Source organism: Dysidea avara, chromosome 9, assembly GCF_963678975.1.
Source record: "Dysidea avara chromosome 9, odDysAvar1.4, whole genome shotgun sequence".
Taxonomy (NCBI): domain Eukaryota; kingdom Metazoa; phylum Porifera; class Demospongiae; order Dictyoceratida; family Dysideidae; genus Dysidea; species Dysidea avara.
Genome location: NC_089280.1, coordinates 18,593,190 through 18,725,594, shown reverse-complemented (window position 1 = coordinate 18,725,594; position 132,405 = coordinate 18,593,190). Strand labels below are relative to the sequence as shown.

The 132,405-nt window shown below is 36.4% G+C and overlaps 5 protein-coding genes and 1 pseudogene across 10 annotated transcripts; 3 read left to right on the top strand and 3 right to left on the bottom strand.

Moving 5' to 3' along the window:
* Window positions 1-13,125: 13,125 nt before the first annotated feature.
* Window positions 13,126-18,483, bottom strand: LOC136267394 (CCA tRNA nucleotidyltransferase 1, mitochondrial-like). Of its 2 annotated transcripts, XM_066062534.1 has the most exons (3): window positions 17,595-18,483; window positions 13,485-13,691; window positions 13,126-13,433 (listed from the first exon to the last, which is right to left on the bottom strand). In XM_066062534.1, exons 1-3 carry the CDS (start codon window positions 18,406-18,408, stop codon window positions 13,198-13,200), a joined length of 1,257 nt encoding a protein of 418 aa, XP_065918606.1. In that variant the 5' UTR covers window positions 18,409-18,483; the 3' UTR covers window positions 13,126-13,197. The 2 variants fall into 2 exon arrangements, with proteins under 2 accessions (XP_065918606.1, XP_065918605.1); XM_066062533.1 differs by having other exon boundaries at window positions 13,126-13,691.
* On the top strand, window positions 18,474-23,787 carry LOC136267395 (dehydrogenase/reductase SDR family member 7B-like). Of its 2 annotated transcripts, none has more exons than XM_066062536.1 (6): window positions 18,474-18,691; window positions 21,277-21,380; window positions 22,501-22,729; window positions 22,783-22,875; window positions 22,922-23,074; window positions 23,462-23,787. In XM_066062536.1, the coding sequence occupies exons 1-6, from the start codon at window positions 18,505-18,507 to the stop codon at window positions 23,644-23,646; spliced, it is 951 nt and encodes a 316-aa protein (XP_065918608.1). In that variant the 5' UTR covers window positions 18,474-18,504; the 3' UTR covers window positions 23,647-23,787. The 2 variants fall into 2 exon arrangements, with proteins under 2 accessions (XP_065918608.1, XP_065918607.1); XM_066062535.1 differs by having other exon boundaries at window positions 21,277-21,398.
* On the bottom strand, window positions 23,658-26,361 carry LOC136267396 (calmodulin-A-like). The gene is made up of 6 exons (XM_066062537.1): window positions 26,211-26,361; window positions 26,092-26,164; window positions 25,864-25,998; window positions 25,134-25,325; window positions 23,912-23,968; window positions 23,658-23,857 (listed from the first exon to the last, which is right to left on the bottom strand). The coding sequence occupies exons 1-6, from the start codon at window positions 26,211-26,213 to the stop codon at window positions 23,793-23,795; spliced, it is 525 nt and encodes a 174-aa protein (XP_065918609.1). The 5' UTR covers window positions 26,214-26,361; the 3' UTR covers window positions 23,658-23,792.
* On the top strand, window positions 26,264-37,801 carry LOC136267393 (golgin subfamily A member 2-like). 2 transcript variants are annotated; one of them, XM_066062531.1, is made up of 21 exons: window positions 26,264-26,363; window positions 26,474-26,557; window positions 26,945-27,004; window positions 27,318-27,518; window positions 27,827-27,920; window positions 28,011-28,176; window positions 28,229-28,289; window positions 28,345-28,425; window positions 28,579-28,662; window positions 28,826-28,933; window positions 28,987-29,074; window positions 29,133-29,248; window positions 29,307-29,332; window positions 30,856-30,981; window positions 31,083-31,149; window positions 32,474-32,587; window positions 32,651-32,812; window positions 33,239-33,475; window positions 33,904-34,006; window positions 34,060-34,166; window positions 37,346-37,801. In XM_066062531.1, the coding sequence occupies exons 1-21, from the start codon at window positions 26,325-26,327 to the stop codon at window positions 37,688-37,690; spliced, it is 2,469 nt and encodes an 822-aa protein (XP_065918603.1). In that variant the 5' UTR covers window positions 26,264-26,324; the 3' UTR covers window positions 37,691-37,801. The 2 variants fall into 2 exon arrangements, with proteins under 2 accessions (XP_065918603.1, XP_065918604.1); XM_066062532.1 differs by lacking the exon at window positions 26,945-27,004.
* A 268-nt stretch (window positions 37,802-38,069) lies between these two features.
* LOC136267392 (sushi, von Willebrand factor type A, EGF and pentraxin domain-containing protein 1-like) lies at window positions 38,070-72,385 on the top strand. Of its 3 annotated transcripts, XM_066062528.1 has the most exons (33): window positions 38,070-38,229; window positions 38,366-38,588; window positions 38,673-38,803; window positions 38,852-38,943; window positions 38,991-39,055; window positions 46,558-46,593; window positions 48,026-48,061; window positions 53,419-53,454; window positions 54,074-54,253; window positions 54,308-54,454; window positions 54,522-54,716; window positions 56,975-57,148; window positions 57,323-57,469; window positions 57,520-57,717; window positions 59,309-59,479; window positions 59,534-59,680; window positions 59,731-59,925; window positions 61,580-61,783; window positions 61,832-61,978; window positions 62,027-62,224; window positions 63,368-63,541; window positions 63,591-63,737; window positions 64,977-65,171; window positions 65,714-65,887; window positions 67,813-67,959; window positions 68,017-68,211; window positions 69,038-69,178; window positions 69,230-69,424; window positions 70,929-71,096; window positions 71,624-71,800; window positions 71,854-71,920; window positions 71,972-72,143; window positions 72,201-72,385. In XM_066062528.1, the coding sequence occupies exons 2-33, from the start codon at window positions 38,369-38,371 to the stop codon at window positions 72,270-72,272; spliced, it is 4,743 nt and encodes a 1,580-aa protein (XP_065918600.1). In that variant the 5' UTR covers window positions 38,070-38,229; window positions 38,366-38,368; the 3' UTR covers window positions 72,273-72,385. The 3 variants fall into 3 exon arrangements, with proteins under 3 accessions (XP_065918600.1, XP_065918602.1, XP_065918601.1); XM_066062530.1 differs by lacking the exons at window positions 57,520-57,717; window positions 59,309-59,479; window positions 59,534-59,680; XM_066062529.1 differs by lacking the exons at window positions 38,070-38,229; window positions 38,366-38,588; window positions 38,673-38,803; ... (2 more) ...; window positions 46,558-46,593; window positions 48,026-48,061 and adding exons at window positions 52,137-52,203; window positions 52,255-52,287; window positions 52,335-52,370.
* Window positions 41,712-43,554, bottom strand: LOC136266465 (uncharacterized; annotated as a pseudogene).
* Window positions 72,386-132,405: the final 60,020 nt, after the last annotated feature.

Genomic DNA, 132,405 nt, shown 5'->3' with positions numbered 1-132,405 from the left:
AATGTCTTAAACAACAGCACACGATAATTATTTTAGAGGCGCTTAGTACGCACGAAGGTGCTGGGTGACTATTTTACAGCTAGTTTGACTTCGGTTCCCTTTAGTTTCAGGTGAATTTGTAATAAATGATAGTAAAATGTGCATATTTTCATTAGTTTTAAACTGATCTTGGCCTGACATAAAATTTACTAGCTATTTTAATCAGAAGCATGGTTGGCTCCTCCACAATGTGGGGAGGGGAGGGGGGGGGGGGGGGGGATTTGCCCCAAATGCCCCATCTTGGATCCGCCATTGATTTTGTATTGATCTGTACAGTCCTGTAAAGTATTAATAAAAAATAAATAAATAAAATCTTGAAAAAGTTGAAGGTTTGAAATCTCATACAGGATTTTTTCCAGTTTCGGACCCCTCGGCCAGACTAGCCCGGGCCCAACACACTAATCGGTCTAATACCTATTCTTATTGCTATTTCAATGCTGCTTGAATTAGGAGAGAGTGTAGCTTTCCTTCCATTACTCAGTTAGTTCTTTTAGTATTCTTCCAAACTGAGGACCAGCCCAAACTTTCTTGAGGTGCCCTAGCTCCATTGATGGGGCATGACGGTACTTGCCATTTCTGTAACCTCACCAACGGAATAATGTAGCACCTCAGTGACAATTTCTAATGGTATATGACCAACTAATGTGTCTTGGAAATATTACTTTTATGGTGGTATTTGAGTCTCTCTGTGAGTGGCAACAAATTTGGCCATCTTTGTTTCAGTATTTCCATCTCATGCATCATCGTCACCCATGTGGTGTCTACACTGTCCAATAGGCTAGTGAGCACAGTGACTGAATGAAGAGGAAGTTGTCTACTTCTTTCCCTTGAGTTCTTTGTTGCTGAGATTGTCTGGTAGTCCTATCACAAACACACAGTACTTAGTTATGTGCTATATCATACATTCCAAAAAAACTGATAAAATAAAATAAGTAGTTTAATGCAAATACGTATGCTAGATCTGGTTCACAAAATTAATATGAGTACTGCACATAGAGTCTATAGGTGAAATACATTTTTTGTCCTATTGTATGTTCAATTAGAGTAGACATCATTACAACACATGTTATACCCAACATAGTGCCTGCATAGTATTAATAAAATATTTATTCATGAGTTGTACTTTATTGTATACTGCTATAATTGTAGAATTTCTGGGACATATACAGTACAGTATACTGTATAGCAGAGGTTAGAAAAAACTACGTACAGCATAATTATGGAATGTACATGTGGTCAATAACCAGTGCAGTGGTACTACTGTAGTAGTTGATATAAAATAGGATTTCATTTTTCATTCAATACATTAAGTCTGCAAAAATGGGTCAACTGCCCTCAAAGATTGCTGAAGAAGGTGGTGAAAACAGGAAGTTTGTAGTGCAGTCCTACAATGAGTTATGCTTAATCAGATAAAACTTGGTCAATAATCATTTCCTTAAAATACATAGTTGTGTATAGAAGACTTTGAAATTCCTGCAGGAGGTTGTGGCTGTTTTGCATGGGACATCATACATACGACCTGCATGTGACATATGTAATTGTACACTATAGGAAAGTTTAACTCTGGTAAATACACATTATGCACTGCAATAGAGAAAAAATTTTAATACATGTCTATGCTACAATGACAGTGAATAAACCTCTGAGCACCGTTTTGAAGTTTGCAAATATTTTGCTTACAGTTAAGTTAGTCTTGAATTTCTTTCTATACTCAATTAAAAGTGTACTCTTGGCATGGTGACTGTAATACAAGCTTCAAGACTAGTTGAAGAGATGCTGTTGCTTTGATTTTAGTTCAGATTAACTGCTGCAATTAGTTTCATGGCTGCTTTGAAGTACTTCGAAGTTTAACAGGTGACAGGTAATCAACAAAGCCACAATCCCACAATACTATTTTAAGGTCTGAAAACTGAACCACAATACCAATACTGAATATAGAAGTAGTAGGAGTTTGGATGCTGTGGTATCAAAATAAATAATGCATGTGTTCAGTCAACATACACTAGAACCTACTAATCAGGACACTTAAGAATGAGGACACCTGTGTAATCTGGACATTTGGTGTTGGTTCCTTAGCATGTAAACTGACCTGGAAAATCAGGGCACCTTGATAATCAGGACACTTTTGGTTGGTCCCAAGGTGTCCTTAATACACAGGTTTTACTGTAGTTGAGTAGTACCTTGTCACTTTTACTCATTTTGTTTATGACCAATGTTTTCTTGTGCATTATACCGTACATATATGTACAAGGGTTTGGATACAGGAATTAATTAATATGCACTGTAATTATCATCTTTAAAAATGGTGAATGAAGTTATTTGCTATATACTACAGGGCCTGCAAGAAACATTTCTCTGGAAATAACCTGATATAAAAAGTAACAAAATCTACCTCAATGGAATGACTTTTTTCTAAAAAACAAGAAGCAGTTCCTGGACACACATGACAACCATTCACATGGTCTTTGTGTTACCTGCTGAGTAATGGGTTTTCTGAAAATGTTTCCTGAATAGAAAATTAAAGTGTGCATGTGCTTGTGTGTGTGTGTGCTTGTGTGTGTGTGCTTGTGTGTGTGTGCTGTGTGTGTGTGTGTGTGCTGTGTGTGTGTGTGTGTGTGTGTGTGTGTGTGCTGTGTGTGTGTGTGTGTGTGTGTGTGTATGTGTGTGTGTGTGTGTGTGTGTGTGTGTGTGTGTGTGTGTGTGTGTGTGTGTGTGTGTGTGTGTGTGTGTGTGTCTCTCTCTCTCTCTCTCTCTCTCTCTCTCTCTCTCTCTCTCTCTCTCTGTTTGCCTGTCCAGGATGTGAGCTAAACCGTGAAAGCTAAAAACAGACAGGATTTCTGAAGGCACCCTAAATGTCTTCCCCAAAGTGCTTTAAAGGTATATATACTTACTGAGAAACAATGTAGCAGGCCTTTTAGGTTGCCAGGGAAAATGAATCCTTTCAATTTGAAATGAGGGTGCAGTATGCATGTCCCATTCTTACGTGTACAAAACTGAAAAGCAGCCTTGATGTCTTTTCTTTTCATGAAAAAAAACACAATTGACTAACTATAATAAGGTAATACCAAGAGAATAATATCCCTATTTTTATTATGTACTCTTGGTACTACTGGTCACTTTTTGTGGTTTGCCTAAGTTATGCTTTTCTTAGTAGAGTTTATAGCAACACAATTAATGAATTACAAAATACAATGTCTAAATCAATTACAAACCAAAAGCTATTCAAAAACTAAAATAAATATTTAAAATGGTTAATTACCTAAAGATTAGTCTGGTACATCACAGCCACTTGCCACACTAGGGTCTAACTAACCAACTAGCGCAATGGAAGATCCAGACTTTACAAAGGGCCGGGAGATTCCACCATGAGACATAGTAATTGTAGCTACAGTCTAGCTACCTACCTAGTTGTAGCTAACAATCACTCCTCTGCAATATACCTATACTTAGTCATACCAAGGCATTAACAAAGCCACAATACTATATACCGAGGCTCAATACCAAACCATGAGATTATACCAAAAATATCAAAAATACCAAATAATATTATACTGTAGTGGATGGTGTAGCATAAAAGAAACTACATGATTTACAAGATAAGAAGCTGAGTAAAATAATAATTTTTTGCTTTGCCACTTATAATAACTACCCTTCCCATTTTTTTGTTCAACATCTTTTGTACAGTATCCATTCAAGGGAAACCTATGTTTACGAGGTATTACTTTTAAAAAATAAAGGTTTTTGCCAATAACACAGAACCCTACTCCTATACCATTCCACTGTTAATCTTATCACTTAGGCCTTTCGAATGCCTTTGTAAACAGTAGCTCAATAACTTTAAAAGCATCAAAACGATGAGATGCTTATTGCATCATGTGAAGGTGCAGAGCCCTACTCCTCACCAATTCTACTGTTAAATCTCATCTTTAGGTGTTTTGAAATACTTTGTTAAACTACAAGCCAAACAATAAACATTCCTTCGAATGATAAATTTATTTTTGCTTGTACTGAACTAATATTTTCAAGAAAAATTGTCATGAGCTCAGCAAGTGATACTAAAAGCTCTTCCAAAAGCTTCCTAGGGGTGCATGGTTCTTAGAAGTAGAACAACACCTTGTTTATTCATAGATACTTGTGAATCGGTTTATTCAAAGACACTTTTGAATCAGTTCATTCAGAGACACTTCTGAATTAGTACAGTAGTTGTCTGTTACCATAAAAACATTAACCACTAATAATTGTTGAAGACAATGTCCTATGTTTTTAGAATAGAAGTTGAATGTCTACAGTTTTACAACATGATTAGCAACAAAGCAAATATGTACCGTAGATTATCCCAAGTTTGTGCCTTTACAAAATTATAGCATGAACACACAGTAGTAATGCTTTGTTACATCTATCGTTAACTGCTTGGTACTAACTGCTGCCTAGAAGGTGGACTACAAACTACAGCAAAACCTAGAGTCACTATGGGACCACCATTTGTGAGCTTAATAGTATGTAGGTAGTCTTACACAGAGTATTAGTGAGATTGTTAAGTATAATTTATGTGACTGGGCCTGCGAAAATAGGGCATGTGGGCACATGATTTTTGCCTACTTTTTCAAAGTTTCATCACTAATAACTATTTATGCCATAATGCTATGGCAATGCAATTTTCAACTCGTAGTATGTATTTAATTGGCGTTAGGATGCAAGTTACAGAATGCAAATATTCTGTTCCAGCACTGAGATATGACCTATAGCATGATGGGGTGTAGTTTGTGCCCACATGCCCTGTTTTTGCAGGCCTGGTCACATATATACTTCAGTGTAGGGAATCTTACAAGCTAGTAGGGATCATTACAATAAAAGTTCTTCAGGACTTGATTGAAGTCTTTCATCCAGTTCTCCACTTCTCTATATATACCAAGTTATCATACCAGCAGACTGGAAGAAGGCTATTGTATGTCCGGGGAAGTGTAGTAGGGTAGTATGTACAGTATAGCTACATATACAAGAAAGGGGTGTGGGTCAGAAGCTATAGCTATGTAGGAATTTTATAAATTTCAACATTTAATTTTTTGATATTGTAGTAGTTTTGTGTATATACAAACATCTCAATTTTGTGGTATTCTGATTTCTGAGTGATCTTCATCAAACATTACCTGTAGGAATCAGCAACAGTGGTGATTACTGTGATTATAGTTTAGCAATGAAGCTCATATAGCACACATATTGGACAACCACTAGTACTGCTCAGTATGAAAACCTACATTTGCAGCAGAATTAGCCTACTAGAAAATTTTGTATAATTGAAGGACTGTTCTATTAGAGTGTTTGACTGTTTTATGAGGTCTTGTGAATGATGAAGCTAAAGCTACATTATTAACATGACAAGTCCAAAAGCAATTCTCATTCATTCCATGATTTGTGTTAATAATGATATCATAGGATGATGTGAGTCTCCTGTAGTGCAATTAATTTCAACCTACCACCTGATTCTCTGAACAATATGATTTCTTTAGTATGGTTGATGTGTCTGATGAACATTGACCCACCACTCAGTATGCCCTATCCTGTTGTAATTCATTGGACTCCTCCTTCATTTCATACCTATTTATCCTCAACAAACACAGAACTGTAGCAGTCACATCTAAATATCCAAAAGTCTACTCACCCTGATGGTCTTTCTAGTAGATTTCTCAGGGAGGTTGCATCTGAGATTGCAGAGCCATTGACAAAAATCTGTAATATCTCTCTACAAAGTGGCTGTGTTCCATTAAAATGGAAGCATTGTAATGTGCATAAGGCAGGACCCCAAGATGATTCTTCCAATTACCACCCAATTTCTGTAGTTTCAAAACTTTAGAAAAAATTGTGGCAGATCAATTAGATAGATTTCTTGAAACAAATCAACAATTAAGTTCCTTCAAAGATGTATTTCAGCAACGACAAGGTAAGTCAACAGAACAGATCCTTCTTTATACTAAAAATATTGGTTAGGTAATGTTCGACTAAAGCAACTCAGTGGCAGGGCACAGGACTTGGCCCCCATCTCTGAGCCCCCATCTCTGAGCCCCTCTCCCCTCACCCTTAAGCTTCCCCATATGCATGTTCAAACCAAATAAATATTTTACGCAAAAAATTGAGATTCTCTAACGAAACTGTCAAATACTCTAATAGAACATGCAGTTACTACACACAACACAGGATCCTCCAACTGCACACCCAGTCCCCTGCTAAAATGAAAATTTAATAGAACATCAAATAAGATCAGTGTGAGCTAAAAGCGAACCTCTTCTTCTCACCATTGTGCCAAACATCCTGCCATACTAGTGAAGAGAGAGACCAACTTTTTCTGCTGGTGCAATCTGATTTTTATATGGTAATACCAAAGAGCTATTATACTAAAGCATAATACCACTTGTTATAAATATTTTGGCAACTATGCTCATCACGATTACTCTCAACAAGCACTGTATGTATAGTTATGTTAGCATCAGAAGAAATGATACAGCACATATAATATTATGTAGCTAAAAGATCATATGCATAATTTTAAACCAAAACTATACTTGCATTGAGTATAGTCTTAATTGTCTGTTGTTGAATACATATGTGTTGAATATATATTTCTGCATAAATATCACATGTGCATATGAGCTCTTAAGTGTGTGTAATATATAGAGTCCATTAAACTGGTAGTAGACGATTATTAGCTAACATTTAAGCAATAAGCTAGCTATAGGGTTAATTATTAAACTTACATGATACATAGCTTGTACACAATATATGTGTGCAAAGCTCTCTCTGAATATCAAGCAAAAAGTTTCAATTTCAGAGTTCAAATTTTCTTTACTATATAACTCAACTATTTTCCTTCCCTGGGACTATTTCCGTACTGTAGGTGATAAGGCCATGCAAAGTTAATTATATGTTTCTGGTCCCACCAATTCCCCAAAATTGACCAGGTGACCAGGCCTTTTTTATTTATTTATTTCTTTGTGTTTATATTAGACATATATATATATATATATATATATATATACACATAACAGAACGTGGAATTATAGGGAAAATGTATAAAGTTAGTGCATCTTTGTAAGAAAAGTGTGTTTACAAGACACGGAAACCTTTTAACAGATTTAATAAAGTATTGTATGGTGATTACACAATTCATTCAGCAAAAAAATGACCAGGAAGGGAACCAGAAATATATACTTAACTTTTCGTGGCCTAAACCTGAATGTAATGTGCCTGGCTGCAGAGGTATAGACAGAATAATCATAGGTTATTCAATTTGTTTATAAATAAAATTAAGGTGATTACCTGTACCAAAGTGGTAGTTTCTAGCTAGCTAGTCTGGTTTTTATGCCAGCTTATAGTTTGATTGAAGTAATGTAGCATGTATAGAAATTTTCTTGAATTAAGGAAGAATGGTTGAATGTAATTATAAGGCATGCAAAGCAATTGCACAGTATGGTAGCACAAGGTTTTCTCAAAATATCACCCCAAAAGTAGCCTCACTTTCCCTTCACAACAGCTTAACAAAAATTGGTTATTCATAACCCAAGTCTGCCTCCAGAGTGCCCCCAAAAGTTTCAATATATATATTTTTTAATTTGACCTATAAGCATAACTCTACCATGGTTAACACTATGGGCTTGATACTGTGTGTGAATAGAGGTATACTCATATCACATGATTTAGATGTAGTTAGGGTAGCTTTTTTGGTAGTTTTATGGCTATTTGTTTTTATTTTTATGATCCCTATACTCAAGTTTTGATATCCTAATTAGTTTTTCCTTGTATTTTTAATACGTACCTGATGTGGATATTTCTGGAAGAAAATATGGCCGGATTTACAAAAAGGGGTCTTCCACACACATCCAATTTTACCAATCCATAACTTTGGATTGGATAAAGCAACAGCTTGAAAGTTGAACACCAACATAGCTGAATGGATGCAGAAAATTTCAGGTTTATATGTTACTTGAACACTGAGTTATGCTCTTCCAAGTTTGTAGAATTGGATGCGTTTGGAAGACCCCTTTTCACAAACCCGGTCACAAATATTGCTTAGTTTACATACTATATACACAGTACTTTATTCTAACAACGTGCATGAATTTGATTCCTGGTCCATCCTGGAAAAGCTTCCTTATTCTAATTTTCCCCAAAATCATTGCCTAACATATCAATAGTATATAGGTTAACATCTGTGAAACAAATTATTATAAGTTCAATAAATGCTAGGCCTGTATCAATTGCCAGCATAATAAAAAGCATAATAGGCTGGAGTGTTATGCTAGCATATTAGGCGGATATTTTGGAGCATAATTCCATGAAAATAGATCAATACTCCCTAATAAAGTAATCAGTGGAAACTGCAAACTGCAATAGAGCACTCAAATACATTGTACATAGCTCCTTAGATTGATACTCTCTAATAGAACAGTCACTTTGTAGTGAAAATACTCTAATAAAGCATTCACTGATTAGAATGTTCCAAGATGATTGTAAGAAATGTTGATAACCTAGGAGCATAATGTAAGCATAATGGGAACACTGAAGACCATAATAGGAGAAAAATTTGGGAAATTCCTGAAAGCATATTTGACTCAGGCCTAAAATTAAAACGCTGCTCATGAATATACACACATGCATAGTACAATTGCTGCTTGTACACAATACAATTAAGTTTAGTTACATAATTAAGACAGTTATTGTCCAACACTGAACTTCTTTCATCCACTGTTCTCGATAAGACTAAGACCTTTAGGTATCTATATACATATTTCATAGCTGGAGATTTCTCTCCAATTCCTCTGCAATATAGTCACGTTAGCAATGTAATATACCTGTTGTCATAATGGCAGAGGATTGAACTGTCTCTCAAGACTTATCTTAGCTGCTATGATTGTCTTTGAGTGGTATGGCTATGGTTTAAACTGGAGCCAAAGCTAGATTCAGAAGCTTTTTATGCTTATTCCCCTAGAAGGAAGGGTAGAACAATATCTCATTAGAGCCAGCACTTGTTTGCATTTCTGTTCCTGTAGTAATCAACTAGGATGCCTTACTATATAATAAACACTCACTTAATCATTACGTGACAATAATGAGAATAATTCGTGGTCTAACAGTGTTCAGCTTGCTTCTTGAAATCTCCCTTTAAGCCTTTAAGATGCTTCAAGCATGATTGTAGCAAGAGAAAGTTACCATGTATAAGCCTTTTATTCTTGATATGCTTCATCTTGAGAATGTGTAATTCAATGTCATCTGTAATACCAGCCACTAGCTAGTTGTCTAAATTTTCACTGCAGTTAGCAATCCCACATAATTATTTAGCTTCTGCAGATCTATTCTGTGTTGTATAACACAAACGCATCGATTTCCTCACTAAGTTGTTTAGTATCATTATCACTCGACTGCTCTTATTTCCTAAAATTCCCTTAACTCTAAGTCAAGTTAGCAACAATGACTGATGTAAATCAGTTCTTACCACTGCTGGAGAAAATGCAGCTTCTTACAATAAAAAGAGTTACATCCATAAATACAGCTACAAGTAGCCTCTATATGCACCTCCTCCTAACAGATTTCCTTTACACTAAAGGCCACTAGGATAATTATATAAGTATTGTGAATGTCTAAGAGAGGAAATGTTACATTCTGGGTATAACTGTAGTTTAAAGGAAATTAAATAAACGTCTTAAAGCCAAACAAATATGCAATTTCATGTACAAATAAATTATGCTTGTATTCTGATGATTCTAGTAAAAGCTATATCATCAGATATGAGCAGTTCTAACAAGCTGCAATGGCCAAGATGACAATTTGGCTTTTCTGTACATCACTTTAGGCATGCAATAAACTTTTCATAACCTAGCGGTTCAGAATCAAGAAGCTCAAACAAGTACATTATTTGTAAGCATACCTCTAGGGATACATCAATAGTTCTCACAACCACCTGGATTGAATTGATCAAATAATTCAGCGCAGTTAGTAGAGATAGCAAAGTATGCACAACTCTGAGAAATTAAATCTATCCACAGCTCACATATATTATAGTGTCCAGTGTTTGATGCATTCAGTCTCAATAAGAAGCCTTCACTGCATGTAGTTATGTATATACATTGCAAAGTTCAGTGAACATAGCACCTTAAATATTGACACTTCTCTTTGGCTAACTACAACATTATATCCTAATAAAGCTATACATCAAAGACTTCACAGGAACTGTTGCCTTTACAATAACTTACCATACAGTCCATTATGGTGTGATATGAGCTCACTGGAAGGTGCATGTCAAAAACAAACAGCATATGAAAATAGTACATTACAATACAACCTTAGTAGGACATAAGCCAGTTCACAGTAGTCTTAGCTATTGACACTTATCCTCAGCTTCATGTCAATAACTAAGATATGTATTCTATCCAGTTGCATATCATATCTACAAATTGAATTAAGGTGAATATCTTTATGTTATGTGATGCACATTCATATGTACATTTATGCATATGCAGTAGGGATGCTGGAACAGTCATGACATGATATATCATGACAAAGTTGTAATATAGTTATGTTAATTGTAGCCCACTTCAATGTTATGAGATAACAAATTTGGGAATGACTTTCTGTTCTGTTTGTATTTGTTGAAATGCAAAATATACATAATCATGTTTTACTACTACACATTGTAAAAGTTATGTAATTATACCAAATGCATGCCCATGACATATGGCTTCGAAAATTCATCTTTGATTCACTTCATAATATACACACAGCTTCAATCTGTGTGGCGCAGAGCACCAAAATTTTATACCTGTAATTATTACACATGCATGACTGCTAGTCTTCAGATGACAAAAAGGAGCTATATAGTCATTATAACGTAGTCGAAACTTTTTTTAGTATAGCATTTGTGGCTGACTGAATCAAGCACCCAAACTTTAATTCATTACGCCATAAACGACCTATAGCATGTAGTTTCTTTGTTGTGTATAACATTGTATATATTAAGTTTCCCTGGGACTACCCCATTACCATTACAAGTTGGTGGTCTTCCTCATGTAGTATGAGCACACATGCACAGTACTACACATTATGCAATTGCCATGGTGTGTTCATAAAATTAAGTTTTGGTAAGTGTCAAATTTAAACTCTTCCATTCAAATAGTCTTGGTCTAGTTTTAATTTGCTGTTAGCAATAAGACTTTGACCTTTTTGCAGACAATTCATAGCTTGCCTTTTCTCACCAGCTCCTCTGTAATAGTCACAGCTAACAATGCAGTACTGCACTTGGAGTCGCAATGGTAGAGAATCATATTGTCTCTCAAGCACAGCAAGACTTGTCTTAGCTTTCTCCAACTGTGTTCGCCTTTGTGTTGTACGGCTGTTCTTTAAACTAGAGCCCATGTGACAGAGAGCTAACTTCAGATGACACCTAGCTTGTCTGATGCTCATTCCTCTGGAGGGAAGGGTAGCACATCTCATTGAATTGTGTAACAGTGCAAGCACTTGTTTGCGCTTCTCTTCCTGCAGTGTACCACAGTCTTCAATTAACAAGGATGCCTCACTGTAATAAACACTCGCTAAATCATCACCAGATGCTAAAGAGAACAATTCTGCCTTAGCTTGGTCTAGCAGCGATCTTGCTTCTTGAAATTTCCCTTCATGACGTTTTAAACAAGATAGCAACAAGAGCCAGTTACCGTGTATTAGCCTTTTATTCTCGATATGGTTCATCTTGTCAATGTACAATTCTATATCTCCCGTAATACCAGCCAGTTGCCTGAATTTTCCCCGTAACTTGAAGCTGGCAGCCTTTATTAGCAGCCCCACAGCTTTTGCTTCTACAGACCTGTTCTGTGATACAACGAATGTATGGATTTCCTCATCCAGCTTTTTAGTATTGCTACTCAGACAGATAAACATTAGATTCTCGAATGCTTGAAAATATTCTTTAGTACCTAAAATCCCTTTGGCTTTAAACCAAATGCGCATCCCTCGATCCACACATACCTCAGGGATGCATATCTGTTGCTCTTTTAGGCATTTATTTATCATCTTCAGAATTAGACGATGGCCAGAATGTGACAGTTCTTCCTGAAGGCATTCATAATATCTGATATAACCCTGGTGGCCTTTACTATAAAGGAAATCTGTTAGTAGATACCGAGCCTTAGCACAACTTGTAGTGCTTGTATTTCTGAGCACATCCTTGTCATCATCAGTAAGAAGCTGTCTTTTCTCCAGCAGTGGTAACAGCTGATTTACATCAGTCATCGTCACAAACTCTGGTAAATTACTTTTAATTATCTCACGTATAACTAAATTATGATTGTATTCTGCCGATTCTAATAGGATAGTATCGTCACATGTAAGCAGTTCTAACAAGCTGCAATGGCCAAGGTGGCAATCTGGCCTTTCAGTACACTGTTTTAGGCATGCAATAAACCTTTCATATCCTAATGGTACAGAATCAAGGTGCTCAAACAAATATGTTGTAAGCATACTTCTAGATCCTTTACACCGGTAGTTCTCAAAACCACAGCAACAGTCCACAAGTACAGGATTGAGTTGATCAGATAATCGGTATAGATAGCAAAGGAGCTCTGAAAAATCTATCCACAATTCACATAGTCTCCTGTGCTTGGTGCATTTCCTCTTGATGGGGTGATCCTGGCTTTTGCGTGCCCAAGGTATCAACAAAATTTCCATGGGTAGCCACAGGGTAACGATCTGTTCTATGATGCCGTGCCACATGAAACACACACGATTAACGAGATACGACGTAGACGAGTAGAGTACCGCGAAACCCCATCCAAATACGCGCGAAACAGCCCGTGATCCTTTAGACTGTAGTGTGATCAACGCAAATACGATCATCAGCAACAGACCTAACACGTCGTAAATGTACGGGTGAAAATCACATTTCCTTCCCTCCCAAGAACAGCAAGAACAAACCGACGCTGGAAATGCCGTTGACACCATACTGTCTGTAAAGGCACCACCTCCTGAACGCTGAACCGAAGTCTTAATAGTCCAACATTATCCTTTACAGCGTTTTGTGATGAGTAAACAACGGTGATAAATAATAAGTTCGGTACGAAATGAATCATACTTTACGTAAAGTAAACAAATTACATAACAAAATACGGGGAAGTCCCCAAGTTACTGATGTTTATATTTCAATGCTGCTTGAGTTAGTTCTTCTTCAGAGAGAGTGAAGTAGCTTTCCTTCCATTTCTCAGTTATTTCCTTCAGTATTCTTCCAAACTGAGGACCAGGTTTTATCCCAACTTTCTTGAGATGCCCTCCATTAATGGGGCACAATGGCACCTGCCATTTCTGCAACTCTGCAGCCATCTCACCAAGTCCAGCATAATGTAGCACCTCAGTGACTGTGTCTAATGGTATACGATCAACTAACAAGTTTTGGAAATATTTTATGGTGGTACTTGGGTCTTTGGCTTTGTCTCTATGAGTGGCAACAAATTTGGCCATCTTAGTTTCATTGTTGGAGTATTTCCATCTCATCATCATTGCCCATGTGGTGTCTACACTGTCCAATAGGCTAGTGAGCATAGTGACTGGATGAACAGGAAGTTGTCTACTTCTCTCCCACACAATGTTGAGTTCTTTGTGGTTAAGGTTGTCCGGTAGTCCTATCAAAAACACACAGTGCTAAGTATCCTTCATATTATACCACTAAGCAAATCCCCCACTTTTCTCATACTTGTGTGGTGTTTTATGGTGTCTGGAGGGAGAACAATGGGCTGTTAAAAGTTTCAGCTTTATCTACTGGGACACAAGAAAGCTATTTAAGCGTAGAAATGGCAACAGTGAAGCTACATTTATATCATATTGCAAACAAGCACACATAACTCATGTATGCTTAATGGTACAGAAATGAAATGAATAGATACAGTGTACATTACTCTCAATGCACAGGCAAATATATAAATGATTGTCTAAATTGAGTATTGTTTCACTTGTGTCATAGAAATGATTAAAACGTGAACAAAAATATTTTGTTGGGGAGGTAAAACAAGAATGGTGAATTTTCAATGTAAAAATGGCTATAAAGGTCACCAACAAATATGTAATGGTAAAATAAATGTCATCAGTAGCACAGTCTATGCACCTAGTTTGATGCTTTTCTCACAAAGTGCACAAAATCACCATATTTATGTGCTATGCCACTCTACTAATGCATGAATCCATGTTTGCTGTTGTCTGCAGGTTTACGTGGAGCCATATGCCGATTGTTGTTGCATGAGACATGGTCATGCCAGCTACTTTCACGAGTCACACCCACTTACAGAAAATGAATCTTGCTGCCTGCAAACTTATGTAGACCACATCCACCGATTGTTAATTATAAATCATATACCTGTTTAGTTTTCATACATCTACACTTGTACTTAACTTAAAATGCTAGTTGAACACAGTATTGTTTTCTTTGCTGTGTACCTGTAGTTGTATGCAATCACTGAACTGGACTAGAATTGAACTGGTGGACTAGCCTTGTGTATCAAACGGTTTGTGTGGGGGCGGCAAATAAACCGTCTGGTCACCGTTGCACACATTCCGTGACCACTGCTGGAATGTTGGCAGAGCCAATCAGATCACTTCACGGACTCTGTGACGAAACAAACACCAATTATTCAAATTCTTAGTGTAATAAAGAGTTGAATCTAGGCTACAGATTACTTTTTCGAAAGTCTAACAACACCATGGGTTTAGGATCTTGTCTCCCTAGTACAGAAAGCGTTGGTATAGGAGTGATTATGGTTCACTACAGATTTATGAAACGGCGGAATTGTCGAGGAAGACATTCGGCAATGTTTCAAATACGTCACCAGGACATTACCAGTACAATTTTCATCTTAGTCTGCTCACAAAGGTGATTGGAACGATTATTACATCATCTTTGGCACAAAACAATACCGTGATGTAATGTAATTACATTCCAGTGAGTTCACGGAAAGTGTGCAACAGTGACCAGATGGTTTATTTGCTGCCCCCACACAAACCGTTTGACACACAAGACTACTGGTGGATTGAAATACTGGGCTCATGTGTTTTGTTTTTCAGCAAATATTCTGGTATCTATGGGCACTCCAAACTGATGTTATGTTTCCTGTACACTGCCCACATGGCCTTTTTTTGGCAAGTGATGTCCTTCTGCCTCACGGCAGACTGAATCAATAAATCTTCATAAGCCTTCTAGTTCTAGAGCACTTGTACCTTGCCATATCCTGGGGTCTTCAAAAAATGTTCATTGACAGTGAGAACAGGCAACTGGAGCACTCACATTGCTCGCGTACAAAACAATGCATGCACTTTAAGCCTCGTGTTAAGGAGAATGGCAGCCTGGAGATTCACTGTTGACCATGCCAAGAATTTGGCTTTAAAGGTGAATTTAATTTAAAGTACAGCTGTAGTCAATAACTATATGTCCTTTTGTAAGAGTGATTAGCGAACAACAGCTACCTGTTTAATGAAAGCTTGCACAGACTTTGAAAATGAATAGGCTTTAGTTTCACCTACATATTCTACAGGAGCTAGTAACAACCACAACCAGTTGCTGAGTCTAGTAGTCCAGTCCAGTGATTGTATACATGTACTGTGTTTTAAGATATATCTTATATACGGCTCAACTGTGACCAGCTTTTTGTAAACCTAAGCTGGCCACAGTAAACATACAGGATAGTGATTTATTTTCAAGGATATCAAATAATGAAAATGCTTGACTATCTACAAGCAACTCTTGCTATAAATGGTTTGTTAGTCTACACCCTTTCATTTAATTACGACATTCCCTGATACAAGGTAATACCAACTTAAAAGGTAAAACAAGAAGTACGTAGTTCCTGAACACAAGAGAGCTATTGTCACCTTTAATACATGCTCCTTAAGCAACCACTGTTGTGTAATCGATTATATAATACTATTCAAAACGAAGATACTTCTGAATCAGTTAATAGTTATCACTGATTGTTACTGATGAATTGACATTTAGATATAATGTTAAAAAAACAACAAAAAAAAACAAACTTGTATGCAATATAATCCTACAAATTAGCAACAAAGCCAATAAACACCATTCACAGAAAGTGGACTACAAACTACGGTAATAATAAATGGGACCAAAACTCATGACCTCAATAATGAGGTGGTCTTATTGTACCGAGAATGTTTTTCTCTGGATGAATATTATTGGCAGCATTATCCTTGCTAGACAGTACTACCATACTGTTATCAGTTATCAGTGTTGAGGCAATTACTTTAAAAAGTAACTCGTTACATATTACTTGCAACTGAACTATTTAGTTACAGTTACATATTACCCATATAATAAAGTAACTATAATAATATTACATATTATATTACTTTGTGTCCACAGCCTTAAGCTATCACGTGTGAAACCATCACCTAATCACGAGACATGATTGCATTGTTGGACAATGTGCAAATCTTGGTTACAAGTAAGAAGCTGGTGATTAAGCTTCATTCAGTAAGCTTCATTACTTCATTGTGGCTAGGTGTTATTCAGTGGATTACTAACAAGATTAGTAACTTCGTTACTTGTAGTAATAATATTACATATTAGATTCATTACAGTAACTTCATTACTTACGTAGGTAATGCATTACATTTGTAAGTAAAGTAACTTGAGTTATATTACCTGTTTTTATAGCGTATTTCGTTTTATTACTTAGTTACCACAAAAGTAATAATTATTACGTAACGCGTTATCCCCAACACTATTATGTGGTGACGAAAAGTATCAGTCTTGACATCTAACATAGTATTGAAACAAGAAATCCTTTACAGAAGAATGATCAAAATATTGAATTTTATAAATCAAAACCAAATTTTTGGTCTGCCTACCAACCTTACCACAGTCACAAGGCTAGAGGCTAAACTACAGTGTATGTAGCATGTGATAACCAGAATAATAAACAGCACTTTGTGATTTTACTATACAATATCAATACAACAATTAAAGTATCAAAATTTTGATTCAATATTAATGTGACTTATGTGCATTATAGGGCTTGCCTTTGCCTATTACATATCTTCTGGTTATAATCTTCCTCATGTAAAAAACCATACAGAAATGTTTATTTCCGTACTGACACTTTCCTTAGAGGAGTGTATTTAAACACGACAAACTTTAAGCCATTGTAAAGAGGAAGCAAATAGTTGCACTCAAAACAATTGGTTCATTAAAATAGAGCACAACCACGCCCTTAAATACCCAGTTGCACCAGTTTTTAGAAAACAAGCCACAGCAACCATGCCCCTGATCAATCATCACTCACTCAAGATCAGCAGGGATACAAGACAAATTATTTATTTATAGGGATCTAAGTGATAAAAGTAGTGAGAAGATATAGTACAGTGGAGATTTCCGACTACATTGTAATACCATACCATTGCATCTAATTTTACTACTTTATATGACTTGAATCCCTACGGGTCTTAGCTACTAAAGATTAAAAATTTTATTGTGTGTGCTACACAGTATGTTCTATTGGAGTACTTGACCCGAGCCTTACCAATATGTTTAGCCACTCCAAGTTTGTAGATGACTTCAACTAGATGAGGTGCATGATTTCCAATGATTATCTTATTCATTTCCTCTCTTATTCTCTCAGCAGAAATACTGTCTAGGCCATCTGCTGTACTACGAATTCCCTCCAACGTGGCAGCATCATGTTTACCAGCTTCTGGTACAATTCGTCCGTAAAATCTAAAATACCGCAAGATTCTCAGGTAGTCTTCTTTGATTCGTTTGACAGGATCACCTACAAAAATAACCTTCTTTTCTTGCAAATGATGCTCACCATCAAAGTAGTCATAAAGAGTACCATCAAAACCCAAACTCATTGCATTGATTGTTAAATCCCTTCGCTCGGCATCAACCATCCAGTCTGCAGTAAATTCGACCACAGCATGACGTCCATCTGTTACACGATCGATCCTCAAAGTGGTTATCTCAAAATCTGTTGAGTTTATGTGTGCAGTGATTGTTCCATGTTGCAGCCCAGTAGGTATATACTTAATATTTTCCTGCACAAAAATTTTCACCATGTCTTCTGGAGTACATTCCGTAGCCAGATCAATATCTTTCGGCTTGTTCCCAAGTAGTAGGTCTCTCACGACCCCTCCAACCAAACGAAGCTGATATCCACGTTTCTGAAAGATGTCACCAAGTCTTTTTAGCTCTGGAGTAAGCAACTGCTGGAAATGCTCGTTGTTCAGCCTCCGAGACACCATTGGCAAGTCGGAAAACACACGAAATGAATTACTACAAGCTAGAAAAGAAATCCTTCGCACTGACAATAATGAAGAAGGTAATTTTGTCCACATAGAAGCAGTAGAATCAGAGTAGAACGTCCTGAGAACGTCGTTGTTCTATTACACGCTCACCAAAGTCCGTGTTACTTTCCGTATACTATTCAAAGTATGGAGATATTGACGTTCATTTTGTACCACGCGTGGGGAGACAGAGGGGTTGCAAAGCTGTTGTTACTGTTTGGATTACTGGTGTTATGCTACCGAAAGTATAAGTCATGGAAAATCAGTCGAAGATACAAGTCAATCGAAAGCAAAGTGATTCTACTGACAGGAGCAAGTTCTGGCCTGGGAGAAGGTATCAATCATACACAGTAAAACCACAAATATTATATAATATCTATGGTAAAACGCACATGAATAGTAAACATTTTATCAGAAAATTCAAGTGATGCAATTTTATTTATGAGTTGCCCTCTTTGGGCTACTCAGTTGCAAGGGGTGTCACTCAGGCTCTTACTGTAGGTTGATCTGCGACCGTAGTCAAACTCTAAGTCAACGGTCAAGGCCACAAAAATAGCTCATACAGTGGGTCAAGACGAGACGGAAAGTTTGAAACCCACAATCGAAAACTACAGTGGAACCTCTCTTAACAAACTCCCCGAATTAAGGACACAATAGAAAAAACCTCCATAATCAGGACTAAGTATTTGGTCCCAACAGGTCTGGTTAATACATTTTTCACCTCTGAAAGAGGAAAACCGTTGTTGGTAGCACACACCAAGAAAATATTATACTAGGTTACAAGCACAGGTGCGTATTGGAAAATAGAGAAATAAGCAGAGGTCAAAAGTTAGACAAGAAATGCTCAAGTCACAGGTCAAGGACGATAAATGCTGCAAGTCAAGGGTCAAGGTGAAATTTTCCCCAGTCAAGACTTTGACTACAGTCGCAGATCTACCTGCAGCGTGTGCTGACGTGACACCCCCTTGAGTTGATTTGGAATGAAATTTACATGAATTTTATCCCTATTTATGTACACATGTTGAGCTAATCCCTCAAATAAATTGTGGATAAAGTCACCCTAGATACTGAAAAAGTGCACCACGATCCTTAATTTAACTTTTAAGGTGCCGAGGACAAATGTCCTTACATATTCACAAATGTACAGATATAGAGTCAAATTGTACAGACATGAGCTAGAGGAGCGCTTTACACTGCTGGAATTGGAATAGGGAGTTTCCATTGAAAGTTTTGAGGATAAATACAACAACATAATCACCAGGTTGTGGTCATTACAGCTGTCAGTGATAGCAAAGGGGAGGTGGCATTGGTAAATCCTTGAGTTGGGAAAATGTAGTATCTTCTAGCAACCAAGTGACAGTTATTGTTAGCACTACAAACACAAACATGTACACATCAGCTTTATGTTACCACTATTGGTTTTGCAAGGACATGTGTGTCCACCCAAAACTCATTATGTGCAGACATTGTGCTATTTGTGTGGATTTTGTGCTATTTATGTGGATTTTGTCCGTTGACTGCACGTTAATTTAAGGCCTGACAATATATCATGGATGTATTTATGATGATATTCGATATTATCACGATATTACATGCAAATTAGAAAAATCATGTAATATTAATAAATACAAGTTTTCTTGTGTTGTTGTATCCATCCCAAAAACAACCCCTTAAGCTATAAAAATTACATACAACCATATCATTAATGTAATTTGCTGCATTTGTAAGACAGCTACATTAATGCCTTCATTTTGTAAACAATATATCATGGTATATCATAAACTTGATATATCACAATGTGTAAAAATACAGTTATTGTCTCATGTTTTATCACGATAGTAACGATACATTGTTATATTGCCCAACCCTATGTCATTGAAATTTGGCTCATTTGTAGTACTGCTTGACTTGCCAAAAACGTTGCAAAAATTTCATTCAAATGTCTGACACATTATTTGCGACCAATCAAAATTTCAACTCAGTATAATTGCTAACATATTCATGTTTCTTTGTGCAAATTGGAAAAAGGTTGTAGCAATTATGCACTTTGTGGCTTCCTGTAGAAAATGTGAACATATGGAAACTACATTTGCACACCATACAGTGTGTCAGTCACTGTGTATACAGACAGTGCATATGTACACACATATTGTACACTTAAATAGAAAGTTGGTAAATTTTGTTTTTGCCACTCCTTCATGATATGGTCACTAATGCTATCTTTAAATAGTAAATTCTTCACGAAAATGCATTTGAGAAGCAATTTCAGCCTATACACCCTGTACCTTTAACATCAGGGACTTATCAATAAGCATATGCATTTAGGTACCTTCTGGCAGTTTTAAGCCATTAACAGTACATGCACATGCATAATATGTTTGTGCCTATACACACACTGCCTACACACTGTGCACATATGATCATGAATGATGTCTACAGCACATGTGCAACAAATCAGTGCTATATACAATGTACACCATTCATATATATAATGCCGTATTGCCTCGAATTACGGCCAGTCCCATATAAATTCCTGGTCCTGTGTAGTTGCTGGGGGTATAGAGCATTCAACAGAGGTTTTTGAATAAACTCCAGACCTCAACTGAACACCTAGTGCAGACAATTCTGTACAATATGTCACAACCAACAATATCAACAATGAAGTAAAAAAAGCATTTTATGGCCTTTCTTTAAACTTTGAATCTATGTTATATACTGAGGAATATATAAAGGGGAGTACAACATCATGATTCCAAGAAATACATTACTGCTAGTCTTGTATATAAATGCCAGTCTCTTTTCAGGGCAAAAAGTTGCTTGGAACATTATAAAATCTGGGCCATAATTTAAGACAATATGCATATGGTATACAGTCCTATAGTTGCATACTGCTAATGTATGTGTCTGTATATTATGTAGCCTGTGCTAGGGTGTTTCATGCCGCTGGGGCGAAACTTATCCTGTGCTCCAGAAACACGGAACAACTGGAGAGAATACAGTTTCAGCTGACCAATGAAGCTGAGGTATATGGACTCAAAAATGTAATTTCTATGCAGTACCTACCATAGTCTGGTAGTGTTCAATGTATTTTCATATCAGGGCCCACGAAAAAAAAATCTGATGCATGACAATTTGTAATACTGCAGACTCCGGTTATTAAGCGCATGTGCTTATAATTTTCGGAGGAATTATTTGTGAAATACATTACACTTGTTAAGCGCATCCACTTAATAAGTGATTGTAACAGGATTCTGCTAGGAGAGTATTACTCGTACCCACCACGTTTTTCTAGTGATTTAGACACCAGTGTTCAGTCAAATAGCTTGCTTCTGTCAAGGAAACAATAGTCCTGAAAAGTCAGGTGCAGTTATCGTTAATACAGGTGGTGGTATCTGCTAGACACGTACCTGGTGAAGTATGAGTGTACTGTGACGCTTCTGGCTTGTTGTATTGGTATTTTGCTACCATTTCACATAGCACAAGCTTGCTGGAGTGATTTCAATTATATGCACTTAACAGGAAGTGTTTGCGCTTAACAAGCAATATGCGCCTAATAACCGGAGTTTACGGTAGTGACTAACTACTATTGGTTTGTGGTAACTCAGAAGAAGTGTCTTTGAGCTCTAGCTGTGTGTTATACATGTTAGTGTTGTAGCAATGTAGTCTACGTTCATGTTTTACTCTGCAATTACAGTTCTCACATTAGCTATGTAAACGATGTTTTCTCATGAAATTTTATTTAGCTGAAGATGTGTTGTTTGTATTTAAATATTTTGTGGTTGCGGTGTATATCACAACTTATTTTGTAACCATAAAGTTTCAGCTGAATTGCTTGCCAGACTATGGTGGGTTAACATAGCATATATTGCATCAACACTGCTTAGGAGGTGTATGCTCTATTAGAGTGTTTTTTTGCATAATTATTGTTTTCCCTCTAACTTTTAGAGGAAAAAGAATTGTTTCCCCTCTATATTTTAGAGGAAAAAGAATAATTATGCAGATATAAAATGGCTCTACTCTCTGGGACTGAAGCGTTTTTGTAACAATTACATTATATAATATTAATTAACAGCATGTTTGCATTATAATAATTGGAACAAGTAAATAATATATACATGGCTATGCCGATTTTTTTATGTCTAGCCAGTTGGAAAAGTGGTCAGATTTCCACCTCAAGTGATTCACTTAGACCTGGAGGATAGCAAGTCTATTCCATCTAAAGCCCAACAAGCTCAGGACATATTTGGACACATTGATGTCCTCATCAATAATGCTGGCATCAGTTCCCGTGGCACTGCTGTGGAAACAGATTCAACAGTAGACCGTCGAATTATGGAGGTGAATTTCTTCGGTCCAGTGATGCTAACAAAATGTATGTCACCTTAAACACTCAAAATAAGCTGCCATTTTTTTGATATGTTTCAGGTTTTCTTCCACACATGATTGAAAGAGGTAGTGGACATATTGTAGCTGTTAGTAGCGTACAAGGAAAACTAGGAATGCCATTAAGAACTTCATGTAAGACTGTTAAGAATGGTTTAAAGTGCTTGACTTCTGTCAACAGACTCTGCTTCCAAGCATGCACTTCAAGGATACTGTGACTCTCTTAGGATGGAGTTGATGAAGTATAATATACAGACTACAGTAATCTCACCTGGTTATATTAACACTATGTTGTCTGCTAATGCTCTGACGGCTGATGGGTCAAGACATCAAGGTATGCCCACCTAGTTGTACGGTGTGCTGTTGGATTGACAAAGCTTAACTTTTGGTGAAACAAATTGTCAAGCAATTTGCAGATTAAAAGTTTGGCGAGAGTACCTTGCAGCCAATAATATACGAACAGTGTACATTTGCCAACCCCACCAAACTTCTGTATTTGAGACGTACTAAACAAATTTGCACTCTTAGAATAGCTACAAATGAAACCATGTAATAGTGTCCTGACTATCAATGTGCTCTATTTCAGAGTTTCTTATTACATCTGTCTCAGTTTGTATATTTGTGGGAGAGAACAAAACAAGCTACATAGGTGTCCCTGTATACAAACATGTAAAGCAGTATGGTTGATTGTACAGTAACCATTGTTTGGTTTATTTCTCAGTTACAGATTCGACTACTCAGTCTGGAGTTAGTCCTGTTTCAGTTGCTAAGAAGATACTTGAAGCAGTTGTGTACAAAAGGAGAGATGTTGTGACATGTTCTCTATCAACAAGAGTAGCACTATGGCTACACTCACTATGCCCAAGTGTGCTGGACACAATTTTAAAGAAAAGAGCTGGCCTGTAAGCTCACCGTAATTTAGTAATTCATAATTTCTTTCTGCCGACAATTCACATACATACTTCTTTACACATCCATATTTTTAACTGTATACTATTGCAATGATGAGTTTGTTTGTGCATATTCAAAAGTTTATTGTACATGTAATTGCTTTATTTCTCTGTGTCATAATCTCCTAGTTTACCCTCGGTTTGTTGTCTGATTGAATCGACAAAATCTATAGAAATTGAATACAATATTGAATTACAAGCCATTAAGATGGTGTGCTCACATTCATAACTAATGTCATCTCCCCCATCTGGACACGAGTCTTGTATTAGAGCATCAACTACAGTGTGAAATAAATAGAAGACATCTAATTGCAGTACTGCAGATTATATTGTGTGAGGTCCAAATTTTTGCAAACCAAACTTTTAACTTGCAAAAATTCTGCTTGCAGATTTTGAGTGTAGATATCACAATCATAGAAATTTATGCTGGAGGCTATTTTTAGTTGCTTTGCAAAAAAATTGGACCTTGCAACAATAACCTGCTGTATGGTAAACAGCACCTTCCAACAGAGAAATGATAGTATATCGTATTCTATAATGTGTGAATTCAGGCCTCTAGGGGAGGGGTTCAGTCCACAATTTCAGCATAAAAGTCCGAAATGTTAGTAGCAAAAGTTCAACATTTGTGTTACTGGTTTTTTTAGTAACTGAAATACCAAATTCAGGTATCTATGTACTATTTTCAAAAATGCTGCACACAAAAAGGTCCATTTTCATCTAAAGAACCTGAAAGTCTGGCTATAGCCCTGGAATTATAGATCCAAGAGTTCAAACCTGTTTCAAAAGCAAGTGCATGCTCCATATGTATACCCTCTGTATTAGTGTGCCAAAAGGGTACAGTAGTGGCAACAACAGGTAACATGTTCAGTTGCACAACACTGACCTCCTCTGGTAAACAATAGAGGACACTGATCAGTTTTGACAAGATTTATTATTAGTGACTATCCCAATAGGGACCTGCAAAGAAGGCTATTGAAAGCCTGTGTAGCAAGGAGACTGAAACATGATACTAAAACTTAGTTGAATGCAGGAAAAATCCCAGAAAAAATCCCAGAAAAAATCCCAAACCAGGTGGTGGCTTGATCCATAGACAGCTTGTAGTCTAGGAGAGTGCCTGAGGAGCCACACAGCCTGGGATCCAAGATTTCCTCTGCATTCCACCCAAACTTATACATCATGACTGGCTAACTCATACATCATGTTCCATTAGAGTTTGATTGTTAGTCACTATCTCACTAGGGAGACTACAAGTGTGGCCTGTTGGTAGATGGTGGATACTTCCACTCTGTGTTCTATATGTAGCTAGCCAAAGATTGATAATCATCCGCACTGCCCATCTATATGTATATCATATACATGTTCTGATGCTGTGATCATAATGTATGTAGGTCACCCAGTCTTGACCCTTCTGGTGTTATACTCACAAGCAGTAGTGTTCCTTACTGGCATTTTCATCCACCCCAAGTTGGGCTGATTGCATTAATTTCTTCAGTTGACTAGTCTTGATGTAGCCTTGACCCTCGTGATCAAACACTCGGAATGCCTCAATGACATCAAGATGTGATGGCCATTGATGGGTACGCTGCTCCATGTACATCATGAATGAATCACGTTCAAGATACTCTCCATAATTATCTAAAATAATGAACAAAGCAACTTGGAATATTGAGATAACCCAGATGGGTAACAGAAAAATTCCCAAAAGGACTGTTAATAAAGAAACGTTGGTGAGACCAAAAGATATTCATAAAACTTAATTTGTCAACTAAAATCAGTGTTGGTTGTAAGGGCACAAAAACGTTGAATTGCTTGACATGTTAATTCACTACCCTCTGTGGTATAAGGCAATTCGTATCCATGTTATGTCACTAAGTTTCCTTTAGAATCTTACAAATGATTAGGGCTGAAATGAATATCAAATTTTGGCAATCAAATATTCTTCAAAATTAATTAACAAATTATCCGTTAAGAGTTTTCTGTATAACTAGGAGATGGAAAGAGACAAACTGATACTATTACAATGTACACAATGAAGGGTCCTCCATGTGCATGTATTTGCTTTAAAAATGACAGCTTTCAGCAGCTTTTAAAGGTACAATGTATACAAATATTTCTTATCAAACAAGTAAATATTCACACTATTCGTGTCAGCCTTACAAATAATGTAACTTACCTACGGCATCTTTGATAGCCTTTTCTAAATCATTCTCAGACAGTGAGATCCCTAGAGTATTGAAGATGATTGGTAACTCAGTTGTAGGGATGTTTCCTTGAGTGTTCATAAATACTTCATAAGCTGTCTCCAGTTCTACAACAAATAAATGTACCATTACTAAAGTATATGGCACCTTAGTCTGTTTAAAAAGTTTCTACACCGGAAGGAACCTTGCCGCTTGCATACCTTTGGAATCTAGGCCTGCACATTGTCGTACATTGTCACCACCGGTGGCCTGATCTAAATGGTCCTCAGTGCTCTGGAATAGTAATGGTTACTAGTACGAATACGCAAAGGCAGCTTACCATATTTCCCGTTTAATAGAATGCAAACATAAGTTAAATCGATTGTGGGTGTTGGTTAATTCTTTCTAATGCCTATCTTTCTAATTATCGCCTATCCCTTTGTTAGGGACGAAAATGAATAAAGAAGAAAAGTTGAAAGCCGGCAATAAGCTAGTTAGTTGATATTTATACGTGTAATATACACTAACATGTTTCGGAATCCTCGTTGCTAAGTTTACTGAGAAGCCGTTCATCTTTACCTCCGTTATTTCATTTCTTTGCAGTTCCGAAAGTACCAGAGCAAGTCAGCGACCAAGTTAAAAACTGGAGAAAGGGCTACTTCAGATAAAAGTTTATCAGTTTCCATGGTAATTAATAAACATTTAATATAAACGTGTGGTGCATTTTAATGTTTAGGTATTTGAATATTTGTACGCCACGTGAGTGCACGTATTCGGATTTTTTTATTTTGTCTAAGTAGATGGTGTTTGCCAGTGCTAGGTTGGTAGTAGTATTTGTGTGTTCCATTTTGTAACCACAGTGGAATCTTAACTCAAAGGATTCCTTGAGAGTGTGATGTGTGTATGGATGCAGAGTTTGGTGCCTGTGATATCGTATGCGTGCGTGCGTGCGTTCGTGTGACACTGTCTTTCTATACCTTCCCATCTCCCTCTAACATACACGCACATACACACTCAACATAAAAGTTACTTGCAAATTCCAAATGATTTAGCGGTATCGTTGTTTGTCTTCAGGAAGGATTGTCTCCACCTGTTGACAATACATTGCCATCGACAAGGGGATTACGAGAAATTGTAAGTCTCTTTCATGCACTTAGGGACACACACACATGCTATAATACAACATGTGTACTCACACACACCCACATATACATATCAATACACATACACCACTACACATATACATACACACTACACACTATTATACATTCAAGAACAGGTGTCCTATTTTTGCCACCAACAAAAGGATTTATAGAAATAGCAAGTTTAAATTTAGTTGTGAGTAACAGCATGTACATTTGCTGTAAACATGCATAATTGCATACACAAATAATGTACACACACTTTTAGCTGCTATATTGAATTCTGCTACCTTTTGTGTGCACAGTCAAAAGAACTGAATGGGATGTTATCTCAGCCACTGAGGTACCACAATTCCAGCCCCACCTTCCTGTCTGGTGGGGACTACTCCATGGAGACAACTAACAGTCATCACTCACTTAGTGACACTAACCTCTCTACTGATCTGATGGAAGAGGAACGAAAACTGTGGGCTGCTGAAAAGAAATCGTTTCAGCAACAAATACAGGTTATATATATATACACATATATTACTTACACTAACACATTACCCCTCCACATACCAATAACACAAATGGATAAAATCAGACTTTATGCACATACATTTTATATTACCACTACTGGAATTATATGTATATAAGTGTGACAAATGCTGGTGGAACAAAGGAATGATTTTTAGGGATATGTATACTGTACTGTACCTGGTTTGTAAGCGCTACATACAGTTATAATTCCATACCAGCTCTTGAGTTAATGGTTCCATGGTGTGAAGGCTGTGTCTAGTTATTAGTTGCAGTGTTTGTTCATTTACTACAGGCACACACTGAGACAATGAACATGTTGGTTTCAGAGAAATCATCGCTACAGGCACAACTTAACCACCTACAAACACAACTCTCAGATAAAATCAGTAAGCTGTGTGCGTGTGTGAGCGAGCAAGGGAGTAAGCGAGTGTTCTTTCATACCCATATGCATGATCATAATATCTGTGTTATTTTAGGAGAGCACAGCAAATCACAGACAGAATTAAGAACATATCAGTTACAGTTGAAAACTGCTGATGAAGAGAAAGGCCAGTTGAGTACAAAGAGATCCAGGCAAGAAGAAGAAATGAAGTCTTTATCACAACAACTAGCACAAACCCAGCACAAGTTACAAGAAACAAAGTAAAAGACTTTGTGTGTGCATTGGCACATGCGTGCATGTGTATGTACATAGGTACAGTTTGGATGAGAGTAAACAGGAGAATGCTGAAATGACCAGCAAGTTAACACTACAGGTAATGTATAATTCAGTAGTGTTATGTGATGCTTTTAGCCCCACTCACATTTTAGGCTGCAGAATTGCTACAAGTACAGACAGCTAATGCTGAACTACAAGCCAAGTTGAACATGGCCGAACTATTAACTCAGCAGGTATGTTTGTACGTAAGTAGATACTTTCACCTACCAGACACCTAAAATTACACACACTATACATGTACATACACAGACACAAGTTGCACAATCCTATTTCTGTCATCGAGGGTTTATAATATATACACTTATATGTATGTTTGTTTTCTCCAGTTAAGTGGAGGTGGTGTATCAAGTAGCAAGAGTAACCCATCACAGGACCAGAAAATACAAAAGTTAACAAATGAATTAGAGCAGGTACATATGTAGCTGCATTGTTGTGTAACTCGTGTTGTAACTATGTCTCTATAATTTGATGAATTGAATGGTATACATCTACGTATATGACTGTATTAAGAACATAAATCTTTGAATTCATTTTATTCTTGTTTAGTAACTGCATGTCTTCTATATACTCCAGACCAAATCTAATGTTCAAAGAGTGACCACTGAGAGAGACAGAGCTCTGAACGAGGTGCGTCAGCTCAGTAACACAATACGAGAGCAACAGGAGCAGTACAATCAGCAGGTACCAGCCACACCCTCTAGCTATTGCATGGGCCACACCCTCTTTTGGTGCAGTGCATGATACTCCAGCAGCAGTGTGCACAGCAGCAAGAACAACTTAAAGCAGCTGTAGAAAAGATTTCTTATTTGCAGTCAGAGAAAGGTACAGCTATTATAATAATTACCTGGTGTACTAATTGATTGTGGGTTTGTGTTTTAAGACACCAGTTTGGCTAAGTCTAGTTCACAACTATCAGAACTACAAGTGGCCTCACAGACTCAAGAACAACAGCTACAACATGAGATATTGCAACTGAAGGAACAATTGCAACAACAGGTCTGTGTGTATGTACACAATTATAATGACTGTATTGTTTATGCTTGTATTTCTCAAGGTGTTGAACAATTCTCACTTAAGCAAGTAAGTTCCGTGCACATAATATGTATGTATGTGTACTAGTCTGTGTATACAGTATGTACGTACAAGGTGTATAGTGTGTAATGTACCATGTAGTACTGTGTAATACTAGTAGTATAGTGTGTACACACTAATACATGTGTCGCCTGTGTAATTTTTCATTTCAATGGCCATGCATGCTTAAACAATGGAAAAGCCAGGAACCTAGTGCCAGCATTTCCATAATATTATATCTGTTCATGTCATTGGTTGAATAAACAGTGTATGTACGTATGTAGTAGTGTGTTGTTTTAGTAAGGACTTTTAGTTTTAGTTATAGCCATAGTCAGCTTCGTCAATAATTTTAGTTTTAGTTATAGTAATTTTTCTTAATTCCTTTTAGTTATTGATTTAGTTATGGTTATATTCTCTGTGTTATTTAGTTTTAGATATAGTTTTAGTTAAAATAGTGAAAATCTTTTAGTTTTAGTTATAGTTTTAGTAATCTTTTTCAATTCTTTTTAGTTTTAGATTTAGTTTTAGCAGTACAGTTTCATTCTGTGCTTTGGTCCACCTGTAGAACATATGTGAACTTATACGTGCAGTGGTCTGAGCAACATAGTGTTGTTTTAGTAAAGAGTTTTAGTTTTAGTTATAGTCATAACTAGTTTCTTCAATAATTTTAGTTTTAGTTTTAGTAATTCTTCTTAATTCATTTTAGTTATAGATTTAGTTATGGTTATATCGTCTTTGTTGTTTTAGTTTTAGTTATAGTTATAGTTATCTTTCTTAATTCTTTTAGTTTTAGTAAATTATTCTGCTGTTTTTTAGTTATATATTTAGTTTTAGTTATAATATGGATTTGCTTTTAGTTATAGTTTTAGTTAACTAAAACAACACTAGTATGTAGATTACAGCACTACCAACCCATCCACCATTTGATGTATCACCATAATGTGGAATGTAGTGTGCGTGTGCGTGTGTGTGTCTGTAGTGTAGTATAGTACAATGGCAATAAGGTAACTTTGTAATGCAGTGGAGCTCTGCTCTTTCAGACACCTTGGTACCACACTGTAGAGGTCTACCGATAACCAGATTGGTTATCGGCTATATTGGCCTATTTATTGTATATTGGATCAGTAACATGTGTAAATATGTAGCAGATACAGATATACATAAACATCTATTTATGGGCACTCATGCTCTAGTATTATCCTAGCAGTGCCTATTTATGCAATGTTGACTGTTGATTTAAGTCCCACACTGTCACTTTATAACTAAATTTAGAGCGAAAATTGTGAGAAAAAAGGTCTATACTACCATATCAAATTGGCTTTGTTTATTGGCTTGATAATATTATTTTATATCAGTTATCAGAATATCAGCTAAATGTCATATCAGTGCACCTCTACCACACTGTAGCATCTTTAATAGTGAGGTTCTGGGGAGCATGTACACTAGAGCTATGGACAAGTGTCCTGATTATTTGCTTTTCAGACATCCATTTTAGGGAACTTCTTACCATGTGAGGTTTATTTTAATAACAGACTCAACACTGAACAAGAAGCAGTAGTTACAAAGTTAGAAGGACAATTATCTCGGATGAAGGAACAAAGTGTGGATAATCAACAACTATTACACACTATCACTAATGATAAGGAAACCATCAGCAGGTACGTCACCATACACTTGCTATGTTTGACATACAGTATGGTTGCATAGTAATACTGTGGTGTGTTGCATGTATTTGCATACATGTTATCTTCATTTACAGGACAGTTTTACAGAATAGTGAGCTTAAGAAGCAGTTGACAGAGCTCCAGGAAGGTTTTGTTAAAATGGTATGCATATATAAGTGTGTGTTGTGTGTCCATATATGCAAGTGTGTAGTATTCGTGTGCGCGTGTGTGTGTGAGTGAGTGTGTGTGTGTGTGTGTGTGTGTGTGTGTGTGTGTGTGTGTGTGTGTGTGTGTGTGTGTGTGTGTGTGTGTGTGAGTGAGTGAGTGAGTGAGTGAGTGAGTGAGTGAGTGAGTGAGTGAGTGAGTGAGTGAGTGAGTGAGTGGTGTTGTTACATGTGTGCGGGGGCGGAGCCAAACTTTTAAAATGGAGGGTGGGGGATTCAGTCTAGCTATGTACCTAGTAATATTTCATAACAAATAATCACTCTTCAACAATATTTCACTGTTAAATTATACCATTAGGCCCAGAGGATGTTGGAAGCATAGTAAATGGTACTACGTAAAATATTTTCATGTTAATTACATTTTTTGATATCATAAGGTGGGGTATAGCATTGAAGGAGGGCAGCAACATTGAATGGTGGCTGTGATGCTCATCTCAACTACTTTTTTTTTTTTTTTTCGTGGCAGCTGGTTGTTGCATCATTTGTCTGCAGGTTTTCTTCACCTTTCTAGTCTCTTGTGATCCCCAACCAGAGTGCATACCACTAGAGTCTTTGTGAAGTACTCTGGATAGGGGGACTTCTTGGGTGTTTGTTTATTCTGCAGTGAAACTCTTCTCTCTGTTTTTCTTTTACTAATGAAGAATCAACATCCATAGCCTGGCACAAGATCTTGCGTGATTTCTAGGTAGGCCAATTAAAAATATCCTATTTAGTGGAGTTTAATGTGCCATTATCATGTATCTTCATTAATCAGGCAGCACTCAAAGATGCTCGGTACGCTTTTTCAATACAAAACCATTACGCTCATATGCATGCCTCCAATCTCCTCTGCATTAGGCCTTTGAAATGCAAGTGAAGCCTTTAGAAGTATGTAATTGTAAAACATTAAAACAATAAGTATTTGTAGAGACACTTATTGCATATGAGTTTTGTTTAAGAAAAATGTGTCAACAGCTCATTCATAAAAATAAGAATGCTCTTCCAAAAGGAGGTTCCATGGAATCCTTTGAACCTCCTGGATCCAACCCATGTGTGTGTCTCTGTGTAGTGCACATGTGCATGTGTGCTTGTGTGTATTTATGTCTACGTCCTATCTCAGGAAGACTTACCTGCTCTAGAATTGTACATACGTATGTACAGTACAATATGATTTGTTTTGACAAGGCTTGCTCTAATTCATGTGTACGTATATCTCGTTGGTGTGCTAGCCAGCGTATACATTTAACTGTATCATACATGTTGTGTTGTTTAACACATTTCAGAGTCACCAGAACATGGAGTTGACTAGTGAGCTACACAGTGAACAACACAAGAACAAACAACTAATGGAATTGTGCCAAAAGGAACAAGAGGCAAATTCGCAATTATCCCAACAGGTTTGAGTACCTTATCTCTCAGTGTACACTGCTATTTAAGAGGACTGGTTCTTATATTATTAGCTTATCTCTGTGGGAGATGAAATGAAACAGCAGCATCAGCAACAGGAGCAATCTTCATCACATGACACAACAGACTTTATGGGTGACCTTTCCAATGAAGATGAAGGACTGACATTTTCATTGCCACCAGCTATCTCATCCACACCTTCCCCCACTGGTGAAGTATGTCCTTGTGTGTTGCAGTGGTACCTGTGTACACTAAAGTCACTGTGTAATAAGGTCGCTTAATTTCTGGTAAGGTCGCTTTGAAATAAAGTTGCTTGTTGGCTACAATCAATCATCCAACTTGGCTCACCTGTTTCACTAGGGCATTTTAGAGCAGGTTTAATATAACCACTTCCTAGTAATGCCCCATTGTTTACTGAACCCTTGTATCATGATATTATATACCTATTATTCATATAGTACTCCTAAATAATGTAACAATTGTTCTATTAGAGCATTTGTATGAATGTGTACGTACTACGTATATGGACATACAATAATATAATATCCAGACATTTACTAGACAAATTTAGGTGTTGGTATTTTGTCCTATGTCTTTATGGAAGATTCCACTGTCATGTAAGCCATTTTGTTCTCTTACAGCAGGAGGTATTGAGACAGGTACAAGCAGAGAGAGATGCACTAGCAGCCAGACTGGATGCTCTAACAGAAGAACACAGTAGGATAGTAAACCAACAACAAGATAGAACTGAACTTGATGATGACCATAATCAAACTACAGGAGATGGTGACAGTTCATCAACAAGTGGGGTATTAACATGGGAACAACTAACTCCACAAAATTTTGTACAACTTCAAAACAACTTTGCTGCCTTACAAGTAAGTGTAGTGAAACCTACAGTGATTTGATGCTTTTATATTCCTTGTTTATAAACCACATTGCAACGAGCAATTGCTGGCTACTATAAAGTGGTATATTTTCATGGAGAAACTCCAAGAAAGTTGCTCGTGAATAAACAATCTTAAATTTAATGGTAAACTTTTTATAACCAATTTGTAGCTATTGTATAAAGCTACTGCATAGAGGCACTGAAACTCCACGAGAAAACTTTTATAAATTCAAATTAAAAATTTTGTAACTACTTCCTAAAATAACCCTTGTCACACAGGGATTGTAGTTACTGTTGTATCTTTAGTAGAAGTTGTCCTTTTCCAGTTATTTCTGGTAAGTGTACGTAAATCTCTATTGTATTACTACATAATTTAAAGCCTTTCACCACAATTATGTTATTCTACAATCCACACAGGAACGTTTCACTCAGCTCATGACAGAGAAGGCTGATCTATTAGACCAGTTACAACAGTACGAACATGTTAATATTCAACTAGCCAGTGAAACAGAAACAATTGGTAAATGTTACACCACACTACATAGACATGTTGTAGTGGTGTATATGTTTTAGGTGAGTATATAGTACTGTATCAAACCCAACGTGAATCTTTAAAGAAGAAATTCGATCAGAAGGATCGATTTATTACTCAACTGATTCAGGATAAAGAAACTTTACAGGTACACATGTTATTCAGTTGCAACTGTGACACTGTATACAGTGGAACAGATGATCACATGTTATATATAGCCTTGTGACGCTACATGTGATTGCACATCCAAGCATAAGAGCTTGAAATTGGTATCATTGTTATGAAATCCTATGTCACATTCTTCTTACATAGCTATGTAGGATATTCGTATCAGTACAAAGTATTTTGAGTATCTAATAGAAGGGCTCTAGGATTTTCGTATTGAATACTTTATATCAGTACTGAGGTTTTTGGGTTGAATTATTCTGAGATGTTGAGTGACACGTGGCCAACTTTCTCTGGTTTGGTACCTCCTGATTATGGTGACATACCTATAGCTATTAGGGCTGGGACAAAACTTTGAATGTTTCGTGGGTTCGAAGGTTAAGTAAACTTTGAATTATAAAACTATCTTTTGAAGCTTTGTAATGCACTCATAGTCTACGAAAGAATAACAAATAAATGTTGTTACCTTTATTGCAGCTGCGCACGATTGATGTTTGTCTGTTCACGATCGATCTTCGTGTGCCACACCCACTTTTAAACCATCTTTAGCTTGCTACCATAGTAGTTGCCTTAAAATACCTTATAAAGTGATACGTAGGTAATGCATGGAAAACATTCTTTTAGCCATTAGTTGGTATTTACCTATGCATGATTGCAGTATAGCAGACATTCCCATTTTCAATCAGTTGAATGTGTCATTCAGTACTGCTGCTTTGCATTTCCAAATGCTTACAAACTATATTACACAGGATTACAAAGATAGAATATATGAAGAATGTGCATAAATGCAAGAAAACCTACAACTAACACCAAAACTTCCAATGTTTAAACATTTTGTTAGCAAATGTTCAAAAGTAAATTTCAATATTCGTCCCAGCCCTAATAGCTATGGCCATATTTGTAAAATATGCAATTTTATACTAGGAAAATTCAGTCACAGTCACAGTGGTTTCGATGTCAGACACTAACTACATGTAGTTGTACTACTACAAGCATTTTGTAAGAGATGATTTGTATATTACACTGGTGGTAGCTTTTGATTTACCCTTGAACTATGCTAGAAATATGATTGCTAAAAATCACTATGGTTGTACACATATGTGACTGGGTCTGGGAAAACAGGTCTTATCGCCCATGACAGCAGATTTGATTTTTCATCAAAAACACAAAGCTACATGAATAAACTATCAAGTTTCATTATCAAGATCAGCTAGGCTTTGAGTGGTCTACTTTTCTGGCTGCTTTTCCCAAGCCCAGTGGCGATCCATATGAGCGGTCTGGGGGCCCTATTGGAGCCTGGGGATGGTTGTATGTGACTGTACAGCTCCATGGTGTTGAATATAGACCTGTGCTTCTTTAATTTTGAGACCTGAATGGCCTATAACTTTGCCTAATTCATCCCTACGCCTTCCTCTTTAATATTTTAAAACAGTCCCTTGCCTGCCTCTGGTCCTGCCTCCCACCCCTTTTGGAGGTCGCCTGCTACAGTTAACATTGAATTTAAAAACTATCTAAAATGGCCAGAAACTTGAGTATTGGTTACTTCTACTGTGGATATAGTCTTGAAGGTAAGGAATTGGTGTAAAACTTGTAAAATTTGGTGCACGTAGCTTCAACCATTGGCGAGCTACAACACACTAAATACTTAAAACCGACATTTCTTAGTGTTTATAGAAACCTAGTGATTAAAAAAAATTAAAACACTTTTGTTGTTGTGTCTCTAAAAGCTACCACATACATACATACATACATACAGAAACGAGATGAAATTGTCCATACTATTCATGTGTAGTAATGTTTCTTAAGTAGTCTGGTATGCTATTAGGTTATATGCAACATTTGGCAAGTACATGTGGCAATTTGTCACTTGTAGTGAAGCCCTCTTACCATAATCTGTGACCCAGTCTGGGAAAACTGGGCTTATTGCCTATTTTAAAGTATCGAGAAATGCCGGTTATAAATATTTAGTGTGTTGTAGCTCGCCAATGGTTGAAGCTATGTGTACCAAATTTTCACATGTTTTACACCAATTCCTTACCTTCCAGAGCATCATCCACTGTACAAGTAACCAGCAGCTAAGTTTCCCACTATTTTAGATAGTGTTTAAACCGAGGTTGACTGTATAAGGCGAGCTCCAAATGAGGTGGGAGGTGAGGGCCCAGAAGGAGGGCAAGAGGCTGTTAAAAAAATTGAAGAGAAATGCGTAGGGATGAATTAGGCCAAGTTATGGACCGTTCAGGTATCAAAACTGGCTTAAATGAAAGGGAGTTCACAGTACAGGTCTTTAGTAAACACCACAGAGCTGTACAGCCACATACAGCCATTCCGGCAGGCTGACCATAGTTCCATTAAGGCCCCACACCACAGGTACAGATCGCCACTGGGCTTGGAAAAAGCAGCCGGCAAAAGCAGACCACTCAAGTCTAGCTGTTTCTGATTGTAAGTTTATTCATGTAGCTTTGTGCTCTTGGTGAAAAATCGAATCTGCTGATATGGGCAATAAGACCGGTTTTCCCAGATCCAGTCACATTTAACACAAAATTCATCACAGATTGTAGATTTTCAACTAACTCTTATGCTGTACAAAATAAGAATATGTTGTATATTTCATGTCAATCATTTGCACTGGAATAGTTGCCGTTCCTCTTGAGGTTTGAGGGTGGCTTTTCCCCAGTGCTACATTAAACAGAGGCAACACTAAAGTATGTACGTACATTGGTACATACAATTGTACTTGTGCTGCCGACAAACATATACACACCTGTCATAGACTGCACATTTTGGCATGCTCCAGGAATCCATAACATTTGTAAAATTTATTTCTTGCCTACAACAGGGTCTTTCAGAGCAGTAAAAATAATAGTCTTATTTGTGTGCATACCAAAAACAGGTGAACTAATTTTGTATGGTAGCAGCTAATGTTTCATGAAACATGTTCCCACCAAAATTTGCCCTACAGAAAACTTAAAAGTGTATTAGCTCATTTGTTCAAAAGCACTTTCTATTAATTTGTAAACAATTTCAGCATTTGAAGGGCTTCACAGCAAGTGGCTTTATGTAAACCAGCTATTTCTTGGTATTGTAGCTATTCTACAAAATAGACTCTTTCCTGATGGTATGGTATGCAATTACCCTGTGCTTCTCATTGTTTTTTTTGTCCAGGGTAAACTTACTGAACTACAAGATTTAGTGAAGAGACTAGTCAATGAGCGACAGTCATATCAGCCAGTTAGACCACACTCGGTCGCTTTGATGACACATGAACTGGACACCTCAGACAATCACAACAATGACTTAGAAACAAGCAAGGCCAGCACACCAGAATCACCACCAGACTCGCTACAAAACACTGACACAGATGATACTACTATCAAACACACAACGAACAGTAACACTGCTCATAAAATACTAACACTTCTTCAAGAGATAGAATCAGACAGTAGTCATCATCATCAACAATTAATAATTCCATGTCACTGTTGTGTAGGGGAATTGATCAGTGTCTAGTTGTACATAACTGTATAATATTATTACAGGCAGGCATATTAGCATGTACGTACGTATATTGAATTCGAATTTATTTTGATGCTTACAGATGATCTGAACAGTTTAACATAATTTTGTGATTCTTGTGGTCACCGTCCACATTTATTTTATCGTAGCTCAGTTGGTACCTTGACTGAAACAGACAGCTTTGATGATATTGCCTGCATCATTTGTTAACCTGAACTAGCATGCTCCCACAACGTGCTAAGTGACGTAATGGTCACGTGATGGGTGTTAGCTAAATAAGCAACGTGGGTCAAAGGTGTAGCACGTTTGGCCATCCCATGCCTAACCATATATAGGCACGTGTCCTAACATTTTCTCGATGACCTAAGTCACTAGGTTAACAAAAATCTGCACTTGAGCAGCATCCTACAACTTACGTGGTTTTTATAATCTGTGTAACATCACAAAAACCGTTGTTTGCTCGTCTGGACTTCACTAGAATACTCTCGAAGTGTCCCCGTCGCAGTTGCTGCAGCTTCAACTTCAGCAGAAATGTAAGCATACAGCAGTAGCTACTTTAGCCTCACTACTCCGGTTCCTGGAGGTCAAAATTGTTGTTGTAGCGTTTTGTCTATGTCTTGGTCTATGTTGTGTTGCACGTGTCTGCGTATTAATATTGATTCTTTTTAGACCATGTTCATCACAAAGCTATACCACGTGTTGGTGACCTTAAGCATTCTAGAAATCGTGGTGATACGTGGATATCCCACTGGTGCACCTCTGGAAGCTTGCAAGAGTGGTACTAACATTGTCCCCAATCATGGAGTGCTTCCGTCAACTAACCCACTACCATATTCTGTAGATCTTAGTAATTTTACTGATAATGCTTATATTCCTGGAAAGGCACACAAGAGTAAGTGTTCTAGAATTGTTTTAACTACTCATATCCCCCAAATCCTCACAATGCATAGAAGTCATTTCTCTTTGTTTTTTAAAGTAATACTTCGAGGTGGACCAGACAATGTAGATTTCAAGGGGTTTATGATACAAGGAAGAATGAAAGCTGATGATTCTACAGTTGGCAATTTTGTTAAAGAGGAGTCTGATTATCAGACCCAGTGTGACGACGTACGTTTTATGAGAAGTGTGTGCTCACAAGTTTAATCTTGTATACAGTCTGCTGCCACTCACACAAGTAACAATGACAAAACCTCAGTGACTCTTTTTTGGACTGCACCCCCTACTGGTACTGGTCCTGTTGAGTTTAGGTCAGTTTAACTGTACTAAAATATGTGGCTTTAAATTAGTCAACTAGATATGCTGTGGTGGACAGTTTCTCTTTGTTCTGGGCTGATATGGTTACAGTCTCCATAAATGAAGGTAAAAATTGTTTGCTGTGAGAAATTAATGTGTATGCTGTTTTATGTACAATTGTACATAAAATTTTATAAATAACGTCATTTCCAGTATATTATGATTGCTCTATTAGAAAGTTTTGTGAAAACTAAGCACGTTTTTACCTTGTGCATATAAAACTTTTGTCAGATACTGGATTTTTCTGCATACCTTTTACCCGTTTCATAAAATAATAACGCTGTCCTCTAAACAAGGTGCCATAACATCTGCGCACTTCAATTAATGGACACGAGGTTCGTTTCATCAGACTCCTTGATCAATTGGTACGTACGTAAGTTATCTTGCGTAGTAATGAAGAGAAAGCTAGAAAGGGACCTTGTATTACAAAATGTACATGTTGACAATGCCCATACAAACACATGTTTTGGCATGTTCTACAACGTATTTCTGTAAACTAACTTGTTAATCAATTTGTTCGGTCGGAATATTATTAAATATCCTTCACTGCATAGAATGATATAAAGTTTAGTGAATTTGGTTGAGGGTAGCAACTTGAAAATTTGGGATTTTTCCACCAAGGTGATTAAATTTTCCAATAGCTGAATGTGTGGGACGCATATTATGTCATCATCAGCAGTGAATAACTATCACTATGGTAACATTATCACACTTGTACGGTCGACATTGTATAGAGAAATTCAAGGACTTTCTTTTTGGAGATTGTATGAGTAAAAGTTATAAAGTAGTGTTTTTGTATGTAGTGTGTATTTTACATTGGACAAGAAGTGATGGGGTTTTTGATCAGCCTGTTTTTCCAAGCTAAGGCTACAAAATGGATATATAAAACAAATGTTTGATTTATTTAATGCACAATTCTTAGTAATCAAGGTAAAAATCTGCATTTTGGGAACTTTAATTTTGACCAACCGATGTGACAAATCCCATACATGTGGGCACTGTGCACCAGTGGTGTATCTAGGGGTGGGGCTTGTGCCCTACCAAAGAATTTTGGTTTGTGAGATCGAGATACTCTAATAGATCAGTCAATCACTCAGAGCAGTCACTCTATTCAGAGCAGCAGTGTAGCGAACTATGTAGTTATGCACTGTATCAGTGATATAATATACGGTTGGTGGAGGGCTGCCATTGTAAACAGGCAATTACCTTTTTTTTGCTCTGGGCCTTACCAAAGTTGAGAGTCCAGATACACCACTGCTGTGTTCACAAAGTGAACCATGATCTTTTCCTGTTCTTTATGCAAAATATACTCTAATAGAACATTCATTGTTCAAATTAATTTTACTATTAATGCGATCTTGTAAGTCAAGACATTGATGATTACTTTTGTCACCATATACTGTAAACATGCTACAAGCTACAATATAACCTCTCTATAATAGATACTTTTAGACCTAGGCACATTTTGAGGATTTGTTCTATCAAAAGTAAGAGTATATTGCAAGATCTTTGTCCTTCTTATGGAGCGTCTTCTTATGGAGTGTGTCCTTAATTCAGCCATTTTGTTAGAGGAGTTCCATTGTAAGTACTATGATACCATCACTACATTTTATGAGAGAGACAAAATGTTTAACATTTTCATGCTACTTCACCTCAACTGTGTGTATGGCAACAGTTTTGCCAAACTGCAAACTTGAGGATATATTTGTTCTATTAGAGTATCATGATTTTCAAAGCGAATAAAGAGCAGAAATTATGGGCACTGACTTTGGCATAAATAAATGAAGTGATATTCTTTTTCCAATGCAAAGTATCACTTTAGTAAGGTAGATAAAAGATAACGTTTTTAGTTGCATGTAGGCATGTAGGTTTACTTTCAGAACAGCTATGGCTAGTTTATGTAAATTTGTTTCTTTTGCTTTGTTTCATTCCTTTCCATTGTTACTCTTTGTTTTTATTGAACCCTAAATCTTGTGCTTGATATTGTATTCTAATGATCACCTGAACCGTCCACTGCATTACTAGTAAAAGATGTTGTACTACTTCAACGCCAACTTGAGTTATACAACAATGGTCCTTGTATGTGTGACACTACTGGTGGTTTGTCTACAAAGAAACATTGTTAAAATCTTTGTTTATGGAATAACTAAGTACACTGATTGCTCTATTAGAGTGTTTGACCACTTTTGAGCCAAGTAAATTTTAGTGGCATTTTTGCTTTTCCTCTAGAAATATAGTCATATAACTCAGCACAAAATATGACAACACTAATGCATGCCAGTTTTCAAGAATGACGGTTGCAAGGAGTTATTGATTTGTAATGAACTTTGCAAAAACTATACAAACCCAAATCTCCTTTATATTAATTGCCAGCGTGAATCCTGGGGTTGGAGAATTTTTCTTTTCTTTGTCCCACATTATTAGCCATCAAGTCCTGTTTATAGTACAGTCAATATGTGAGTGAACCTTAAACTAATTGCAACAAAAGCAAACTCAATAGATTTTGTTTCCTTATTATGTCCTCATTGACAGAAAAAAGTCCTAAGGAATCCTCGTGGGGGAACAATGTGAAAATCACTGAAACATAAACCCACATTTTTTTTGCTTCTTAACGCTTTTATGGTTTCACAGTATTTATTATTATATCTCAGCTAGGATGCTACCTGTATCAAAACTTAACATACCATTAAAAAGCTCTTGCAAAGACAAATCTTTTGGTACTAAAATTATCACTCTAGGATAATGTGTTAACAAGTTATTATCAAAATAATATAATTAATACAGGTGATATCAATCAAAGAGATTGTAGCAAATGTCAGTCTGTGTATAACTACTCAACAGGTTCATTATCATTATCATAAGATGTGTTTGTGCACCCAGTTCCCTTGCAGTTACCACAAGCGAGAGTACACTCAATGTTGTGTTTCTTGCATGAGCATCTTAATGTACTGCAGTCAGTCTGGCAGTTGCATCTAATCACCCGTAGCAGATGTTCAGGAGCAGGAGGTAGTGGTGATGTTTGAAGTGGCACAAATCCCTCTTCACACTCCTGCCATCCCCAGTCTATGGGATTAAGTTCTGCAGCTGATCCTTTCCATTCTTGAACTTGAAGGTACACGCGAAGGCTGTGGTACTTTGCTGCTGCTGAAGTTGGTGGCAATGATTGTGGTTTTACATGGGATGTTTTTGAAGCTACTTTTTCACAGAATCGTTTATGTCGGAGGGAATCCAATGTGTCAGTTGACATTCCATTGTAGACTAGTACTAGAACTTTCTCTCCTGCATCTATCACATCATGTGTGGAAGCTGAATTAGAATGGAACACTTTTGCCTGCTCACGGAACATACTGCTTGCTTTGAACTTGCTAAGGGATGTCCCCTTTCCAACCCCGTAGAGACGTGATGTTGTGTCACACCCAAGAATAGCATGGATGAAGAGGATGTTGTTGCAGATGTCTTGACCAAGCTTTTCTTTTGTGGCTCTGATATTCCAGACACGAAGCTTTTTTGTGTTTTTTTTTTGGCTCAGGACGAAAGAAGAGGTCATGGGAATCAAGTCTTGCATGGTAGCAGAGCAGGACAATGAGGTCAGTGTCTTCACCAACTAGCACAGTGTTACTGGTAGTAGCTGATTGAACAGCCTTCTGAACAATCAAAAGATCAGCATCTCCAGGTGCATGGTAAGTTTTGCAGTTGTTCTTCTCCAGTTCTGCACTCAACAAAAAAATGAATTGCTGCTTATTCTTTTGGTTGGCCAAAAACTGGTCCTTCTTCATTGTAGTGGTCATGTTAGCAGCAACTGTCACAGTTGCACCAGCCTTTCCTTTGGATCGTCTCTGATGTGTCATATGTTTTGTATTAATATTTTCATAGCCATCAAATACAACTATGGCATCCATGTACTTTCTTGCTACATATTCTGTGTACTGGTGGCAGATGTCTCCATATGTAGAACCGCGAGACCATGGGATGCGTTGTAAAAGTGCTCCACCATCCAGGACATACTGAATGCCATCATCTGGGATATCTACTGGGACACTACTTTCACAAATCTTCCATATTGCATCAGCAACTGCTGGCTTGTCTGCTTCATGGAGCAAAATAGAGGAATCAAAGAGAGCAGGTGGATAGCTGCACAACTCATGCTTGAAGGCTAACTCCAGATCATCTGATGATTGCATGACAGTAGTAAGTCTTTGAAAGAGAAGCAGTGGGTCAATCTGAATTCTATCCCCATCAATCTTGACAGAAGATGACTTCAAGCCAAGAGTGACTACCTGGTTTTTTTTCTGAAATGTATACTTAGCAGGTGTAGTCCCATTCATTTGTGTCAATATCATGTCCCCGACTGCTGCTGCTTCATCAACATTGACAGCGGGGTGGGCATGCACTCCAGTGGAAATGCTTCTCAGACTTGGGTCCATGCTAAATGGGTTCCTTTCTTGCAAATACTGGAGTACAGTTAATGTGTCTTTCCAGTCACGTGCTTGTCTTGCTGTTGTCATATCCTTATTCTGCTCCCCAGTGTTGTAGTTAACCCCGGTGAGGCATGATATTTCATGCATCCACAACAGAACATTCAAGCTCAATAAGGTGTTACCACAGTAGTTAACATTGCAAAACATGTACAAAAAGTAGGCAAACTCAAGATACAATGTATATGATTATAACTTGTTAACACATTATCCTAGAGTGATAATTTTAGTACCAAAAGATTTGTCTTTGCAAGAGCTTTATAATGGTATATTAAGTTTTGATATAGGTAACATCCTAGCTGAGATATAACAATAAATACTGTGAAACCATAAAAGCGTTAAGAAGCAAAAAAGTGGGTTTCTATTTCAATGATTTTCACATTGTTCCCCCAGGAGGATTCCTTAGGACTTTTTTTCTGTCAATGAGGACATAATAAGGAAACAAAATCTGTTGAGTTTGCTTTTGTTGCAATTAGTTTAAGGTTGACCCAATATTCCTGTTAAAATGCCTGTACTATTAGGTTATAGTTAGGTAACTCAAAGGTGCAGCAGAAGTTGCTGTCAGATTTTCAGTACTGGTAAGCAGTAATAATAATAAACGACAATTAAATGTCCAGATATAGATGTACTTTTGGAAGTCATAGTGCTGCAAAGTATTAGTATTATAGAAGAAAAGTGTGTTATCCTGTAAGTTAAATGGCTTCTTTTCTGTGTAACATAGACTTCTAGTATTTGTGACCAGCTGAACAAAATCTGGTTGTGGTTTTTGCACATTCCTCTAATTTTATTTTATTACTTCTCTGCTATCTATAGTAACAAAGGAGTGGACTAATTCACAGGTGTAAATTTAATAATTCATGAAGACCAGTACTATTGACACTGATGTTCATTAGTAGTACCAAGAGTACATAATAAAAATAGGGAGGGAGAGTGTCTAACTAGGACACTTTCAGCCAAAATGACTGCATAGTGTAAAGCATCCACACATTGGAACAAAAAAGCTTTACCTTATTCAACAGCACTCAACACCTATCAACAGATCTCTATCATCAGTAAAAGTGTTAATTTGTTCAAAGATCATTTTCTATTCAATAATACCAAGAGTTTATAATGTGTTAGGGAAAGTATCGAACTTCGCCAGGGGGGGTAGGACAGGACCACGTGCACTACATGCACTACGGAGCGCTAACAATAATAAACATAGTCATACTACCTGTTGAAATTAATAGATCGTACAAAAACACGGTTGTATTGTAATCATTGATGACCACTGTTACTTTGATGTGAAAGTCGTCACCGCTACACATCGTCATCATTGTAAGTCTAATTACTCCATAACGGCAGCGTTTTTCCTATCGTGAATCACACCATTTCACACAACAAACTAAGTAGAACTAGAATATGTATTAATCCCCGTTGATCCTCTTCCTCTACTTTTTGTACGGGTCTATTCAGCTCACATGAAATACTTTCAGTAGTTGCACAATGTTATTACGTATTCACCTGGGCTTGTCCTGCCCTTCACTATACCCAATGAAAAATGAGCCGTAAAGTAGCCACTACCTTTGTGTTCTCTTGTAAATCTGACCGCTGTTGATTGCCTAGATTTAACACTTTCTCAGTTTGGTTGGGTGGTCTGTATTGAATCCCTATGGCTAAAACCCTATCTAGACATGTCACTTTCACTATCAGAACTGTTGAGGTACAGAATGGTGACCATGATGAAATATCGAATTAACTAGATGTCACACGTGAAATTGATATCTATGGCTTTCCAGGTTAGCTGGCTGTGTCTTTCTCTGTGTACTGAGTTCCTTAGCGCATTGTGCCACACTATTCTCTAGTACACTGTTCTTTCACTCTGTAGCTTCAGTCTGGCAATGTATATGCACGTGCTGGGCGCGCCCACTGAATTAATTACTAGTCACCAATCAACACAAATCACCGAGTCGTTTGAACAATGCCATAGGACTTTATAGAATCATTTTTCACAGGGTATAGCATAGTTCAACACTCTCCCTACGCCATTATAAACTCTTAATAATACACAGTGATTTTGTACAGGCTGCATTGGCAGTTAGACACTCTCCCTCACTATTTTTATTATGTACTCTTGGTGGCACAGCACCAAACACTGCTGACACTGACCAGTGGCAGTATATATAAAACTACGTATATAATTACCGATACTGACCAAATAAATTAAAATATACCAGTGAGTTTGTACCTGGGATTTCCAAACCTCTGGTTCATACATCTACCCACTGAGTTAACAATTCCCTTCTTTAGCCTCTAGCTTATGAAGTGAAGAACCTATACATTAGCTAGCTTCAAGAAGAAAACAAAATTGAACCCAACTCCAACCCCGTTTATAATTTCATCACACTGATGTGAAAGTGGTCTATACAGTGGAACCTCAGTTATCTGGACCCCGTACTTATCTGGATTCTCGAATTAGAGTAGTGACTGTTCTATTAGGGTAGTTGATAATACTGACATGTTTAAACACAGTTTCAGACTTTTCAGACTTATTGACCACTCTGATCCCAAGGGGTGTGGATAATTGAGGTTCTACTGTACTTTCAAGGTTAGTGTTATTGACAATTATGAGCTCCTGGTGTTATCCAGGTACTTGAGTACTAAAACACTCTATGCTCTAATAGAGCAGTCATGTAAGTTGATTCCTACCCTTTTCTTCCTTTAGTCTCCCTCTTCTTTGAAATATCTTTGATCTGTTTAAAACATCAGATTAGCTTCCTTATGCAAGCTGTCATAATTAAAGCTCATGTTGCCATAGAGTATCCGAGTCACCAGATATTTTATAAAGTAGATGAGACCTGGTTGACCTATTCAAAATGGGATCTGGATTTCTTGACTACTATGTTTTACTATACATACGTATTAATGCTAATTCATAATTTAGGAACTGCTGGTACTAAGCTGAAGCCACCTCCTGCTGGTAATATTATTTACTTTTATCTTGCATTTATCATTGTGTAATTTTTAATCTTTACCTACTTTTAAAATTATTCAACCAGTTTCCACTAGTAAGTTATTTTAAAGTTATATTTGCATAATTTCATTATTCCTCAGCTACTATGATTAATGGCACCATTCCAGTTCCTACTGGTAAGCGATTAACTTTTGTATTACTTTAATATGTAATTGCAGCTACCATTATAAATATTTCACCAATTCCCAATGGTAAATTGTTGTATCTTAAACTATTCTATAATCTTTTTGGCTTCAGTGGCTACTGTTCAAAAGATCTGCAAGATCCCTACTTCACAATAGTTGTTATTTGTTATTATTATCATTATTATTATTATTATTATCAATTTTATCTAAAGAAAGGGTACACAAAAGGCTTATAGCCTGTACAAGGTGGTCCCCGAAACACATACACAGTACAAAAAGCAATACAGAAACATTGACTAGCTACAAGCAAACAAAAGCAACAAACAAGCAAACAAAAACAACTATACAAAAAGTAACAATAAGTGAGAGACATCAGTTAAACAAGTAACATCGGAGCCGTGATCTAATAAACGTGATGGTAAGGACAAAATCTCATGTGGGTTTGAGTTCCAAACAAATGGTGTGTTGAACTGTGTTCACGTAGAAGGAATATCTGAATGCATTGATAGAAGAAGATCGAGTCTGCAAAGTCAGTGGATGAGATCGTGTAGAGTTAGTGTTAAGATTAAAGTGGTGACAGGAATTGATTGGAGTTTGTTTATGCATAATGGAGTGCACCATTGTAACACTCTGGTATTGTCGTCGCGATGCCAGTGTAGGCCACTTCAGTTTCTTCAAGCAGTCATCAGTGTTCTTACTCCACCTGTACAAAGTGGAGTCATATCTACTCTTAATCCATCGAGCAGCTCTACACTGTGCATTTTTCAAATTATCATTTCCTTTATCCTTTATCTAGATAACCAAAAGAATGAGCTTTAGCTCTAAAAGCCAATAGATTTATAAGTTACAGCACTAAAATAGTTATAGCGAATAGATTGATGTGTACAGTGATAATATGTAGGTAAAATAAACTGCAGTTGCTTACTGTGTACATGCTCATAACTTGCAAATGCAAGTTTGTACAATGATATAACTTGCATTATTATTTCCTCACAAATAAATGAAACCATTGCTGGGTAAGTTATGTCTCAACTAAGATTCTTTCAACAAGAGAATAAAGCAGTAATTCACTAAAACAAATGTCCATATCTTGCATCTTCTTGGAAGCATTAATTCACAACACGCAAGGACTTTCAAACTCAATGCGCTTTTGTAAACACAATGTTACCAAGGTTTTTACATTAGCATCTTCCTTCATTGCAAAATAGACCCTCGAATAATCTATGGATTTTAAAAGAAGTTTTTCAGCATTTTACCCATCATATTCAATGCATTCTACTGAGCCTTGCATGTGGGATTCTTGCAGATCTAGTCACATATAGCCATCTATAAGTATAAGCAGTTGTATAATTCTTTGTATTTAATATATTCCATCAGTTGTTATTTTAATTGTGTATTGCATTGAAGCTATTCTTTACTGTAGCTACCAGTATCTCTATCCTTCCTTCAGTTACTACCAGTAAGTAAACTATTTCTATTCACTTAGCATAGGAATTTAAGAATCTCTGTTACTCATGCATACATGTATGTACGTGGGTCACTACCCAGCCTTGACAATAAAAAAAAAAGGTGATGTGGGGGGACTTGTGTGTGTAGTCAATGTAGGTCGGTGGGGTGAATGCATTTGGTGCTTAGCGGACGTCTGCACATATGATATTTTGAAACACAGATTAGCAAGTGTTATGGCACAAGGTGGCCAGTCCATCTGTGTAAATCACTTTCTCTAGTATAAAAATTGAATGTCACTTTCATGTATCAGCATGTAAGCATCAAGTACATGTTATGGTGATAATGTGCAGTGAAATTTTCATTTTTATATAATTATTTTGTGCAAAAACATTTTCCAGTTGTAAAAATTGATTGTGGAGAACCTGATACTCCAAGCAATGGTGGTGTCAGTTATACAATAACAACTGAAGGCTCCACAGTTGTGTACAGTTGTGATCCTGGATTTGTTCTTTGTGGAAATGAGAATAGAACTTGTTTATCAACTGGAATGTGGATGCATGCATGATAAGTTTGCTTCCTTCTACTCCCAGTTATTTGGTTTTGTTGAACCCTAAACCTTGCATCAGATATGATATTCCAATAGAGTGATCACCTGAACCATCCACTGTATTACTAGTGAGAAAGAGTTGTATAATAATGGTCCTAGTATGTAACTGTTGATTTGCCTAGTAGCGTTATTAAAATCTTGTTTATGGATTATCTTTATAGCACACTGATTGCTCTATTAGAGTGTTTGACCGTTTTTGAGCTAAGTAAGTCAAACATTTTAGTGGTGTTTTAGCTTCTCCTCTAGAAATATATATAGGCTTGCTTATTTTATGATAACTGTTGTTCTCATGCATGACCATGGCTATAAACTTTTAAATGCGAATATTGTGCTGAGTTTTATGTGAATCTTGAACAGGTATTGATTTGTGACCAACTTTGCAAGAATGAATCCCATTTTTATATTACAGGTGTATATTGCCCAGATGAAGTTTCAGCTTCATAGTATTATACTTTTGGCTACAAAGTAATACCAATACGAGAATGTTTAACATGATATTCCTGCAACAAATGATTGCAGGGAGGTTGAATGGGTTCTTTTCTGAGTATTTGTTTCCTTATTTAGCCACAAAGTGATGAATGTTCGAGAATGTCTGAATGTTTATATATAACCTACTAAACCAACAAATCACTCAAGACTGAGTGAGGATATGCAATGGTCAGTGCTCCTTTCAGTTACAGTATGCTCGAAGGCCAGCTTTATTTACATATTAATATACAGTGTTGGGAGTAACGCGTTACATAAGTAACACGTTACGTAATATTATTACTTTTGTGGTAACTAAGTAATATAACGAAATACGCTATAAAAATGGGTAATATAACTCAAGTTACTTACTAATGTAACACATTACCTAAGTAATATTGTTACTGTAACGAGTCTAATATTATGTATTATTATTACTACAAGTAACGAAGTTACTAATCTCGTTAGTTATCCTCTGAATAACACCTGGCCACAACGAAGTAACGAAGCCTACTGAATGAAACTTATTCACCAGCTTCTTACTTACAACCAAGATTTGCACATTGTCCAACAACGCAATCATGTCACGTGATAAAGTGGTAGTTTCACACGTGACAGTTTAAGGCTGTGGACACAAAGTAATATAATATGTAATGTTATTTATTTTATGGGTAATATGTAACTGTAACTAAATAGTTCAGTTGCAAGTAATATGTAATATGTAACTAGTTACTTTTACAAAGTAACTTGCCCAACACTGTTAATATAGCAATGCAACTGAAATTCCAAGTGATATTTCTCCCTCTGTTATTGACAGTCTCACAGAGTTTTCCTCAAACTTATAAGCAATGCTCTAGCACTGCTCTTGCTCGCTTATTATCTCTGTGGTTAACTGCAAACTTTACTACATTACATGGAAAGGAAGCAGTTTAAATTCCATGCAACCATTTGTTACAGGACTACACAGCATTAGACACTCTCCCATATTATTAACTCTTGGCAATACCAATAAAGAAAATAAAATGAATCACATGTGTTAATTTAATGGTTATAATTAACCCTTAAACGTGCATAAGCCTATATATAGGCAGATTACGCATGCCCCTGGAAAACGCATAAGCCTATATATAGGCTTTTACGCATGGCTGTAAACAAAGCGCTGTAACTATTGAAGCGTTCATCGTATGGCTTTGTAATTTGTGCCATTCTACTCGTGATGTAATAAGCATTAAAGTGATACCTAGGGGTTTACCCTATGACCAAAGTATAGGAACTAAAACTTGCCATGAAAATAATTCTTAACAAAGAACTACAAAATTGTGCTACATACCTTTAGAAAATGATCCATAACTCCTTGCCAGTTGGTCCGAATTACTGGAAACAAGTATTAGTCGAATCGCCATTCAATGGCAAATCAGGCCATATACAGCTCACGTGATTAAACCCACAATCAATATGACAGGCAAGACAAAGAATGTGCTGTTGCGATAAAGTGAGACATTATTCTTCTTTGCTTTATAACAAGTAAGTCTTTGTTGTTACAGTGGTTATTTAGCCTTCCCCAAGTAGCCAATGAAGCTTTCTATTGATATCTCGTTTTAGGCTAATAGAGTTAGGAAAGGCTATCTTGCCTCACCATAAGTTTGCTTTGTCTAAACACGTATTCCTTAAAAATTACGTGCGCATTCACGGCTTAATTCCTTAAAAGTTTCATACGCGTTTAAGGGTTAAGCACTGTTGACACTGATGTTCACTGGTGGCAGTAAGAAATCATCAATTACTACTAGTGGAAATATTCATAAAGCTACAAACTACCAATGATAGTGAAAAAGCAATAAGATCAAGGCTGAGTTTGACCTGGAATTTTTCCAGACCTCTAGTCCTGATATCTACCCACTGAGTTAATACTACTGCCAGTTACCACCCTTCTTTGGTGATCAGCTTAAAGATTGAAATAACAAAGACCCTATACATGAGCTGTATACACCTGGTGAAGAAGAAAGCAAAACTGACCAACCCAACCGTGTTTTATAATGTCATTTTACTTATGTACGTATGGTGATGTGAAAATGGTTTGCTCTATACTTTCAAGGTCTGTGTTATCCAAAACACTCTAATTAAACAGTCAATGCTCTAATAGAGCAGTCACATAACTTAATTCAGATCTGCTCCCATCCTTTTCTTCTTCTTTTTCCTTCCTCTTTTTCAGAATATCCTTGCCAACAATAATTCAAAACATCTTGATGAGATTCGCTTCAGTCATCACCATTACACAAGCCATCATAATCAAATCACATGTTACAATAAAGTATCTAAGTCACTATAGTGGGGTGGTTGACCAAGTCAAAATGTGATCTGATCCAGTTTCAATCCTACTTTGATCCCTATTATTATGTTTTACTGTATGTATTAATGTTAATCCGTAACTTAGGAATAGCTGTTACTAATCTGAAGCCACTTCCTGCTGGTAATTTTTATCTCTTATCTTGCAATTTTATCATTGTGTAATCTTAATTTTAGCTACTTTTAAGCTTATTCAACCAGTTTTAGGGATGCGGCGATTATGCCGGCATAATTTCGGGAATAATAGGTATGTGTGGGAATCAGGAATTATGCTAGCATTTTGAGGTGATTATAAAGCTTTAGCAGTAGGAAAATCTGCAGATTGCATAATTCCGTTAAAAAGATCGATATACTCTAATAGAGCAGTCAGAAACTCTAATAGAACAGTCACTGACTATTATTTACTCTAATAAAACAGTCATATTGAAATGAAATACACTAATACAGTAACCAGCTAAAGAATTCAAGACCATTTGAAGCTTAAACATCAATGAACATGACCCGATACATCAATAACTGGCCAATTATAGTGGCATAATTTTGGGAATAATGGGCAATTTTCAAAAGCATAATAGGTGATTTTTTGAGCACTGCTCAAAAGCATAATGCTCAATTTTTGGAGCATAATAGCCTCATGCCTAACCAGTTTCCACTAGTAAGTTATTTTAAAGTTATATTTGCATAATTTCATTATTTCTCAGTTACTATGATTAATGGCACCATGCCAGTTCCTACTGGTAAGCGATTAACTTTTAATCTACTGTTATATTACCTTAATATAATTACAGCTACCATTATAAACATTTCACCAATTCCCAATGGTAAATTACTGTATCTTTAGACTATTCTATAATATTTTTGACTTCAGTGGCTACTGTTCAAAGTGTCCTGCATATTACCACCAGTAAGTTATTTCATTATATTTGCATGTCACAGGATCTGCAAGATCCCTACTTCACAATCATGCAGTATGATACTATCGTACTGTATAGTAGGGACCACAAAGGTGTATGAAAGACATCACCCAAAAACCAGCTTCAATTTTCCATGACGATGATGAAGCAGTACTGGTTAGGTAAAACTAAGCCCAAACAAGCCTTCAGATCAACCCGAAATGCTTTCAAAAAGTTCCTATGAAAATTTTAAAAATATTATTAAACAGAATTTTCTACTGACTGATCATCAGTAACTGACTGAGACTGATGGCCTTCAGATAAACGTAACTCGATAATGGCTAAGGCTACAGGCTTGATGTTTCACTGTTCGACGTTGCTTCAGTCGGACACGTGCCTTTTGGCATACTGCAGTACCTGCAATGCATTCTTCATGGACCTACCAGTGTCCTCCTTTGTGTCCCATTCAAAAGCTTTAGCTCTGGAAACCATGAGATGTAGAAGTTATAGCATTACAAAATTACAAAATGGTTCTAGAAAATAGATTGATTTATACAGTGAATATAGGAAAATATACTACGGACGCTTAAATGTGTGATTGCAATTTAGTACAGTGATATTTAACTTGTATTATCATTTCCCCATAAATTGATGAAACCATTACTGGGTGTTGTTGTCTCAAAGATCCTTTCTACAACTTAACAAAGTAGTAGTGAACCACACATCTAATGTAAGGTAAGCAATTGCTTATATCTTGCATCTTCTTGGAAGCACTATTTCACAACAAGGATTTTCAAACTTGAAGTGCTTTTGTAAACACAATGTTACCAAAGTTTTTGCACCTTTCTTCATTGCAAAACAGATCCTCAAATAAATTACAGATTTTAAACGAAGGGTTTGGTATTTCTCCCATCGTATTCAATGCGTTCTAAGTAAAATTAGGCTTGCGTGAGCATGTGGGATTCTTGTAGATCCTGTCATATGTAGCCACCTAGACGTGCATTTTGGTAGCTAATACCAATCAGTTAATTAATTGTGTATTGCAATTCTTCACTGTAGCTACCAGTATCTCCATCCTTCCTTCAGTGACTACCAGTAAGTAAACTGTTTCTGTTACTCATGCATACATTACATACGTACATGGGTCACTAACCAGCAAGAAAGCGACCTGCTTTCTGTCAAGTGTATATCATCTCCAGATGGCTAACTTAATGGTTCAAAAGTATATGTGCATGTATTTATGTATGTATGTGTGTGTGTGCATTCATGCTTGTGTGTAGTGTGGTGTAGGTCGTTGTGGGTGAATGCACTTGGTGCTTAGCAAAACCTTGTACATATGGTATTTTGAAACACAGATTAGCAAGTGTTAATGCACCAGTCCATTTGTGTAAAATGTAATATAATTGCTTTCTCTAGTGTAGTAGTAAAACATTGAACGTCACTTTTAGGCTTGTGCCAATTATGCCAGCATAATTTTGAGCATAATAGGCTCAGGAAAGGCTGATATATTCTAATAAAATAGCCAACTCTAGACCATAATCTTGATTTTGAAAGCATAATTTTGAGCATATTAATAGGCTGAAGGTTTGAGCGCTGTTCTTTTTCAAAGCATAATTGGCTCAAGCCTAGTCACTTTCATGTGTATCAGCATGCAGGCATCAAGTACGTATTATTGTGATGTATTTATATATTTTGTACAAAAAAAAAATTCCAGGTGTAAAAATTGATTGTGGAGAACCTGATACTCCAAGCAATGGCAGTGTCAGTTATACAATAACAACTGAAGGCTCCACAGTTGTGTACAGTTGTGATCCTGGATTTGTTCTTTGTGGAGATGAGAATAGAACTTGTTTATCAACTGGAATGTGGTCAGGATCAGTACCAGATTGTATCAGTGAGTATATAGATGATACATGTAGATTGATGTGTACTGAAACTGTTTCTTTAGGTGTGAAAGCCACTTTTGTACACATTTCATACACTGTTAAAGAGGACGATATTTTTGCTGACATCACTATTTCACTTGATCGACCAAGTTGTGTTAGTGTCACTGTTGTGGTAGTACCACAAGAACAATCACCAGTGGATGCTTCTAGTGAGAATAATGTTTTCTTCAACCTCACAGTATAATTACTGTACTTGGTTTGTTCTATTCAATATAGCATCTGACTTTGTTGATACTCCTGTTATGGCAATTATTCAACCTGGAGGCACTAGTGCTATTGTATGCATTCGAATTATGGATGATAGTGTAGTAGAGAGAGATGAGAAATTTGATGTAGTCCTACAAACTCAAGGAAATGGAGTTACTGTAGGAAATCCAGGACAAACAGAAGTGGTTATTGTTGATGATGATGGTGGGTTTATGTTTGATTAAATGTTTGAAAAAGTGCATGTAATAACGTATCATAGAGTCTGGTTGTTTAGCACATGTTGTTTATATTATGCGCATGTTATTTATTAAGCATATACTCATTTCTTGTACTCATGGTTGATAAGTGCATGGAAAAGAAGTGAAGCTTCAATATGAGGTGCAGCTATACAAGAAAAAAAATGCTAGAGGTATGTTAATTGTGTGAGGCTCAGAATAACATGGATTTCACTATGCCTGCCAAGCAAAACAGTCTTCTGCACCATTGGAAATCGTGTTCCACACGAAGGATTTGTGCAGGAATGGAGTCCAAATATTGGTACACATAGTGACTGCATGCAAATGAGAGAATTAATCCATGAACATTCATGATGAGTTTTCTTATTAGGTACATGCACTTAAAAATATATGTTAATATAATTTTTTGATTTAATGTAGTTTAGTATAAGTGTATCAATTTGAGTAGGCTTCACAGAAATAGAATATGGTGAAACAAAAAAGATCACCATAAATCTGCAGCCATACTTAATAGCTACAAGTTCAGCTTTTTTTCCACGAGTAATCCCTCAGTGGAATGCTTTACCAAGTGATAGTGTCAATGCACCAACTCTGCAACAATTCTCTACACTTGTACACCAGTGATCTCTTCAATTACTTAATTACTTATACTTACCTAATTACTTACTTGCATTCAAATTTAATTTGAAACCCTAATCATTGTACTATGCTCATGCATATGAGTCTTACAATTATAAAATATAATAATAATAATAGAGCTTATGAATGGTAGTAATGCTGATGTAGTACTTCAGGAAAATTTGACCTAAGAAAAAAGTTCTACTTTATCAGCTTTTACAAACTAACTGTTGTGGAAATCATCATGAATCTTTGATCTTAACATCCAAGTAGAATGCTTATCCAAGATTTGACTGACAAATCTTCATACTAATTTGTGACCTAGTCTGGTAAACCGTAGGTATCCAAGCAACACAAAGTAGTGAAACAAGAGATGAATGGTGGTATTACAGCATAGCTCAGTGGGAAAATCCCTACATTGGCATTTTATAACAATGATTTTGTTCAATGCCAAAGTAGGGATTTTCCCACCAAGCTATGTTGTAATGCCATCATTCATCTCTTGTTTCACTAGTTTTTGTTGCTTGGATCCCTACTTCATTCTTTAAAATATACTAGTTTGCTTGGTTTTTTTTCTTTGTTATAGCATGCAGCTATACACATGTAACTGTTGTATTGGGTGACTGCTGTATTAGAGTATCTTGAGTCAGCTTTCACTACCAGGGGTGTTTCAATACTTCATTGTGCTAACGTACAAATAGGCCAATAATAATGGGGTGTGCCATCATGTTAGATTGTTAAGAAGTATGGTCTCAGGGCTCGATTGTTATTGATCAACCAGATCGTAATAATTAATTAATAGGCGTGGCATTGAACCTGCAGGTATCTATTGAGCGTAAGCGCTTCAATATGTTTGTGGTGTCTAAATATACTGCTCAAGGAAAGTGTTGATAGGAAAAATTAACTCCTCAATATCTCAAAATGGTTTCATTGCATGAAGAAGGAAGAAATTCAACTAGATGATAAAAGGAAAGACAAGGTGTAAGAGGCTGTTTTTAAACTTAAAGAGGAAGGCATAGAGATAAATTAGGCCAAGTAAATGGCCAATCAGGTCTCACAACTGGCTAAAATGAAAAGACATTTACAGTACAGGTCTTTATTCAGCACCACGGAGCTGTACAGCCACCCCCAATTTCCAATTAGGGCCCCAGACCGCTCATACGGATCACCACTGTGCTTGGGAAAAGCAGCCAGCAAAAGTAGACCACTCAAATCTAGCTGATTTAGATTTGGAAATTGATAGTAGCTTTGTCTTGGTAAAAAAATCAAATCTGTTGTCATGAGTGATTTGACTGGTTTTCCCACATTTGTCAATTTTGTCAGACTTTTTCTTCTGACAAAACTTCCTGTCATACAGTAGACATGACTGATGTAGATTATAATTAAGTTAAATGTGTATAGACTTGTATGGGTGCAGTAAAGTAGTGAAGAAGGGAAGTTCCATAAGTCTGCATAGCAGATTTAAGTGATTTCCCTTGTTCTCTACTTTTATTTTGTGATTTTTGCTGAAATTTTAAATTCCTAATCTTTTCTTACTTGGTACTTGCTTACATAGGAGTCATTTCATGCAAATCAAATGTACACACATTTTCATCTTATCCCCTTCAGTTGTTGATTGTGGAGAACCTGATACTCCAAGCAATGGTGGTGTCAGTTATACAATAACAACTGAAGGCTCCACAATTGTGTACAGTTGTGATCCTGGATTTGTTCTTTGTGGAGATGAGAATAGAACTTGTTTATCAACTGGAATGTGGTCAGGATCAGTACCAGATTGTATCAGTGAGTATAGCTATATACCATATAACCAAAATTTTTCAAAGGACAGACGTTTTGTGGTTTGGTTTTGCTAACATTTTGCAAAAAAAGGTTTAGTGTATAAAGGATTAGCAATATTACGGAAACACTGAAATGTCTGTGTCCTGTACATTCATGTTTATAAAATCTATCTCATAGGTGTGGAAGTTTCTTTTGGGAACATCTTATACATAGCTAAAGAAGAGGATGCTGTAGTTAACCTCACTATATCACTTGATCAACCAAGTTGTGTTAGTGTCACTGTTGTGGTAGTACCACAAGAACAATCACCAGTGGATGCTTCTAGTGAGAGTTGATATCTCTAAACTGTTATGTACAAACTGTTATCACATTAGAGTCTGACTTTGTTGATACTCCTATTACAAATACCATCTCACCTGGAGACACTAGTGCTGTTGTGTCCATTCCAATCATTGACGATAACCTAGTAGAGAGAAATGAGGTGTTTGATGTAGTCCTACAACTTCAAGGAAATGAAGTTACTATAGGAGATTTTGAACGTGCAAATGTGATCATTGATGATAATGATGTTGGTAAGTGTATGTGTGGCTATATTTACTTACTCAGCAAACACGTCTTGTCTGACTGAAGCCATCCACCAAAGAAAAAAGCAAATGGTCCAGCAAGTGAAAGCTAATGAAAGCCTTTTAATAAAAGACTTTGAGTCTAAATATATCAGTGCAGAGGTGGTGGAAGCAAGGACCTACCCCATTTTTTCCCACTGTCTTTTATTTCTCAAAACTTGCACCAAGTTTTGAGGTACATTAAGAGAAGTTAACCACTCCAGTAGAACAGTAAATCACTCTAAATGACAGACAGGTATCTTATATTACCGACTGGTTAATGGTTTATCTGTTGTGTTTTCTTACTAAAATCTGTCTCATGACTACTTTTATTTTGTGTGCATACAGATGGATCGTGTGCCTTTTCAATCCAAAAAAATGCTGTTTCTAGTGGATAGCTTAATAGGCTAACTGCATCATTAAATGCTCACATAGCCTGTGAAATTATAGTACCTTTGGAAACTTGCTACATCCCTACTTGAACTGGCACGAATAAGCCATCTCAGAACACAGTTAGCCATTGTAATAGAGACCTTCATTTCTCATATACTGGCTGCCTTTAGCATAAAACAATTTACTTACAGTATACTTACAGTAGGCTGCAGAAAAAAGTTAACGTTTCATAATTTTAATTACGCTGTAGTAGCATAATTACAAAGCGTAATTACGAATTATGCTCTATTGGTAACTATGAGTATATTGTATATATGGCTGGTGAAAAACTACTTTTTTTTGCATAATTACGGATTACGGTCAAAATGTAATTACAGTACAAACATGGTAATTACTTAGTAATCACACCGTAATTACAATTACGAAACGTAAACTTTATTTTGCAACCTACTGTAGATAGAAGATGCTACATCAAAGGTATGTGTGCCAAACATCAGAAGCTCATCGGTCTTCCTGGTGCTTATGCGCTCCTGAAGACTAAAATGATAATAAGTTGTAGTTAGTGTTGTATTCTTATACTACACAAAATCTTTTCTGTAAAGCCGTTATCATGTGTGGAATCAAGGGAGTCAGGGTAGGTGCAACAAGTGAGGCAAGAGTGCTACCACCTTTTGACTGATTTTTTAAAAAATCACAATAGTTGAATATAATGAGCATGCAGTACTTAGCAGCAAAAATTGATAGAAAAACCAATTACTGTATCTTGTCTTTCACCCAGAATATGGCATTCATGTCAATACCATCCATATTAGGTGCCTCTAAAAGTGATCATCATTGAAGTCAGCTTTGGTTATGCTTTGAATTTGTTTCACTTGCTAGCTATTACGTAAGGTTTAAGGTTCACATGTTTATTCTCCAGCATTGCCTGACTTGGCACTATCAAATAACTAGCACCTTGGAAAGCTACAGTATTAGAGACTAAAATTGCCTCCAGAAGCCATTTCAAAATGTTAGGGTAGCATTTTCCCAGATCCCTCTAGAACAACTTCCTTCAGCAGCATTCAGTCCATCCTACACATTGAGGCTGACTGAGCCTAATGACTCACTCTGATGATTCTTTGTGGCACTGTATAAAAGAAATTGAATTCACACTTGTGTTCACCTTTAGTCAACTGTGGAGAACCTGATACGCCAAGCAATGGTGGTGTCAGTTATACAATAACAACTGAAGGCTCCACAGTTGTGTACAGTTGTGATCCTGGATTTGTTCTTTGTGGAGATGAAAATAGAACTTGTTTATCAACTGGAATGTGGTCAGGATCAGTGCCAGATTGTATCAGTGAGTACATAGATGATATGCCAGTAGATGTTCAATGTTAATGTTTATTTGTAGGGACTGAAGTTACCTTTGGGCGTACCTCTTATATATTTAGAGAGAATGATAGTTTTACTGGCATCATTATTTTACTTCATCAACCAAGTTGTGTCAATGTCACTGTTGTGGTAGTACCACAAGAACAATCACCAGTGGACGCTTCTAGTGAGAATTATTTATGGTCTTTCATTTATATAGTAGTATAAACACTTTAGAGTCTGACTTTGTTGATACTCCTATTACAATTACCATCTCACCTGGAGACACTAGTGCTCTTGTATTTATTTCAATCATTGATGACGAAATAGTAGAGAGAAATGAGGTGTTTGATGTAGTCCTACAACCTCAAGGAAATGGAGTTACTATAGGAAGTCCAGGACAAGCAGAAGTGATGATTGTTGATGATGATGGTGAGTTTATTCAAGACATGTCAACGCATACAATCGTGTGTCATGAAGGTAGCTGGGCACTTAACATATTAATATACAGTATTTGTAAATAACTGAAAAATGCAACTGCGCATATGCAAAACCAAGCATATGGAACAAGGTTACCCTTCGAATTATTTTAATAGGGCTGGGCAGTTATCTATTTTAGTAGTACAGTTAGTAAAATGGGTTAGAGAAACATAGTAGCATGTTAAATCTTGAGAGTCTGATTGGTTCTATTTCCATTTGATTGTGACATGCCATTTGCTCTCAATCAGCATGAATCCCCACTACATCACTAAGGCACTAGAACAAATACTTCACAAAGTTGGTTTGTACGTATATGGAGTGGCCATGCATATTTTCAAATAAACAGGTTGTGCATAGATAATAGAACCAAGGAACAAGGTAAGCAACTGAACATTGATCCATAATTAAGTGTGGTTGTTGAAACACTCTGCATATTAACAATTTCATATGGCACCAGAATGGCAGTTTATGATTTATTCCTCTAGTCAATTTAAATTAACTCAAGGTATTGTGGAGTGCTTTAATGTTTCTGGCTTGTGCTGTTTACTTATCTCAGATGACATTACTTAATCAATTATTACCTTAGTATATTTATCTGCCTGTTGTAAAGAGCAGAAGTTTAGCTCCAGTGGGGAATGATACTAAAGCCTTTACAGTAGTATAAAGTTTTGCATTGTAATATTTCTCTCAAATAACAGAATTTATGTTGAAGCCGATAAATAGCATTAGAGAATCAAAATGAAACTGTCCAAAAACACTACACACACATGCAGAATGATATACACCATGCAAAATTGTGCTACTTCACTGACATTGTGGCATTGTTTGCCTTTTGTACTCTTTATGACAATAAAGTCAACATCCACTGAGATTAAAATATTTGATACACAGCCACTTTAAAGGAAAGAATTATTGTGCAGCATGCCAGGACAGCATAAGCACCACAAGGCACTGAACATACACGTCACTATTGATGACATTACTTTAGTTTGTTGGTTATGTAACAGACGTAGAGGAAACACTGAAATGTTGGGGCCGGGACTTAAGGACATTGCTAAAGTGCATCAGTAGCTAGGAAGCATACTTGTGTGGAACATTTTACTTTTAGATTCAATTTCAAAACATAGTGCCTGACTGCTCCATCAGAGTACATGACTGTATAGTGTCTTGACCTTTCTGAGAATATCTTTGGGAGTGGGATGGTCAAGCCTCCTGAGTCCCCACCTTCTGGTACCTCTGCATCATAATGTGATTAATCATTATTTGCCTTGATTGAGTGCACTCACATGCATGAATCAATACCAGTTGAATGTTGCTAGGTTAGGTGATAACAAATATGTGTGTAACACATACTTAATATCTAAATATAAGATATGTTATACAAGATGCAGTAGCCATCAATAAATGGCCACAATGTCATTCAATTTTGATAATGACAGGGTACATGTGATATCATTATTTGATTTTTATTGCTAACATCATTATAGCCATTTCATGGTGGATTTCACAACTCTTTTAACTAAACCTCTTCCCCACGATGCCATGTGCTTGTCATTATAATTGCTTGTATATATATGTACTGTGCATGTCTTATTTTCCTCTTCAGGTGTGAATTGTGGAGAACCTGATACTCCAAGCAATGGAGGTGTCAATTATACAATGACGACTGAAGGCTCCACAGTTATGTACAGTTGTGATCCTGGATTTGTTCTTTGTGGAGATGAGAATAGAACTTGTTTATCACTTCCCATATCTGGCTTTTTGTCAGGATTCACTGGTTTTTGGTCAGGATCAGTACCAGATTGTATCAGTGAGTACATAGATGATATGTTGATGTTTAAGATTTTTCATTTCATAGGAGCTGAAGTTACCGTTGAGCACACCTCATACACAGCTAAAGAGGATGATGGCTTTGCTGACATCACTATTTCACTTGATCAACCAAGTTGTGTTAGTGTCACTGTTGTGGTAGTACCACAAGAACAATCACCAGTGGATGCTTCTAGTGAGAGTTGATATCGCTAAACTGTTATACTAACTGTTATCACATTAGAGTCTGACTTTGTTGATACTCCTATTACAATTGCCATCTCACCTGGAGACACTAGTGCTCTTGTATCCATTCCAATCATTGATGACAAACTATTAGAAAAAGATGAGGTGTTTGATGTAGTCCTACAAACTCAAGGAAATGGAATTACTATAGGAAATCCAGGACAAGCAGAAGTGATCATTGTTGATGATGATGATGGTGAATTTATACTATATAGTGCTGAAACGAATAGCAATTCTTACCATTTGAATAGTAGTGAACTCGATTATTCTTTAAGTTTATACTTCTCAGTATAGAATAAGTACTGAAACCTTTTGTTAGGGAGCAAGGTACAGTCTAAAGCCTAAGAGCTATATCTATCTTTTCTAAAATAGAATTTTTAAACATAGATACATCACTTCATTCACTATCTTAAGTTTCAAGGCTGGCTTTTCTATCTGATTACAGAGTACAAATGCTAATGATTATTCGAATAGTGTGTTAACGAATCGAATAGTGTCATGCTGACTGAATAGTCAAATAACCGAATAATCGTTTCAGCACTAGTTTATACAAGACATGAACACACAATAGTTATGTGACATAGGAGAGAAGGTATGTGTAGTTGCTCAACAGACAAGTGCACAATACACAAAAGCTATGCCATGCAATTTTGCTTTCAGTTGCCCCACCCATAAATGAATCTGTTTTGGTGTGGAAGCTGCTGGGTAAAGCCAAGTTTGAGGTATATCCTTTGAGGTATATCCATCTGGTAATCTCCAAATTTACAAAGAACCAAAGTAGAGTTAGCAAGACTTAAGGTCTGGACCCATAACAAGGATTGTCCATAGTGACATCACCATTGCTAATCCCCATTGTATACTTACTATATTATCTATGAATGAGAGTAGTGGCTAGAATATAGAGGAAACTCAAATCTCACACAACCATTCTGATAAAGCTAGATCACTTAAATCAATTAACCGTAACATTATACTGTAAGTTAAGCACTGATTTTACATGCATTTCTCACAAACCTTCCCTCCAGACAACTAAGCACCTCTTAACTTTTGTAAAGGATTTAACCTCCAATTCTTGTGTAAAAGCCCTAAACATATTATTAGTACATCAAATTAAAAGGGGTAAATTGACAGAAACCCTTAATGCTGCGCTCAACAACCAAAATTGAAGAATGCCTGATATCATTAATTTTACAAAAAATGACACAAAAATTCAACTGTTAGAACTGTTAGTTAGATTTAAACCCTTAATTAATTTTTAATCATAGTTTGAATAGTATCATCATGCTAATGGCATTAAAGATTGTGAAATTGAATGCATACATGTGTATCTATCTTTCAGGTGTTGACTGTGAAAAACCTGATACTCCAAGCAATGGTGGTGTCAGTTATACAATAACAACTGAAGGCTCCACAATTGTGTACAGTTGTGATCCTGGATTTGTTCTTTGTGGAGATGAGAATAGAACTTGTTTATCAACTGGAATGTGGTCAGGATCAGTACCAGATTGTATCAGTGAGTATGTATAAATGATATGTTCATGTTTAAATATTTCATTTCAAAGGAGCTGAAGTTACCTTTGGAAACATCTTATACATAGTAAAAGAGGGTGATGGTTTTGTTAACCTCACTATTTCACTTGATCAACCAAGTTGTGTTAGTGTCACTGTTGTGGTAGTACCACAAGAACAATCACCAGTGGATGCTTCTAGTGAGAGTTACTGTAACTTCTGATTCTCTGTAATCTTATCATAGTCATGGATATGGTGTGCATACTTCCATGTTTGGTGAACCCATGCAGCCAAAATGGTGTCTTGTAATTTAGACAATAATTTGAATTGATTTTTATGTAAAGTAGATGAACTTTTTGCATGTTGGGTGATATTCTCTGCATACCGTAGAAATGCTGAGTACAGTGGAACCTCAGTTATCTGAGCCTCTTAGGACCAGGGGTGGTCCATAAGTCTGAAAAGTCCGTATCTTTGAAGTAAAATAGCATAAAGAACATTGGCAAAAATTCAACTACCCTAATAGAACAGTCAACACTCTAATAGAGCAGTCGTTTCCGTAGTTCAATTAACTAAGAATCCGGATAAGTGGAGTCCTGGTAACTAAGATTCCACTGTACACTTTCTCTGGTAAATAGCTTTATCTTTTGGCTTTTCCATCTTAACTTGACCAAATTTTGCCTATAACTAGTTTCAGAAATTCATAAGTACAGTAGTATCCCCAAATGAGTACAGTTTTCCATGCAAATAATTTTTTATTGTGCAATTGATGCTCAAAGTTTAGTATGACATAAGTTTGGTAAATCAGCATGCAAACAGATTGGTGGGAAATAGTTTAGTGAATTTACCATACAGCTAATATTGAACAATATAAATTATTGCTATAAACAAATAAAGTTTAGCAAATTTCCTTGATTTGACAAATTCACCAAACTTTAGTTACGTGAAACTTTCATTGTTTATAGTAAATGAAAAACAATTTTTTTATAGTGGCAATTGACACATGTTGATTGTGGTGAAAACCAATTGTAGCATGTAAGTGTCAAAACACAATGAATTTTGGTCTCATGTCACTAAACACAAATTTAAGTAGCAGTATCGGTATATCGACTACAATTTGCCATACCATGATTCACTTTTTTGGGAAATAAATTGTGATGTAAAAATATTTTGATGATAAATATTTCGGATGATTTACATCACTGACTGTTCTATTGGAGTATCTCAATCTTTGGCAAATTTTTTTGTTCAAGAAATGTTTCATATAATTTTTAGTTACAAAAATTGTTTTTTAATAGAAAAGCAAATTATGGTATTTAGTACAGGACGTTTACATCTAGCCATGCAAATCAAAAGTTCCCGAAGTGAATATGCTGGCATGCCATATCCTGTATCCATAATATTATATACTCTTATGTACTTGCTACATGTTTCCTCATTAGCATCTGACTTTGTTGATGCAAATATTACAATTACCATCTCACCTGGAGATACTAGTGCTGTTGTGTCCATTCCAATTATTGATGATAACCTAGTAGAGAGAGAAGAAAGATTTGTTGTAGTGCTACAACCTCAAGGAAATGGAATTACTGTAGGAACTCCGGGACAAGCAGTAGCGGTCATTGTTAATGATGATGGTGGGTTAATGCATGACACATATTTAAATAGCTGCTTTTATTACAATATCAGCACAGACCATGTGATATTGTAGGAGTTCAAAGTTATGCCATAAACAATGTAGATGTGTACAGTTTAGTATCATTTGCTGCTTTCCCAGGCTGTGTACATGGCAAACTGTATGAGTCATTTAACACCTTGATTAATATTAATGTGGACATGGTGAAATCTAGCCACATGAAGTTGGCTTGGGGCTGTATTGTGCTTTGTCTTAATTACAATGGCATGTCATTCTATTATTTCAAGTTCGTAATCGTTGAGTTCTGGTAATAATATAAACGTGGCAATGATTCACATTCATTTATAAATATTTAAACACGGCCTAATGTGTACTTGCTGCAAAATAATAGATCTGATTCAGTGCTTATATATGGACTATCAAACCAGCAGTCTATTTTTTACATTACTACAAACTATACTTTCACTGGAAATTGAACAATATTAGTTTGTGATGTATTGTTCTTCACATGTAGTCATTTGTTAATTTTCTATTCTGTTTTAGTTGTGGATTGTGGTGAACCTGATACTCCAAGCAATGGTGGTGTCAGTGATGCAATAACAACTGAAGGCTCCACAGTTGTGTATAGTTGTGATTCTGGATTTGTTCTTTGTGGAGATGAGAACAGAACTTGTTTATCAACTGGAATGTGGTCAGGATCAGTGCCAGATTGTATCAGTGAGTTTAGTATCGTAATACTATGCACGTTTCTACATATGTCTGCCTATTCCTATGCATCTGAAAAGGCAATGTTTTCTGCTAAAAGCAACTTTGCGTCTGATTTTTGGTTTGGAATGGTTTGTTTGCACAGCAATGTGATTAATCAATTATCAAATTTATGAAATGCAAAATATTTACTAAATTATATATGTAATGTATGTGATATTACCAAAAAAAACAAAACAATAGTATTGTGATTTTTCACTGTTATGTAGATGTCGTTTCCAGCCCAACAGGTGCCTTTAGCATCATACAGTACAATAGTAACTGTATAGTAGGGACCACAAAGGAGTAGGCATGGCCCATGAAAATAACATCACCCAAAAACCAGCTTCAATTTTCCCAGACGATGATGAGGCAGTATTGGTTAGGTAAACCTAAGCCCAAACAAGCTTTCAGATCAACCCAAAATGCTTTCAACAAGTTGCTATGGAATTTTAATTTTTTTAATTCAATGGAATTTTCTACTGACTGAATAACTCAGTAACTGACTGATGCCTTCAGACAAGAATAACTTGATAACGGCTAAGGCTATGGGCCAGATTTTTTCACTGTTAGACATCACTTCGGCCCGACAGGTGCCTTTTGGTATACTGCAGTATGTACAATGCATTTTTCATGGACTTACCAGTGTCCTTCTTTGTGTCCCATTCATCTTTGCTGACAGCGAAAGGTGTCGATTTGACGGTAGCATGTGATGGCTTCCCTTCATAATGGAAATCGTTCGTATTTTTCATAGTGGCTATTTTGATTGCAGAGGTGCTTTTCAAACAGTTCTTGATTCATACTGCCTACTTCACTTTTCAGATGATAACTACTATCATTGGGGTGCGTGGCACCATTTCTTTCTTTCGGTATTCAAGGATTGCAGAGGTGCTTTTCGAACAGCTCTTGATTTGAAATGCTGTATAATGGGTTGAATATAGCTGACAACGAAGCATAATGGATACTTAACTTTTCAGACGATAATTGATATAGCTGGGATGCACGGTGCCTTTTCAGATGCAATATGTGTGGGTTCACCAGTCATAATACAATTATTTGCAAAAAATGTTAACAAACAAGTACACGAAAAAATTGGAATTTTCAACTAGAGTAGGGACCATAGCACATCGATAAAAAGTACTGAAACAAGCTGAAGTAGAGCATGATATTAAATCACAGTAAAACAATAAGAAGTGTTATATCCCTACCGTGCATTACTTGTAATTATATTGCAGTACATACAATGTGCACACATCATGGACTTACCATTATCCTCATTTGTGTTCCATTTCTCTTGCTGACATCTCAAGTGGTAATGCATTCATGGCTTCATGTCTGTTTAGCTACATATCACATGAGAACGAAAGGAAATTGACCATGATTTTCACACCAAGCTCAATGTAAGCAGATTGATGCTTGACATATCATTCTCCGTGTATATCAGTATAACATGGTCAAAAAGTAAGTGTTGTAGGGACATGTGTTTCATCATACAACGAGAGCCTCATGCACGTGACACCATTATTTGTTCCTTTGGTGTAGTGTTATAGAAGTTCACTGTTGGTCAGAATTATGTTACAAAAGTGTGGGAATTTTATGAGTCTTTTGATCCCTTTGTTTAAGCATTGTTTATTGTATGATTCCTGCTAGCTTGTCCTAATTTTCTTTACACTTGTCAATTTAATATTGATAGTATATGCAATACCAACTATAGATCCTGAAGTCATAAAAGGGTGAAATCTGATTCCCTATTCAAGTTACTTTTACAGTGTAGCTAAAGTAAATGTATTCTTTTGATTATTATCACTCGTTGTTTTCACTGTTGTAGTGTAATAAAAATTACAAGTTTTATGCTTGTATAGTTACTGCATTGCCTATATAAACATTTCATTTCATAGGAACTGAAATTACATTTGAGGACATCCTACACATAGTTGATGAGAATGCTAGTGTTGTCAATCTCACTATTTCACTTGATCAACCAAGTTGTATTAGTGTCACTGTTGTAGTAGTACCACAAGAACAATCACCAGTGGATGCTTCTAGTAAGAGTTAATTTCACTATATTGTCTTGCGTGTTAGCTGTTCTACACGTACATTAGAGTCTGACTTTGTTGATACTCCTATTACAATTACTATCTCACCTGGAGACACTAGTGCTCTTGTATCTATTCCAATTATTGATGATAATGCAGTAGAGAAAGATGAAAGATTTGATGTAGTCCTACAAGCTCAAGGAAATGGAGCTACTATAGGAAGTTCAGGACAAGCAACTGTGATTATTGGCAATGATGATGGTGAGTTAGGAGAGCATTTGTTCATTTTAATTTGTTATTGCTACATAAACATGCAGTATTTGCAATGTTTACTATACACTGTTATGGCTGTATTTTAGTGTAAGATTCAGTTGTGGTTTGCTGCTCATAAACTGTTAACGTATTTGTAGTATTATGTAGTAATGATAAAGAGCTTTTTATTTGAATTGGCTGGTATACCACTTCTATTATCATATTGGGTGTACACAATTTCTGGTAGATTACTGGATTTGCAACAAAATTGGCAATGTTTTCTACATGGAATATTGTTAATGTTAAATGTGTTGTGTTTGATCAGTTGCCACAGGAAAGCACACAAATGTTCAATGGCTTATAAAGTGGAGGACTTAATTTCCCTCCCGTTTACTTTTATACCAATGACTGCTTGCACAGTATTTGGGAGTCTACAACCATATTAGCATTTTTAAAACGAATTTTTGATTTCTGTATTTGCAAAAAGATTGGCTTTATTAGCATTCATAATAGTAATACAGTCATGATCAAAACAAGTACATATCTCTGGAGCTACTCATGGTATAAAACACTTTTATCTACTTGCTCAACTCCATAGAGAGACTTTTATGGTAATTCAATATTCTCAAGCCAGTCTATCATGTAAAGATTTTAGATCCAATTATGAATGGAACAGAAACTGCTAGTGTAAAGATGTAACAACAAGCTGTGGTAGGTGTTATCTTATAATCATTGCTTTCAGTTACAAATTTAGTTTCTGCAGATCTACTCATTATTTATAACTAAGTTGAATTTGTGGCAAATGAGTTTACAATTATAATTTATATATTTACAGTTATTATAGTGTCGTTTCGCAAGTCATCATACGAAGTAGGTGAATCAGACAAGAATATAAGAATTTGTCTCTCAAAAAATGGCCAAAACGATATCCCTGTTACTGTCAATTTGAGGCCAGAGGAAACAGGCTCAGCTGAAGGTAGTTGAGAATGAATTTCATGTACTTGATTTGAAATGTATTTATTGCTAGCTCGGAGTGACTTTGATCCTAAGCAAGGCTCCGTAACATTTACACGGCGATCGAGAGAGTGCTACCGTCAAAGAATAACTAATGATAATGTACCAGAGAGAACAGAATCTTTCAAAGTATCAATGGAATCTAACCAACATATTTCAATTGGTAATCCAAGTTCTGCAGAAATAGAAATAAATGATGATGATGAAGGTGCGTACGTGTGTGTTATCTGCCTATCAATAGTAGCCATGTTTATGTGTAGTTGTATGGCCACAGCTACATATTGTAGTGGGTGACTACATGTTACCAATTAGCTATTTCATGAAGCTTTCAGAAATCCAATTGTGGTACAGTGAAACCTGGGTGTTTAAATGGTTTGGACAAATCCTTACCTCAGGATTACCGATTTTTCAATGCTTTGGTAGTCTCATCTGCAGCCAGCCCTACCTCTGTGCATCTAAGATCTGGGTGAGACTAAAGTGCCATTAAAAGATCGGTATATTTTATTAGAACAGTCACTCAAATACTCTAATAGAACAATCAAATGATAACATGATTCACACGAAGCATTATGTATGGTCACTAAGGATGAGCAATGTTGACATTTCTGCTATAGAATTATTACCATGAGCTATTATCGCTATTATCACAATTATCACGATTATTGTCCACTGAACCACTGTAACAAAGACACTAAAAAATTAAGATGAATGATTATTCTGAAAATTATGATGATTATTACATGATAATTAGAACTTTACATGGGTGAGATCAAAGGGAAAAGTGTACTTTAAATTTCATAAAGTACACTCTCAGCCGGCCAACTGCTTCATCGACCACAAAGAGTGCTTTATTGTGCTGCAAAGAGTGCTTTATTGAACGAATAAAGCACTTTTTGCGGTGCAATAAAGCACAGTTGCCCACGTGCCTTAGTGTAGGCTAATAGCCTAAGGGGCTCACGGCAGTACGACTAATCACCCAAGCCGGTGAAGGCTGATAGCCTTGCCGCACTGAGTGATCAATCACCCCAGCCAATACGAGTTCTACAACTGGATTGCTTTTATAGACATACCTAAATGCTTCGATGATGGGTGGGAGAAGGTAACATTGCTGTTACGTTTGTTAATGTAAATGGACAAGTCCTGGAGATATCATGGAAATACTTTACCATGTGACTCACAATAGAATCGATTGTGGGTTGCGAGCAAAACCTGCCAAAAGATGCAATGAACGTCTATCATGCCAAACCATGGTGAACTACACGTGTGTTACTTTGTTAAACTGGTTTGTGTGTGTTCAGGCTGCTAATAGTTCGTGCAATGCGTGTTAATTACGAGTTCTAGTGTATGGTGAAGCTACACGAGTAGAAAGTTCCATAAATCATTTAAAGCATAGCCTTGCTCGTGCTATATGAAAAATAAAGTACTCGGCCGCGCGCTTTGTACTTTATTTTTCATGTAGCACTCGCGGCTATGCTTTAACATATACTTATTGAAAATTAGACAACATCGATTATTGCCAACAAAATAATCACGATCATCATGATAGCAATTAGAATAATGATTATTAATATGGCTCTTGACAGTAGGTTATAAGGAGAATGTACTATTTTTAATTAATCGATTATTTCAATTTTTGTGATTAATATAATTGAACAGTTCTAACCAACCTATACACACATACGCACATACACATGCTAGTATGCCTATTTTAGGTTGTGGAATACCTGATGAACCTAAAAACGGAAGAGCTAGATATAGTACTACAATGATTGGTGATGAAGCCATCTATATTTGTGATGAAAACTACGAGCTTAAGGGAGACAGTACCAGAAGATGTCAGAGAAATGGTTTGTGGAGTGGATCAGTTCCCGTATGTGAATGTAAGTCAACATATTTCTAGAGTTATTGTAAAGGCATAGATTATTCTACTTTTCTTGAGAATTGTTGATGTCTAAATATGTTGGTCATGTGGCATAATTTTCACCCGTTAGTCAAAATATTTGGGATTATTATGTGATCTATAGCATTGTAATAAGCCTTTTGTGGTATAAGTATTTGTTATAGCATGCCATTGTTTTGTAGTAGCTACAAACACCATAAAATTAATGTTGCTATTAACAATGTCTACATAAGCTTATGTAATATACATAAAACATTTGTGACCGGATTTTGAAAAATCAAAATCTATACTTTGCTGTGTCACCACTAAAGCACTTGTGCACCTGTTAAAATATTTCACAGAATTCATTGTAATTCATAAAGCTGATTGGTAGTTTTGGTAGTTTAGAACAACTCATTTTGATCATAAATATTTGAGTTGTAAAAATTTAATGTGACATTAAGGCTGATTTTCCAAAATCCAGTCACATTTCATGATTGTGTTTTGGTATACATTATTTATTTTTAGTTCACAAGTGCCCAATAGAAGGTCAGGTATTTACAGAAAGTCCTCAGTGCCCTGAAACATGTGCTCAGCTACCACCAGAATTTACTCTACCTTGTGGTGGAGTACGTAGATGTCAGTGTAGCAGTGGTACAGTATTGGATGAGAAGATAAACAAGTGTGTGCTGCGAGACAAGTGCAGTATGTTAAGAAGTGTATTCCAGTAACATTATTATGGAATTTTTAATTCACAGCATGTCCACCAAATTGTACACATGATTTCTGCAGCCGACTAGGAAACAGCAATAGTCTATGTAGCCGGTAAACACATACCCCAACCTAAGTAGGGTTTATAAATTTTCTTTGCTTTAGTCCGGATGTACGTTCTTGTCCAGATGACTGCAGCACTACCTTCTGTCATGCGTGCTACTACTCTGAGACACAATTAACTACACCATCCAATTGTAGGGTATGTAGAAATGGTATAAAGGAGAAATGTCTTCGGCGGTGGGCTAACTGTGTTGAAAGAAATGCAGCTAACCAAGTAAGTGGGATTGAAGATGAAACATGTCTAGTTGTACTTTATGCTGTTTTCATGCAGTGCACAGATTTTACTTGCAAGACTGAGCTAAATTTTCGATGTTATGATTATCCTTCGTGTACACCATCATGATCCAGAGTGATAGATGTGAACAGTTTTACATCACTCATCATCATCATCAAGTGTATTCTAGTGAATTGTAAATTCCATGTATATACCTTTAATAATAATAGTGTTCTCATATCCATCATTGCCAATGTGGTGGATACTGTATGGGATTGTAAATCATGTAGGCTCATCCAATTGATTGCTTTATCTAACTGTAATGAACTGGAAATCATTGGAGGACAAAAAGTTCTTGGTTTTGCTAATTGTAAAATTTCTAGTTTACAAATTGTAAAATTTACAAGCAGACTCGATGCATCAATACAGTAAGGGACTTTGAAAGGCACTACATACAGTACGTAGAGTCATAGACTCACTCACATGTATAATATGCATGCAACATGGTAGCTACTAATATGATGTGGTTTAGCAAAGAAAAATATGCACATGTTCCTAAAGGTACACAATCCTTTTATGTGGTTTGATCCAAACTTTTAACACAATGGCAAGGCTCAATGCAAGCAAGGTTCTTTAATTATATTCTAATAGCTATAATCGTACTGTAATGTGTGAGCATCTGTTTGTGAACCATAATAGTCAACATGCAAATGATGTTGCATATGTGTTCAGATGCAAATTAAAATGAATTTTATAGTATATAAGGCACCTTTGTGTGGTAAGTGCAGGTTCACTTTTCAACTCATTAGGGTTTGGGTTTTCTTGCCCATCAAAATAACCCAAAAAATGGCCTCGGTTTTCCTTCAAACCAGCTTGGCAGTATTGGTTAAGCATAACTGAGCCCACAAATACCTCCAGAACGACCCCAAATCTTTCCAACAAGTTTCTATAAAAGAATTTCTACTAACTAACTGACTGATTCCTTCATAACTTAACAATGCATAAGGCTACGAGCTTGATTTTGACGTCGCTTCATGCCGAGACATCACCAGACGTGCCTTTTCACCAACTGACCACAGTATGTACAATTCACGCATTATGGACTTATCTTTGTCCTCCAGTTCTTTTACTGACAACTCAAGGTGTTGATTTGTAGTAACATGATATGGCTTCCCTGTGGCTGTGGTGGTAGCTATTCTTTTATCGCCTGTATTTCCATGGTGATTGTAGAGACACTTCTCGTACTGTTCTTCATTTTTAATGCTGTGTAATGGACAAAACATAGCTGAAGAGGAAGCATAAGGGCCACTGCACTACTGCAGAGTACTTATATGGAACAGTTTAGCCCTAATTTGTGTGGCAATGATCGTGTGTCAAATTTCAAAGCTTCATTGTTTTGTTAGTAGATAATAAAAAAAATTTTTTTTGTAATTTCATAGGGCACTGCTGAAAAGCAGTTCTTTGAACTGATGTAGCTTCCCTTCAAAATCATTAATCAGTTTTCAGTAGTTGATATCTGGGGTGCACATTCAGACACAAAATTAATTTTATGGCATGCCTGGTACCATTCTTTCTTTTGATATGGATATAAAAATGTTATTTAAAAAAGTAAACAAACAAGTAGAACTACATAAAATGATTGCATAAAAGTTAGCTAGCTGTGCACATCACAGTGAAGAGTGTGCAAAATGTATACTGCAAACATATTATATACGTACCACATTTGCATGGTCACCAAGCCAGTGCACACAATATATTTCACAAGGCATATGGAGCAAGCTTGGCCACATTGGGAACCCAATGACATCACCTTACACTGCTTTTTGCACTCCTGGCCATGTACGTCACCCAATTTCTATGCGTCATATATTTTGTCTTCACTATTATAGAGGGCGGACATGATTCTCAGAAGAAAATTTATGCAAATCTGAAATTGTAAGATAGATAGGCTTGGTATGTACAGTCACAAAAGAAAGTTTCCCTAGGAAGCTTACACTTATTGTTACAGTAATAAAAGCAGTTACTTACAATTGTGAAATTTTGAGATCAAGCATATCTGCTTTTCAGATGGAAAAACCACAGCAAAAGTACAGTATTAAAATTCATGCAATAATTAATCTACATATTTGCAAGTACACAAAATTGCGTATTTTGAACTACTTTACTGGCACTATCCTTCAGTACTACAAGGTTTACATCAGAAGGTAACACTTGTTTACCAAACCATTGCTCAGCCTTTATGATAACCAACTCTGACTAGGCACCAGCCTATTATGCTTTTAATTTTGCCTATTATGCTATGCTGCATTGCTCAAAAAATTTGCCTATTATGCTCATAATTATGCTCAAAATTTTTGCCACAGCTCCCATGTTTTGTTACTTTCTATGGATAATAATAAACGTTGGCTTATGAACAACTAGTTAAATGTAAAAAATACTTGTTGTGCATAAGCATTTGGCTGCATTGTAAACTATAATAACAGTGATGTCAGATAACTATTTAATGCCATATCAGTGGCATTCTATTATTGTATGTCAACGTTTATCTATGGCATGCATTTTTGCTTACAGTATGACAATTATTATGCTAGCATTATGCTTGATGCTTTCAGGTACCTATTATGCTCAAAATTATGCCAGCATAATAGGCTGGTGCCTAACTCTGACTCCTCCATCATTGGAGAATATTTCTTCAGGAATTCAATTACAATCAACGTGACCCAAATGTTGGTTACTGTAGTAAGGAAATTGGACAACATTTCTTAAACTCCTTAACTGACGTGGACACACTGATCATTCAGTAGCCATGAACCATGGCCTGTTGTAAACAAGCAATAAAGCTGGCGTCTGACTGCTTTGTAGGGGATTGAGCTAGTGTAGATGACTGCATGGTGGCACTTTTAACTTTGTCCATAGGAGATCGAGAAGACATCACAGTTATTTACAAGCGAATGCATATGATTTTCGCATGCTTCCTGATGATACTTGTTCTGGGCTTCATTTACTGCAACATAAGCAGTATTATATACCTGGACACTATACACTTGCATCTCAGCTCAATGTTATGATTTGTTTGTGTTTAATCTGATGTGGCTTTCCATCATCCTGCCACTCCTGGATCATCTCTTTGCTGCTAGCTGGTGAACTACTGATACACCGTACTCTTCTGCTTGTCTTGCTGGTAGCTCAAATGGTATGTCAAATTTAAACTCATTCCCGACAATGTCACCAGTATTGCATTTCACTTCATCTGTTTTGATCTGATTTCTCCATCAAATGACAGTCTTGTCACCATTGTAGACACTGGGAATTTTATCTGGTATCACCTTCACCTCATAGTTGCTGGCATGGGAAGATCAAATGTGACAGTGACATTATTAGCTGATGGTAGCTGAGCCTTCTTAAGACTGCGAATAACCTAAGATTGAAAACAAGCTTTTTCACTATCATTTAGGCAGCAATTATAAACTGTTGGTTTTTATGTAGCTACAACAGAGAGCAACAGTATTTAGTGGTTCATGCAGTATCAACATAGGGATTATATTTATAACAGTAACAGGTTTGTAGGCAACAACTGATACCTTTATGTGATATGATTTAACTGCTTTTCAAGATGGCAGTGGATATATACAGCATAAGTGCATGCACTAGTAAATTGAACTACACAACATCCAGTAATCTATACTGGCAGCCCTAAAACAAATGGAGGGAGGGTGCTTAAAGCATCACTTTAAATTTAATTATAAGAATCTTTATACTGTAATATTATACAATAATTTAGTGTCTTGCACAGTGACTTTATGCTTGATCTTATTACTGTACAGAAAGGGTAATCATTTATTAGTTAATAACCAGATACTGCACAATTCCTGGAGTTACTGTAGTTACAGGAAACTTTCTCAGGCACACTCCTTTGTAAACATATATTTATTTAATTTGGTCAATAGGCACTGCTTTTATATATACATGCAATGTACCCTTACTAATATAAATAGTTGCACTGCAGATTAGTTTGATTCAGTGATTAAATCAGTTCAAAAACTGTATATTTCTATTCCAGTGACTACCTACTCACATGGCTATTTTGTGTCAAGTGGTCTGATACATGGATGCATACAGGGTAGTGCGATGAAAATACGTAACTGTAACTGTGAATGAAGCATGCATGTACTAACAATTCACCAATGCACCTTTGACTTCATACATTCATTGTCAGCAATAAATTCAGTTGATCCATTTCCAGCATGAGCAATTCCTCTCACCAGAACAGTTGATGCTCCTGATGCAATACAAAACGTGAAGTTACCAACATGCTAATACAGAAGTAACTATGACAATACATTAACTATCTCGGAAAATGATAATTGTAAAACCATAGAATAAAGCCATGCAAAAGTACATGCCCCCAAAAGTAAATACAATTTTCCATAAACAGATGACCTCCAGGTATGCGTGAATTCCTCCTCATTTCACTGATCACACTATTAGTGTTGCTAACAGAACCATCTGTTAAAATGAACACCTGTAGAGGAAGACCTGAAGAATATGTGGGTTGTTTAAAAATGTATTGCAATGGAGCAAGAAGCTGTGTACCACCTTAATCAGCTCTCATTACCTTTGCAAATTCATTGACCTTCTTCACTGTTTCTTGGTTGTATTAAGGTTGGAAAGAATGACTCATATGTATGCCTTGATCCAAAGCTGATAATGTTGAAGCAGCAACCTTCTGGAATAATCTTCAGAAACAGTATGAGTGTTTCTGCTGCACTCTTGATGTAAGGACCATCCATACTATCACTATGATCCACTACAAAGATAAACTCACAAGCTGCTCCTATACTTGAGAAGTACAGCATTACTGCACTGTTCTTCATTTCTCTTGTCTTACTCCCCTCTATTGGTGCTTCTACAATGGCCATCAGCTCATGAGGATCTTTGTATCCAATTAATATTGTAACATGCATCTCCTCTAATTGGACCCTCCTCTGCTATGCAGTATCTGCAATGTGCTCTGTCTTTAGCTGATGAGTCAGGGAATACATCTCTGCAACTCTACTGGCTCCTTCTACTGTCATCGTACACCGGAGTACTCCAGCATACATGCTTTACGGTTGGGGGAGGTGATAATAAAGATGTAAAGAAATAATTAATAAATCAGCTGATCCTTGGACAACACTTGCAAGAAAAGAATGAGATACCCTAATAAAGCAGGTAACCACTCTAATGAAACAGTCACTTTTACATTTCTTTTAATACTGCAAAGTGCAAATATAGCCATTTGCAATAACATAGTGAATACTCTCTCAGAGTTACTATAGATCCCATGATTAACATCCGTATCTGTTGTATATACTTCAAACTCCACTGTGTAAAATTCACTGTCTAAGGTCATCTCTTAATTCTCTCTTTGGCCTGATCCACCACCCCTAAAGATGCCATTGTGATCCAGTGCTTAACATTATATCTGTCACCATATTATGTACTTAACTGAAGGTACTATAATATGTCCTGCTAACAATCAGATTATCTGATACTGTCCAATTGACTACTGTTCAGTTAATCACCTTACTCATCATGTACTTGCAGTGTCGGTTTAACAGGTCTGGTGTGTTACGTGGAGATTGTCAGCAAGGTCTCAGTTCTGTGTGTAGAAGTGTTTTAACATCTACTTGAATGTTTATCACAATACTTATAACATTGGCATATATTGTGCAGGCTGGTGGTGATACTGTTCATATTGAAGTAACTGTTACCAATGGAACAGTCAGTACTTTCATCTTTAAGTTAGACAAGCCATTCAACCTTGTTATAGTCAACTACCATTCACCTCTTTGAGTGTTACTGTTCACTTTCAGTTTAGACTTAGGAATTGAAACTTGTTCTACAATAACATAGCAAACTGTTTTAATGTGTTTACAATAGCATTCCCACTCTATCTGACTATCTCATCGTAATAGCATTAACTGACATTGGTATTATGGTAGCAAATTAAAAGCTAGAGAGGCTTATGCACCTATCAATATAGTGCACCACCACCCCCATTTAGGTGTTGGTGGGGCTTTACATGGCAAATTGACACAAATGTTGCCCCAACATGGGGCATTTGACAAGTGCTCAAGTATATTATTTTGCTACTTCTATACAATGTGGAATCCACCTGGGGATTATGGTGAGGATTTGACACACCATAGGTTTGCCCTCCTATGGGGCATTTGGCATTCGGGTGCGTCAAATCCCCACCATTGCCCCCATATGTGGGGGTAGTGGGGCAATATGTACATTGATAAGTGCATTACAGCGCAAAGAAGAAGTGTATAAGTATATGTGCTTGCCACACTCTTCTTATTGAGATTATTTTACTAAAATCTTTTCAGTGTATGTTATGTCTTGTCATATATTCACACACACACACACACACACACACACACACACACACACACACACACACACACACACACACACACACACACACACACACACACACACACACACACACACACACACACACACACACACACACACACACACACACACACACACACACACACACACACACACACACACACACACACACACACACACACACACACACACACACACACACACACACACACAGAGTCATTCTGGTCAGTAGATACAAGTGTTTTGAATTCAAATTCACATGTAGAATACTGTTAGCGATTTTTTTAAATTCAATTTTTCAATGCTAATAATTATTATTCAACAGTCTCATTCTGTTCGCAAGGTCATTATATTTAGGTGTTAACTTTAAGCCACTACTTTATCTATATTTTTGTGAACTGAAAATGGCTATCCACTGACCCCTCCAAATCTATAACCTAGCTACGTAGCTACATCATGTTAACTATAACTTGTCCATCACACTTTATGCATGGAAGTGAGTAAAAGTAATAGACACGTAGAATATAAGCTTATGGTGTGCTCCATACAGTAGGTATAGTTACTTATAGTATAGCGGCGTAGCCCCCCAATATTGGCAATATTGTGCACTTTTCATAAAACCACGAAACTTTCCACATAAATAGTACTCCTCGTGACATGTAATTTTAGATATAGTGCCATCGCTGAGTTGACCCTTGGTGACTTTTACGGCCATTTTTGTACAGAAAATTGATCATTTTTGTCTTTAACTCCCTGAGGCAGTAATTAACTTGTTAAAACATGGTACCAAAATAAAGATCTTGCTGATAGAAACAACTTGGTTTTTATTTGAAGTCAATAGGTGATTTCAGTACAAAGCTATGACCATTTTTACTAGCTGCAAAATTTGATAAATTTACCTGCCCTCGAGGTGTGAATTACATGTGGGCAGATAATTATGCATAAATTTATCAAATTTTGCAGCTAATAAAAATACTCATTACTTAAGAATGAAATCTCCTATTGACTTCAAGTAAAAACCAAGTTGTTTCTATCAGCAAGATCTTTTGTTTGGTACCATGCTTTAACAAGTTAATTACTGTCTCAGGGAGTTAAAGACAAAAATGATCAATTTTCTGTACAAAAATGGTAGTAAAGGTCACCAAAGGTCAAATCAGCGATGGCACTATATCTAAAATTACATGTATTGAGGACTACTATTTGTGTGGAAAGTTTCATGGCTTTATGAAAAAGTGCACAATTTTTTAGTTGTGCCGCTATACTAGCTATTATGTGTCTATAGTGTATGATGAATGGAAGCTGCTGACTTGGTCATTTTAATTTGGCCAACAAGTTGTGTCACGGTGACTATTGTGAACCTATTGTGCATATAGCCTTTAGCAATACTATTAGCCTACACAAGACATGCCACAACATTATTCCTGAATAGGTCATAATGAAACATGAAAACTCTGAGATATATTATGTATCCATGCAACTTATTTAACTGTCTAAGATTCAACTATTATTCATATATTTACTGTTACTAATTATACTATTGCTGGAAATAAGTAACAAATCAAGCTGGGACACTTACTAATTGTGCTCACAATGCAGAGGTATGTATGTTACAATATGTATGATTTCTGCAATGTAACATTTCTAATCTGTATACAGTAACTTTGTCGTTTGCATAATTATAGTTATACATGCATTAATTGTTTGGATTGATAAAAATGTTCCATGGGACAACTACAAGAAAACTATAGCACAAATATAATACTTTAGCATAGCAAAAATACGTATCACTTAAAATGTTCTTTTGCACATAAGCAGTATATTCATGGTCAATATATGGTTACCAGTATAACTGGTTTTCAAACAAGCCATATACAAAAAGGCTGTGGCCCCAAAATCCATAGTGAAAAAGAGTGAAATTTAAGGTGGCGGCCAAGAAATGGCTGTGATAGTAAGTTAATGACAAAAAAAAGACAATTCAAGTGAATTTGTTTTGCCTTCTCAGTCATTTCACCACCTTGAAATTCACTTCTTTTTTACCATGTCTTTTTTGGGGCTGCACCTTTTCACAGCTTGGCTGTTTTGGTGTAGGTATCACTTCTTTTTGTAATTATATACTCCAAAGTCAGCCTATGGCTGGCTTTGGGTTATTATTGTCCCAGCAGCAAATGATCCAACCTTTGGAAGATTGGTATTAGCCTCTGCATGGCTCCACTGAAACAAAGAGGTCGAGATAGAAGTTGTGTGGACAGGAGCTCAACTTCACCAACAGTAGCTTGGAAGCTACAAACACAACAACATTGATATGTAAGGCTGAGCCTCTGAAATAATTATAATTTCCAAATGGCTTAGATCATCAAATATCGCTTCCTACTTCAGTCGTGGTTATATTGACATGCTGTATAGCTATGACTGAAGTAGCTAGGAATTGAATGTCCACTAGTGTAGCCTCAAGTATAGTAGCCAGATGACCTCCTTTGTTTTATTGCTTCTTATTTCTCCTCATTCAAATGTAGAATGTCAAAAATTTCCCTACACACTTGTAGTCTATAAATCTGAAATTTGTTTCTTCTGAAAAGCGGCTAGGTTGAAACATACCATGGGACATCTGGTTAATAGCACTATTAAATTGAACAAGTATATATCTTTGAGTCACCAAATTAAGCATCAATCATTTGAATTGCAGATAAAACAACCTGGGTCATTTGTAGCTACCACTGATTTGTATTGTACCCACTTGTAGCTACAAACTATTTTACTCAGTATCCTATTTATCCCTTGTATAAACTGAAAAGTCTTTCCCTGTAGCAACGACAAAAAAGGAATCCATAGGCTGACATTTTGGGGCTTGCAATTACAAAAATACCAAAACAGCCAAGCTGTGAAAGAAGGTGCATCCCAAGAGGCCAGGGTTAAAAAGTTGTGAAATCAAAGGAGGTAGACAAGAAATAGTTGCATTGATGCAATGATGTTAATGGCAATCATTTTTTCACCATTGTAGCCATTTCTTGGCTATACTACTTTTGTTTTCACAACTTTTTTCACCCTGTATGGCCTTTTGGCACCCCTGTTCACAACTTAGCTGTTAGGGTATCATGCAGTACTTTTTGGCACCCTGTTCACAACTTGGCTGTTTGGGTATCATCTAGTACAATAGTACTGTATATTAGGGACCATAACTATTCTGGCCAAAAATACCACCCTAAAACCTACCTTACAATACCTTTATGACGTCTTGGCAATAATGGTTAGGTATATAACCAAGACCTTCAAATGCTTCCAAAATGTTGCTACGAATTTTTATTTAGTTATTTAGTGGAATTGTCTACTGACTTGATACTGCCTCTGCTTTACTGCCTCTTGATACCTTCAGACAAACTAACATAATTCGATAATGGCTAAGGCTACAGACTTGAGTATTTTTTGTGTTTGGCATTGCTTCAGCCCAACTGGTGCCTTTTGGCAAACCGTAGTATGCATGTACAAAGTATTCTTCATGGACTTGTTTGTGTCCTCCTTTGTGTCCAATTTATCTTTGCTGAATGCACAAGGTGTCAATTCGCAGTAGTGCTGTGTCAGTGTTTTCAGCCTGATACACAGTACTACAAACAAAGAAACAGGAGAACCTCTGCAATCAATTAGTTACAATTAATGGAAAACTTGGATGAGTTTTGTCAATGAGGGGAGTCTAAGCCTGGCACCATTCTTTCTGCTAATATACCGTAGTACATATGTGTGAGTTCACCAGTCATAATAATGCTATAAAAAGTAAACAAATATAGGGGAAAATGGGATCGTATAACTATAGAAATAAAAAGTAGTGAAAAAAAAAAAGAAGAAACAAGGGGGAGGTCACCTACACCAGCATGAAGCTTTACTATAGTGGACATTATTTTTAATCCTTACTTCGGTCGTGGATACTGAAGTTCAGGCGTAGGCGACCTCCCTTGTTTCACTACCTGTTCTTTCTATGATCCTTAATTTAATTTAAAAGTTTTCCTTAGGCCACTCCAAATAAATTCTCTGTTTCTCGTCCACCGCCCGCATCTGGTTTTCCAGCCCTAAATATTCCATTATTCCATAGTCTTCCATTATTTTCTGGTTATTCTTGCATACTGATAAAAGCTATCTTGAAACAGTGTCAGCTCACGTGTCAGCAGTGCTATCAAGTCAGCACAAACTTCACGTTTGAGTTATTTTTGTAATTTACAAAGGAAGGAACAAGCTTAAGCATGCTTTTGTGCAGCCTTTTTGGCTGTGCCAGGCAAATAATGGCTTGAAAAGCTAGCCAATCTTATAAAAAGTAGCTAAAGTCTTTGAGCAGGCTGTGGGACCAGGTGTCCTACAGACCTTGCTGTAAAGTATTAATAAATAATAATATTAAATAAATAAATGAAATAATGGAAATGGACCGCCCGCCCGCATGCAAATATGCCTGAGTCCAGGACGGGAAACAGAGAATTTATTTGGAGTGGCCTTATATATATAACTACGTACTTGTAAATTATTTTGTACAAATAATGGATATGATGATACAGCAACATTCTTTTTAACAGGGGTGGAAAATCAAGGCATACTTGTAGTAACGTTTTATACATATTTGCAATTTGTCTGCTTATGACATCATCAGCAGTTTTGAGTGCAACAGCTCACACACTCTACATTACACCTGATGATTATCACTCTGATAGTAACAACACTCACACTTTATCATACTACCTCAATAACACTAACAAGTATTTCACTTCTAATACTCGGCTACATTTCTTACCAGGATATTACATCCTTCATGAAGATTTTATTATTGAGGATGTGATGAACATCACAATTATTGGAAACCACTGCACAATCAAATGTGACAATTCTTATGTTGGTATAGCCATCATAGATGTTGCAAACATTGTCATACAAAATGTAGAAATAATTCACTGTAGGAAGTATTACAAGTATGCTCTACCGGATAATAAATATATCACAGAAAAGACCTATTTAAATCAGCATACAGCGACACTTCAGTGGAAAGCAGCAATGCATCTACTACATTGTTCATCTATCAATGTCACAAATTTGTCAATCACTGTTGAAATTGGTATGGATGGATTGCTTGTCATTAATCCCAGGATGAGGTCTGTATTAAAGCATGTTACTATTTTTGTGACAGCTTCACAGTCATATAAACAAATTCCTGCAACCAATGGAATGATTATTTTTAACTATTTTCAAACAAATTTCAACAGGTTATTCATAAAGAAATTAACTTACAGACAACAATTTTGCCACATCACAGGAAATGAGAATGTTTTCTACATAGCATTCTTACATAACAAGCGTATTGAAGTGTACATATCAGACACTGTAATCAAAGATTTGTGCAATGCACGAGCATTGTATTACTATTATGATTCAATGGATGAACCACATAAACTATTTTTCTATAACTGCCAAGTTTCCAATAACACTGCAAGTTTTGTACATATGCCTTTGTTGTCATTTTTTATTGGAGATGGGCTATGTACTTCTATTTCTCGAGAGTACAGCTCACTATATATCTTAAACTGTACATTCCATGCCAATGTTAACATGTCTTCAATTGTAAATGTTGAAAGTGTTTCCCCTGATTGTGCACTAAAGCTATCGATTAATAACTGCAGGTTCAACCACAACCATATGCCAAGTATCATAACACAAAGTAGCAAGCTAGGAATGAATTGGAAGCAGCTTGTTAGATTGTTCATTAGAAATGTTGTGATCTCTTCCAATACACACAATGAAGGTAATAATATGATATCAATGTATAATGGAGAAATTCAATTTAGTAAGACTACAATTACAAATAACACTTATTATGAAAACATTATAGAATTGAATTTATCTTACATGGACATTGCAGTTGAAGGTTATTTAGATATTTCAAACAATTATGCTAGACATGTTTTAACTATTGTGGAAGCTTCATATATTGTAATGTCTAAATGGAGCACTTATCTAGCAGCTACAAACACAGTGTACTCAGTTTTGGCATGGGAACATACATACAGGGAGGAAACAAAGCCTCTATGCTATTTTCAGTTTGATCAACAAAACTTTCCAGATTTAAATGCACACATAGAAATATTACATAACATATGCACTGCTCCCATGCATTTACTTGAATATGAGGTTTATTTTACACAATGTAAATTGATTTATGGTGATATATTGGCTGCTAATAGTCATTATCTGTTTACTAAAATTGTTAATATAACAAATATCGGGATAGACAAAAAGGATATAGGAATCATTCCTTCAAGCATATGTAAGTGTACAAATTCATCTCAATATGATTGTACTTCACATGAACTTGGTGAAACATTTCCTGGACAAACCCTTACAACTAAATTAATTGTGCCAAGATTTCTACTATCGAGAGATTCAGTGACTCTAACGGTTGAAACAGCTCACTTACCTGCAAATGGTTGTATAATTACAAGAGCAACTGAGATGGTACAAATCCACACAAATATTGATTGTAATCAATATAACTATACTGTGTGGTCTGATAAATCTGAGTGTGAACTATACCTGAGTGCTGAAGGGATAGCAGAGATATTCTATGTTAAATTACTAGCTTGTCCAGTAGGATTTTCCTTACAGTATCAAGTACAAAGGTGCCATTGTGACAGAGTGTTGGATTGTGATGCTATTTCTGTCACTACATGTAATTTAGCTGATGGTACTATATTACGTCCTGCTAACAGTTGGATATCAGCTGATACTGTCAATGGTTCACACAGGTACCATGTCTCCTCTCAGTGTCCATTTGATTACTGCTTACCCTACTTATCATACCTCAACCTGTCCTCTCCTGACAAGCAGTGTCAGTTTAACCGGTCTGGTGTGTTATGTGGACATTGTCAACAAGGTCTCAGTGCCATGTTTGGTTCATCACAGTGTAAAATATGTTCCAACATCTACTTGTTTATCATAATACCTATAGCAATTTCAGGTATTGTGCTGGTAATGATGCTATTTGTATTGAAGCTAACTGTTACTAATGGAACCGTCAACACCTTCATCTTCTATGTCAACATCATCAATACAAGTCATTCAACCTTGTTACCAAACTGCCATTCACCTATTTGTGTACTGCTGTTCATTTTCAATTTAGACTTGGGAATTGAAACTTGTTTCTACAGCAACATGACAAATTATTTTAAAATGTGTTTACAATTAGCATTCCCACTCTACCTCATTATGATAGCTTTAGTGTTGATCATTGGCAGTCGTTATTCAAGTAAAGTACAGAGGCTTACAGCACGAAGAGGTTTACATGTTCTTGCCACACTCTTCTTACTGAGTTATACTAAAATCTTATCAATGGTGTGTCAGGTCTTGTTCTTTTATACTCAAACTACTCACCTCCCCAGTAGTCACACACAGTTATTCTGGTCAGTAGATACAAGTGTTGAATTGTTTGGAGTCAAATTCACTATATTGTTTGTGATTTGTTTACTTAACTTTTTAATACTAATACTATTCAACACTCTCCTTCTGTTTGCAAGGTTTTTATTGAGATTCAAGTTTGTTAATAACTTTAAGCCATTACTTGATCCATATTTTAGTTCATACAAGGACAGATTTTTGTACTGGACTGGATTACAGCTTTCAATGAGAGCTGTGTTCTTTAGTTTGTCAGCTGTCAACAATCAGATCAGTCTTTTTGGCGGAATTGTCATGGCAGGAATTTTACTTTGTGCACAAGGTATGGTACAACCATTTAAAAATTTATTCAACAATTTACAAGAATCACTGGTCCTGCTTAACCTCTTATTAGTGTATGTAGCTGCACTAAACAATTATTACAACAATGTCAATACTGCATTAGCAGAGTATCTTATCTTGGTGGTACTTATGTATTTCATACTTTTCATGATGTACACCTGTCTAACTACATTGTGTGGTGGTACAATTCAGCATCTAAGGGATGTTACCAGCTATTATCTTAAAGCTTGGAAGGTATTTAAGAAGAGTCAAAGTGTATCTTTTGATTTGAGCATACAAAATGAAATTCCAGACAAAACTTTCAATTACAAAGAACTCCGAGAGCCTCTTGTTGCACTGAATGATTAGGTGCAGCTGCAGTCATATACTTGGCTAACACAACTAAATATAACATTGCTAATTATTAAATCATAATGGTAAAGACTCACAATGCATTACAAAGTTACATATGCATGAATAATTACTTTAAATTTGCTGTTATGTGTGCAGATATATCAGTTTGTGTACATTATATTGTAAGATAATGTATCAATTAAGTTAATGTATCAATTAGCAGAGTAACTCATCTTGGTAGTACTAGTGTATTTCATACTTTTCATGATGTACACCTGTCTAACTACACTGTGTGGTAGTACAATTCAGCATCTAAGGGATGTTACCAGGTATTATCTTAAAGCTTGGAAAGTATTTAAGAACAGCCAAAGCGCATCATTTGATTTTAGATCAAAGAGCATACAAAACGAAATTCCAGACATAACTTTTAATTATAAAGAGCTCCGAGAGCCTCTTGTTGCAGTGAATGATTAGATGCAGTATATATATGTACTTGGCTAATTAAGACAACTAAAGATAACAATGTTAAACAATATTTATTATTACATCATGCATAATTATAGTTTCATTAGTTTGCATATATGCATAAAACTTTGCTGTTATGTGTGTTGACATAATTATATTGTTTTGTATACATTATTGTAACATGATGAAGCTATCAAGTGAATGAAGTAAATTCTCAAAAAACAAGATGATTTCATTACTGTATTCACCATGTCACAAATATGTATGTCCATGCAGTATTTGAATGAAGTACATTGTATTATCAGCATATTAGTGAAGTGGTTGGACCAAAATACCTGACAGAAAGTAGGCCAAAATCCTTGGCTTATTAGGGAGCTAAATTTTCCTTTAATAGATGATAGCTTAGCATCATGAACATTATCTATATTGTTCATAGGACTAATGGTTCAGCTTCAGAGTAAATTTTACACATAATTTGTCATTATACATGATAGTCTTTTCCTGTATGTTGCATGAGTGGTCATTACTGAAAGATGGGGTGACGGGTCAGCAAAGAGTGTATAATATTATCAGTTTAGGTTGAATGCACAGGAAGTACCAAATCCCATGGCCATGTAGCTGCTGTGGCTCCTTTAGTTTTATGAATGCCTTACAGGAGGATCAAGTTATCATGATTATTTTTCTGCATTCAACAGAGTTCTAATTTAATGTCAATATTGTTAAGAGAATTAGCAAGTAAGCACGCAATGGACAAACTACAGCTATAAAACAGTTAAGATAATTTACAGACTACCTAACTCTATAACTTACATAGCTTATCTTGGAAGATGTGATTACCGCCCTCAACATCTTACACAACAATCCTGACTCTCCTTAGCAGGCTGGGTGACTTAACCTCAGTTCGTATTAGCTATTAAATAGAATGACAGCTGAATATTTGGACATATAACTACCCTACAGTAGATACTTTTGCTAACTTGATACTTATGGCTTTACACAAATGGTAGATTCTCCCACAAGAAAACTAATACTTTATTCTTCATAATAGGCCTCTTTAGTCAACATAGCTAGCTTAGTTAATATAGCTAGCTATGCCTGGGACTCAGTGATTTTGAAATTGTGCATGTATATATGTCCCATATACACATGTGTCAGGACTTTGCAAACTCTTCAAGAATCCTTTATCTTTGGCATAAGGCTGATGTTGGTTTAATTGGAGAGACCATATAACCATACTAAACTATAGTGTTTTTTTACATTATAGTCTAAGGGATAACACAAATCTCTCTGTGAATCTTGTTTACCCATAAGCTGACATCAATTAAACATCATTCACCTTGGATAACAAGTAAAATTAATTAAAAGACTGTCAAGACAAAAGCAATGAAAACATAATACATCTTGCTCAACTAATCCTGCTAAGACTGGGGAAGTTATCAAAAAGAAGGAAGTCCAACATTTTTGTCAAAGATCTCATAGTGATTATCTTTTTTGTCACTATTGGATTTACATACTGTAAATACTAGGTGAAAGTTTCACGGTTAAGACTTACCAAGATGATTCACGGTAAAACTTTCACAGTATAACTTAAAACTGTAAATGACACACAGTAAAATTATTTCAACTTAACAGTTTGCTTTGAAACAACGAAAAACACCCAACGAAACTTTCCCCACTTGTGGTATTCAATTTAAAAGGTATTGATCATTTGTTAAAAAGTAAACAAAAGATCAAGTTTGTGTTCTCATGGGCAAACAGCATACACAGGCAGTATAAGAGACATCAAACTACTTCCCATCAGTAATTACTAGGGAGGAACCCGGCCAGGCAATTACTGACTTGTTTCATTAACAAGTATTTATTGAAATCTCTTGAACACACAACCTACTCTTCACATCTTGATAATATAGTCCAGTCAGCACGACTTTTTGTGTTCCAAGTGATCATGTAAAACACATTACCAGGAGTGGTAAATGATTTTCCCAAGCTCTGATCTCTGGAGGACATATGTACTGATCAGAGGTATTAAGTTAAGTTTTTACACAATTCAGTTACTGCTGTAAATTATATAGGAGTGAAAGGAAGAAAAGGGGACATGGGTGATGTTGGCCCACCTGGTCTATATAGGGAGAAAGGCATGAATAATGAAGGATACTGCAATGGAACAGTCTACACACATAATGGAGACATGATGAATGACCAACAAGCTCAATCATGGTATGCAAATGAACAGTCAGAATATCAAATTGTAGGAATAGTGGTGGTTGAAGCAATCCATTGTGCTCATACCAAATCCTAGCTACATACCTCATAACACAATCACTATACCAGGGAGATGATGTCGAATTATACTGAACAGATTATCAGACACTACCTAGTTTCAGTTTTGGTAGAGATGTTAATGATCGTAATATGGTATATGTGCAGTGTGTTTTTTATCCTAATGTTCTAGGCCTGCAAATCACAGATCTCATCATCTTCACTGCTGGGATACAGCTGATTTTATGCTTTAACCCCTGTAATTTTAGAACATTAGACACAGTTGGCTGGCTACAGCTGCTGATGTTTGGAATGTACTTCCAGCAGACATGATTTTACAATAAGCTTCAGGTTAGCGCACTGTTTTAAAGACATACAGCATTTTGTATGTACGTAATTGACATTCTTTATTGTATGAATGTTGATGTAAGGTTTATTACAGTAAAAATAAAATGATCATACCGGCCCAGATGGATGGAATGAAGAGTATAAAGCTTCATGTTATGATCAATATTGTTCACGGTATATATTTGTGTTGATAAAGCACTCAAATCAACTGTTATGTTATCAGTATTTGGTTGAGATGCTTTAATTTGCTTCTTTATTTTGCAGAAGAAATGTTTGAGTACATTTCTTGTCCACCATATATTGAGTCACCTTCTCAAGTACCACTTTAGACAATGTAATGCACAGTACCAGGTCAAGCGTTTCTGGTTCAAAAGATCTCCAATCAGTATAGTACTGTGAATCAGTTGCAGTGTATGCACCAAATAAAAATATATAGACTATATGTACTTGGTGATTTTAATTCAGTGTGGACTAATGTAGCTAAATATATTTAAAAGCATAACTGAATAGAATGGTAAATGTCATTACATATATAGTTATATGAATTGTTGTATACTATATAAGGCATAATGACAATTGTTGCATGCATGGTAGCTATAGCTTTGAAGTCATTTACGTGCTGTATAAACACATAATCCTTTTGTGTGAGTATGCACAAGTGTATCACCTAGTTATTTCTTTGTAATTGGTGCTCAGTATAAGCAGAAGAAAACACATGTACGTATAATTCAACCCCTGATTTTTTCTTTGAACTAATCTTCTTTAAACTTATGACTTCCATAGTCCTAAGATTATGATAAAATGCACAGAATCTTTGCTTTGGCAACTGCTAGCTATTAACTATTGTTTCTTATTAAAAATGCAATGCAAAACTCTTTCACATAGAATACACAATCTCCACATAGTCCTAGGCCAAACTCTTTCATACACAATCTCCACATAGTCCTAGGCCTAGTTGAGCCAGAAGTTGCAATCAGATACATTTCTGAACCATAACTATATAGAATTCACTGCTTAGTTTTCAATTATGTTGAGGTTGTCCATACTGTATATTCTACAGTATTTGCATGTAGTTACTATTGTGGACATTTTTAATGAATGTTAGCTAATACAGATAACATTCATCTTTGATAATGCAACTTATTTAGCTGCCTGTGATTTAATATTCATAAGTTATAAATATAATAGAAACTTGTTTGTGCATTCATTACAATCAATGTTTTGTGTATATAAATGCTGATAGCAGTGCTAAACTACTTGCAGAAATTCTTTACAAGATTCGTAGTAACAAATCAAGGATGCTTACTATGCTTGCAATGAAGAGGTATGTTATCATAGTCATGTATATGTGCATGTAACATTTCATCTGTAGATTGTTACCCTGAATTATGTTACACATATATTCTTGTACAAAGTGACAATAAGTGCATTATACTGTACTTACTGCCGTTGGGCTGATGTTACATAATTTGCTACAAAAACACTGATTGTACTGAAGATTGAAGTTATATGACTCTATAATATCTATATACACTGTTATTATATGAATATTACATATTGTTCTTATAAATAATGATGCATCATAACACATAGCATCCTTTATGAGACATTGAAATAAATAACTATTATTACTGCATATATTATTGCCAAATTACAGTGATATTCTATTTTACAACACTTGGAGTGGTGACACATCAAAGTACAGGTTCAAGAGTATACTCTACATATATTTGTACTTTTCTGATTTTAATATCATCAGCAGTTTTGAGTGCAACAGCTCTCACACTCTACATTACACCTGATGATTATCACTCTGATAGCGACAACACCCACACCTTATCACACTACCTCAATAACAGCAACGAGTATTTCACTTCTAATACTTGGCTACATTTCTCACCAGGATATTATATCCTTCATGAAGACTCTATTATTGAGGATGTGATGAATATCACAATTATTGGAAACCACTGCACAATCAAATGTGACAATTCTGTACCTGGAATAGTCATGATTAATATTGCAAACATCGTCATACAAAATGTACAGATAATTGACTGTAGGAAGAATTACAAGTATGCATTTCCTAATTCTAGAAAAGAAAGATATTTCAATCAGCCTACACTTCAATGGAAAGTAGCAATGCATCTACTTCATTGTGCATTTCTCAATGTCACAAACGTGTCCATAACTGTAGAAATCGGAACTGATGGATTACTGGTCACTAATCCCAGTATGAGGTCTTTATTATATCATATTAGTATTTTTGTAACAGCTTCACAGTCACAATTTTCTAGCACAAATGGAATAGTTGTCTATAACTTTTTTCAAACAAATTCCAGCAGATTACACATAAAGAAATTTACTTATAAACAAGATTATTTTGCTTTAACAACGGAATAGAAAATGTTTTTCACATAGTATTCTTATATAGCAAGTATATTTCGGTATTAATGTCAGACACTGTCATCACAAATTTGTACAATGCACGTGCATTGTATTATTATTATGATTCAATGGATAAACTACATAGACTTTATTTCTATAACTGTCAAGTATATAATAATACTGCAAGCGATTTTCAGTACCTGCCTATGTTTTTGTTTGTTCTTGGGTCTGGACCATGTTATTCAAATTCTTATAGCTCACTACATATCTATAATTGTACATTTTACAAAAATGTTAACAGGAGTTCACTTGTGCATGTTGAAAATGCCTCCCCTGATTGTACACTAAGACTATCAATCACTAACTGCAGCTTTAACCACAATCACGTGCCATGTATCATAACACAAAACAGAAAGCTAGGAGTGAATTTGGGGAAGCCTGTTTATTTATCCACTAGAAACACAATCATCGCTTCAAATACTCATAGTGAAGGTAACAGTTTGATATCATTGCATAATGGAAAAATTAAGTTTCGCAAGATTACAATTACAAATAACACTTACTATACAAACATTGTAGAACTGAGTTTATCTCGCATGAATATTGACAACTATTTAAACATTTCAAATAACTGTGCTAGAAATGTTTTAACTATTGTGGAAACGTCATATATTATAATGTCTGATCATAGCACATTTATAGCAGCAAAAAACACAGTGCACTCAGTTTTGGCATGGGAACGTACATGTAACAAGCAAGAAAAACCACTGTGTTATTTTCAAGTTAGCCATACATATTTGTCAGTGCACATAGAAATATTACAAAATATGTGCACTGTTCCCATGCAGTTACTTGATTATGAGGTCGGTGTAGCTTGATTTATGCTGGTGATTGGATCATTACTAATAGCACTGATATTTTTACCAAGATCGTAAATATAACAAATATCAAGATTAACAAAAAAGATATAGGAATCATTCCTTCAAGTATTTGCAAGTGCACAGACTCAACTAATTATGAATGTAATTCACATGAACTTGGTGAAACATTTCCTGGACAAACCCTTGTGATTAATTTGACTGTTCCAAGAGTTTTGTCTTCTAGAAACTCAGCGACTCTAGTGGTTGAAACAGCTAGCTTACCTGCAAATGGTTGTATAATTACAAGAGCAACTGAGATGGTACAAATGCACACAAATATTGACTGTAATCAATATAACTATACTGTGTGGTCTGATAAACCTGATTGTGAACTATACCTGAGTGCTGAAGGGATAGCAGAGATATTCTATGTTAAATTACTACCTTGTCCAGTAGGATTTTCATTACAGCAACACTTCAGTGGAAAGCAGCAATGCATCTACTACATTGTTCATCTGTCATTGTCACAAATTTGTCAATCACTGTTGAAATTGGTATGGATGGATTGCTTGTCATAAATCCCAGGATGATGTCTGTATTAAAGCATGTTACTATTTTTGTGACAGCTTCACAGTCATATAAACAAATTCCTGCAACCAATGGAATGATTATTTTTAACTATTTTCAAACAAATTTCAACAGGTTATTCATAAAGAAATTAACTTACAGACAACAATTTTGCCACATCACAGGAAATGAGAATGTTTTCTACATAGCATTCTTACATAACAAGCGTATTGAAGTGTACATATCAGACGCTGTAATCAAAGATTTGTGCAATTGTATTATTATTATGATTCAATGAATGAACCACATAAACTATTTTTCTATAACTGCCATGTTTACAATAACACTGCAAGTAGTTTTGTACATATGCCTTTGTTGTCATTTTTTGTTGGAGATGGGCTGTGTACTTCTATTTCTCGAGAGTACAGCTCACTATATATCTTAAACTGTACATTCTACGCGAATGTTAACATGTCTTCAATTGTAAATGTTGAAAGTGTTTCCCCTGATTGTGCACTAAAGCTATCGATTAATAACTGCAGGTTCAACCACAACCATATGCCAAGTATCATAACACAAAGTAGCAAGCTAGGAGTGAATTGGAAGCAGCTTGTTAGATTTCAGGGGCGGATCAAGGGGGGGGGGGCTTTGGGGGCTGAAGCCCCCCCTTCATATTTAGGCTTTACTTGATCAATATGCTGAGTATTATAATGAAATTTTGTCTTAGCATAATTATATGATCGCTAATAATACAAATACTCATAAAACCACCTTATAAACATTTTCCCAAGGTATTATCAGTGGATTTATGCTAAAGATTATGCAACAAGGACCCGGATCAGCATTGGAGGTGTACAAGATCGAGATACTCTAATAGAGCAGTCAGCTAACTACTCTAATAGAACATTCACTGGAAACATGTAGTTGGTTCTGTTATGGAATTTTTCCAAATCTGCCTGCACCTATACATACAATGAAGTGCATTGGTCTGTTTAAAGGGCTTCATTCATCTACTTGTGTAGTTAATATGTATGACAATACTTAATTCAGGTACACAATTTCCATTGAAAATGCTCTCAGATTCAATCTTGTATTGTTCAAATTTCAAAATTTTCCACTTTCAACATATTATTATTCTAACATGCACCTATTCAATGTTGTGCAATTATGAGAGGGGTGCATCATGTACTTGGTTGCCTGTACCTACCCAAACTTTTCCATTAGCAAAATACTTCAAAGTCAGAGAGCCATACCTATAATCTAAAGGCAGTATATAAAATATCTACAGGCAGAAAATATTATGAATTTTATGTGGAAATGTCTCCAAATTGCAGTATTTAGCATCTATTTTTCAAACTTTTCCTGGGGGGGCATGCCCCCAGACCCCCCTAGTTCCAGCATGCAAAGCATGCTGGGAAGTGTGCTTTGCACACCTCTACCCAAGAGGTTAGTACCTTGAGTTAGCCCCCCCCCCCCCCCCCCCCCCCCTTTTATAAATCCTAGATCCGCCCCTGGATTGTTCATTAACAATGTTGTGATCTCTTCCAATACACACAATGAAGGTAATAATATGATATCAATGTATAATGGAGAAATTCAATTTAGTAAGACTACAATTACAAATAACACTTATTATGAAAACATTATAGAATTGAATTTATCTTACATGAATATCGCAGTTAAAGATTATTTAGATATTTCAAACAATCATGCTAGACATATTTTAACTATTGTGGAAGTTTCATATATTGTAATGTCTAAACGGAGCACTTTTCTAGCAGCAACAAACACAGTGGGAACATACATACAGGGAGGAAACAAAGCCTCTATGCTATTTTCAGTTTGGTCAACAAAACTTTCCAGATTTAAATGCACACATAGAAATATTACATAACATATCAGGGGCGGATCCAGGTGGGGGGGGGGGGGGGCTTTGGGGGCTGAAGCCCCCCCCCCTTCATATTTAGGCTTTACGTGATCAATATGCTGAGTATTATAATGAAATTTGTCTTAGCATAATTATATGATCACTAATAATACAAATACTCATAAAATCACCTTATAAACATCTTTCCAAGGTATTATCAGTGGATTTATGCTAAAGTTTGTGTAACAAGGACCCGGATCAGCATTGGAGGTGTACAAGATCGAGATACTCTAATAGAGCAGTCAGCTAACTACTCTAATAGAACATTCACTGGAAACATGTAGTTGGTTCTGTTATGGAATTTTTCCAAATCTGCCTGCACCTATACATATATACAATGAAGTGCATTGGTCTGTTTAAAGGGCTTCATTCATCCACTTGTGTAGTTAATATATATGGCAATACTTAATTCAGGTACACAATTTTCATTGAAAATGCTCTCAGATTCAATCTTGTATTATTCAAATTTCAAAATTTTCCACGTTCAACATTATATTATTCTAACATGCACGTATTCGGTGTTGTGCAATTGTGAGAGGGGTGCATCATGTACTTGGTTGTCTGTACCTACCCAAACATTTTGATTAGCAAAATGCTTTAGAAAGCCATACCTATAATCTAAAGGCAGTATATGAAATATCTACAGGCAGAAAATATTATGAATTTTATGTGGAAATGTTTCCAAATTGCAGTATTTTAGCATCTATTTTTCAAAAATTTCCTGAGGGGGCATGTCCCCAGACCCCCCTAGTTCCAGCATGCTTCGCATGCTGGGAAGTGTGCTTTGCACACCTCTCCCCAACAGATTAGTACCTTGAGTTAGCCCCCCCCTTTTATAAATCCTAGATCCGCCCCTGCATATGCACTGCTCCCATGCATGTACTTGAATATGAGGTTTATTTTACACAGTGTACATTGATTTATGGTGATACATTGGCTGCTAATAGTCATTATCTGTTTACTAACATTGTTCACTGCTTGAAGTTTCTTAGTTTACTACAGTGGTATATCCCCAGTATATGGAACAGTTAATTGTTTGGTATTTTAGTAGTTTTTCAGTAAACCCGCATTCACTGATGTTTTACTGAGAGTTTAAAACTTAGTAAAACAATTATGTTCCATATACTTAAAGTTACTGACATTTTACTATCAGTATAACTGGGTACAACTACAGTAAAGCAGCTTAACAAATTAGTAAACTAAGAACCTTCAAGCAGTGGTTAATATAACAAATATTGGGATAGACAAAAAGGATATAGGAATCATTTCTTCAAGTATTTGTAAGTGTACAAACTCATCTGAATATGATTGTACTTCACATGAACTTGGTGAAACATTTCCTGGACAAACCCTTACAACTAAATTAATTGTGCCAAGATTTCTACTATCGAGAGAGTCAGTGTCTCTAGTAGTTGAAACAGCTCACTTACCTGCAAATGGTTGTATAATTACAAGAGCAACTGAGATGGTACAAATGCACACAAATATTGATTGTAATCAATATAACTACACTGTATGGTCTGATAAATCTGATTGTGAACTATACCTGAGTGCTGAAGGGATAGCAGAGATATTCTATGTTAAATTACTACCTTGTCCAGTAGGATTTTCCTTACAGTATCAAGTACAAAGGTGCCATTGTGACAGAGTGTTGGATTGTGATGCTATTTCTGTCACTACATGTAATTTAGCTGATGGTGCAATATTACGTCCTGCTAATAGTTGGATATCAGCTGATACTGTCAATGGCTCACACAGGTACCATGTCTCCTCTCAGTGTCCATTTGACTACTGTTTACCCCATAGGCGGCGGAAGGGGGGGGACTAGGGGGCTAAAGCCCCCCCTCGGTCTGCTGAGGGGGGGCTTAGCCCCCCCTCAGCACCGAAATTATCTTTCTTGGAGTAGGGCTGAAAACTGTGATAAAGATCGAGATACTCTAATAGAGCAGTCACTCTAATAAAGTAGTCAGTGTGTAGCGAGCTATGAAAGGATTTTTATGTAGTTTATCAGCTAGAAATGGTAGCTGGTGAGGTGGAAAGCTCTTGTCAGTTGGTTGCGACCTTTTTTTTTTTTTTTTTGGTCTCACCTTATCAAACTATAGAAATAAGTCTGGGTCAGCCCAGCCCCCCCTCATATCAACTACTTGCTCCGCCGCTGACTTTACCCTACCCATCATACCTCAACCTGTCCTCTCCTGACAAGCAGTGTCAGTTTAACAGGTCTGGTGTGTTATGCGGACATTGTCAACAAGGTCTCAGTGCCATGTTTGGTTCATCACAGTGTAAAATGTGTTCCAACATCTACTTGTTTATTGTAATACCTATAGCAATATCAGGTATTGTGCTGGTAATGATGTTATTTGCATTGAAGTTAACTGTGACTAATGGAACTGTCAACACTTTCATCTTCTATGTCAACATCATTAATACAAGTCATTCAACCTTGTTACCAAACTGCCATTCACCTATTTGTGTACTGTTGTTCATTTTCAATTTAGACTTAGGAATTGAGACTTGTTTCTATAGCAACATGACAAATTATTTTAAAATGTGTTTACAATTAGCATTCCCACTCTACCTCATTATGATAGCTTTAGTGCTGATCATTGGCAGTCATTATTCAAGTAAAGTACAGAGGCTTACAGCACGAAGAGGTTTACATGTTCTTGCCACACTCTTCTTACTGAGTTATACTAAAATCTTATCAATGGTATGTCAGGTCTTGTTCTTTTATACTCAAACTATACTCACCTCCCCAGTAGGCACATACAGTTATTCTGGTCAGTAGACACAAGTATTGAATTGTTTGGAATCAAATTCACTATACTGTTTGTGATTTGTTTACTTAGCTTTTTAATACTAATACTATTCAACACTCTCCTTCTGTTTGCAAGGTTTTTATTGAGATTCAAGTTTGTTAATAACTTTAAGCCATTACTTGATCCATATTTTAGTTCATACAAGGACAGATTTTTGCACTGGACTGGATTACAGCTTTCAATCAGAGCTGTGTTCTTCAGTTTATCAGCTGTCGACAATCAAATCAGTCTTTTTGGCGGAATTGTCATGGCAGGAATTTTACTTTGTGCACAAAGTATGGTGCAACCATTTAAAAACTTATTCAACAATTTACAAGAATCACTGGTCCTACTTAACCTCTTATTGGTGTATGTAGCTGCATTGCACAATTATTACAACAATGCCAATACTGCATTAGCAGAGTATCTCATCTTGGTGGTACTTGTGTATTTCATACTTTTCATGATGTATACCTGTCTAACTACACTGTGTGGTAGTACAATTTAGCGGTTAAAGGATGTTACTGGTTATTATCTTAAAGCTTGGAAAGTATTTAAGAAGAGTCAAAGTGCATCATTTGATTTGAGAACAAAGAGCATACAAAATGAAATTCCAGACATAACTTTTAATTATCAAGAATTCCGAGAGCCAGTGAATGATTAGATGTAGTATATATGTATGTACTTGGCTAAGACACCTATTGATAACACTGTTAAACAAACATTTATTATGAAATCACAGTTATGTTAAAGTCTCACAATACACTGTAAGTTTGCACATGCATAAAAATTACTGTAAATTTGCTGTTATGTGTGTTGGCATATCAGATTGTGTACGTTATTATTATATTGGAGGTATAATTTCTCAAAAAATAGATGATACAATCCACAACATCTCAGTCTGAGTATAGGACTTGAGTGATAATGAACTTCATTTACAACAGTGCATGATGTAGCTTCAGCAACAAGCTTCTTACCACTTCAGGCAGCATTCCACAAGATAATCGGTTGCGTGTGGTTGTTTGAACTTCTCATTGGGGAATGTATATCATGACAGTTAATTACCAATCCCAGTATCTGTTTTATTATGCGGGAGATTGTCTGTGGTTTCTGTTTGACAAGAAATTATTGCAATTTGTGCATGCTTCCTACAGTTGGTGGAGCTTGCATTACTCAGGCTAAGACATGTAGATCCTGTTTCCAGAATGGTGTATGATGTTGATATTCTTTGTTTCAGTACTATACTATTGTGCATGTTTGCTGGTTAAATTTGAAGCACCCAGGATAGCCTTAATGGCTACATGATCAACAAAAATAGTGACATTACACCTATAAAGATAATATCAGAAATGGGTGACTGCCCATACAACAACAGCTATAGTGTTTCTAAATTGGTGATGGAATAGTTTGCCTCAGATATATACAGACACAGATTGACTTGCAAATGCCATGGGATGTAGCTTCTTGTCATCCTCATTACTATGATAAAATTGCTCCTAGGCCTAACTTACTTGCATCTGTTTCTAGAGTAAAATCTCTAGGGTATGCAAGTAATGGTGATATTACCAACTTTCTGTCTCAAAACTTCAAAAGTATGGCTTCACATTCAGCATGAATCAGCACATCTTCTGGTGAAAGCAATTGCAAATAACAGATAATTGTACACAAAACAATGGTACAGTAGTACAATGTCAGTCCTAAAAATACCCTGTAGTTTCCTCAAGTTGTAGTAGGGGAAGCTTAACAGCATCTAGGTTACGATTTCTAGGGTTAAGTCCATCCTTGGTTACAACATGATCTAAACTATTATTCAACCTCATCACACTTACTTTATAGTTTAGCACTAATCCAGCTTTCCTCATAATGCTGTCATGCTTCCTGAAACTGGTTTGTTTTCTACTACAACATAAGCAGTATACCTGGACACTACATGCACACTTGCATCACAGGCCAATGTAAACAATCAGGGATCATAACCCAGCTGTTGCTGCTGTTGTTTGGTGAATTGTTGTATACCATATAAGGCATGATGACAATTTTTGCATGGTAGCTAGCTTAACTTTGTAGTCATTAACTGCATATATACCTTGATATATACCTACAAGCACATAATCCTTCTTGGACTTGTGTGACGCTTATGCACAATTAAGTGTAATCACCTAGTTAGTTTATCAAGACACACGGTAGTGTGTCGTGCGGCCCAAGAAGCCGGCGCGTAACACCCGTGAGTAGACTATATCGACAGGAAGAAAGAAAACGCAATTTTCGCACCTCCGTAGCTCTGTGTTGCCTTGACGAAACAAGACGATTTTTGCTGTGGACACTCCCTCCAACTTCAGTACTCCACATTTCAAATTTGAGCGAAATCGCATCACGCGTTCCCAAGATATGCGACTTCAAAAATTGGCTTAGTTTCTTCGTTTTTTTTTCTTCCTCTTGTCGCACACTTACAAAAACGCGAACGCCAAATCCGATTTCCTTGAAATTTGGCACACAGAAGGGGGCTATAAAGGCGCATCTCGGTACCAACTTTGGCTGGAATACGATAACAGGCAAAGAGATATGAGCAATTATTTACGAAAAATAACACCAATATGTTGTCACGCCTACAGGGTAAACCGCGTATGGGAAGAAGCTGAAAATCGGTGGGTGAATAGGTTAACTATTGAACCTCAAACCTTTTGTGGTTTGAAAGGAATCGAGCTAAAAACCAGGAAGATACAACGAAAAAACCAACAGTGTGTAACAATTACGCAATCGAGATTAGCTAATAAAAAAACGACTGCTTGCCACGCCTACCAGATAAACCGCTTGGGGTAATGCTTTGAAAATCGTTGTACAGATGGAGTAATCATCTTAGAAAGGCTCATCAATGGTGTAGAAGAATCAGACTTAAAGCCACGGAGTTATAACACGAAATCCAACTTGGTGCAGCAAGTGCGAGATCGAGATACTCTAATAGAGCAGTCACTCTGAAGAGAATTCAAGAGATCAGCTAGAAACAAGTAACCTGTATAGAGATCAGCTACAAACAATTTACCCTGTAGAGAGATCAGCTAGAAGAAGTTACCTTGTAGGGAGTTCATGCAACTATGGAAAGAGATAGTTCAGTTAAAAGAAATCACCTTGTAGAGTTCAGCTACAAAGAAACTACCATGTAGAGAGTTCAGCTACAAACAAATCGCCCTGTAGAGAGATCAATAGAAGAAGTTACCTTGTAGAGAGTTCAGCTACAAAGAAACCATCATTTAGAGAGTTCAGCTTCAAACAAATCACCTGTAGAGAGTTCAGCTACAAACAAATCTCCCTGTAGAGAGATCAGCTAGAAGAAGTTACCTTGTAGAGAGTTCAGTTACAAAGAAACCACCATGTAGAGAATTCAGCTATAAACTAGTGACCCTGTAAAGACATCAGCTAGAAGAAGTTACCTTGTAGAGAGTTCAGCTACAAAGAAACCATTCTGTAAAGAGCTCAGCTGCAAACAAATCACCTATACAGAATTCAGCTACAAACAAATCACGCTGTAGAGAGATCAGCTAGAAGAAGTTATCTCGTAGATAGTTCAGCTACAAACAAATCACCCTGTAGAGAGATCAGCTAGAAGAAGTTACCTTGTAGAGAGTTCAGCTACAAAGAAACCATCATTAAGTTCAGCTTCAAACAAATCACCTGTAGAGAGTTCAGCTACAAACAAATCTCCCTGTAGAGAGATCAGCTAGAAGAAGTTACCTTGTAGAGAGTTCAGCTACAAACAAATCACCTTGTAGAAAGATCAGCTAGAAGAAGTCGCCTTGTAGAAAGTTCAGTTACAAAGAAACCACCATGTAGAGAGTTCAGCTACAAACTAGTTACCTTGTAGAGACATCAGCTAGAAAAGTTACCTTGTAGAGAGTTCAGCTTAATATTGGTTACAGAAATGGTGGTTTCTTTGTAACTGAACACTCTACAAGGTGACTTCTTCTAGATGCTCTCTCTACAGGGAGATTTGTTTGTAGCTGAACTATCTACAAGGTAACTTCTTCTAGCTGATCTCTCTACAAGGTGATTTGTTCGTAGCTGAATTCTGTACAGGTGATTTGTTTGCAGCTGAGCTCTTTACAAAATGGTTTCTTTGTAGCTGAACTCTCTACAAGGTAACTTCTTCTAACTGATCTTTCTACAGTGTGATTTGTTCGTAGCTGAACTATCTAAAAGGTAATTTCTTCTAGCTGATCTCTCTACAGGGTGATTTGTTTGTAGCTGAATTCTGTACAGGTGATTTGTTTGCAGCTGAGCTCTTTACAGAATGGTTTCTTTGTTGTATTATATATATAATTTGTACATTTACTGATAAAATATTTAAAGTACATCTACTTCATCTTTTCTTCTTCCTGTGGTAAAGAATAAAAGATAGGTTAAAAGGTCCCAAAGCCGGCCTATTTGGGGTATACAAATACAAAAAGAAATGAAATCTAATCCAAAACAGCCAAGCTGTAAAAAAAGTGTGCGGCCCTCAAAAAGGCTATGGTGAAAAAAAGATGTGAAATCCAAGGTGGCAGCCAAGAAATGGCTGTGATGGTAGGTTAATGGTAAAAATTTTAATAACAACAATTCAGGTGAATTTTGTGCCAATTGACCAAGCGGCACCAAAATTCACCTGAATTGTCGTTATTAAAATTTTTACCATTAACCTACCATCACAGCCATTTCTTGGCCGCCACCTTGGATTTCACATCTTTTTTCACCATAGCCTTTTTGAAGGCCGCACACTTTCTTTACAGCTTGGCTGTTTTGGATTAGATAATCATGGCTCGGTATAAGCAGAGGGAAAACACTCATTCTATCCCTGCTTTTTCTTAACAACGCTAATCTCCTTAAAGTATGATTTCCATGCACAGTTGTAAGATTATAGGATAAAACGCTCAGAATCTTCACTTTAGAAACTGCTGGCTACTGACTATTGTTAAAGTGCACCAAATTTCTTGTAATGCAAAACTATTCCACATAGAAGCAACCAGAAGTTGCAATCAGATGAATTTCTGAACCATAACTATATATATATAGAATTCCTCCCTTCAACAGTAAACATAAAATTGTCAAGATACACATTATCTGTTATCTGATTTTGCTTAATAGCAAATTTCTGCAGAAATGTACTGCTGTTTTAAGATATTATAGCAAGGGCTTAAGACTCTTGATATTAATTACTGGACAGCTGATTTCTCTAGACGACTACTCAAAAGTAGATATACACAAAAGCAAAGCCTTCACTGCTGTACACACCTGTGAAACACTGGTCCACTTGTGAGCCACTCTGGCAGCTGAGTGCCTGCAAAATTCTCCTGGGGGTGTAGACTAGAGTATCCTAAATATCTTACAGAAGACTGTCTCATGGCCTAGGTTGACACACAGTCTCAAACTAACCACACTCGTTATATGAGAAATGGATGGTTGGAAATTACTTTTTAGTGGCCAGTTTATAGCAACCACAGAAACTGAGCCGGCATTGCTGAGTATTGAACCTGGTGATAAGCGTTGAACCTGTATATACAATTTTGTAGAGTCATGCATGTAAAGTGATATTTTGGCTAATAGAATGATAGCTATACACACAAGCTGAGTATTGGTAATACATATCCATAATCCAAACTCCACAGCATATTTGCAAGAGTTCTAGGTTGCCGTCAAATAATTTAAATTAATTATTGGCAGCCAGGTACATAAGATAGAACATTGCTGTTGAGTTGACTTTGATGGAAACCTCACCATTTCCTGATGGGGAATAATCATGCCATGGAGTCGGTCCTGACCCCCTTTAAAACTATAATTGTTGTATACACATTAATTTAAGCTTCACCAGTACTTTCTTGACCTCTTCACAAACTCCTCACTGATTATAAGATTATTAGCTAGTGGCCTACATATATCAGAAATAAGTTGTACACAGATATACAACTGACATTTACTTTAAAATGTAGTATGCATGTAAATACAATATATATGTAAGGACAACCTCAAAATAATTGAAGATTAAGCAGTGAGCATTCATACTCTGATCTTATTTGTGATTGAGCGGACCTCACTCCATTTAGCTATATCTAAAGTTATATGATGTAACAAAAATTATTGTCATTTTAGTTTGGTCAGATTTTGGAGACAATATAGGTACATAATTGCAACTGTGCCTGGAAAAAGCTGTCAACTGGCTATGTGACTCTTGGTACATATGTAGCTAAAGCAATACACATATGAATAGGTTGTATGAAACCTGAAATTATACAAGAATATGCATATTCACAACTTATTGAGCTGTCTGTGATTCAACATTCATAAGTTATAAATATAATAGAAATTTGTTTGTGTGTTCATTACAATCAATGCTTTGTGTATGTAAACACCGATAGCGGTACTAAACTACTTGCAGAAATTCTTTATAGAAGATACGTATGTAGCAACAAATCAGGGATGCTTACTATGCTTGCAATGAAAAGGTTTAATATGTTATGTTTTGTATGTGCAGATGCAGTAACATCTATGGTGCAGTGACCTGTTCACGTCTGTAGTTATATGAAAGGTTGCCCTGAACATTGCATGTGTATTCTCTATGCAATGTTGCAGCAATTTTTATTATAATATATTTACTGCAATTTGCTACAAAGGCATTGGTTATACTGAAAAATAATAAGCTTTTGTAGCAAGATTACACTTTTATACATATACTGCATTATTGTTCTTACATAGCATCCTTTATGAGGCATTTTATTACTGCAAACGTACATACATAATTAAAATGACAGTAATATTCTATTTTACAGCAATTGGAATGGTGGAAAATCAAAGCACATGTACAGTTTCAAGAGTACTCCGCACATGTTTGTAATTTTTCTGATTCTAACATCATCAGCAGTTTTGAGCGCAACAGCTCACACACTCTACATTACACCTGATGATAATCACTCTGATAGCAACAACACTCACACCTTATCATACTACCTCAATAACACTAACAAATATTTCACTTCTAATACTCAGCTACATTTCTTACCAGGATATTATATTCTTCATGAAGACTTTATTATTGAAGATGTGATTAATATCACAATTATTGGAAACCACTGCACAATCAAATGTGACAATTCTTTAGTTGGAATAGTCATGATTAATGTTGTAAACATTGTCATACAAAATGTAGAAATAATTGACTGTAGGAAGAATTACAAGTATGCATTTCCCAATTCTGCATATTTTAGAAGAGAAAGATATTTCAATCAGCCTACACTTCAGTGGAAAGCAGCAATGCATCTACTCCATTGTGCATCTCTCAATGTCACAAACGTGTCCATAACTGTAGAAATCAGAACTGATGGATTACTGGTCACTAATCCCAGTATGAGGTCTTTATTATATCATATTAGTATTTTTGTAACAGCTTCACAGTCACAATTTTCTAGCACAAATGGAATAGTTGTCTATAACTTTTTTCAAACAAATTCCAGCAGATTACACATAAAGAAATTTACTTATAAACAACAATTTTGCTTTAACAACGGAATAGAAAATGTTTTTCACATAGTATTCTTATATAACAAGTATATTTCGGTAGTAATATCAGACACTGTCATCAAAAATTTGTGCAATGCACGTGCATTGTATTATTATTATGATTTGATGGATGAACAACATAAACTTTATTTCTATAACTGTCAAGTTTACAATAATATTGCAAATAGTTTTCAGTACCTGCCTATGTTTTTGTTTGTTCTTGGGTCTGGACCATGTTATTCAAATTCTGATAGCTCACTACATATCTATAAATGTACATTTTACAAAAATGTTAACATGAGTTCACTTGTGCATGTTGAAAATGCCTCCCCTGATTGTACACTAAGCCTATCAATCACAAACTGCAGTTTTAACCACAACCACATGCTATGTATCATAACACAAAACAGTAAGCTAGGAGTGAATTTGGGAAAGCCTGTTTATTTATCCACTAGTAACACAATCATCGCTTCAAATACTCATAGTGATGGTAACAGTTTGATATCATTGCATAATGGAAAAATTAAGTTTAGTAAGATTACAATTACAAATAACACTTACTATACAAACATTGTAGAACTGAGTTTATCTCGCATGAATATTGACAACTATTTAAACATTTCAAATAACTGTGCTAGAAATGTTTTAACTATTGTGGAAACGTCATATATTATAATGTCTGATCATAGCACATTTATAGCAGCAAAAAACACAGTGCACTCAGTTTTGGCATGGGAACGTACATGTAACAAGCAAGAAAAACCACTGTGTTATTTTCAATTCAACCAATTTAGCCGTACATATTTGTCAGTACACATTGAAATATTACAAAATATATGTACTGCTCCCATGCAGTTACTCAATTATGAGGTTTATTTTAAACAGTGTAACTTGATTTATGGAGTAGATTGGATCATTACTAATGGCACTGATATTTTTACCAAGATTGTTAATATAACGAATATCAAGATTAACAAAAATGATATAGGAATCATTCCTTCAAGTATTTGCAAGTGCACAGACTCCACTAATTATGAATGTAATTCACATGAACTTGGTGAAACATTTCCTGGACAAACCCTTGTGATTAATTTGACTGTTCCAAGAGTTTTGTCCTCTAGAAACTCAGTGGCTCTAGCGGTTGAAACAGCTCACTTACCTGCAAATGGTTGTATAATTACAAGAGCAACTGAGATGGTACAAATGCACACAAATATTGACTGTGATCAATATAACTACACTGTGTGGTCTGATAAATCTGATTGTGAACTATACCTGAGTGCTGAAGGGATAGCAGAGATATTCTATGTTAAATTACTAGCTTGTCCAGTAGGATTTTCATTACAGTATCACATACGAGGGTGCCATTGTGACAGAGTGTTGGATTGTGGTGCTATTTCTGTCACTACATGTAATTTAGCTGATGGTACAATATTACGTCCTGCTAACAGTTGGATATCAGCTGATACTGTTAATGGCTCACACAGGTACCATGTCTCCTCTCAGTGTCCATTTGACTACTGTTTACCCTACTCATCATACCTCAACCTGTCCACTCCTGACAAGCAGTGTCAGTTTAACAGGTCTGGTGTGTTATGTGGACATTGTCAACAAGGTCTCAGTGCTGTATTTGGTTCTTCACAGTGTAAAATATGTTCCAACATCTACTTGTTTATCATATTACCTATAGCAATATCAGGTATTGTGCTGGTAATGATGTTATTTGCATTGAAGCTAACTGTTACTAATGGAACTGTCAACACTTTCATCTTCTATGTCAACATCATCAATACAAGTCATTCAACCTTGTTACCAAACTGCCATTCACCTATTTGTGTACTATTGTTCATTGTTAATTTAGACTTAGGAATTGAGACTTGTTTCTACAGCAACATGACAAATTATTTTAAAATGTGTTTACAATTAGCATTCCCACTCTACCTCATTATGATAGCTTTAGCACTGATCATTGGCAGTCGTTATTCAAGTAAAGTACAGAGGCTTACAGCACGAAGAGGTTTACATGTTCTTGCCACACTCTTCTTACTGAGTTATACTAAAATCTTATCAATGGTGTGTGATGTCTTGTTCTTTTATACTCAAACTACTCACCTCCCTAGTAGGCACACACAGCTATTCTGGTCAGTAGATACAAGTGTTGAATTGTTTGGAGTCAAATTTACAATACTGTTTGTGATTTGTTTACTTAACTTTTCAATACTAATATTATTCAACACTCTCCTTCTGTTTGCAAGGTTTTTATTGAGATTCAAGTTTGTTAATAACTTTAAGCCATTACTTGATCCATATTTTAGTCCATACAAGGACAGATTTTTGTACTGGAGTGGATTACAGCTTTCAATCAGAGCTGTGTTCTTCAGTTTGTCAGCTGTCAACAATCAAATCAGTCTTTTTGGTGGAATTGTCATGGCAGGAATTTTACTTTGTGCACAAAGTATGGTACAACCATTTAAAAACTTATTCAACAACTTACAAGAATCACTGGTCCTGCTTAACCTCTCATTAGTGTATGTAGCTGCATTGCACAATTATTACAACAATGTCAATACTGCATTAGCAGAGTATCTTATCTTGGTGGTACTTATGTATTTCATACTTTTCATGATGTACACCTGTCTAACTACATTGTGTGGTGGTACAATTCAGCATCTAAGGGATGTTACCAGCTATTATCTTAAAGCTTGGAAGGTATTTAAGAAGAGTCAAAGTGTATCTTTTGATTTGAGCATACAAAATGAAATTCCAGACAAAACTTTCAATTATAAAGAACTCCGAGAGCCTCTTGTTGCACTGAATGATTAGGTGCAGCTGCAGTCATATACTTGGCTAACACAACTAAATATAACATTGCTAATTATTAAATCATAATGGTAAAGACTCACAATGCATTGCAAAGTTACATATGCATGAATAATTACTTTAAATTTGCTGTTATGTGTGCAGATATATCAGTTTGTGTACATTATATTGTAAGATAATGTATCAATTAAACGTAGTGTTTTCTCAATAGATGATTACACTATGGCTACTGTGTTCACCATGTCACAAATATCTATGTCCAGTATTTGAATAAAGTACATCGCATTATCAGCATTATTAGGACCAAAATGTGTAACAGAAAGAAGAGTTAGGTAGGCTGAAATCCTTTGGGCGATTAGGGAGCTCCCGGATAAAATATTTCTTCAAATATAGGACTATAAGTTTCTCTAATAGATGATAGCTTAGTACTATCTGTGTTGGCTAATAGTTCAACTTTAGAGTATATTTTTACACATAATTTGTCATGAAATGCATGTTGCATGAGTCATCATTACTTAAAGATGGGGTGACAGGTCAGCAAAGAGTGTATAGTATTATCAGTTTAGGTTGAATGCACAGGAATTGGCCAGATCCCATGGCTAGGTAGCTGCTGTGGCTCCTTAGTTTGGTACATGCCTAGGCTGCAATCGCTGCATGTTGCAGGAGGATCCAGTTGTCACTGCTATTTTTCTGCATTCAACAGCCAGGAGTTCTAATATCAAGATTCTGATTCCCTGTATTTACAGGGTTTGGTCTTTCTAAGTTCCCTAGTGAGGTAACACTTATGAAATGAAGTGATTTATAACATGAATGAGGTATTCTTTATGAAGTGGTTGCATTAGATTTTAAGCTGGCCAATAGAGCAGTCAAGTACTGTAACCAAAAATTACATGCACACACACACGCACACACAACATACATGCATACACAACACACACAGGTCAGGCGGTGGAAGGTGGAGATCACTGATGTTTGCTCACAAATAAACTCTCTGTCTCTATTTTCTCTCTGATTTCTCTGTTTCTCTCTCTGTTTCTGTCTGTCCCTCTACACACACACACACACACACACACACACACACACACACACACACACACACACACACACACACACACACACACACACACACACACACACACACACACACACACAACACACACTAGGCTTGAGTACATTATGCTTTTCAAATTACCAATTATTTTTTCTGGCAATTCTCTTTTTATTCACGTATTATTCCCAAATATTCCTGGAGTAATTCCTGGAATTGTAAAAGTCAAATGGATATTCTTCTGCAGCTAAAAATGTAACCACTTGCAAGTATAAAACTATACCCAAATAATGAGATACTCTGGTAAGTGACTGCTCTATTAGAGTATCTCGATCTTTTTGCCCCTTGTGCTAGCAATGATTATGGATGTTCCTTTACGAATTTTTCTGCAATACTACACAAAAAATGTGTGAATTCTAATTAATTATTCCATAAGATCACCCTAATTATTCCTGATGCTTTTTTACCACCAATTATTCCAAAAATTACTCCGGCATAATGTACGCATGCCTAACACAAATACACACACACACACACACACACACACACACACACACACACACACACACACACACACACACACACACACACACACACACACACACACACACACACACACACACACACAGCCTCATAGATCTACCTTTGACAATAGAATCTAAAATGGTCATGGAAATATGAAATGGAAGGGGGAATGTCAAAACTTGATAGTCCATATATCTAGCAGCATTCTATTAAATCACTTATACCTCCTTGCAAAGCCACATTGACATTGTAACAGTAGGTCTATAACATGTACAACCTGACATCATAACAAGCTTGATCCACAATGTACTCAAGATATGCACTTGACATACACCGTATTACAGTCTGATTATGTGAAGAAGTATAAGAAGGTGATGTTTATAAATGGATTGCTACTAGAAATGTATGGCATATCAAGTTTCAACATATTAATATGTACGGTATGCATTTTTATGCATTTACACTGCATAGCTTACACATCAGTTAGTAAGAGTGTGCCATACTAATTTCAGTGGGCATTTGTACATGGCTTTGTCCCTGCAACTATATTGCATGTGTAGTACAGAATATGCCTCATTAAAAATGAATCCTGGCTATATGAGGGTGAGAGAGTTTTACACTACACCATCATGTCACTGTTGCTTGCTACCAACTTATCATCTTTTCCACTAGCTATATATTTAAAGTAAATACATGGACTCCACATAATTATACAAGTATAAGAAAAAATTGGGAATTTTAAATTAGATTAGGGACAATGTATAATGCTGCAATAAAAAGTACTGAAACAAGCTGGATCGGAGTAGTACGTAATGTCCAAATACTGTAAAACAATAAGAAGTGAGTATCCCTACTGTACTCGGCCCTTGAAAAGGCTATGGTGAAAAAAGATGTGAAATCCAAGGTGGCGGCCAAGAAATGGCTGTGATGGTAGGTTAATGGTAAAAAATTTAATAACGACAATTCTGGTGATTTTTGTGCCAATTGACCAAGCGGCACCAAATTCACCTGAATTGTCGTTATTAAAATTTTTACCATTAACCTACCATCACAGCCATTTCTTGGCCGCCACCTTGGATTTTTCACCATAGCCTTTTCAAGGGCCGAGTACAGTAGGGATACTCACTTCTTATTGTTTTACAGTATTTGGACATTACATACTACTCCGATCCAGCTTGTTTCAGTACTTTTTATTGCAGCATTATACATTGTCCCTAATCTAATTTAAAATTCCCAATCTTTTCTTATACTTGTTTGTGAAGTTTTTTTGCAAGCTCATGACCACTAAATATCTGCTGAGTTACTCACAGCACTATATTATACTAGATAATGCTCATACAATAACAACTGATCAGTGGGCGTGGCTCTACATAAGCCTGCAGACAATAATGGACATGGATTCGTGCATATCTACATGGGCATGGCTACCATATGTCTAGAGACAGTAATTTACGTAAGTGGGCGTGGATTCGTGCATACCTACACACTGATGAATGGACGTAGCTACCATATGTCTACAGACTGTAATTTACGTAAGTGGGCGTGGCTCACGAAAGAAACAGAGCTACGCCATGACGTGTGGTAACACATCCACATTTAATTTAGCACGTAGGGTCAGACCTGAATAATCTGTAAAGCAGGACCTGGATGACCCGACTCGGTTTAACATTGTTACTAATTAAACTATATTTATTGACTTACACATTGCTATATAGTTTGCCGTGAGTTGCTCTCTCTGATCGATATCAACAGCGAGTCTGGGTACGTAGAATATATTATCTATGGTCTGACGTTCGCGTGTGTTTTTGGTACAACCAGCGACCACGAGTATTCGAATAGTTTGATGCAATATACACTGGTATGGAAGCCATACTGTAGTTTATTACCACTCCGCGGTAGAACCTTGACTGATGGCCATGGTAAAGAAGGATAAAAGGTAAGACAATAGCGCAAGCATTGTATGTTTATCAATATACCAAAGGTTTTTTCTTAAGCGATCTAGAAACGTTTCTGCGAAAGAATTAGGGCTGTAGCTGTAGCCAGTTTTCCGCTACGCTTGACTGAAGGCGTCAGGCAGGCAGGCAGTAGAAAATTCCATTGACTAAATTTTTTTTAAATTCTGTAGCAACTTGACGGAAACATTTCGGGTCGATCTGAAGACACTTTTGGGCTTGGTTTTACCCAACCAATACTGTCATGTCATTGTGAGGAAAAATTGCGGCAGGTTTTTGGGTTATATTATATCATGGATCGCCCCCACACCTTCGATGTCCCTAATATACAGTACTATCGTACTGTATGATAACTATATTTTATAATTATTTATATCTAAACCTTTAAAGAGACGTGGTGAAGTAGTAATCAAAGCTATACACCCGACCCAAAGATGCCTTTTACTGTCCATATGGCATGGTAAGTAATGGCAAGCTTGTAGAGAGCTAGGGTAGTCATCACCACAAACTTACATGAGAAGTTACCATAGTATAGCTAATGGCAGGTTAATCCTCAGATTCATGCAACCAAACAGAACCACAAAAGATACTTGTGTGGGGATGGCAAGGAAGGTGTGCTTACAAAAAAAGCACCTACAACAGTAAAATACAGTTAATTAATTAAAAGTAGCTAACTCTCTTTACATGGTTTAGCTAAGAAATTTTTCTGGAGAGAATGAGATACTTTTACAGGCAACATTAATATTTTTATTTACTATATAAACACTTCACTTGAGTGTGAACGTGGACAGTTTGAGGAGTTTACACTCAAACTACTACAAATCTTTTGCTCATTGATTGAGGGTCACACACAACTGAATAGCCTGTATATATGCTTATCCAAAGGCTCCAAACCCTTTTGCTTATAAGGGTCAGAACACTTAATCAAGGATTATGCAGATCATTAATCTCTGACTGTTTAGAGACACACACTAGGGTTTTACAGCAAGTGGATCAGGAGGCTATTGAATTAGGTCTTTTATTCAAGCCCTCAAAGTGTATATCTGTTTGATGGCAATCACCAGGATAACAGGTACTACCAAGGAAGTTTTTAGGGAAGTCTCTGTAAGTGCCACCAAATCTACTGCTAATAGGACAAAGGCTGCTTCACATATCATCATAACACTATTAACTTTGACTACTGAACTTGCTAAATTGTTTTTTGAACTAAGCACAGTCTCAGTTTATGCTGACTTACCTGGCTGGTATGCGTGTAAGTGATTTTCCACAAGCAACAATCCCTCCTTGCTACACCATATCATCCAGATATTGTTCTTTATAATCAAAGAAGCAACTCAGTGGCCTTGCATGATGTCTCCTAGATTTAGCAAAAAATCTCAAGGATCAAAAACACCGTACCAAGAGCAACAGTCAGAATCTGATCATCTAGGAATGGCTTGTTTTTATGACACAATTGAACTAAGCGTTTTAGGCCATTACCTGCCATCATCTTTTCAGAACTGTGTTCACTATATTCAAAATGAGATCAAGGTCACTAAATCAACCTGTATAGACGGATACTTGACTCAGCTGCTGGTATTTCGATTTCTTCTTCAAGAAGAATTTTCATGGCTAGAGATTTCCCAGAATGGTAGAGGGAATTTTGAACGTTGACCGTTTTAATTTACGAATTGTAGTCAAGTTTGTTAATTCCTTGCCACACCACTTATGCATGGGGTATTTTATTGCCTTGCAATGTCCGTGGCTGTGTGTGTCAGAACTCACTCTCTTATAAGTTATGCACCTATCAATGTAATCCCCAACTACCACTAATACGGGCTGAAGTGGGGGAAGGTGGGGATTTGCATTTCTGAAAATTACAATTCCCCACCTACTGGGGGAGTACTGGTGATACAAACCCCGACCAAGTCTCGACCTGCAGACCCCGGGAATACTGGGGCTAGGCGGGGATTTGTACGGTCGTGTGGCATTGGTCTAGTGATGAGTTCGCCGTTCTAGTATAAATGTAATAGCTAGCACCCGACTCTCTTTCCTAAACTGAAAGCACACATCTTCGTTGTCTGAGTAAATTTCTTTAGCGAAGACAAATCTCCACTATGTTGGGGAAATTTAGTGATCAATTCCCCCACCATCCCCGACCTTTCCCCACCCTCAGCCCATATCAGTGGTAGTTGGGCATTACATATTGATAGGCACATTACTAGTTAGTTATTTTTTGTGTCCTGATTATGATGGTTTTCTCTGTGTGAACTTAGAAAACATGAGGGTTTCAATTATACTTTTTGGCGGGAAACCCAAACCTGGAATTACGGAGACGTATGTACTTGACAACAGGGATACTGCACTATACTGGACTAATGGTTCAATGACGCACCTGTACATTTTATCTGCGATGGACTGATTTATCCAGATAAGCCGTTTCTGTTGCTGCCACTGTCTGAAGGTAACTCCTTCGTTATGTTACCTTCCACAATCTTACTATTGGTCACGTGAGCTCTATTAATTATAATCCCACACCCTTTGTTTTGCTGCGTGGATTATTTATTAAATAATGTGACTGCAAGTTCGGGGATCGCCACTGCGCCATAATCTTGAAGAAGAAAGTTCGTCACATTACCGAACTCGAGCTCAACCGAACCGAACTACCCTAGAAACTGAGGTTAGTAATGCATGTATCAATGTCACAAGGGGTGTCACGTAGATACGCACTGTAGGTAGATCTGCGACCGCGGTCAAAGCCGAAATTTCGCTGTGATATTAGAGCCTTTTCAATTTCGGTACTTTTCGATTGTGGGTTGGAAATTTTTGCCCTTGACAGTTGACTTGGCATGAGTTTGGTGGCCTTAACTCTTGACTGAGAGTTTGACCACAGTTGCAGATTTACCACAGTGAGTTCCTGTGTGCATGTCTCCATTCCCCACCCATCATACCTTGCATGTGGTATGTTGGCATATACTCCTGTATGCTGTCAGCTCTAAATATTCCATTGTTCTGTATTCTTCCATTGTTTTTGCATACTGTACAGGCTCAGTAAATGTGACCTTATAATATTGTAAGGTCACGTGTCTGTGTGGTATCAAGTCAGTGCAAATTTACATTTGTGTCAGTGGCCAGACTCTGAATCTCTCTTATTAAACCAGACGTACACCCACAGCCGGCCGAAAGCTGGCTGTGGGTGTGCCTGGCTTTCGGCCGACTGGGCACGCACCTGATTTACTGAAATTGTTTTCCGAAAAGTGTGTATGTGTTTGTATAATGTTTGTTTATCTTTCCACACACACGTGAGCAAAACTTTGTTCGCTAAAAACAGCCTTTATGTGAGAAATAAAGGCCCTTTTAGGCCATCATACTGTAATTAGCTTTTTTTCGTTTCGTAAAATAATTTTTATATGCAAGTACTTGTACGAAAATTTCTTACATGAAATTTTTACGTAAGATTTAGCTACTCTAATAGAGCAGTCAATCATGTAAATCATACAAAAATGATTTTACACAAAAAATTTATCACAAAATAAATAAAGCGAATTACATACAGTATTGTGCCTGTATTAAACTTCCGGGAAGGGTGGTTTAAGATGGTTAATACTTGCCGGTTTGAAATACAGGTGAAGTGAGTTTATAAGGACACCTTGAAGGCCTTCCCAATGGGCTCTACAGATGTCAAACAACAGAAAAACAAGTTGATGTAGTGCTATAGTACGTTCACGTTGAGCTGAACCCTCAAAAACATTTAATAACTCATGGATGCAATTACACACGATCTTGAAATTTGGCTCATTTGTAGTACTGCTTGATCCGCTAAAAATATTTCAAAATCTTTTTGTTCAAATGTTTGACATAATATTTACGGCCAATCAAAATTTTCACAATACATTTCCTATGGGGAAGCCATATAAGTACAGTGTCCATTACAGCCCTTTCCCGAACTTGTAATGGAGCCAAACCGTACGTGTCTGTTGTTGACACCTTTGCTGTTACCAATAATCATCTGGTTAGCTGAAATGTTAACTCTGTAGAGAAAAAATCCACTTTTAACTTTTAGCTGTTTTTCAGGATTCAGCTCAATGTGAACATACTATAGTTCTAAAAACCAGGCGTCGTGCAGCTAGCTAACTCATCTGGAATTAACTATAGACAGTATATGCTACTATGAATTAACTATGTATTACTATTTTACAATAGGGTAGTTTTGGGTTGTGCAATAATATTATTAGCTAATTCTCGTATTTTGTAATTCATGAAATTTTTGTAATTCATTCAAGTACGTTGCTATGCACTGCTAAGGAAGCGTTTGTTACACAAACTGCTTTGCCAACATATTATGCACAGGAGTACTGTTTTATAGTGTGACTAACGTGTTTTTTCCCACAAATTCTCTCGACAAAGCCTCAAAGCTGCTCTTCATTTTCATTCGCGTATGTAAGAGATACGCCCCCTTTCAACTTGAAGCGATAGGCTATTCCTGGTAGTGTATGAGGCCTGCACCGTTGTTTTTCAGTTGCTAAATGCCTGAAAACCTCAAGGGGAAGGTAGTCTGAGGAAATTCGCCACACCCGTATTTCAGTCTGCTGAAAAGAAACCACCTCAGAGCAAAGTTCACCTGTGCAGAAGTTTAATACAGACTTCATTTTGCTTTTACTTCTTATGTAAAAGCTCCTTTTACCATTATTAAATGATTTTGCTCACGTGGGTGCGTATAGACAAACATAGTTAGGTAGATAGGTACACACACACACACACACACACACACTTTTATGAAAACAATTTCAGTAAACCAGGCGCATACCCACAGCCAGCCAAAGGACGCTCGCCTGGTTTAACAACCCAGCTAGCCTCTTAGCCCACTAAGTATAACACATTCCTTCGAGTTGAAAAGGGGGTGTGCCCATACATATGCAACGAGGTGTCCGCAATTACAGGGTTTTTGATTGACATGATTCGGAATCATACTAATTCTGTGATTCCACCATTAATTCCTGTGATTCTGAGTGATTCCTGGCACTGATTTATTGATTCTCAATTCCAAATAAGAATACAAACATAGAAATATGGAGAAACGCAAAGATTTACAAGAAAATTTAACAAGGTTGTGATTCCTGATTTCAGAATCACGTCTGAATCATTGACGTGATTCCTAGAGTTACGGGCAAACAAAAATGAAGAGCAGCTTAGAGGCTTTTCCCGGAGGATTTGCGTAAGAAAATGCTATTGATGAACTATAAAACAGTTAAGGTTACGGAATAGTTTAAAATGCGTGGGCGGAACAAATTACAAAACCTGCTTTAAACCAAGCAGGGATAAATAATTTCAACAACTGGGTTGTGTTAGCAATACAACTAATTGTGCTTTTTTTTGTTTTTACTACAGATCAACGATTGTTCTTGGGGGTGTGGTCCACAATAGAACAATGTTTTATAAAAATGAACCAAAAACCAGACTAACAGATTACTGAATCCTTATAATTTCAACACAAGTGACTGAACAACTAAAATATCTGGGTCCTGTGGAAGTGATTTTTTTTAAGTTACTAGTTGTATAGATGTTTTATTGAACTTTTAGTAGATTTTTTGTGTGAAACAAGCTCTTTGAAGGCTTGTATCTGAGTCACTGGGAAGAAACACGCCAAAAACGCTTCCACAGAACCTAATAAATTTAATATACAGTATCACTCCCCAGAAATGCCAATAGAGCCTACAGCTTTTGCTGTATTTGGCGCTGGAGCTGAGCGATGTACAGACTGAGCGGCTTACTTGTGTTACTACAACAAACTGTAGTGTTCCACCTGCCTCAAACTACACTGTAGCTACATAAAAACATTAAATATGAAGGGCTTCACCTTCATTTAAAACTTTTCATGCTGCTAGACTGGGGGTTTTATAGGTTTCTCAAAAAGTCTTCATAGGCATTCAATGATTACCCGTGATTATACCGTAACCTTAAGAAGATACTTCTGTGGGTTAAAGCAGTTTGTTCGAGGTATGCTTCCTTAGCAGTGCTTGGCAATTTAATTGTTGAATTATAAAATATTTCATCAATTACGAAATACAAATTACTATGATTCAATTGTGTATGTAGCAACAGAGAAAAACCAAAAATAAATATTAGTTTAGTGCACTGTTAATTAATTCCAGTTAGGTTGAAATTTGGCTTATTTGTAACACTGCTTGACCTGCTAAAGATATTTCAAAATCTTTTTGTTCAAATGTCTGACACAACATTTACTCTCTACATGGTTACTTGTTTCTAGCTGAGTCCTCTATAGGGGTATCTGTTTGTAATTGAACTCTCTACAGGATAGTTTCTTTGTAGATGATCTCTCTACAGGGTGACTTGTTTCTAGCTGATCTCTCTACAGGGTGAATTTGTTTCTGGCTGAACTCTCTACAGATGATTTGTTTCTAGCTGAAATCTCTACATGATGATTTCTTTGTAGCTGAACTCTCTACAAGGTCACTTCTTCTAGCTGATCTCTCTACAGGATGACTTTTTCTGGCTGGTCTCTTTACAGGGTGAATTGTTTCTAGTTGAACTCTCTACAGGGTGATCTGTTTCTAGCTGAACTCTCTACAGGGTGATTTGTTTGCAGCTGAACTCTCTACATGGTGGTTTCTTTGTAACTGAACTCTCTATAAGGTGATGTCTTCTAGCTGATCTCTCTACTGGATGACTTGTTTCTAGCTGATCTCTCTATAGAGTTATAACTTTCTCTATAGAGTTATTACTTGTTTGTATAGCTGAACTTTTTACAGGGTGATTTTTTTTTGATTGGTTGCTGAATTTTCCAACTATACAGTGACTTGTTTGCACTACAGAGTGACTTGTTTGTAGCTGAACTCTCTACAGATTGACTTATTACTTGCAGCTGAACATTGTATAAAGTAACTTGTTTGTAGCTGATCTAGATGAACTCTCTACTGGGTAGCTTTTTGTAGCTGAACTCCCTACACAGTGACTTGTTTGTAGCTGAATTCTCTACAGAGTGACTTGTAATTCCCTTCAGTGTGACTTATAATGTTCTGAATCCCTACAGCAACGTATTTGTAGCTGAACTCTCTACAGAATGACTTGCTTGTAGCTGAATTGTCTATAAGATTAACTATTTGTAGCTGAACTCCCCACAGAATAACTTGCAATGTAATATGATTCTATAATGGCATAAGTTATAAACGTAGCTGAATGCTCTATTAGGGTGACTGTTCTATTAGAGTATCTCAATCTCGAATATGCTACACGTAGTTGGCTTTGGAATCATAACTCAGTGGTCTGTAATCTGATTCTTCTGTACTACTGCAAGGACTTTCTATGATTATTATTCCAGCTACACACTGATTTTCAGCTCACTGCTCTATTCATAAAAATCGATCACATAGTTGTGACACAGGGTGGGTTTCGTGTCATATCTTGATGACCTTTAACTGGATTTTTTTCAAACCACAAAAGACACTCCTATGATAGTTACTTCATCAACACAGCAATTTTCAGCTCATTCCTTCTAAGGGTTTATCCTGTGGGCGTGACAGACCTTCGACCTTATTTTACGCACATAATCGGTCATAACTCCGCGAATGTTCATCGGATTCCTACCAAACTTGGTATGGTACTGAGATGCGCCTTAATGAGCCCTTTAGGTGTGCCAAATTTCAGCCCGGTTAGAGCACACATTCGTGTTCTATGGCGGATTTTGCAAAGTGTGCAAAAAGTAGAAGAAAAAAATGAAGAAAAAAAACCCTAACTTTGGCTGCTCATATCTCGGAAATGGTTGGAGCGATTTTCTCCAACTTTGGAATGTGGACTTCCCTACCTGGCCAGCACTTCTGTAACAAATTTGGTTTCAATCGGATAAGGGATCATGGAGCTACTAAGGTGTGAAAATTGCATTTTCTTTCTTCCTGTCACTATACTCACGGTGTGGCACGCCGGCTTCTTGGGCCGCACGACACTACTGTGTGTCTTGATTATAAAAAGGATATATAATGGTTCATAGGTGAATTCTTGGCCAGCCTCATATTGTTATAGACAGGTGACTGCTAAATGCAGACCACAATGGATACATTTATATGGGGAAAATATTTGGGATCTCATGACCATAGCCATTATATAAGGTGACTGCTTAATGTGGGTGACCAGTAACACAGGTTCCACTGTCTAAAGTATTATTTATTATTTTCTTTTTTACTAGGAGCATGCCCTCACATAACATCTGTTTTATGCTCCAAAATATACTGTGTAACTTTCATTATCAAAGTAACTCCATTCTTTGGCCTGCTACAATGCCCTAGGGACAAAGTAACTTCCTCTGTACTATATGTCTAGTCATTTGATCAGCCTATAAGTTAGCTTAATACCTCAGTTGTCGTGTCAAATTCCTAGAAAGCATATGATGATTCATGAGGGAGGTGGTAGGTAGGGCAGGATGATGTTTAATCACCCACCATAATATATAGATAATATACGTAATGGTTGTGACGATTACCTCAGGATTTGAATTTAATCCATAGTTGCCTCCCTTTTTTATTTTTCAGTAAACAAATTTACAAGTGTATGTCATGTGCATATACTAGAAAGATGCATGTTCACATCTGTAGCTAACTGAGACTGTTGTGATGCTTTATTTGTATTTATATACACTATTTTATACAGGCTAGATGAAATGTCAGCACTACAAGTGTTAGAAGATAATTATTCAGCATTGGTAGAATCATTGCCAATGAATGATGCACTCTTTATAGCAAAATTGCATTCAGAACATCTTCTGCCTAGGGAACTTAAGAACAAATTAAAATTGTTACCCACAAAGGCTGAAAAAGCAACAGAATTTTTAGATCAGATAATTGAGCCATCCCTAAGAGAAAATGGTGTCATGTTGGAAAAGTTGCTGGTACTAATGGAGAATAATGGTGTAAAAGAATTGGCTCAAACCATCAGGACTGCATTAGAACATAGATCATTACCTTGTAGTGGTGATACAAGTGAGTAATGCAGAGACGACAACCACCCTGCTCATATGTATATAAGTATGCCTGTATGTATGACCCAGTTAGAAAACGTTTGTTGTTTCATTGTCATGCATTGCATATACAAGTTGGTACCGTATATATAGTGGGTATTACAATGGCATAAGTTGTCACAAGTTGTTGTTTGCAGCAGTATACCAGGCATGGTTTCGAATACGGACCACACTTACATTTTTACTGACAGTAATATACGTAAAATAGTCATTTTACAAGGAAGCATACCCATTTAGGTATTTGGTAAGGTCTATGTATAGTTTAGTTGAAGATGAAACAGGCTTAAAACACTCTAGAAAACATATGGGTGCTAAATAGAATTTTCCGTAATATCTCTGGACTTGTCCATTCATCGTAACAAACATAGCTACAAATGCTAAACTCTACCACTCATGATTAAATTCTTTTAGGCGTGCATGTAAAAACAGCCAAGTTGTAAAAAAGGGTGCTAGCATTAACATCATTGCAGCCATGTCTTGGCACTCACCTTTGATTTCACAACATTTAAAGGCCACATTACTGTTTGGATGTTTTGCATGAATTTCACCTTTTTTTGTGTTTTAAATACATATATCTCATAGCCATTTATAAACTGGCTTTGGGGCTTGTTTTTACTGGATTTATTCTGATTTAAAAATATAGCCATGATTATGGAAGACAGAAGTTACAATAGCATTGCATTGCAGACTTATTTAACAATTTTGTTAAAGTACCTCTAATAGACTGCACATTTTTTGAGGACTTCCAATAGAACACGTAGAATGTTCTAGATTCTCCATTAGCAGATCTATAAAATTACAAACTTTTTACTATTGAGTATATTTAAACAGGAATTTTTCATTTATAATTAAGGTAGAAATTAAGTGAACCGATCAGCTAACAGCAGTAGCTCAGTGGTGAAGAATTTGGCAAATGGGTTTGGAGGGCCCTGGTTTGAACCCTGGACAGAGTTGGTGGAGACACCTATATTTAGGGGGGGGGGGGCTGGGGTCTAGCTTGGTTATGCCATGGTCTAGTTGTAAGTCGAAAACCAAAAAAAAGGTCATTACCTGCTGGCAATAGTTGCCCTCCACCAACTAGACTATATCTCCTTATTTATAACTACATACATAGCTTGCTACACTGCCCCTCTAAGAATACTGTGACTACATTATTAGAGTATCTCGATCTTGACTGCTCTATTAGAGTTTCTCGAACTATTGATGCTACTAAGCTAGGCTCTCCATCACAGCTACAGATAATTTTAGGGGGGCTAAGCCCCCTATAATTAATTTCGCACAGGCTGAAGTTCCCCCCCCCCCCCCCCCCGTTCTCTGCCACCCCTGACCCAGGACAAAAAAATATTTCATGCTCTTTTTTTTAATTTTAAGTGACTGTTCATTAGAGTACTATAATTTCAAAACCCCACACAATTTTATACCAGGTTGGTTTTCTTCTTGTAATTGGCATGTGAGATGCCGTAGGTGGAGGGAATTAGCAGAATGAAAATCATTTAATTTAAAGGAAGGAGCACGGAGCTACATATGCATGAAAACTGCATTTTTCCATGGTGTGGTGCTCCAGCTTTTTTGGCCACACGACACTACTGTGTGTCATGATCAAGAGAGTGGTTAACTCATGCTAGCTTGGATAATTGGTCATCTGCTAGCCGTGTATGTAAATCAGTGATCGAAAAATGAGATTTGCAATGCAGGCAAATTACTGTTAGCAGGTCTGTAACCATTCTCTTAGTAGACTTCATTAACTTATTATACATACCATTATCTAAGTTCCATCAGGCCTCCTGCACTAGAACATAAAGTTCCTGTTCCACTTACCATATTTTGCAAATGAACAACATGTTGTAAAAACAAATAAAAAATGCTACACCCGCAGAATCAATGTTAACACTTTACAAGTATTATACTTGTTGAACTAAACATTCAAAGGGTTTTACAGTAGTTTAGTTTTGCTAAGAACTTTAGTTTTGTTTTAGAACCAAAATTGATCATTTAGTTCTAGTCTACCAGAACTAAACGTGCATTTACTTTGGAACTAGAGCATCACTACTTTGTCAGTCGTTAAGCTGTGGCAATGGTAAAAGACAATGTGGTGGGTGGCTCAGACCAATCTTCACCTCTGGGTTTTCTATGACAGTATCCTTCATGGTATCTACTAGTGGCTTAAGGATCTTCTTTCACATATTTAGACAATGCCATTTTTTGATGGAGTGATTCTTATGAAAGCATTGAGTAAATAGTTCTGTTAATGCACAAAAAAGCATCAAAAAAACTATTCCCCTCGTAAAAAAACTGATGACATTGCATAATCCTTTTTAGTTTTCTTTCAATATATCATGATTATGAACCAACGGTATAGTTTTACTATATTTTGTTTATTAATGTGTCCTTTTATAACTTCCTCACTATCCACTATTCAATGCTACATAGAAATGCATATAAGGATATGCACGCTTACATACCAGATTGTATCCATAATAGTTAATATTTCATCCTCCACTGATAACTCTAATGATGATCATGATCATGATGATGAACCAGTGGTTGTTGAAGGAGAAAAGAAAAGGGCAATGTCTAGCAAAGGAAAAATGAAAAAGACAAAAAAATTAGTCAGTATAATTGACACACCAGGTTACTAAACTCTGTAGCTGTATGTGTTGTAAGGATAGTTATAAACATATTTCACACTGTTATATATAGCTATCCTGAGGTGAATTAATTCTATAATTTACGGGTGTGTGTGTGTGTGCTGATTGTTGATTTTATGTTTCAGATCCCTGTCTCCATTTCTATGTCTCACTGTCTAAATTTGGTCATTATTATGACTCAGAGTTTTCACCGTCATTATTTTCACTATCTCAATATCAATTTTAATGATTGTACACTGTGTGAAAGAAAGTAACAAACCAGCTTCCTTACATAGCTAGGAATAGCCAAACTGCCCATTAGGCTATTGGCAGTCCACATGCTTGCTAATTTAAGTGAAACATTTCTGAAAATTGAAGCAGTTTCGTGGCATATGGAGTAGTTCATATCAAGACACATAATTAGAGGTGCACCGATATGACATTTAACTGATATTCCGATAACTGATAGAAAATAATATTATCAAGCCAATAAACAAAGCCGATCCGATATGGTAGCATAGACCTTTTTCTTACAATTTTCACTCTAAATTCAGCTGTAAAGTGACAGTGTGGGACTTGAATCAATAGCCAAAATTACAGAAACAGGCACTGCTAGGATATTACTAGAACACCGTGCCCATAAATAGATGTTTATATATATATCTATATCTGCTACTTATTTACACATGTTAGCTATCCGATACCAGTATGCAAAAACAAGGCCAATATAGCCGATAACCGATAGCCGATCCGATTATCGGTACACCTCTACACACAATAGCATGTCATGTGGCTAAGTACAGCCAGTGCGGGCACAACAGACAAGTGTGTATTGTACAGAAACCAAGAAAATGCCATTTCACATAATTAGAATGTTCAGATCACCATGTAGAGAGTTCAGCTAATAGCAAGTCACCCAATAGAGAGTTCAATCAAAATCAAGTCACCCTGTAGAGAGTTCAGCTACAAACAAATCACCCTGTAGAGAGTAAAATACAAACAAGCTACCCTGGAGAGAGTTCAGCTGCAAACAAATTGCCTTGTGGAGAGATCAACTACAAACAAGTCACCCTGTAGAGATTCCTGTAGAGATTTCAGGTACAAAAAAAAGTCACCCTATGGAGAGGTCAGCCACAAAAATGTCACGTGTAGAGTTCAGTTAAAATAAAGTCACCCAGTAGAGTGTTCAGCTACAAACAAGTCACCGTGTAGAGAGTTCAGCTACAAACAAGTCACCCTGTGGAGAGTTGAGCCACAAACAAGTCACCCTGTAGAAAGTTCAACTACAAGAAGTCACCCTGTAGAGAGTTCATCCACAAACAAGTCACCTGTAGAGTTCAGCTAAAAAAAGTCACACTATAGAGAGAGTTCAGCTGCAAACAAGTCACTCTGTAGAAATTTTGCTACAAACGATCACTCTGTGGAAGGCTCAGCCGCAAATAAGTTAAGCTACAAAAATTCACCCTACAGCCACAAAAAAAGTCACCCTGTAGAGAGTTCAACTAAAAACAAATCACACTGTAGAGAGATCAGCTACAAAATGTCACCCTGTGGAGAAACAAGTAACCCTGTATAGATTTCCGCTACAAACATATCACCCTGTGAAAAGTTCAGCCACAAATATGTCACCCTGTAGAGAATTCAGCTACAATAAAGTCACTCTGTAGAGAGTTCAGAAACAAGTCATCCTGTAGAGAGTTAAGCTACCAACAAATCTGACTTAAAATGTAGCTGGACTCTCTTCAGAATGGCTTGTTGCAGCTGAACTATCTATAAGGTGACTTGTTTGTAGCTGAACTCTCCACAGGGTGAGAGCTTGGCTACAAACAAATTACCTTGTAGAGATTTCTGCTACAAGCTAGTCTACCTCTAGGAGAGAGGACATGTGATAATTTTCATACAATATTAATTTTTTTTTTTAAATTGCATCATTATAGAAATATCCACAGAATTCAGCTCTTAATGTCTTCCTCCTTTCTGCAGTAAAGAAAAAGACAAGTAAAAGAATCTGCTTTAAATGAATGAAACTCCAAAGCTGGCCATAGGCTGCCTTTAGAATATACAAATACAAAAAGAAGTGATATCTATACAAAAACAGCCAAGCTGTGAAAAAAGGGTACAGCCCCCAAAAAGCCTGGGTGAAAAAAGATGTAGAATCCAAGGTGGCAGCCAAGAAATGACTGTGATGGTATAGGTTAATGGCAAAATGTTAATAACGACAATTCAGGTGAATTTAGTGCTGAATCCTAGTAAAACTTGGAGAAGGCAACACGAATTCACCTGAATTGCCGTTATTAATTTTTTTTGCCATTAACCTACCATTTCTTGGCCACTACCTTTGATTTCACATCTTTTTTCACCCTAGCTTTTTGGGGGCCGTACCCTTTTTTCACATCTTTGCTGTTTTTTTCTATAGATTTACTTCCTAGTAAACATGGTCTGATAGTTACTTGTACCCAAATGGCTATCGTAACATCCACTCTGTGTAAACTAAGCAAGTAGTGTCAATAAGAGCGCTTCCCTTCATTTAATTTTCTCTTGCTATTTAAATCAAACTGTGCCAAGCTACTGTACCACTTTAAATTGTTATTGTAGTGGACAATTTGATTAATAAAAGGCTTTGGCAGATTTAACATTCTGCCAAAATCAAACAATACACAATTACTAGATTTCCTTCAGTTTGCTTATGTAATTACCACCCACCAAACTTGCATAGTTTATGGTAGTGCCAGCAGTGGGCCTGGTGTTCTAAATGTAATTTTGTATTTTTGAAGGTACCACCATCATGGATGATAAAAGCAGCAGCAGCAGCAGCAGCAGTACCAGCTTCACTATAATACCAAATGACAAAACAAGTATGTAACATAAGGAAATAATAACACAGGAAATGTTCCTACTAATATCTAATTATAGGTAATGACACTCCCACCATGCAAGATCTTTGCCAATGTGTTCGGAACCAATATGCATCACAGTGGGAACACCTGGCATCACTTCTTGGTCTGGAGGATTATCACATAGCTAACATCTCTAAGGACAATGAAAATAATCCAAACAGGTCTGTAGCCTGTTGTACAGCAGTGTTGAAAATGTGGCTTAAGAAATCATCTTCACCAACTTGGGGTAAGCTGGACAACGCTGTTAAAAATTTATTAAACTACAAGATTCAGCAGATCAACAACACTACAGGTATAGCAATTTTGTTACTCGATGAATATACGTACATTTATATGTGTGGTGTAAGTGATTTGTTTAGTTCCTCTTGCAGTATCACTGGTATAATTCACCCATCACAGCATTATGCATGAGGTAACATCACATGCAATCACTTCTATGCACGATCCACTTAAACATTTGTTGCCAAGCTCTTTGAGATGCTGTTCTTACAGATTTGTCATACTGTGCCTCTGAAATTGATTCATCTGCAATAGGGCTATGTGGTGTTGCCAAAACTTTTAGTCGGTATATTTTAAAGATACGTGTTCCTAAGTATAGGTATTGGCCTTGAATGGATGTTGTACATAAATCACAAATCATAACGTATCAAAACCACTTTACTTGGAATAGGTGTTTGAAGTATTGGTGTTTGAAGAATAGGTGTTCACTTTATATCAATTTGACCTTCCTTGGAATATAGAATTTGCCCCTTACAAGACATTCTCATTAATAATTTAATGCTTTAAGACAAATATTTCGGAACATCCATCTTTGTTTCAAATGATTACCATATTTCTGAAGTTAACTCAACTAATATTCTTGGTTTTACTTTTGACTCTATCTTTACATGGCAAGACCATGTTGTGAAGGTGCTGACTCATGGAAAGCAACGACTTGGTCAGCTACATCAATGTCATAACTTTTTAAAACTCTCATGATGTATCCATCCTTTACAAATCATGGGTGAGACCAACAATTGAATATGGATATGTTTTGTATTCTGGTGAAACACCATCCCATTTACATTGTCTCAACATATATATATATATGAAGCTCCTCTAAATTTCCATCCTTATGTAACCATAGAAATGCTGCAAAAATGGGCCTTGTTTGTTGGCTGTTAGCTGGTGAAGGAATGACTTTTTTTTTTTGGTCTTTGATTTACAACTAGGCCATGGCATCATCAAGCTAGACCCCAGCCCCCCTAAATATAGGTGTCTCTGCCACCTCTGGTGAAGGATGAGGTAATTTATTGACCTTTTGTCCTAAATTTGTCATCACTACCACAAGAAGACAAGAAGATCACAGAGACTTCATGATTATGATCCTGCTAGCCATTTAAGACTTGTGATCTTAGATCCTCACATGTAGCTGGCAGGTTACAGCTGTATTGCTTTGGAATCAACTTCCTGTAGATTTTATATTACGTGGAGAGAGGGACAGGTCACAGTGGAGAATATACTTAAAGATGTACAAAGACGTTTGACAGTATGCCTGTATGTATTTAGTTGTTGAGTATGAGGTGTCTCTCTAGCTAAGCTAAAAAGATTCATCTTGTTGTCTACTTCAAAATTAGTGTAATATTCTGGCAATGTTCTGTGCTCTAGGATTGAGTCCTTGAAAAGTCATTTCAAAGTCATCGCCACTTTCATTTACAGCTGTACCATCTGGATAGACACAGTTATAGGGGGAGGGAGGGGGGTCTGGCCCTTCTCTTACCCCTCTTGGACTTACAGGACTATATTAACACCAAAAAAACAAGCTGGGAATCATTCACACTGTAGGAACACTGAAGTGCAAAGCCGAAGGGTAAATAAAAGACAATGGGACTAGCCGAATCGCCGAATTGCATCATATTACCCTTACCATACACAGAACCAAGAGTTCATAATATAAATAGTAAGAGAGAATGTCCAACAGGAGTACATTCCAGCAAATACACTGAGTAAGATAGAATATCAACACCTTGGTTTGTACAAAGGTTTTACCATCTCAACATATATCAACTCTTGCCTTCCACCAGTACATGTGTCAATTGGATCAAAACTTTCAAAAGTGTAATTTTACTCAGTGTGTTTGTACAGGCCATATTGGCAGTTTGACACTCTCTCTTAATATTGTATATTATAAACTCTTGACAGAACTACTTAGTAACCATACATCTGAATACTCGCTATGAAATAAGGAACTCAATTGTGTTGTTTTTGTTTATGTAATACTAACCGCAATGAAGTTATTACTTGGCAGAGTCTAAACATTAGTAAAAACCATCCCAAACAAACAATGGGATCCCAACTAACTATCTACAAAGATGCCTTACACTCCAAAGAACTATTCTACACAGTTTTCTTACAGTGCGATCCATTCCACAGCTGGTTTCTTCGTGATTTGTCCCATTTTTGCTGTTGCGCTTGCGTATCTGCACGCGTGACCACCAAACCACGTCTGGGATAAAGCAGCCGACTGTTGACTTTACCTGTCTCTATCGATGTATAACACTTTCTTTGTTAGTAACTACTTGTTTTTAACTCAAAGAATGATTTAGTTAGCCTATTATGAAAGGATACACTTTACGCTATTACATAACAAACGCACACTAGTCCGGGAAGGATCTGGTTATCCCAGAAACGGGACCCCTATGGGCGTGTCCAGTTTAGCACTAGCGCATCTCACTATTACACGCACTAAACTGTTTATAGCGAAGCTAGATTTTATTTCCTGCGTGATTTATAGGCTACTGCCATTAATGGGTTAAGTTATAAACTGTACACTGTGAAAAAATTGAAAATAAGTTTGCATTTTTTGTGCAGATTGAGATAATCTAATAGAGTAGTCACTACTCTAATAAAACAGTCACAATTCTAATTTCATCTATTAATAATTTTGGTGAATTGTTATAATACCACCGTATTTGATTTAGTAAACTTTACTGGTTTTATCTCAGATAGGCTAACTAACTTTTACATGCTTAGCAAAGTTAAATAACTATCAAAAATACTCCAAAATTCAAACTGACAAGGTGTAATCTATCAAACTAGATTCTTAGAATGTATATTTCCTTCATTCATCGACCAAAGTTATGCAAATTATTATAAATCGTGTACTAGCATTCAATTATTCTCCTCTTAGTGGAATAAACACTGTTTTATCCTAAAACTTCATGCCCCCTTAGCCTCCCCCAACAGTGTCTCCCAGATCCACCTATATGGACACAATAAGTGGCAACCAGTCAATAAATGGCTTGTCAGTGATTCTTTAAGATTCTGCTAAACACATTTTGAGATTGACCTTGAATTAAGGATCACTTTTACTTATACCAGCTAGGACAGTCGTCAACTCATCAAGTGTTACTTTGGCCTTTCTGAAGTTCCTCCATTTGCTGTGTCAAGGAGGGAGATGGTTTAGAAGTAGTAAGATATTGTGTATACATGTTGTGATATCTGTGCTGTACTCCTCCAGTTGATCCTTGACATGACTACTTACATTTCTGAGGTGTTTCAAGCAATTCACAGCCAGAAGGGGATCCCTATTCAAGTGCAGACAAAGCTAATACTTTTGCATAGAAAATGGTAACTTGAAAGTGAAGTGGAGTTTTAATTTGGAGAAGGCACTATGGCAGGGAAGCTTCTTTGAACGAATAGTCCAATCATTCTGAGGGTCTTCCAGTTTGCTGATGGCCTTAAAATGCACCATGAATTTCTTCACCCACGCTGTTACCCATAACACCTTCTTCAATGTGCTGAATTGCTTACAGTCAATTACTTCATCTGTTCTGCTACTCCTTTCAGATGAAACTTCAATTTCCTCAGTGCAGTCTCTAACACAGCTGTGACATTGTCATAATTCATTAATACAACACCAGATAACCAGTCAGGTCAATGTCACCAAGTAGACTCATCAGCTCCTTGGATGGATGGAATGTCAGTGGGTTATATTTCCCGAGCAGTGGAACCAAAATAGTTTACAGACATGAGGTTTCTAATTTTTCAGACTCAATTGTGACAAACTGCTTCCATTCGTTAGACTCACCCTTAATCCAAAAGAACACTACCTTGAAGCATTGGCCTATATGGACGTCAATCACTTTCTGGAGTGCTACATGTATACGAGTGGTAAGCCTGGTAAGGAATAAGCATGGCATGAAGTAAAGGGGACACACTTGTCTTGGCAGTAACAAACTGTGGGCATTCTGCTCCAGCGTGTTTGTAGGTGCATGACAACAGCATTATGTAGCTGTAAAAGCGTCACAGAATCTGTATACTACTACTATACACTACCTGTAGAACAGAAATAACATCTAGGAACTGACATCACAGTTCCTTGAATAGTAGAGCAGCGTAGCACATAAAATTGGGCATTTTGTTTTTAAAATGAATAGTTCATTCCACTCCAAAATTATGATCATTTTATTAGTCATAAAATTCTTTTACTTGGGGTATGAATTGCCAGTGGGCAGGTAGATTTTTTCATGGCTGATATAAATGGGGCGTCTATAATGTGGTCCCTTGTGCAGACTTGCTTGCTGAATTCCTTTTTCAATAGTTGGTGTAGAATAGAAAAAAGGCGGCCAAGTTACAAGCCAATTACAGTTACAGGGAATTAATTAGCAAGACTGCACCAGTCAATGATAAAGGACCAATGTTATATAGATTATTGTAAATTATAGTTAGTTGCTGACATTAACATTCATTTCTTGGCCTCACCAGATATTAGCTTCTTTAGTCGCCGTTACTTTTAGTTTCATGGATATGTCTTTTGTACAGCCAAGCTGTTTTTGCATGGGGTCATAAATCAGATATCACTCTGACTTTTCTAGGCATGTGGTATACAATTAATGGATACACCCTATAAATCAACAATTATAGAAATTAAAATAAAACAGTCTTTATAAAGTGGTGGTCTTTGTTTGGTGGTGGTCTTATAAAGAGGTGACCATTAGGTAAAGTGTTATCTAATTACCGTTCCATTCCACCATTCCAGTCCCCACTGAATCCAGATGCCCTATAAAGGGTGATAACTTAAGAATAAAATCACCTATTGACTTTTATGGCAAGAACTTTAAGTTGACATTATGTTTTAACCATGTAAATTTAATATCACAGAGAGACAAGACAAAAAATGATGAATTTTCAATGCAAAAAAATGATGGCTGTAAAGATCACCAAAGGTCAAATCTGAGACAGCACTATATCAAAACATAATTGTCATAAGGAGTGCATTTTATGTGCTAAGTTTCATAAGTGTATCACACACAAGGTGACATATTGATCACACACCATGCTGCTCTACTCAAAATTATGACACCAAACATTCCCATTTACTCACCAACTCTCCTGGGATCATCCCTGGACTTACATGCATAGCTCCTAAAAGGAAGTCTTCAGCATAATAACAACTATATAGAGAAAGAAAGCCCAATGAGTGATAGATTTAATATGCTATTCTAATTATGTTATGCTTTGTTGGTTCCAGTTCATGTAGAGATCTAGCGTAATGAGTGATGTCACATACTTACTTGGTAATACCAAGAATCACTGATGCACACCAGTAAGGTGGCCACTATAGTAGAGTTCTCTTATGATGTCTATTTTTTCAGCCTATATAACTCCCTGCTCACTAAATACCTGCAATTCTGCCCTGAAGACTTGCACAGTTAGTGATAAATTTCTTCAAGTTGAAACTGCCATCAGCAAAAATCTGCTTAGACAATAAATGCAGCT

Bases quoted from the DNA above. Each gene is read 5' to 3' on its own strand.
- LOC136267394 (XM_066062533.1), bottom strand. From the start codon at position 18,408: ATGTGGACAAAATTACCTTCTTCATTATTGTCAGTGCGAAGGATTTCT. The intron at 13,692-17,594 runs GTAAGGCTCGGG...TGTTTTTGATAG, and splicing joins TGGAGTGGCTAAACATATTG to GACTACCGGACAACCTTAAC.
- LOC136267395 (XM_066062535.1), top strand. From the start codon at position 18,505: ATGGAGATATTGACGTTCATTTTGTACCACGCGTGGGGAGACAGAGGG. The intron at 18,692-21,276 runs GTATCAATCATA...TATATTATGTAG, and splicing joins AAGTTCTGGCCTGGGAGAAG to CCTGTGCTAGGGTGTTTCAT. The intron at 21,399-22,500 runs GTAATTTCTATG...TTTTATGTCTAG, and splicing joins AGGTATATGGACTCAAAAAT to CCAGTTGGAAAAGTGGTCAG.
- LOC136267396 (XM_066062537.1), bottom strand. The intron at 25,999-26,091 runs GTATGCAAGCGG...TATTTGTTGTAG, and splicing joins TGCAGGCCTAGATTCCAAAG to AACTGGAGACAGCTTATGAA. The intron at 23,969-25,133 runs GTAAGGAACACT...TTCACACTGTAG, and splicing joins TGGGGTGGATGAAAATGCCA to TTGATGCTCTAATACAAGAC.
- LOC136267393 (XM_066062531.1), top strand. From the start codon at position 26,325: ATGAATAAAGAAGAAAAGTTGAAAGCCGGCAATAAGCTA. The intron at 28,934-28,986 runs GTACCAGCCACA...CTTTTGGTGCAG, and splicing joins AGGAGCAGTACAATCAGCAG to TGCATGATACTCCAGCAGCA. The intron at 30,982-31,082 runs GTACGTCACCAT...CTTCATTTACAG, and splicing joins GATAAGGAAACCATCAGCAG to GACAGTTTTACAGAATAGTG.
- LOC136267392 (XM_066062528.1), top strand. From the start codon at position 38,369: ATGTTCATCACAAAGCTATACCACGTGTTGGTGACCTTAAGCATTCTA. The intron at 57,470-57,519 runs GTGAGAGTTGAT...TTATCACATTAG, and splicing joins ATCACCAGTGGATGCTTCTA to AGTCTGACTTTGTTGATACT. The intron at 57,718-59,308 runs GTAAGTGTATGT...GTTCACCTTTAG, and splicing joins CATTGATGATAATGATGTTG to TCAACTGTGGAGAACCTGAT.